Here is a 111,686-nt window from a genome sequence, read left to right on the forward strand (position 1 = left end):
TATGCCTTTAATAAAAATTAGGTCTTTAATGTCTCTTTAATGCTTCTTTAATGTTGAAGGGTTTTTTTGGAAAAAGTAAAAATAGAGTGATTTCCGTCTTATGAGAAAGTAATTTTTCCATGTTTCTCATGGAAAAGACTTTCCTATGAAGGACTCGTTTGGTTCGCGGAAAGCATTTTTCCTACTAGGAATATGATTAATGGGAAATAAATTCCTAGGAAGAGGATGCCTAGGAAAGTACTTTTGGCATGTTTGGTTGACCATAGGAAAGTGACAAATTTCCAAAGTGCTTATGTTTGGTTGGCCATCCACTTTTCTAGGAAAGTTATGTATAATTTCTATTATGTCCTTAATAAAAATTAGGTCTTTAATGCCTCTTTAATGCTTTTTTAATGTTGAAGGGTTTTTTTTGGAAAAAAGTAAAAATAGAGTGATTCCCGCCTCATGGGAAAGTAACTTTCCCATGTTTCTCATGGAAAAGACTTTCTTATAAAATGTGGGAATCATATTTCCATGGGAATACAACTTTTCCGTCTCTCTCATTTAATAACTCCAACCAAACAAGAGGCATCTCATTATTTTTCCGTTGACCACACTTTTCCCTATTCTTTTCCTGCGAACTAAACGAGCCTAAATGGGTTTATCAGAACCGGATTTGAATTTTTTAGATTGGGTCCGAGTTATACATAGATCCGATCCGATTCGAATGATCCGTTGGGTTAAAAATTATAACGGTGGATCCGATTCAATCTGACCCGAATGATCCGTTGGATCAAAAATTATAGCGGTGGATCCGAGTCGACCCAATCTTCTATTAGATTGAATCTGAGTTTAAAATTAAAATTTAATTAAAAATCTAGATTGAATCGGGTCCGACCCATTTGTATACCTACAACTCATACAGCCCCTACTGCGAGTTGGCAGCCCAAACCTCTAATAAGAATATTTTCTCTCTCCGCCCTAAATATCCCGTCAACTTTTCCCAACGACGGCCATATATATGCACATTTGCGAACATATCAGATAAGATCGCAACCGTCTATTAAAATACAACCTTCCTATTATACCCATCACGTGTATCACACGTGCCGAAAACCCGTCCACCCTCCAAGAATTTATAAGACTGCTAGGCTCGTGTTGGTGTTACAGATTTTTTTTTGTTGTTGTTATTTTCTTTGGGTCCTTGTGCTCATTGATAGATACAGCTCAGGTGCAGCGAGCGCAAGAGATTCTGTCTTGGACTTTTGCCCAACAGATCTAGTGCACCAGCTTTGCTTAATGACGAAGAGGTGAGGAAACATGAGCAATGCATTCAAAACATTCCATAAAAATATGGCTCTCCAGGGAGTTGACCCTGATGGAATAATGAAATGATGATGTCTTCTAGATTTTTTTTTTGTAAAAAAATGATGTTAGGTGAGGAAACATGAGCGATGCATTCCTTTAAAAGATCAACGCTAGCATCTTCCATAAAAATATGGCTCTCCAGGGAGTTGACCCTGATGGAGTGATGAAATGACGATGTCTTCTTCTAGTTTTCTCTTTTTTTTTTTGGAAAAAAAATGATGTTAGGTGAGGAAACATGAGCAATGCATTTCTATAAAAGGTCAAGGCTCAACAAAACATAGCATCTTCCATAAAAATATGGCTCTCCAGGGAGTTGACCCTGATGGAGTGATGAAATGACGATGTCTTCTTTTAGATTTTTTTTTTTTTTGGCAAAAAAATGATGTTGGCTTCAATTTCACTTCCCGCGTGCTCATCTTGGAGATAGGGAAAAGAATGAAAATTTTTCAAAAAAATATGGTTCTTCAAGGAATAAGAAAAAGGAAAAAAATTGAATCGCCACCATACATATATAAAAAGTTGCTTACGGACACTGGATTGGCAATTCCATGAGCAACCTTCTCCTGTGAACTGTAATGCCAGTGATACTAATCTCTTAATGGTATATCCACATAACCATCTCCTGTGTATCGAAATAAATTTTCTGAATGCAAGTAACCAGCTCCTCATAGCATTACCATGTAGCTTAATATCATTGTCAAAATCCCCTTAAAATAACCATTTTCATATCTAGTTTAGGGTAACTATACAATAAACCAGGATGGGTAATTACTTACGGTGCACCCGGTCACCAACCGGCTAAATCGGCCGCCTACTTTCCAAGAGATGGAAAGAAAAAGAAAAAAAAAATACAACTGTCCTAAAGTCCATGGTGGACAGATCACCTTCTTCCACACATAAATTTAACCAAAAAAAAAAAATCTGAAAATCCTTCCCTGCTGAGCTTAGAATTCTTAACTTAGACATTCTTGCCAATATTGTGACACAAATAGACTGTAGCCTGCTTCCATAAAGTTCTTTGTGCTCCTATCCATAGCTTTTACCTTGGAAGGTCATTGATACAGAAGATTACCAAACTTTTCTCTCATGAAATGGTAGATACAAATGCCACCTTTTTTTTTGATGAGGATACAACTTCAACCATTAGATCCCATGCTTATGTTAAGTGATGTTATCGAAATATTAAGTCTCCTAAGCAACTATTGAATATTGTGGTACACCAAAAAATATAGCTAAATATGCAGAAAAAGATCATTCATGGGCATCAAAAATTGCTCGTTTAACTACAAATGCTTATCTGAAAGTACACATTTCATATGTTGATGGACCCATGGAATGTTACAGTATGAGCGAAGAAAATTTACAGTGAATATTGATATACATTTTATAAACATATGTAGACTTCGTAAATCAACTAAAAGACATGTATCGCTAGTAGTTTTTATTGTACAGTTATCAAAAATAAAAATATAGTTTTAAGGAATCCTATTACAACCATGAAATATCATAATACCAGTATGGACCTCGTATATTTTTAGATCTTATATAACTACTAAAAATTATGTTACAAATTTCATTGTAAAAATATTGAATATATATATATATATATATATATATATATATATGGCTATTAACGAGCCGAGCCGAGCCGAGCCCGAGCTTGGGAGAGCTCGGCTCGGCTCGTTTCACAGAAGCTCGGGCTCGGTAACGAGCTCTATATTGGGCTCGAGCTTGGGCTTATTTGACAAAGCAAAGGCTCGGGCTTGAGCTCGTAAAGCTCGTTTCAATTATGAGCTCCAGAATGAGCCCGAGCTCGGACTCGGGCTCGATAACAGACTATTTTCTCTATGTAGTCAAATTTTTATGAATTATGGTGCTGAAATAAGATCTTTCAGTGGGAGACTAGAGCTCGTTTGGGCTCGTGAGCTGCTCGGACTTGGGCTCGGGTGTAAACGAGCCTCATATTAGGCTCGGGCTCGTTTGAATAAAGAGCTGAGCCCGAGTTGGGCTTTTATCGAGCCGAGCCCGAGCAGCTCGGCTCATTAACAGCCCTATATATATATATTCAACTACAAAGAATCCTAGTAATACCCATGGACATTGCAAAAGCATATTCATGAAAATAAGTATGAATTTCGATCATATCACAGCCCAGGACTTCACCCAAAATGGCTAGCCGAAAGGTATTATTTAGGTTTCTTGATCTTGTATAAGTACCCAAAATCTATTCAGCGAATAACCAATGTGAGACTAAACACACGCCCACACGGGTCCTCACATACTCTCCTATTCAAACCCTAACATCGTCGTCATGTTAAGGGTTCAAATCTATTTCAATCTAATTATAAGCATCACGATAGGCCTATGGTCAGCCTCCATGAACCCGTGTTATAGTGTCTCCTAGTCTACATAGGCTATGCGCTGAGTTCGCTCTGATACTGCTTGTAACAACTCAAGATCTCACCCAAAATGGCTAGTCGGAAGGCATTATTTGAGTTGCTTGATCCTGTATAAGTATCCAGAATTTACTTAGCGAATAACTGACATTGGACTAAACATACGCCCACACGAGTCCTCCCAGATCAGACTTTGTACATCTAGTAAAACTTGTGTACCAATAATAATTTTTTTATGGTATTGAAAATAAATTATAATTTTAAGGAACCTAGTACAACTATGAAATGTCATAATACAAGTTATCAAAATCTATAACAAATACTAACCGACCCTGTATAAATTTGTTTAGACCTTGTATAGCTACTAAAAATCATGTAATACTATTATTTGTTATTTTACAGTATTAAAAATACATATATGATTATACTACAAGTTAGGAAAAATTATGACAAATACTAATTGATCTTGTGTAGGCATGTATAGGCCTTGTGCTGTCACTAAAACTCATATACTACTAATTGTATAAATAACCAGAAAGTGGTGTTATGTATCAAATAAGGAATTATATATTCATTTGAGGACAACCTTGGGGAAGCATAGATGATCTAGTGAATTGTAAATTTGCTATCTTTTTGGTGTAAATTTTGATGTAATAATAGGAAAAATAATGGTCAATATAATAGATGTTGTAACAACATTAGAGAGTATCCATTATGTTATACATAGCGACAATAAATATTTCAATGATAACCATTATTTGACTCTAATTTCATTTCCATTATTCATTTTAAATAATACAATGGCAGGAGCCTCATGCACTGGGATGCCCTCTCTAGTATTTTTTAATAAAATAGTATATTCCCAAACAATTTATATCAAATTTCCTTCGATAAAAAAGAGGTACCACTTTAAACAATTCATTATTGAGTGAACGGTGTTTTCCAAAATAATGTCATTATTATCCCATTACATTAGGACATCACAGTAGGCATTATTTCACACTAATTTTATATTAAATAATTTTAACTCACAATACATTGGCAAATAGTAATTGTTATAATCATTATAACACTTAATAGATGATTTTTGCTGAGGATCATTTTTAACTACGTCGTATCATAATGCTTACCTTGCTTTAGTCCTGCTTAATAGTGTTAACAGCGAAAAAAAAAGCTAAAGTACAGCTGCTGCCAAATTTCTTACACTCATTCTAGTTCTGACGATCCAGCACATTGCAATTTCGACAAGCAGCATTGCTTAACAACGACCGGACTCCAGCACCGTCCAAGCTGCGATCCACCCTGGAGAACATTCTGAATTATCTTAATTTTTTTTAATGAAAGTTGGGTCTCTTAATAAATCATTGAATAACACCATGGTCTATAGTCTTACAATTGTTGAGTACATTAGTTGGCTGTACATGGCGTCTGCTATCAGCGTCCCCATCCCTAAGTGTTACTTCAAGAGCTATGAATTTTCTGTTGGTTTATTTCATATTCCACAACTGAAAATTCCTTTTTCTAAAATCTCATCTTTGTTCCCATACTACTGGCATTCGGGAAAGAAACCTGGGGGGGGGGGGGGGGGGGGGGGGGGGGTGGGGTAGATCGTCCAGCCCACAACTAAAAGGCCGCCTAGTTTCGGCCCAATAAATGTTAACGCCAATCGGCTGAATCGTCTAGCCCACAACTAAAAGGCCGCCTAGTTTCTGCCCAATAAACGTCAACGCCAATCGGCTGAATCTTCACTTCGGCGCAGAGTCAGCTCGACTTCGGGACTCCGCCAAAAGCTCCACCAACTCCAGTATTTGCCGACTCCCCCGACCAAGTTCGAGGTGCCTTCAATATTCGCCGACTACCCCGACCAAGTTCGGGGTGCCTCCAGTATTCGCCGACCCGCCCCGATCCTCGAGCTCGGAGCGCTCCACCGAACACACCTCGGAACCCGGGAAGCCGTGGTACTCTCAGCACCTGTCAAGCCGACCTCGCCAAACGCATGATGCGACCTTTCAATGAGCTCGGTCTCGCCAGCGACCGCACCCATGTGCGTGCCTATGCCCATCTACATAGCTGTACATTACAACACTACCATGCCACGTTTTCATATCCGGCCTTCAACAGTCAGACGACACCTTGACTACTCCGGCCATACCCTTCTATGACTGTCAACACCCTACCATTCTCAAGAACGGGCAGTACTACACACCACCGACCAGCCTAAGCTACGCGCCATCCGGCTTAGAGCCACGCTTCCTTATGATGAGGGCCAACAGTGCCTCTGCCACCTGGGCCTCTCACCGGGACTATAAATAGCTCGGTTAGGTAACTTCTAAAGGACTTTTGGCTAGATCAAATTTACCCCATTCTAACTTGATCATCGAAGGGCCCTCACCGGAAACACCGGTGAGGCTTTGTGCAGGTCCACGGCCGTCGCATAGCAGGTGGCTTCCGTCTTCTCCTTCCAACCACCGGCGACTCCCTAAACTCCACCGGCATGGTCACCCTCGGGCCAAATTTGAACCACAATATTTCTGGCGCTAAAACAAGGGCCTGAGCCGTGACCACAAGGATAATGAGCTAGGGGGCCCCAAAGTCCACCTCCTATACCGCATGCCCGGCAGACCTGTTCTCAAATCCAGCTAGAACAGTTTTATTTGCTCACCCAGCATGTCCAAACTCTGGCTGTGGTTATTCAAACCTTTCATCCGGCCGGAGTTTCACTAGTCGCTGAACTCGATAGGAAAGTCGAGGAAGCGGGGTGACAAATTCAGATGCTTTGGGATCAGGTCACGAAACTCCACGAGGAGCGCTATCGATCGAGGAGCAGGTCCCCTCGGAAGTCTGGAAGACACGTCTCCCACCGAAGTTTTGAGAAGTATACTCCTCGCATGTCCTCCCGAGCTGAAATCCTCATGGAAATTGAGGGTTGCAGCTACCTTCAATCTCCTCCGAAGATGCGACCATTCAAGTCACGGAAGCGTCTGGGCAAATACTGTCGCTTCCATAAGGATCACGGCCACGATATGAAGGATTGTTATCAGCTCTGCGATAAGATCGAAGTGATTGTCCGCCAAGGCCTCCTGAGCCGGTTCGTTGGCGGATCAATCGACAGAACGGAGCTTGAGGGACAGACTTCGGGACCATCTGATGGACCCGATGACGCACGCCCCGGTGCGGTTATTATCAATACCCCGCCTATGAGTCTTATGCGTTGACGCCACCTTAGCCTCGAGGGGCCGAGAAGAGGCCACACTCACCGACCCGAGGCTGATGACCCCAGATGTAAATTACTCCCCCAAGAAAGGACCTTAGCCTCCTTCAGGTCAGGACTTTCTTCCCCCAGACTGTAATCTAATGAAGTTATCCGTCGGAGTTTTCCAAGGCATCTCTGAAGTGTCCTAGGAAGCTCGGCGCAAGTTTGATGCCCTGGCAGCAAGAGTTATATGCCGATAACCTTATAAAGTTGCCCCTGGAGCTTGCCTCGGGGCACCTTGCAGGACTTAGCGAGAGCCCGAGGGTCTTGCAACTGCAGGTTCCATATACATAGTCATCCTTTGAGCTCGGCTCGGAATGCCCTGCGGCGTCAACGAGGAGCCGAGGAAGAGCACCACCATCCGTAGGATTATACAAGTATGCTCCTGAACAGAGTGGGGGGCATATATAAAGTCATCCTTTGAGCTTGACTCAGGATACTCTGCGGCGTCAACGGGGAGCCGAGGAAGAGCACCCCTATCCGCAGGATTCTACAAGTATGCCCCTGATCTGAGTGGGCGGCATCTACAAAGTCATCCTTTGAGCTCGACTCGGGATGCCTTGTGGCATCAACGGGGAGCCAAGGAAGAGCACCTCCGTCCGTAGGATTCTACAAGTACGCCCCTAATCTGAGTGAGGTTCATCTACAAAGTCATCCTTTGAGCTCGGCTCGGGATACCCTGCGGCATCAACGGGGAGCCGAGGAAGAGCACCCCCGTTCACAGGATTCTACAAGCGCGCCCCTAATCTGAGTGGGAGACATCTACAAAGTCATCCTTTGAGCTTGGCTCGGAATGCCCTGCGGCGTCAACGGGAAGTCGAGAAAGAGCACCCCCGTCTGCAGGATTCTACGGGTGTGCCTCCTATCTTAGTAGGAGGGCAATTGCGGAATTTGTTTAAACCTCGCCGTCCTCGAGTGGATTTCTGTTCTCGGATAGATGTTTATCCCCGAGTTCATTATTATTCTCGAGTTGGCATGGTCCCTCGGGTGGATTTCTAATCTCGAGTTGGCTTCGACCCTCGAGTGGATTTCTATTCTCGGGTAGATGTTTATCTCCGAGCTCATTATTATTCCCGAGTTGGCATTGTCCCTCGGGTGGATTTCTAATCTCGAGTTGGCTTCGATCTTCGAGTGGATTTCTGTTTTCAGGTAGATGTTTATCCCCAAGCTCATTATTATTTCTGAGTTGGCATTGTCCCTAGGGTGGATTTCTAATCTCGAGTTGGCTTCGACCCTCGAGTGGATTTCTGTTCTCGGGTAGATGTTTATCCCCGAGCTCATTATTATTTTCGAGTTGGCATTGTCCCTCGGGTGGATTTCTAATCTCGAGTTGGCTTCAACCCTCAAGTGGATTTCTGTTCTCGGGTAGATGTTTATCCCCGAGCTCATTATTATTCCCGAGTTGGCATTGTCCCTCGGGTGGATTTCTAATCTCGAGTTGGCTTCGGCCCTCGAGTGGATTTCTGTTCTCGGGTAGATGTTTATCCTCGAGCTCATTATTATTCCTAAGTTGGCATTATCCTTCGGGTGGATTTCTAATTTCAAGTTGGCTTCAGCTCTCGAGTGGATTTCTGTTCTCGAATAGACGTTTATCCCCAAGCTCATTATTATTTCCGAGTTGGCATTGTCCCTCGGGTGGACTTCTAATCTCGAGTTGGCTTTGGCCCTCGAGTGGATTTCTATTCTCGGATAGATGTTTATCCCCGAGCTCATTATTATTCCTGAGTTGGCATTGTCCCTCAGATAGATTCCTAATCTCGAGTTGGCTTCGGCCCTCGAGTAGAATTCTATTCTCGGGTAGATGTTTATCCCCGAGCTCATTATTATTTCCGAGTTGGCATTGTCCCTCGGATAGATTTCTAATCTCGAGTTCGCTTCGGCCATCGAGTGGATTTTTGTTCTGGGGTAGATGTTTATACCCGAGCTCATTATTATTCCCGAGTTGGCTTCGGCCCTCGGGTGGATTTCTAATCTCGAGTTGGCTTCAGCCCTCGAGTGGATTTCTATTCTTGGGTGGATGCTTATCCCCGAGCTCGCCTGTATTCCCAAGTTGGCATCGACCCTCGGGCGGGCTTCTATCTTTAAGTTAATTTTTGGTTAGTTTCTTCCTTCTCCGATTTCGCTCCCCTGGGCAAAACTTAAAGCAGCCCGCACTATCAAATGAGGAGCTACGAGCTCGCTTCATATAAAGCTTATTTTCAAATCGGGAGAATGTACCGAGCTCGAAGACTTCAACAAGTGTTAAATGCAACCCCTGCTATATAAGATGGGCCCGGATCTGGGCCACACAATTCGGATCTTGATGACCGATCATGGAGCAGAACAAACTCAAATACTTATTTATAGTATATTGAAAGAGAAGAAATTTTATTAATAGTGAAGGCCGAAGGCCGAATACAAAGGTGCCCGACCTTGAGGTCGGGTTAGTTACAAAGAACCCAAATGGCCAACTCTACAGAAATAAAAACAAAAATCAATCAACATGGACGACTTCCATGTTGGTGTCATTTACGGCCTCCATCACAGTTGCGACCTCGGGAGCGTCGTCTCCGCCTACTTCAGAAGCGGCCTCAGCTCCAGCGCCGGCATCCGGAATGGCTATTGATTCCTTCACGTCGGCAGTTTCGGGAGCAATCTCCGACCTAGCCTCGGCAGTGGCTTCTACAGCGTCCCCATCCACCTCGGCAGCTCTGTCCAAGTCTGGTTCAAGGCCGCTGAGGTCGACTCCAAGGCAGAACTGTTGAACTTGGAGACGACAATTGTCGAAATCTTGGACCATAGCAGCAGCGGCCCCTTCCGCCAGTTCAGCGAGGTACTCCTCCGACTAACGGAACTTCTCGACGGCCTCACGGGCGGACGATTCCACTAGGCTCTCGAGCCGCCCGACCTTCAACTCCCGCTCTTCCGCCTCGCCCTGAAGGCTAACCAGAGCGGCCTCGAGCTCGGAGATACAGCTTGCAGAGGAGGAGCGAGCCCGAGAATTCTCGGCCTCCATATCTTGGATCTGACCAAACCTATTCTTTATTAGGGTTTCGGAAGCACACACCTTCTTCTTGGTCTTCCGAAGCCACTGTGATGTGACTGTAGCTTTCTCGTCGGCCACACGCCACTGCTGCTCAATGGCAGCCGCCCGATTTTCAGCCTCCTGCTGACGTTGCGCAGCAGATGCCGCTCGGGCTTTGGCCTCTTGCTCTTGGAGCTCGGCGCGCTCCATCCTCAGCATGAGCGCCCTTAGCTCCTCCCGGTCGGCGAGTATGCTGGGCATCAACACGTCGACCACGTGAAGAGACTGGCACGAAAAGACAAGAGTGTCAACAAAAACTGAGCATTCACAAAGGAGATAAACAAGGGCAGCAGGACGACTTTACTCACCCACAAGCTCGCTGAGTAAATGTGATGGACGAGGTCGCCAAGGTCCTCCTCCATCAGTGCGCGGTCATGCGGAAGCATGATGCTGCGCACGAGCCTCCGAGCAACCTCTTTGGATTCGAGGGCCGAATCGCCCTTAGGTGTATGCCGCGGTTGTTCCCCGCCAAACTCGAGAAACGCCGGCTCGACTCTCGCCAAGGCCGGAACCTCGGAAAAGGTCGCAGCCTCGGCGCATAACGAGACCATGGGGGGGACTGAAGTCCCGGGCCTACACCCCAGCTCAGAATCTGGTCCAAACGGCTGGGTTATCGCGGCGACCTTCGGGACTTGGTCGGCAAGAGCAACCGCCGCACGGTCGGAGAGATCCCTCCCAGCCATCGACTGGGGCACCTCGGCCTCTTCTGCAGGCCCCTGACTAGGTCCAACCTGAGCAGGGGCGGCAACCTCAAGCTCTCCCCTCAGTCCCGAGGCCGGGGGCAATTCTTGCCTTCTTCGGCCTCTCCTCAGGCCGGACCCCTTCAGGGGAGGCCCTCTTCTTCCTATACACGGCCATCAGTGTCTTAGTATTGAAGATCATTCCTGCAATATATGGAGACAAAAAGTCTTATCATAATCCCCAACATAAAAAGGAAAGAAGGAAAAGCCAAATTGCTCTTACCCTCGGGACGAGCCGGGCTCAGGCCAAAATTCACTAAGGCCTCCTTGCTGAGCAGGTCAGGGAGCCGAGGAGTTTCTTCCAGTCCGAGCAAACTATCTAAGATCTTTTGCTCGGACTGCGACAACTACGGGAGCTTATTGTTCGCCGAGGCCAGCAGAAAGCTCTAGGTCGGACTAAATCCCCACGACCGCTCGAAGGAGATAAAAAAAAATTATCTTTCCATCCATGGATGGAAGTAGGCATGCCCTCAAATAGCTTGCAGCCTCCTCGAGGGGAGAAGTACCACCATCCTTTATCCACAGGATTACCTTTTAATATAAAGCAACTCTTGAAAACATTCACTAAGGGGGACAGGCTGTGTGCCAAGCAAAGGGCGAGGAAGCCGATGATTAGCCTCCACGAGTTTGGGGCGAGCTGCGTAGGCACCAGGCCATACGCCGTTAGGAGCTCCCCCACGAATTCGTGCAGAGAAAACCTCAGCCCTGCTTGGAGTGTATCTACGTACACTCCGACCCAACCATTAGGTGGGTTGGTAACTCGTCCTTCGAGGTTTGGAAGCTCGAAAACGAACTCCGGAGGAATGAAGAATCGGGCTCGAACCGAGCCCAGATCCTTGTCGCTCAAGAGCGAGCCGGTTCCATACGGGCTCGGGCCCACCTCGAGTTCAACCTCTCCTACATCGGAAGAGGCCTGAGCTCGCGATGGACCTACATCGAACGCCGATGCCCTCGTCGGCGAGTCCATTGCCTTGGTCTTAAGAATATAGAAAAGGGGGAAGACGAAAGACTCTCCGAGCGACCGAAAGGAGGGATAAAATGCCTACTCGAAAGCTCACCGGAAAAGGTGGATAGGCAGAGAAGGAGAATGCCCGCTGGGAGAAGAAAGCAACAGCTTGTGCGAAAGCTGACAGAAAACTCCCAAGAGTGCCCGGAAGAAAGCTCCAATACCACAGCAATGGCGGCTGAAGAAATAAAATCAAGAGCGAGGGAGGGTCAAGCAATGATCCTAGGACCCCCTTTCCAGGCTTTATATAGGCCACTACAGCGGCTCCGATCAGGTAGCCTAAATGATCAGACGACCCAGGATTCGCCACATGGCAACCATAAGACGGTCTCAACAAATCTCCCCAAATCGCCCCACTAAATGCTGATCATTATGGAGGGCGCTTCGGAGCTCGAAATGTTGATGGCTGACCTCTTGCATTCCGCCAGACGAGACACTTCGGAGAAGGGAGCATTAATGGCCGGCTTCTCACATTCCGCCAGACGGAGTGCTTCGGGGGATGGGGAATTAATGATCGAAACCCTCCTCGTTTTACTCCAGCAACCCCCCCAAAAGGAACGCCCACGTGGAACACTGGAAAATTTCTTCGGTGGATTCTACTCAGAAAAATCTGGAAGCTCGGACCTCCCAAGTCCGACGTCGAGCTCCCGGCTATGAAATGCACCAAGGCATACCGAGTTCGGTACACACCTCTTTTTGCTTACGTGATCGAAACACTGAACGATCAGGAGTCTGCTTACTTCCATCGTCCGAGCTGCAAGGCAGCTCGACCTTGGAAGTAGGAGGCAAATGATGGGGGGGAAATGGATCGTTCAGCTCACAACTAAAAGGCCGCCCAGTTTCGGCCCAGTAACGTCAATGCTAATCGGCTGAATCTTCACTTCGACCTAGAGTCAGCTCGACTTCGGAACTCCGCCAAAAGCTCCACCAACTCCAGTATTCGCCAACTCCCCCGACTAAGTTCGGGGTGCCTTCAGTATTTGCCAACTCCCCCGACCAAGTTCGGGGTGCCTCCAGTATTTGCCGACCCGCCCCGACCCTCAAGCTCGGGGCACTCCACCGAGCACAACTCGGAATCCGGAAAGCCGAGGTAATCTGAACACCCGTCAAGCCGACCTCGCTAAACGCATGATGCGACCTTTCAACAAGCTCGGCCTCGCCAACGACCGCACCTATGTGTGTGCCTATGCCTATCTACGTGACCGTACATTACAACACTACCGTGCCACATCTGAATATCCGGCCTTCAACAGTCAGACGACACCTTGACTACTCCGACCATACCCTGCTGTAACTGTCAACACCCTATCATTCTAAAAAAGGGGCAATACTACACAGCACCTACTAACTTAAACAGCACGCCATCCGGCTTAGAGCCACGCCCCTTCATAATGAGGGCCGAGAGTGCCTCTGCCACCTGGGCCTCTCCACCAGAACTATAAATAGCACGGTCAGATAACTTCTAAAGAACTTTTGGCTCGATCAAATTTACCCCACTCTAACTTGATCGTCGGAGAGCCCTCACTAGAAAAACCGGTGAAGCTTTGTGTAGGTCCACGACCGTCGCACAAGAGGTAGCTCCCATTTTCTCCTTCCAACCACCGGCAGCTCCATCGACTTCACCGGCATGGTCACCCTCTCAGGCCAAATTTGAACCACAACAGCTGGACAATTATACTTCATTGAATATTGCCATTTTCTTTTGAAGGTGGTGGCACAATTGCAAGGCAGCTGATTTCTGACAAATAATAGAATACTAGTGACCAGGCATGCGCAATGGAGAAACAAGAGTGATGAAAGTCCAAACCATCGAGTAGTCAAATTAAGAAAATACATAGAATCAACTTTATTTGGAAAGTTCATGAAAGAGATAAATTAGGAAAAGAGAGTAGGAATGAAAAAATTCGCGAATGAAGGAATATTCTCCATATAGAAATTTACCGATGGAATTAAAAAAATATTTATTGATTTCAAACAGTATAATACAGATAAATAAACTTAGAGGCAAACGTATAAGCAAGTTTTCACAAAGATTCGAAAGGAGCCTCAACATGGTTATTTCCTCCTTGGCATAGAAACCACACTACTGCAGAGACGAGCATCCTTCGAAGTATGGCAAAAGTGCAGGGCTTAATCTAATTGTATCTATCAAATTACTCCAGTTGTCACCGACCAAGATTCCTATCTCAGCTTGTATCAGTATTACACACCCACTGATAAAGTATTATAGGATGTCCCTATCTCAGCTGACACAAACCAGCACACCCCAAAATATCAGCCAATATCTCACACCCTGTAGAATTTAACCAAGATTCACAATATTTGAACTCTTTACCCATATTTCCAACTTACCAATTCAGTCAAGATAAACCAAGATCTCACACTTCATCTTAGTATCAGCCCCACCAAGATGGCAGGGATCTCACATTTTAAAGACCCTTCAAGAATTGGATGCATAACACTTGGACTCATCAACAAATCAAGAAAGAAAGAGACCCTATTTCTTCCACAGGTGGCAACAAAACTCTCCAACCCAAAATCCATCTGATGGATAAAACAAGGTTCAGACGGTCTGAAGCCAAGTTTGAACTGTCTACTTTCAAACGGTTTCCCAGCTTCAATCTAGAAATCCGCATGTAACAAAGATAATACAAACCCGATAAGCAATGCACCAAGCAGTTTCGAACCTAAGAATGCTGAAAGTATTACCTGTTGGGCTTCTAGATGGTGCACCAATAGAAAATAATGACCATCCAACACACACTCATGGTGTTCAGATGTCAGAAACAGCCTATTTGGGTTAAAATGGAAAACTAGCCGCTTCACTAGGATATCATAACAACAACGAGCGCTCTTGGGTTTTGATACAACCATTCAGATACATAATGCATTAAATCACACGTTGGTAATGCCGAACTATTTGGAGACTTGTGTGCAGCTAGAACACCAACCTTGAATAAGCATACAGCTTATTCTTGGGAATTAAGATGCATGTATATACAGACAACACTTGGCTAAAACAAGAAAAAAAAAACCTTCTTCCTCCTTTCAGTTCTCATTGTGTATCATCTGTTACTTGAGAACTACGGATCCCCCAAAATGACTTCGGTAGCAAATTTCTTTTTGTAGCTGTAAATAACCAGCCCATGTTTGATTCACAAACTGCACAGTTGGTGCTCGTCCATGCATACCTGCAATTTAGATGGAGAATGTGCTTCAAGTAGATATAAGAACATTCATCTCATAATGACAATCAAATGCATTCTACCAATCATTCAAAAGCAAAGCTATAAAAGGTAATGTATTCTTGAAAATTTAATCAATATATCTATGGCAGATAGCGCATATAACCAGAACAGCAATACTACTACTGTACTATCATCAAATCTCCTCTTATTAAGCAGAAGACCGCATCTACACCCATTGTATGTGAGCCGTTGTTGTACCCAAAAAAAAAAAAAAGCAGACCAAGCTTTTCTGAAGGGCTGTTAAAACTAAGCACCCAAAAAGCAATCATTTGTCACCTGAGATCGAGCTCCTCGAGCACTGGGTGACAGTAGTACCCAATATCCAAATAAAACATACTTTAGGGACCTCATCAAATAGTTTCCTGAAGGACACTAGATGGGTTCACCAAGTTCAAAAATATGAACAGATCAAAAAATAGGGAAAATATTGAGATTACTGGAAATCACCTTCTGGGTCAATATATAATATACAACTACTTTATTAACCAATCCTCGAGGTCACTGACTGTATGCTAAAAAAATTGAAACAATTAACAGATGCTGATGTGGCCCGAATTCAATGCCCAAACAACTGTTACTGCCTGACCTTGCTGCCCAATGGCCAGGCAACCCGTGGTGCATGTATTCAAGACACCGGGCGGCACGTGAGGAATAGTTTTCGCTAGGCAAAACATGGGGAGCGGTTATGACCCCACATGGTTAAAGTTGCAGTTAACGGAATGCAGTTATAGTGCCCGTGTAACGGGAAACCGCTCTCATCTCTATATAAAGAGCACGTGGAGGTGGGCCCAGGTATGCATCTCATGTCCCCTTTTTCCACACATTGCTCGTACTCTCAGATCTCCTCCTATAACTCTTCCAAAGCTTTGTCTATCTTAAGCATCGGAGGAGGTCCCCCACCGGATCAAATCCGGCTACCTTTGATCTTTTTCTACTTGCAGGTCAGACTTACTCCGAGCAGAATTCCACTTCGAGCCAACCAACTGACCTACACCCACTCACCAGCTCAGGTTGGGTTTTGGGCAACAACAGAAACTACAAGAGCTGAAACTTGGAAAACAAACCACACATATTTCATCTACATTGAATATCTATAGTTGATATACCTTACATAGCGGACCGTACTGGTCCATACCATAGTAGTAAAGAACCGGTACAATACAAGAGCCACATGGCATGAAGTGGTACCTAAAGAGAGCAAAATTGGGAGATTTTGTCGTTTCCCTAGTTCAACACAACACGATACGTGTGTCCTGTGTCTCCTCATTGGACATGCTCGCACTCCCATCATCCTACTTCAGGTAGCATGCAGCCCCTGAACCACCTGGATCATGCGATCAGATAGTTGGGACACCTTCCCATCTCTCATGCCTTGTTCCTCTCACCTCGAGAGTACAAAACGGTGCAATACCTGTGTCTGTGTGTGCATGTGAGAAAGGAGGGAAGGAGTGAGGGAAGTGGAGAATGGAGATGAGAGCTAGAGTACCTATTCCACTTCTTAGGGTGGAGAAGATTCACATCATCCAACAAGGGTTTTGTGGGAGATTGGGAGAGAGGGGGAAAGAGAGAGAGAAGGAAGTTGTTTTTTCAGAGATGAGACCATGCGATCAGAGGAATAAACCAAAATAAAGCATCTCCAATCTTCTCTCCACAGTGGGGCTTGCTAATAGAGTCATATGATGGTTCGGTAAGTGAGAAAGATGGATGATGGGCCAAAGAGAAATATATTTTTAGGCCCAAGTAACGGCCAAAAAAATTGTCAATAAGCCCTAGTTCCCATATTGTTGAGCCCAAATAAATTCAAATACCACTATATATGTATACACATTAATATTAGCCATTTCCTTGTGTCCCCCTTTTTGAGCTTGTCGTGCTGGATGCATCAAGGCACTCGAACACATGATAAAATCCAAGTAACAGTGATTATGTTACCTGAACGCTCCATTGTTAAGCTGTTTGGAAATATCAATTTTGGACACTTGGATACAGCAAGACACAACATGATCAGGCTAAAGACTTCACTTTGATGCATCCTGCTCACATCAGCAAAAAGAGTCCGATATTTGGCATTTTTTGGAGTGTCATGTAGCATAAAACTTTCAATGAAGAATCCTTAAGTTTTTTTTTGGGACACTTAACTGAAGTGTCGTTAAATTTTTCGAATACTGTAAATGCCCTTGGTTTTTCTAGACATTTTCAAACAAAGCACCCTTATTTTTCTAATATAAAGTAATCAAGATCATATGGATACTTTAGACAAAGTATTATAATTTTTCAACAGAAAATTATCTCAGTTATATAAACAATTCAAGTGAAATATCATTATATTTTAAGTATAAACGTATCATGGTTATCATTTTTAGTATCTCAACACATCTTAAATGAATCTAGAAAATAAATTAAACAACTTGCAAACTCGTGGCAGTTTAAATTAAACAACTTGCAAACTGTGGCAATCCATCAATATTTATTACGTAGCTTCTCCAATTCTAGATTTCTCCCTCTCTTTTTTTTTTAAGACTAAGCATCAACTGACACAAATATACTACAGACAAATATACAATCAATCATAAATACAATATTATATATAATATGTCATGTTTTCGTGCCTAGAATTTTGGAGGCTGCTATGTCCAATGCTGCCTTTTTTTCCTTCAATTTACCGTCTTCACACTGCTAACATTATATGTATTTTTTGTTTCCACCCTCCATTATTTCGTATCGGATGAAGAAATGATCTATCCCACACACTTTCTATAATCAATAATAATTTTTTCAAACACTGCGCAAGAGTCTTCCTGTTATTCCATGTAATGACTGAATTAATAAGACTGCGGTTGCATTAAATATTTACAAGGATCATAAATTCCTATTCTAGACTTAAAATACTAGGATCGATGATGAACAAATAAAAAAAATTGTCTTCTCAAAAGTATCTTTTAGCAATTATTAACATAGCATATAAATACATACTGCTGCTTGTAAATAATCTACCAAATTCATAATCCATTTTCTTTTTTCAAAGTCTATATTTGGTGTTAAATTAGGAAAAAATAATGAGCAGTGCTGATTGATAAGCCATTCAAAGGAACAAGCATAGTTATGAAAATAACTCAAGGACGATTACCCACGAGCCCATAGCTTTTGCAAGGGTCATGACACTTAAACCCAGCTGGAAAACTGGACACCCAGAACTTTACCAGCAATAGATTGGCTCAGGCTCAAACTGAAATGACAGCATTCCAGAGTCCAGACTTACCATGCCCCCCGCATATTCACAGAAGAATATGACAGTTGCCAAGAGTGAAAATATAACTTTATGAAGTTAAATAGACATGCAAATTATTGCTTTTGATTCTTTCATGAATTGGACCCGAATCTTTTCTGGGTCGGGTCTGGGTTTACCGAACGGACCCGACCCGACCCGAAGGGACCCGAAGAGAGAGAGAGAGAGAGAGGGAGAGAGAAAAAAAAGAGAGAGGAAAAGCTCGGATTCTCTCTCGATCTATTACACTATTGAAACCTCTGGTGTCTCGATAGCTGGGTTTTTTTTTCCTTCTGTTTTTCGGTTATTGTTTCTTTTAACTTTTGAAGGGAGAAAGTGAGGGAACGCTGAACTGAATATGGGTCATGTGCCAGTTTCTGCAATGGACTTGGATTTTGGAAGAAGGTCTGGGATTTTCTTTGCCCTCCTGAGAGGGGAGCTGGGAGACACCAAGTTCCGTCCAATCAGTCATATAGATAAAAAATAGTGTGATATGAAATTTGGCTTGTAGACGGACTTACTTAGTTCGTCACGGGTCATCTGTTCTGACTGGAGGTCAATTGCAAGTCTTTCAAGTCATGGGTCACCCAGCACCTCATAGTTATGATATGGCCAAATTAGATTTGCCCAAAATTCTTTCCCAAAAGCACAAAAAATGGACCCAATTCGGACCCGGACCCGACCCGATTCGGACTCGGACCCGACCCGGACCCGACCCGATCTTCAACCGGGTCGGGTCTGGGTCCAAAATTAGGACCCGAACAAAAAACCGGATCGGGTCGGGGTCACTCAGGACCCGACCCGACCCAATTTGCACCCCTATCTACAGATGCATGTTTAGCACTAAAATGTGAAGTAATTAATTGGTAATATTGTTTTCATTAAACATGCATCATAAATTAATAAATAATCAAAATTGTATGGTTATGAACAAAAGGAAGCCCTCAAAGAACAGAAATATGAAAATCAATAAAGGTTAAAAGCAATGATAAAAGCAAGATTCTTGTACTTTGCTGGTTGATGGTGTAATGATTGTCGTTCATTGTCAAGGTCACAAATTATTCTAATTAGGAAAAAAAACGTCCACATGTAATCATAACATTTAATGAATGGTTCTCAGGAAAGGAAATCAACTTTTCCATGATTAACAGACCCTGAATATTAAACTCAAAATTGATGATGATCCTCAGAGAAATATAGTTGCAAACTATTGCTGACAGCTCATGCATTAAATAAGACCCCGTAAAGCTCTTTTTTGAAGATCATGCTTCTTCCACACTTGAACAGCTATAAAACTATAAACGAAAAATAAACAGAGTTCTCATACTTGGTGATGCTCAAAAAAAAAACCTATTGTTTGCTTTATATTATCACCAGATATAACTACAGTTGGATTGCTGTCTACAGAGAGAGCAAAAAGAAGTTTAAATAACATTTCACGAGATCTTTTACTTATTTCTAAAAGTAAAAGCATAATATCATTAAAATAAAAGAGAAAAGGAATAACATAAATAAGAACCAAGTTCATACCCTGGAAACCAGCTATGCTCTTTGACAGGACCACCAAAAAGTGCTAGCCCAGTTGCATGATAAACAGTAATGACCTCATGCACATAACCATGAGGGTTCACATAAGCATTGAGGGGTCCATCACTAGACATCACCACCATATCACTTCGCTTTGCAATTAAAGTCTACAAAAATGAAATATCTGTTAAATACACATGAAACAAGAACAGAATGTCAAGCACTTCACTTCAGCAAAGCAATAAGGTTGATCCTCTTGCAGCAGAATTGAAGCAGCACACCAAATTTAATCTTTTGAAGCAAAGAAAGAGACTGGCAAATGCACAACATCAGTTCTAGTATCTGCATCTAGAAATATATGAGAAGAGAGGTAAAGCCAATCATTACCAGACAGCTTCTACAACGTATAAGATTAAAGCCTTTCAGTAACTGTATTTCCCGTCTCAATCGATATGAAATCCCATCAATCTCCAACAGCTCCTGCCTTGTAGATTCTGACATGGGAAGCTTGCTTGCAATATAAAATGATAAAAGGTCTGGCTTTCTTATATAATCATCCATATTTGGACTTCCAATTATTTGCTTCCACAAATCTGCAGCATAGATACATGTAAGTCATTGCAATGCTTCAGTAATATGTTCTCCATGGGGCAGATGCTTAGAGATCAGCAGCAATATGCTCTCCAAAGTTACCGGTAACATTTCGACTCTCAAAAATAAAAGAACAAAGCACTAAGCACCAGTAGCTTTTTTGCAATTAAAAGTAGATTTTTTTTTCTACAATCTAGCAAAAACTTGCCAAACTATTCATTAAAAGAACTGCATGTCTAGCCAAAAACATAAAATAGTTTCCATATAAATAAGCTCACGATAAGGCAAATGACCAGACAAACAAAGAATGAGTTGATAGAATTCATTTCTAAAATCATGATATACTTGATCTCCAATTTCCCTACCAAAAGATCAAATATCTTAAAGTTAAAATGCTGAAATAGTGTTGGTTTCAGTCAGGTGGTTCATAGGTAGTTTTTTCTAGCCATCCATGAATTGGCGCATAGGCAACAAGTTTAGCCGACAAGCTTGTCAGTCAGGGCAAATTCTCTCAATCTCTTAGTGATGATATTGATTACTGACAAGCCTGATCCCTTACCACCCTACCCAAACTCAAGTTGAATTAACTCCAAGAGTTTGTCAGGATGAATCTACCATACAGCATACAATAAATTTACCAATTATCAAGGAAAAAAAGAGCACAAAAGATGTAGTCTGCGGTAGCGCAGTTTCTTTATAAATAGAAAAGGTACAGAATCTACAAAAATGTGCAAGCTAGAATGAACAGAGTTAAACAAGTCAAGAGAATGCAACACATCAATGTGGCAGAGTAGCAAAAAAGAGTGAAGCAATGATATTGATCATGGTGCAGGTACAAAGGCGACTTATGGTGGTATCAGAATGAGCTAGATGACACAATTTTGCAAACCATTGAAGCAGGCACATAGTAAGAACTTTGGGTAGTAGTTGGTGCACATATGGCCCAAATTTTAAACGAAGCCTTAAGCACAGTGCTGATGGAAAGTGATTCTCTAGAGTGGGGATTCAGTGGTCTAATATTTTAGGTTCAGGAAGATGATGATGCAAGACATAGGCACAGAGTTAGCTAGCAAAAGAAATCACCTTTATAGCTGGAAAAAAAAAATTATCACAGAGTAGGTTGAGGCCACAGTTTTTTTCCCATCTTTGCTTATTCCAAGAGACTTTCAAATTGGTGAACATCAATTTTATATTTTCCCGCAACGTTCTAGCATGGTGCTTAGTAAAGTCTGAACACAGGACAATTCAGCAATTTATCCCAATGGTGAAGATCTCAGTTAGTGCCTCAAACACTTTCAGATAAGTCCCATGGCAATCCATGCCCTAACTTAAGGGGCAAGAGTTGGAGCGAATGCACTATCTTGTTAGGACATACAAGAGTTGAAGGTGCCGAATTGTCTGCTGGTAAAATCTCTTAATGGTTGGACCAGAGATTTGGGATCAAATATCACTTTCATCAGGATTAGGAGGCTTTAGGGTATCTGGGAGCACCACTGATTGTATAGCGTAAGATTGCCTACAGGCCTAATCTGCCAACGAAAAAAGGACACATGAATATTGCCCTATGAACAAAAAATGCGTACAGAACCATTTTGTGTATAAACCATATTCAGATTAATAAAATGTATACATAGGCTGAGTACTAAATATGTACCAATTTTCTAGCAAGAAACACCCCCATAATTATCAAACACAAGTCCAAATATAACATGGACATATAAGAACCTACAAAAGAAATGCGTATTGATTACCTGCAGCCCTTCGAGCAAGTGAATATGAGTCGTACATTTGGTAAACCCAGTGAGGCCAGAAAGACAATGGAGCACAGAATGCCCGTTTTTTCTCATGGACAGCCCTATTCCCTGCCCTTTTTTCACAATCACGAGATCTTTTTCCTGGTGCATACTCCTCCACAGAGTCCCACCCAAGCTTATCATCCTCATTAAATTTCTCATGCTTATGAACTTGACCTGATCTACTAAATCCTTCCGAACGGGATTTTCTCCTCCTCTGATCCCACCCATCCATAAAATCCTCATCACCACTCAAGGACTCATCAACTCCTTCATATCTATGGGGTGAATCACTGGAATCAGTAGCTGAATGATCACTTACAATGCTGGTAACAGACATACGTTCCCAATCATTGTCTACATCCTCACACGCATGTTGCTTAGCAGGAGAAGCATCTAAAGGTGCTGCACGTGAAAAACTACATTTCCGAAAGTTACTGACTGAAGCCAGCTGCGCAAATGCATCCTTTGGTGTTCTCAGTGGTGTATCTTCCTGAACTATTTCCACTTCACCGCATGGCTGTTTAAACAGTTCATAGAAAAGGACATTGTATTATTGATAAACTATCATCCAATAGACAACTGAATGGCACGAATCAAAAACAAACTGAACTCACTGCTCCTTCAACATCTATCCAACGGCGTCTCAAGCGAAAGCGTTGTTGACCACGAGTAACCACATTTAACGAACCATCATCCAATCGCCGATATTGCCGTATCTAGAAAGACAAATTGAACACATTTGTGGGGGCTGTTACAGTATACTTATAAAACCAGAAAACATTTTTTTAAAGAAACTTTGAGATAAAATAGCTCAAGTGACTGGTCAAGTAGAACATTTTTGACTGGAAAAATATCGAGAATTAACATTACGCATCACCCAATTATAATGGTTACCATAAAGACTATAACAACTAAAAGAAATCAAGCAAAAAGAATATCAATTGCAAAGAGAGTAAATAAGTAAAAGAATGGTTGCAAAAGTCACAACCATGCCTGGCATGAAGATTGGTGATAAACAGATGCAAAGTCATAAATCTAGAAGATGTAGACATATCTCAAATTTCATCCCGAAACTGAATTAAATTGTATGAGATTCCTTACTTTCCCTCAGTAACAATATTTCAATAAATAATAATAGTTGCAGCCCTAAAACTAGTTTTCAATCAAACGTTTCTCACAACTCAAGAAACCTCAAATATCTCATGTGCTAGTTATGATAGAACTCGAAGTCTGGTAAAAAAACAATAAAGCAGAAAGTCATGAGAGAGACAAATTCTAACTAAACAAGGCATTTGCAGCCACATTGCCCAAGCAATGAGATGAAATTTGATTTCATTCATTAGCGGCTGGGGGCAGTTAGCCAGCCCTCTTCCAACAACAACTAAAATTTCTGAAAAAGAGAAACCCTCAAGGGGCTGGTCCTAGAGATGCACCTTTCCATTTCCTTTCTCAGTTTCCATTTTAGATGTATTTTCCAAGCATATTGGGTCTCACTGCTATGGTACAAACATGAGTATCTGCTCCCCTCTTTCCTGCCACAATATTCATCACTAAATCAGGAGTCCTCCAAAGCAGTCAGTACTTCCACCTAATTGCTAACCAATGAAAGGGCATCTTGGATGCTCCAAACATATCACCAAGGTTTGTGCCATAGTCCCAATTTCATGTGTCCATCAGGGCCCACTCTAAATGAAGTGTTCAATTGCTATCACTAGACATGTCACATAGAAGAAGCATATAATAATTTTATTTATTAATTACATAACCTCCTTATATTTTAGTAACCATGGAACTATGAGTTCAACTTCCACAAGTAAACATATGCCAATCCAATTTAATAAGGTTGCAAAAGTAGCATGAAAAAAATGGCAATGACACAGTGTGGAGACTGAATATGCCACTTGCTGTGATCGAACCAATACAGCAAGCAATTCATGTCCCAATGAAACTGCAGAATATACTATGTTGAAACATTTCACATTAATATATTAGGTAATTTTTACATTATTCTAGCTAAAATAACACAAGATCCTAGAAAAACTGCATAACTAATTTCTGGAGAAGACAAAAGACAACCACATTGGTTATGCTACGAGTTTCTATATTTGAAAATACTCTCTTTCACCAGAAAATGGCATGCAACTTCCTAACTTTCGCTTCTGTCTTTCATGAATATGCACAAACCCATAAAGGAGCCCCTTATGATTTTTTTTATAGCAAATGAGCACTTTTACCACCATGTATATGGAACTTAATAACTTTAGGTAATTTGCAAATCTAAACTCTCTCATATATCTCAATTAAAAAATAAGTCTTCTCCTCTACATTCATAAGAACCTATTATGGCCCCTTTTTTTCTTTTTTTTTGCTAAGGCGGGTGGATCATACCAAACGAGTACGGATGCACCCAATAAAGTCAAAAAACAAAATACCTCAGAGTGCCAGGAGAAACTTCCCATCTCCATCCCACAGGGTGCTACCCGAGTGACTGGCTACATAAGCAGCCACCCAGTCCGCAGCCCCCATTAGCTTCACGGAAGACATGCAGAAGGCCCCTCCATCCCTCACCATTGCCCAGATATCTCGGAGCAAAAGGTGGACGCAATCATTACCCCTTGGACCTCCCGGATCCAACTGATAACCGTGGCCGAGTCCCCCCTCCAGGACGATGGAACTGGCCTGTAAAACACACCGGGCGTAAGAAGGCTCGCCGAAGGAGCCCTCAGCTCCGCACCTGGCCTTTTTTTTACAAAACAAATTTTAAATTATTTAATTAGCAATTCTGAAGCAAGGCAAACTTCTAGATAATTTGGCTATTTTCTTAGCCTTGTAATGCTTCAGACCATAGTACCATCACCTACGGAGATGTCAATGCAAGTTTCTTCAAAAAGATACCAATTTAAAAATGTCCCACTTAGTAAGCATGCCTGACAAAGTTATGAAAATCAAAATTCAAACCCATCGCATATGTGGAAACACACACAGCAATTGTATAATTGTGCTCAACTTTCATCTCAGGCCATATGCAGCCCAAATCAGCTTGATTGTTCCTCTTCTGTTTGTTCCATGCAGCTCCAAATAAGAGTTACTTTTGCTTTTCTTCCCTATCCACTTTTCTGTAATTTTAGTTAGTCTAAAACACAGCATTGACTATAAAGCTGCAATGGACAATCTACAAGCCACAATCCAGTAGCAAAAACAGGCATTCCCCTAATACATTATGTTACTGGAATGAATATTAGCATACAATGATTGCATTCTTATGAAAACAAATTTTAAGATAAGAAAGCCAAACCTCTGCAGTTGTCCCAACTGCAGCAAAGCGAAGCCTTCCATCATCTGGGAGCCTATAAACCCGAACCTGCACTAAGACTCAAATTATAGTTCTTACTAGGGAAAATTCTAGGTATTAGATCCTGAGACTGCTATCGAGTAACAAGCTGAAGGTGGCAGATCAACATACCACACCAATTGTGCATGGAGCATCAATCTGGTTCAGAGCTTTTTCCACAGCAGCAATAAATCTAGGTTGAATCACTCTGAGAGGAAGGGTCGCTTCAGGGAACAAAACTACTCCTGATATTTATTTAATATAACCAAATTACATTTCATACCAATCAGCCATAGCTACAAGCCTAGATGTTTGCAAAAACGCTCCAATGGAAGCTTTTACCAAGCACTTCATTTTTTCGTTGTGCAGAGAAACGAGAATGAAAAATACAAGAAGTTCAAGTTACGTGAATTTAAATAAACACCGTAACACATAACCAATGCAGCATTAATTAAACTAAAAAATTTGTGGCTGGCAGCTTTCACTTTGAGTTGTTTAAATAGCATTTTTTAATGTTATCCAGCAGAAGATGAAGAGAAACGCTTTATGAGAGGTAACATGCAGAAGCTTAGTGCAGATCTTGAAAAAGGGGATAAATATCTCAAGTATACTTCCATGACACATATTCATTGCACGCTCTCTATCATTTTTCTTTTAAGAAATTGAGTCCAGGTCAGGTTCTCATAAATTAGAAGCCTATAAGGTGCCTGGGTACGATGAGGCACCAAGTGCGCAGCTGAAATTGGTCTGATAAAGTGAGACTTTACATAAGATATCAAATAATTATTTATACATAAAAGACAGTTTCTAGACAATTCTAGTGAGAGAAGCTCTGGGGAAAACAGTCCTTCGAGGTGTTAACGGCTAGTTTTCGCCGGTAAAGAACTCGGTGAGGTCGTCGCCGGTCAAGGCGAAGGGGTGCTCCAGCAACGCGGGGGGGCGGCCAGTTAAAAATCCCAAGGGGCAAGCGAGCACCTGGTAGAGGGCGATCGGCAGGGTCTCCACGGACGGCTCGGCGTTTCCGGGGAAGCCTCCATCTCTTAACCACAGTCTTCTTCCTTGCAAGGCGGCAACTCCACCAATGGACCGGAAGGGGAAGCAGCCGGCAAGGACAGCAACGGAGGGAGCGGCGAGAGGCAATGGTAAGGGTAACGGGCGTGGGGGAAGCTCCGGCGCCTGGTCGAGGCCAGGGCCGTGGGTGACTTAACGGCCCACGGCCGCGGAGGTGGAGCGGCTGAGTCGTCACTTCCCAGAAGTCCTAATACTTCCGGAGGAACCGATTGCGGCGGCTCGGCTGGAGTGGGAAGGGCGGGCGACGGTAGTCCGAAGCTTCAGCCGCCGTGTCCCGGCAGAATGGGTGAATAAGGACGTCGCTGCTCGAACTAAGTTGAAGGAGGAAGTGGCTGTCCCGCTCGCGGACGATTACCTCGCCCTGAGGTTCCGGTCGACAGAGGAGGACCGGGACCAGGCCCTAAGCGAGGGCTCGTGGGTGGTGGCGGGGCAGCTCTTCGCCATGAGCCCATGGGTCCCGGATTTCGAGCCCGGGGAGGATGCCATGCAAACGGCGATGGTGTGGCTCCGCCTGCCTCGCCTGCCGCCGGAGTAATGATCGACGTCGACCATCCTCCACATCGCGGCCCGAGCCGGCCAGCCGATTGCGGTGGACGGCGTCACCGAGCAACGGCGGGCGATGGGGTTCGCCCGGAAGAAGGTGGCGGTCGACACTACCAAACCCCTTCTACCGGGCGTGTTGATCTAGGGGAAGACGAAGGTGCGATGGCAACCCTTCGTCTTCAAAAACGCGCCGACCCACTGTTAGATGTATGCCCTAGAAGCCAATCTGGCTGGCACATTGTTAATTATAGGACATAATTTTGTACTTGACTATTTATTATTGAATAAATAAAAGTCATCTTTTTCATTCATATTGTTTATGTGTCTATGAATTGTCCAAGAATTAATAAGATGATGCATATTCTTAAGAGGATTGGAAGGTCACCTTCATTACGCTCATACCGAAGCATCAGGAGGCGACAGAGCCTTGTCATTTTAGGCCCATTAGTTTGTGCACAACCCTGTACAAGGTTGTGGCGAGAATAATTGTGGATAGGATGAAGCCCCTATTGCATGGCATCATTAGCCAAGAGAAAGGGGCTTTTGTAGCTGGCAGAAATATATCTCATAACGCTATGTTGGCCCAGGAGATAATGTTGGATTTTCAGCGAGCACCGAAGCGGCGAAGCTTGATGGCTATCAAGTTGGATATGGAAAGGGCTTACGACTGGATCAGGTGGAGCTTTCTTCAGCAGGCACTGGAGGCTTACGGCTTCCACATGCAGTAGATTGGATGGGTCCTGGGGTGTGTCCGGGGGCCAAAGTTCTCTATCTTGATCAACGGCACACCGTCACCTTTTTTCGAGTCCACCATGGGGTTGCGTCGGGGATGTCCCTTATCCCCATAGTATTTATTATCTGTGCTGATATTTTTTCTCGTGATTTGCAGAGAGTGTGTGCCAGTCGGAAGCTGAAGGCCTATGTTCCAGCACCGAAGGCTGGACCTCTCTCCCACTTACTTTTCGCTGATGATTGTCTTCTTCTGGCCAAGGCGAACAAGATAGGAAGAGACTTTTGGTGTGGAAAGTCGAACCTTATTCATAAGCTTCGACTTTTGCTTCCTCCGCAGGGTGGTGGCAGGTTACTGCGCGGCGTCCGATCAGAGCGTAAGCTTCCTGAAATCAGCTATCAATTTCAGCCCGAGCACGGAGAGCAGGGTCAGACAAGAGATCCGGAGAATTCTGCAGATACCTGATCAGGACGGGATACTGACCTACCTGGAAGTCCCTATCACTGGCCGCAGACTACGGATGGCAGAGTGCTCCGGTTTGGTGCAGCAGGTACAAAGCAGGTTGGAGGAATGGAGGGCGTCCTCCCTATCTATGATAGGGAGATTGACACTGGTCAAATCGGTGTTGGGGTCCATGCCGGTATATCTCATGGCCAACACTGTGGTACCGAAGACGACTTTGCTAAGGATCGAGCGACTCCTTTAGTGCTTCTTGTGGGGGTCACACGATGGAGGCCACGGGGTGCATCTGGTGGCCTGAAAGCAGGTCTGTCGTCCCACCAGTGAGGGTGGTCTAGGGGTGCATTCCCTACCAGAGCGTCGCGAGGCTTTCATTGCTCGACATGCAGTGGGCTCTGGAGTCAGATGATGGCAGCCAGATATAGTCGAGAGCTCAGAGATGGCATGGAGTGGTCGTCGAGTCTCTTTCACGTGGCGCGAGATCGGGAAATACTTGCCGACTGCGTCGGCAAACACCAGATGGCTGATAGGCGATGGGCGGAGCATCAAGGTGACTGTTGACCCATGGGTGGATACCCTTCCCCTAAGGTATTGGCCGACCATGGTTGATATTGAGGCAGTGGAGGGGTTGCAAGTGTGCGACCTCCAAGCCCCAGGAGGGGCAGCGTGGGATGAGGCCAGACTACGACAATTGTTCGGGGTACACCTAGCTGAGAGAATCCGGTCCCTTCCGGACAAGGACGTGCGGGCCCATATGTCAGGATTTGGGGCACCTCCTGCAGGGCCAGTATCAGATTGGGTGACCTCTCCCGTGTCATCCAGCGGGAGCATGAGCCGGGGCAGGACTGCACTTGGATCTGGAGATCGAGGCTTCACCCGTGAGCAGCACTCTTCTTATGAAAAGTGACGTGGGACCGCCTTCCGACGAGAGCAGTGCTGAGTAGGCATGGCTAGGGGATCCCCGCAGAGTGCGAGACATGTGGTGCTGAGGAGTCAGTGGACCATGTGCTATTCCAGTGTACATGGACGAGGTCAGCATCGCAGTGGACAGAAATCTCGCAGGAAGCCTGGAGTGGGAAGTTTCAGTTTCTACAGGTGATACAGCAGTGGTTTGCCAGCCGCCAGACATGTCAGGAGGCCATCAGAGCGACTTGCACAGCACATCAGATCTGGCTGGCAAAGAACGCCCGTACTTTTGGTAAGCGCAGGATGTCACCAAGGTTTGTTGCGAAGTTCGCTCGAATACAGACAATGGAGATCAGGCCCACCCTCTCTTCAAATAGACCTTTGACAACTTGGAACACCTAGGGTTCCCTCTCTGCTCCGGCAGCTCCTCAGATGGTGTTCTTTACCTGGGAACCCCCACCCCTGAGCTTCCTCAAGGTCAACTTCGACGGATCGGTACTGGATAGAGGTGCGCAGGATGGTGCAGGCTTTGTTATACGAGACCCGCACTCCAGGGTGGTGGCAGCAGGTGGCTGCCAGTTGTTTGGCACGTTGGTTCCGAGGGCAGAGCTGCGAGCCGCCTTGGCTGGTTTTCAACATGCGCGGCAGGTGCTGCAGGCCAGCTCGATCATTCTGGAGGACGATTCGGCTACGATTATCGAATGAATCCAGGAGGGGCCGAGGGGTGAGAGCACTAACCACCCCCTGATCCGGAACATAGGGATGATGATGAGGGATGAGGTGGCCTTCCAGGCCAAACATGCATTCAGAAAAGCTAATAGGGCGGCCGACTAGGTGGTTGCCTATGCAGCTCACCACTCAGGGTACACTCTGGTCAGGATAGGGGAAGCTGCCATAGGCACTCCGCAAGTTAGTGTTTTTTGACTTTATTGGGTGTATTCGTACACGTATTGTATGAAGAACCCGCTTCAGAAAAAAAAAGAGCAACTTCATAAAAGAAGAAAATGTCCTAGAACTGTTAAACCTAGAAACTTATGTCATTCATTATGAAGTTGAGCATTACTGTGGTTACCATATTGGGATGTAAGGCATATAATTTATTTTGACCACTTGTGTCATTTTAGATGCTTGACATTAAGCTTATTAAATGGTTCATATTGTTAGTAAGATTGCAAAATCATTTATCAGATCTTATAATACGTCCAGTGAAGCATCTTAATGATTGACATTTGAATTATCAAGAAAACTGAACCTAGTTTTCTATCAGAGAGATGGTTTTAATATGTCAAAATTGTTACATCATTCATCTTTTCCTGGACCAACATGCATATAGCATGCATATTTTGGCATGGAAAATATCATTAGATGATAAAAAAAACCATGCTCTTACAACAGTAGCAACCACAACACTATCAACAATAACGGAGAACTATGGTTAAATGGGCACGTTAGCAGATGGAATGACTGAATGCTGAGAAAGATTATGCCACTAGAAAGATAGTCTGTGAAGAGCCAGACATAGTATTTTGATAAATAAATTTAAAAGACAGAATTTACCTTCAAGATAGAACATTGGCAAATTCAAGATTGCACCGCCATCCAAAAAAGACAGCCTACCATGGGTATCATCAACCTCTGTTACATAACAGTAATCATGAAGTTTATGTTTGCAAAAACTAAAAAAAGGGGAAAAGAAGAAAAAGAAAAAATAATTATTTGAGCAAAAGTATTGGATAATTACCACCAAGATATGTATGCAATGAAGCCAAACATGTATTGAAGGTAAAGCCACCAGATGGACCTGCCCCTCCATCACCACGGCCACTTTCATACATAAAACAGACAACAATATACGTGATCAGACACAAATGGAATAGTAAACATTATTCTGTGCCAACTAGTCAGCAAATATTTGACATTGATTCATTCTTCCTTTTTTTTAAAAAAAAAAAAAAAAGAAGGAAAGATGCATCACATAATATGCATCAACTGCCTCCTGTTTCTCCTGGTGGATTTTAAAGACAGAGGGGCAATAATCCTAATCAGAACTTCCCGAGCTAAAGTATAAAAAGAGTAATAGACTACAGCAGGCCAGGATATGCAGATCAGAAAGCATCAATTTACACATGTTGCTCGCACAGTGAGGGTCTTGACCAGAAACAGCTTTGAAGGTTCACTGATACAGAGCATGTTTTGACCAAGTAACACGGGGATAGCTCCATGGAATAATTCAATATATGGCCAAGTCAGTTAAGGGCCTGCTAGGCCTATTCAACGGCTGTGTGGGACAGGAACCACTGCTATCATGCATGTGCCAGAACATCAGGTAGTGCATGAAGCATTTTAAATTTTTAATTTTATTACTTCCCTTATGCAAATACTTAGTGGAAGTAGAAGAGCATGTGAAACAGAGAATGTTTATATTCAGTATTCTACTCAGCTAGATACTAAACGCACTACGTTTTGGATGTTTCTCTCAGCCTCACACAACAAGAAGCCTCATTGGCCAAGTGTTGCTACAGCATAAAAAAAATTTAAACATGACCCCTTTTCTTTGAAAAAGGGGGGAGGGGGGGGGGGGGGGGGGTGCATGTTTCCTTCTATCTTCTTGAGCTGTTCTACAAAAATCTCAAAAAACAAAATCTCATACTGCACAAAAACCAAACATGTTTTATACATAGATAATACAAAAACACTATACTTTGTATGTCATTTCCAACTTCAGATGCATGTAACTGACGACTTCCAATATGATTTCAAGATAAAGCGTGAGAGAGATTAGATCCCTTTACCTTCGGTCTGTTGCTTAAAAGCAAGGTAATAAACTTAGAATTTGAGATTCACAATCAAGATATCCACCCCATCTTCTTTATTATGCTAAAATCATAAAGCCTGAGCGATAGAAGACCATTAAGAAGAATTTTAGGGCACCTAGAGTTTGTTTCCTCCATAATCTTTGATTTAGTCACAAATGACGTACATCAAAACTTGCCCGCAATCAAACTAAAATTAGGGCTTCCCCCTCTTTTTCGCAAGAATCACAGACTCAAGAATCAAGAACTGGTTCCAAGATCAGAAACCTCTTTCTTTCGAGTGATATCGTTATACCATTTCTACCTTCAGACGCATCTAACCATCAATTTCCAATATGATTTCACGATAAAGTGTGAGATGAGATCCCTTTACCTCGATCCGTTGCTTAAAAACAAGGTAATAAACTTAGAATTTGGGAATCACGGTCAAGATATCCACCCATCATAAAGCCCGAGAGACGGAAGACCATTAAAAAGAAATTTAGGGCACCTAGGGTTTGTTTATCATTGATTTAGTCACAAATGAACGAACATCAAAACCTGCATGCAACCAAACTAAAAGTAGGATTTTCCCTTCTTTTTCGCAAGAATCGCAGACTCAAGCATCAAGAACTGGTTCCAAGGTCAGAAACCTCTTTCTTTCGCTCTATCTATCGAAACCCTAGATAGATCCTGATAAAAGGAAGGAACCGGAGAAGAAAGGAACCTGACGAGGACGTCGTCGTCGTCGGAAGAGTGATCGTCGTCGACTTCTTCGATCTGGAGCTCCTCCATGTCGAGCTCTCTGATCTGCTCCATCTGGAGTCTCTCGCGCTCCAGAATCCTCTCGACGCTCTCGTCGTCCATCGTCCCCGCCCGCGAACACAGCCACGGAGGAGGAGACAAGCTTTCGTCCAGAAGGTTCGGTTGCCTCGCCACTCTCAGGCTCTCAGCTGAACATGACGCATGGCTTCTGGCTTGGGAATAAAAGGCCCTTGTCGGTCGGGTATGGATCTCAACGATCTGATAACCCGAAAACTCGATATTGGGTAAAAATTAGCAGGTTTTCGGATCTTAAACCGACCCGATAAGTGGGGGAGAGAGATTTATGATCATCAACGCAAGATCCAAAGGAATCAGAGCCATTGGCATCGGGATGTACACAACAATATGAGCCGACCCAAGATCCAGAGTAACTAGAGACGCCGGTATGTGCACAATGAGCCAGTCCAAGGCCTATTTTTGCCATTCTTCAATCCGAATTATTGGGCTTTTCGTTCCAAACCAAGCCATATGCATCTCCAAACGAATAGGCCCAACCAAATAACTACACAAAAGCATGCAAGATAAATAGTCATTATCAGAAATCCAATTTCAGAGGCACTTTCTCTTGCCCTTGCATTTTAGGATTGAATATTTTAGCGCTGCCTTTCCTTCCGTCTCTCCTTCTACCACTTTTGTGCACCATTTTATTTGATAATGAGATGGTCTTCTAAGGATTTCCATGGAGCAACGCTTTTTTTTTTTTTTGGTGCTGAAATGGATGATCCGCATTGTTCTAATATGAATACATCTAAAAAAAATCAAAACATAACATATCCTGGAATACCTCCTTGGGCAAACAATGCATCCATAGCATGTTGTCGGAGTGATGAGCTACAAAGGAGGCTACCTAGTCTACAGCTTTGTTTGTTCGTGGTAGATGTACCTCGCAATAGATAAAGTGTTCATTCTCAATAGGCTCCAGATGTCCTGTAGCAATGGATGTGCACCCACTTTTGTAGTTTGCCCTTGAATCCAAGAGATCACAGTAGCAAAGTCACTCTCCACGAGAATGGAACCGGTTCTCAAAGCGCACTGAGCATAGCTAATGCCTCCCCAAGCGGCCCTCAATTCCACTCCAAGAACCGAACTGTCGAAGAACGGGATGCCACCTACAGCTACGAGCCCGGAGTTCAAACTCTAATCACAAATCCCGCTGCACTTCTAGTGCCACCCTTCAATACAAAGCCATCAAAATTTATCTTAAGAAAGCTAGGGGGTAGGGGCTCCTAAGAGATGAGCACTGTCCTGGTTGCTGTAAGAGCTGAAAAGAAGTCTCAAATGTCACGAGCTATCAAAAATACTCCAACAGTGTATGAGTGGAAGAGGATCCAGTTGACAAACTTTTCTACCTTGCAGCCGGGACAGGCAGCCGGGACAGGTCAAAAGAATACTCAGGCCCCTTCTACTTAGAATATTCCTGGTTGGAATGCGGCCCCAAAATAACTTATAGATGAATAGAGCAATCTTTGGATGAACTCGAAGCCTTCAGATCCAACCACTATCATGCCTCCGTGCCTGTGCCTGGTTGGAAGAAACGATAGAGGTTCCCAACCCTCTCACACTCGGACTACAGATGGACCTTCAGATCGTCGCATCACGCACACCATGCCCAGGAACCGCACCCTTTCGGTAAGATGCCTGCCACATGTCCCTTCCGAAACCACATCTTTCCAAGTATAATGATTGCTTTTGCAGATTTACTAATCAGTATTATATCCAACCCTAATGAGGAGCATTGCAAATACTAAGAGCTATTTAGACACTGGATCACATAATTCGATTATTAGATCTTGTCACATAAAAAAGAATGTAATACAAAAGGAAGCCAATGAAGTTAATTGAGAAACGGAGAGGTGGTCATTTCCATCATCCCTGTTCCAAATATTGAAGAAATAACTAAAAATTTTTTATTAAAGATATCGAAACTAGAAAGATCTTCAACAAATGGGAATCCTTTTAATTTCTCCCCCGAGGAGGGATCTAAGGGTGGTGATTGGATCCGATGGCGAGCCGGACAGTCAGGGCGGAGCCCAGGTGTACGAAGATGATGAGGAATTCGGGGCGGAGGAAGACGAGGAGGAATTTGAGGCGGCGGAAGAACTCGAAGAGGAAGGAGTGGAACTCGAAGAGACGACCGGGGAAGGGGGAGGGCATCATGGTTCTGTAGGGAAGGAAGGCTGAAATCCCTGCCGAGGGGCGCCCCCCAGCGGAGCCCGCTGGAGATGGCCGGCGATCTGGCGGGGAACCAATGGAAATATCGAGGCAAGAATCAAGAATCTGGTGGGCAATGCACAGACTGCAATTGCCAATAAGACACTCTCATCTTCGACGCAGATGGAGGATAATTTTTTCAGCTTCACAATTTGGTTCATTGTTGAGAGGAAAATGGTTGTTGATTCAGTTGCTCGCGATATGTTGATGATTCTCTCCAACCAACCAGTTGCTGGCAGAACCATGGGTAGTTCTCCATTCAGTCTTCCACATTTTCTTTATCGATTACCGCCATTAATGCCTCTTATCATGCCCATTTTATGTGCCTAATGCAAGTGCTCTTTAATGAACAATCCTATGATAACCAGAGAACAGGCTACATCTTGCATGGTAACATCACTAGATTTTGCTACCATTGTGAAATTGCTGCCAACTTGTCGGGGGTTGTTGTTATCTAGGGAAACAAACTAACAATCAACAGCCTGTAATTTAGGGGAGACTTGTCAGTGATGGAAGACATCTGATGTCAAAATAAGTGCAATTCATGCAGGCAACACCACCATGATGTTACCTAGGTTGCATAGCATCATGATGCTACCATCTGAGTTGCATCTAAATCTCACCCTCATTAGATGCTACTTAGTGGAAGCTACCCCTTCGCATTGAACTCATTTTGAAGTTAGAAGGCTCCGGTAATTGAGATGTGCCTCCTAACATATAAGATGCCAATTATTAATCCATTTCTTGATTTGGGCATGGTTTTGGTCTGCTGTGATGAGGACACTGAGTTCCTGCTGGTGGCTCATCTGCAATAGACTGCAGCCTTTGAGAATTATCTTTGACATCATGTGTTCAGTGATGCAGTGAGAAGTTATCATGGAACAAAATGTGAATCTCAAAGTCTGCTGTTTGCAGGTGGGCCCCAGCAGACATTTAATTTCCTCTTCGCGGTGCACATGAACTGCACCCACCTAAATGTTGGTGAAAACATGCTGCCAATCATAAGAAATGCATGCTAAGTTGGCAGTAGTTTCATGGAGTGGCACTTCATGATGCTACCCATGCAGCAGAAGTGAAATATTACTGTGAATAGATGTTTCAACTTGTCCTAGTAACACCTGGTTGTACGACTTGCCTTGGCTCGAGCTTCTTTCTGAAGGAGCGTTATGAAGGTTTGTCATCATAGCCTTGCTCTTTTTACATCACTTGAAATTGGCATTAATGGGACCATTTGTTTCAAAATATTCTGCTTAACCTATACTGCATATTTATATTTTCAAAATAATATCATGTTTCCAACTATTTATATTTTTTAATTGATTTATGATTTTTATTGAGGGGGCATCAAGTTAATAAGTTCTATATATGAGCAAATTATTCTGAATAAATGGCATGCACTACTGTGTGGAAATTGATAGATAACACCAGAAATGCAGCTATGTAGAAGTGACTTAAGATGCGTAATACTCTCTTGATATGTTTAGGAACACTATATCCTAATGATATCTACTTTATTTAAAAGTTTTTCTATTTCATACTGTGATATTTTTGGTAAATAGCCCAACATACAAATTCATGGCAAATTTTGAGAAGTGTTATGGAGGTCTTGTAAGTGCATGTGCATGCCTGGAGCAGATGCATAATATGCATGCTCCTTTTATCTTAAAGTGCATGTGGATGGATATTTATTAATGAATCTCCCCTAAACTCCTATCCTCAAGTCACTCATCCTTGGTTTAGATAGAAATGTAGAGCAACTATCTTTATGGAAAGTTTTGACGATATGATGTATTTGTCGATTTTGCTATATTCATTTATCTCTTCACCCCGGTAGAAGATCCCGCCAAACTTCTTGAAGCATATCTCTATGGAGCCATCTAGAAGAGTGACCCTTCAGGGTCCTAGTGGAAGCAAATGATATGTCCAACTAGGCAAAATTGTTAAAGGCACATTCCTGACTGCTGGATGGCCAGAGTTTGTCAAAGACCACTCCTTGAAGGAGCATGAGTTCCTGGGCTTCCAATACAATAGAAACATGCAGTTCACTGTTCTCATTTTTGATACAACTGCATGTGAGAGAGAAGATATGCTCCCAGTAAGACCTCATAGAACTTCCGAACCCAGCAATCGGAGACAAGAAAGGGTTAGACCACCAAGATTTCTTTGGATGCTGGCTACTATGTTAAGAATGAAGCAAGTGAAAGTGAGCTGACAGACCTTCCAAATGACAGTCAGGCAACCAATCAGTTACACATTCACTATTGTAATACAACCAAAGGTAAATGCATTATGTCTGATCTGGTTTATATGTATACAACAAACCATAGCTACATCTGCATGTGGCAGAAAAAAGTATTATTTCTATTGGCGTGCATAGAATTGCTAGGATACAGTTGTGGATGCACTGGCAGTACCACAAAATTCTATATTATATTAATGAATTTGTTTTTAGAATGAACATGAGTATTAAGAGTATTATATGTCAATACATTAATAATTGCACACATAGAACTGTTTTGAGAAATAGTTGATTTTTTTTTGGATGTAATAGTTGAAATAATTTAATATCCATCATTGTGAATTTTTTCTATGATCTAGCCATTTCTGTTTTGATATGATATTTATTTTACAATGAGTTTTTGATAGCAAGTCATGAACATATATCTTGATTTGATTGACTTGATTAAGAATAAAAATAACAGTATGAAGCTTTTTTTCCTTTTCACAATTTTGGGCAGAAATGTAAATATTCCTTTCAGCTTCTATTAATATCCCTATTAGATTGTAACAGAAACTGGGATTTGCAATGGATGTCGTAGTGGGACTGAAAGGATATCGATAGTTAACTAATTTTATCGTCTTTAATGTTCAAGGACAACATCAATGGGAGGAAGCATGAGGTTGTGATTTAGGAAACAGTTCCATACCATTGTTCTGTTTTGATGTTTACATTTTCCATGAGGTCAAAACCTTAACCTGAACCTCAAGATTTATTTTTGAACACAAAACTTAGTTTGAAACCTCTCAAAAGGCAGAATTTTCCCAATGAATGAGGCACGATCAAGTTATGTAAACCTCAATCCAAACTTTCAGAAAGAAGATACACTGGCATGCTGAATAAATCCAGCAAACTAGATCTTTACTTGTCACCTGATATCTTACCTTTTTGAGCCTTCATTGTGTGCCTTAGATGACAGATGTTCGAGCATCAAAGATGGTTTCCTTTGTTGTAGCCTCTAGCGGTGCTACTTTTAGCTCTATCCCTCTAACTTTATTCCTTTTCTTTTTGAGACAATCTACGAGCACCATTAATCATTTCAACAAAAGGACAAAAAAATTAGCAACCATGTCAAATACTTTGGAAAGCGCAACTACTAGCAAAGATTAAGTCCCAGGGACATTAGGATCGGCCACCTTCTCCAAGTTTTCGAACAAAACTATCCTAACATTCAATTTGGCACATTCCATGACATCCCCCAAGTGTCGGGATGGGGCAGGATAGTGGCACATTCTATTCTATGGAAAAACTAGGATGGCCCCATCTCATGAGACTTGACTCGTTGACCACTAGTCTATAGCCTTGTTTGCCATCCCCCTGATGTTATTAATCCGCTTCAACCTCTGCAATTATACTGTTCCCATCTTATGATTATCCTACTCTTCAGGTCCCAGCATTCTAATTTACAAAATAAAGGTAGTTTAATGCCTTTTGTATTCTCTTTTATTAATTGTAAATATGAATTTTGGTAGTTCTATGTCCTTTATAAGTAAATTTTGAAATTGCTTAGCACTTATCCTTGTGTGAATTATCTGGAAATTGTTTGTGGAAACTAGGTTGGCATGCTATAGCCTCAGGGCAATACGACTATAACGAGCTATAAGAAGTTTTCTTTGTGCCTCTGAGGCTGCATCCTTTAGGTTTTTGCATCTTAGACATATAGAAGCAGAGGGGGTGTTAGGTCCTTATGTGAGACCAAGTAACAATGTATAAGTGTAAAATTCCTTTCAAGATGAAGATCATAAGTTCTAGAAAAAGGGTCGTTTTTGTTAAAGCATCTAAATTGATAAAGCATATATAATAAGGAAAGTAGGTATACAGGAACTAGCCATATCTTGAAATGAGAATAAATCAACAAAGCTGCAAAACTTGCTCGTGTATAGAGTGACAAAAGGTTCTAAGACTATAAATAGATCAAATAAGCAATTTAAATCTGAAATTAATTGAGAATCAAGAGATAGAGCCCCTTGGGTGTGTTCTTCACATGTTCCATTAGGGCTCGTTTCGTTCGCGGGAAGCATTTTCCTTCGTAGGAATATGATTCCTGGGAAACAAATTCCTAGGAAGAGGATGCCTAGGAAAGTACTTTTGGCATGTTTGGTTGACCATGGGAAAGTGACAAATTTCCAAGGTGCTTATGTTTGGTTGGCCATCCACTTTCCTAGGAAAGTTATATATAATTCCTATTATGCCCTTAATAAAAATTAGGTTTTTAATGCCTCTTTAATGCTTCTTTAATGCTGAAAGGACTTTTTGGGAAAAAGTAAAAATGTAGTGATTCCCGCCTCATGGGAAAGTAACTTTCCCATGTTTCTCAGGGGAAAGACTTTCCCATGAAATGTGGGAATCACATTTCCATGGGAATATAACTTTCCCTTCTCTCTCCTTTGAAAACTCCAACCAAACAAGAGGCATCTCATTACTTTCCCGTTGACCACACTTTCCCCCCTTCTTTTCCCGCGAACCAAACGAGCCCTTAGTAGTAGTATTTCCTAGGAAGCATGATTCCTCTGTTTGAACAAAATGAAGATGCCAAAGTGATTACAACTCTGCAGCACCTAACACTTCTTTAAAGCATGAAATAAGCTGGCCATGACTTTTTAGCAATGTATCCGAGAAATAATTCCTCTGTCATTGAATAGAATCAAGGGGCATGGGGCAGTTTACATTAGCAACAATGAACTTTCGCATTATTATTTCTTTTTATAGTTTTAACTGGGATTTGAAGCACATAATATAATCTTAGAAGGCTAAGTTTTTGCTTTGTAGTTAGATCCAAAACTCACATTGTAAGAAATTAAGAATTATATTAGTATGATACAGGAAGATGTGTGTCACCTCCTATACCTTGTGGTGATGTCAAAATTAAAACAGAAGATAATGCAGTCCCAATTTGTATAATTGGTTCATCCACCAGATAATATGAAGGCTATGTCTTGAGAAGATGACCTGTGACAACAGAAGAAGAGCAATAGTACGGGAAGCTGCCAACTCTTTCACCTCTATATTTCTTTGTACGATTATGCGCATGACAGCAATGAATGTTTCCAGGACATATATGCTGGTGAGTCGTATGTTTTACTCCACATAGATATTTAAAATAAATGAGCACATACTTTGCATGAATGCAGGTTATTGTCCTATACTAAATCTATTTTATCACTCAAGGGCAGGTGTTTTTCCAGGGCTTAACCTTACATTATGATACATATATCTTTACGTTCTTATTCTGCTCTCAAAATATGGAACATTTACTTCTCACTTCCAGTTGAATGGTCAGGTGCCTTTAGATAAATTTTGTTAGCCTTATCTTCCTTTCATTTTCCATGCCATACTCTTCTTCCTTTCAACTAGTATGGTGCAATGCTCTCTGTTTGTATTTATTTTTCACTATGTTTAGTTTTCTTCAATACTATTGAAGGACAGCTTTTGGAGTTCGAATAAGCTATTTGGGGCATTGCTGTAATATCGCATTCATGAGATCATGTCACCTTAAAAAAAATTGGCTTTTTTAATTGGCCACTTCCCTGTACAATGTTATGGCAGTTAAGAATTCCAAGAATGTTGATTTTTATTGTGGATTTATTAACTACATGCAGTGGTTCCCTGTTTGGTTTTCGCATGCACATCTTCCTCGCAGAAGAGCTAATGTGGTCCTCCGAGACCCAAATGGCAAGGCTTGGGTGGTTGTCTACATTCCAAGCTCAAGGGACCATTTATCTGGAGGTTGGTCTGCCTTCGCACGTGGCAACAACCTGGAGGAAGGAGATTATTGTGTTTTCGAGGTTGCGGGTCCAGTTGAAATGCGTTTCCACATTTTCAGGTGGTTGCGGAGATCACTACTCTGTTTAGGATGCAAAGGATGCAGGAGATGTGTTATCTTTGTGGAGCTATCGAAGAAATATAACAGAGCCAATGTAGGAAAGGATGAAGAAAATTATCATTTGATATGTATTCTCTAACTTAATGTAACCAGTGTCCTTGCCTTTGATCCACATGTTAATGTTCTGCTGTTTTATATTTCCCTTGTTCTGGCATCTTGACTTGACATTCTTTTGAAATATATGTAGAAAGTTGCAAATGGGTATTCAGTACTGAATTAACTCTTCCTCAAAATGCTTAAAAGGTGAGATTGTATTATGGATTTACATTGGCATCTTATTACATAAAGAGAATCTTTCAAACAACATAGCTTAATTTAGATGTGTATATGAATTAAACATTTTCTAATTCCATTCTCGAATTGGAGCCTATGCTTCTTTGCTGCTTAGGCAAAGGACTTGCCTAAACTGTTGATATCGCATATTATTTAGATTTTATTGATCGAGTGGATATGATTCAGATCAATCCTTCTTTTTATGGATAGCCCTAGCTGAAAGTTTTGCCTTTTCCTCTCTTTTTTCTTATCCAAATTCGCCATTCAGGTCTATCTATCCAGGTGGGATTCTCCTGTCAACATGGGACATGGATGGGAAGCAAGAATCGCAGTAGTCGAACCAATCATTAGATGCATCCAACAACTTTTTTGCTCCTTTTCAGCAAAGCCTTTGGTAGGCCTAAGCAATCATAAGAGACCAAAACTGAGAACCATTGGTAGAAAGCTACTGGAAATCCTTTCCTCCTTCCTACTTGGCAATGGTTGAGAAATAAAGGGAGCATCTCTTGTGCCTATTCTCATTCCGCTCTCTTTCTTTTTTATGTTTTCTCAACCCTTGCAATTGGAGTTGGGGAATTTGGGGAATAAAGGGAAGAACATCTTTTATGCCTATTCTCATTCTATTGTCTTTCTTGTTAATGTTTTTAGCCGTGGTCTTGGACTTGGGGGCATAACATGGACCACTGTTTTTATTGCTGAGGTTGACATTTCCCTTTTTAATCTGTTGATCTTTTTTACTTGTGTGTGATTGCCTCAGGTAATATTCTTTCCAAACTTGTCAAAAGAAGGGATGCTTTTTTCACTGTCTTGACAAAATATGCCTATTCAACACATGTGATAAGTAGCTGCAATACATTTGAAGACAGATTTTTTAATTAGATCTGCATGGCTGTTGAAGATGTTAAGGTACGTGATGAGTTTCACGCGCTCTAAGCCCGGCCCGCGCGCAGTTAGGAGGATTGGCCGCAATCTGAGCGGTACCACCCATCCTACACATCACTGTTTTGTTATAAGCCTTTCACTCTCCCAGCCTGTGCCAACATGCCTAAACTTTTGTTCTAAAACAAAAAAAGACTATGCCCCGCGAAGGGGATTTGTTGTTCTAGGAAATGTGTTGTACCGTAGATCCTTCGGTCATAGTAATTGTTTGCCCCTGTAAAGTCATTTCTCCTAGCACTTGCAAAATAAATTCTTAATACTTTTGATAAAAAAGAGAATATTAGAGTTCTCTCTAGTAGTCTCTGCTTCAAGATCAAGTAAATTGGCTATTGGTGTCAAAATTGAGATCGAATGGATGAATAATTCAGATAAGACATAACGGTATATTATTGGAACGTAGCTTGCTTCATGTGGTGCTCATTGTTGAGCATAATCTTTGTCGGTGGATTACATATGACCTTTGATGGTGATAAACTTGGTTGAATAACAACATCTAACATGTACACAGCATGGTTCATCTAGCTCTGGCTAATAAATTTCACTTTCATTGATAAAGTTAGAAGATATCATTGGTTACTAAGATTTTGAAGTGTTAATTTGGAGTATTACCCCTTGACATTGGTTGAAAATCTTGTGAGCCAAAAACTTTTGGCTCGAGTTTGAAGGAATGCTGGTTAAGCCATGATTCAAATTTAGGCTTCTGTAGAGTTCCAGAATGGAACTTTATAACTTAATTCTTTCTATTAAAAGGGAATTTTGTGAGAAACAAGGAGTTGTATGAAACCATTATATTTAATACGGGCAGATTCTCATCCAAAACAATCTGAAGGTTGAATACCAAATTCATGGATAGGATAAAATTTGTAGAGCTTTCTGATTTCAAGAGAAGATTATGACCAAACATTTTCTGGCTGCTAAGTCAAGGAAAGCGAAAGGGATAAATTAGAAAACTTAGTAAATGATTAAAAGATCTCTGGTGAAAAAAAAGATGGTTTGAGAATAAAATTCTGACTTAGGTTCTTGTTTCCTCAGAAATTAATGAAAATGAAGAAAGTTGTGTTTAACCAATAGGCTGAGAGAACTCTGTCTGGATGTTATACCATAATTTTCCTCAAAACACTTTTGCAAGCTAGTTAAGAATGGTTGCCCTGATACATTGAACTGCTAAAAGATAATGTCTCTCAAGAGGACCAAATTTGCCTTCGTCATGCCTTAGTTAAAAAAAGAAGGTTCTGGCAGGATTGGTGACTTTTGGTCTATATGTTAATTTGAAGCACAAGATCATATTTAGAGTCCGTACCACTAGACCATTTGGCAACTATGATCTGATGATTATAAATAGTTTTCTTCTTAAGGGAATGAATATACTAGATTGTGTGATATCAAAAGATCTGCTATAGCTGTGATGCTAGTTAAGGACAATGGCTGGTATAATTGGAGTTTGAGAGGGCACATGGTAAAGTTGACTTTCATTTCTCATTTCAAGAATGAGGCCTTTAGATCCAACACAGGTGCATCTTCTGGATGATATTTCAGCCAAATATCCATGGTCATGGAAGTACATCAATTGGTCTGCTCTAGAGCAATAAAATCTTGGAGCTCGAGTTTCAATATCATGTTTCTTTTTTTCTACAATGAGGTATTGCTTAAATAACTAATTGGAAAGACAATGGTTATCATTGGAATTGCAGATACTCTTATTATTTGTCAGTTTGAGGTGAGAAATTTTGAGACTTCTTAAATTAAATCTATGTAAAAAGATGCCCCTTTTATTAAATATGTGAAACTTCAAATTATTCAACTGATGATCACATAATGGGAGACAATCTGTCCAGGAAAACATTTCCTCCCTTCTTAAACTATCTCTAGTGTGATTTATGAAATTGTTGTAGTGAGAATGAACTTCTGATTTCTGAAGGAGGAAAGAGAAGTAAAGGAGAGAATATTGGTCTGTGATTTAGAGAAGCATAATGAGTAGATCTAATTGTTCTCATGAAGTCTACGACTACCTTTTGAAATCGGAAAGCTGAGAGAGAAAATTTTTTATCTCTTGACGAGGGGTTAATATGGCTGTTTGTAGAGGATAAGATCTGCTAAGAAAATTTGAAAGGTAATATATTCACAGCAGGAAGTTAATAATATTACCTTAAGCTTCTTGACAAAATCTTATAGACTTACACATTTTGTAAATGATTTCACAGTTGGGTGTTATCTAGATTCTAGTATTGATTCTTCGCATTCATTCCTTTCTCACAAGACTTGATATGTCACAAATTTGGAGTACCGAGCAGTAAAGATAGCTGATGTCCTGCAGATCCTGATATTTCATGCTCAAAAGAAATTTATCGATCATCAGGTTTGTAATTGATCAGATAAATATATCATAGATGATTGAAAAATGGCAATAGAAAATAGGATATGGTATTATATCTGAGGTATTGGATTCTACAGTGACTTTCTTGAGGTAGGGATGGTTTAGATTCTAACTTAGCTCTTATTGATACAAGAGATGCGAATAGTTCTGAACAAACTGAAAGTGACATAGAATTGGCCTTTACCCTGAGATCTTATCTTTTCAATCTTTTGCTCTTTAGGTAAAAATATTTCCTGAAAAGCTTAAGAAAGTGATCTAGGTGCAGCAAGCGTTCTTTCGTAGCATGAAAGATGAGGATTCCTTTTGGGGTGGGTTTAAATCTGCTTTTGTTCTGCAAGCAGTTATTTTTCAAGAGCAAGTTTAGTGAAAGATAGATTTCCTTCATTCTGTGAGAAGATTAAGTAGCTTTGTATGTTTGTAGGAGACTTATACCGATCCTAGGAATATGACACTCCTGTCTGAAAGGTTGAAATTGATTTTATGGTTCATCTGGGAGCAAAACAGAGACTGCAGCTCATGTCAAGGTATAAGTAAATAATTCTAGTTCCCCCCCTTCAATTGTCAAGAGTTTGCACTCGCTCTAAGAGCAGCTAATTCATCTGCTGAAAACATTGTGCTTCATTGCTTCCGAGTTTTGTGAAACACAGCGTGCTTGATTTTTCCACCTGCCTTGACTGAGAGAGTGAAGAAGACAATACCTGAACATACATATTTTTGAGATTCAAACTTGACGAGCATATTTGTATGGCTAATATTCAAAATTTGAATGTACAAGACTTTGAGTTGCTACACTGATTTGAACGTTTCATTTGAGTGTATCTGGACTTTCAGCTACCATCCAAAGTTAAATTTAAAAATACAATGGAATTAAGTCTGTTCCTAACTTTTGACATGACACAGTTGTGGCTTTAGATTGAACTAATAAATGCATCCTCCCTTTTTTATCATTCCATATTTGTTGTTTCTATCTCTAAAGCACTATCTGAATAAAAAATAGTTAATAGTGAGTCATGAGAGAAGAGTGTATATTCAAAACATTCACAACAAACAGTTGTGACATATAAATTACTGGATTGCATGAAGATTGTTGGTGAAGTGGTGAGAGTCATGCTCTAAAATTTGCATGAGGGGCTACAAGTGGGTCTAACCAACCCAAGCTAAATATTACCTTCTTTCGAACAACAGTCTCAGACTATCCTTTCAGAAAAAAAAAAAAAAAACATAAGCTCGGATGAGTTACGCCAATATCTGAATTTTCTTAAAATTTCAATTAGGTTTAGGCCCAGTACAACTAGACCTCATCCAGACCTTATTTGATTGCATGTGGCCCATTTTTCACCCTAAATATTAAGGATTCTTTTTTATTGCAGACACTCAGACCAAATTACAATTTTGTTTGGGTGACAAGGAGAGAATCCTTTGCTGATTGAGTGCAATGCAGCACTCTATCAAAGTGGGCGTTGAGAGAATCTGCAAGGATATCAATCGCCATCCCAAAATTGATAGATATCTTCATACTCTGGCAACCAGATTGGCGCATGAACAACATACCCACCGTTCTTTTGTATTTCAGTGGCACAGAATATGAGAGTAGTATTGCTCAGATATGCTCTCCCTCCCTCCCTCCCTCCCTCCCCTTTTGCACAGGGCATACCAACCTACCTTTCCTCTGCTATATAAAGGACCCCTATCTGAAGGGCTGGAAATCTCATCAGTCTTTCTATCTTGCAACCCTAACCCATTCCCTCTTTCTCAGCTTAAGAATTAGATGGAGTACTCCAACTTGCGACGTCAGGCTGCTTATATGAAGAAGAGTCTCTTTGATCAGGTTGGTCTTCATTTTAGCTCTAAATCTCTATAATGTGGCTAAAATCCAAGAAGAACAGATGTTGTCATATATAGTGTTTGTCTTCTTGGAAACATTCTCTCTACCTTTTCCCTTTATCCCAGCGTATGTTGTCAGCCTTAGTCTACTCTAAAAAAAAAAAAAAAGGGCAGCCTTGGAAGTTTCATACTGATTCTATGGTAGTTTGCTGAGTAAGGATGCATGCATATATTGTATCTTATACTTGCTGACTATCTCAAGCTGAAGTTGAGATAATTCAGATATTGGAGTGTGTATGTATGTGCCTCTCATATTAAGTATCTAATGCATGAAGATTAGTTGTTCTAAAGATGGGCTCTTCTCAGAATTGTTCAAGGTAACTTGTACAGATTGAATATTTTCATTCTTCTTTATTCTTCTATCTATTTTGAAAAGAATGATGCTGTAATCTTAGATCAAATATCTTCTTCTTCTTCTGAAACAGAGAAGCTCTCAGCTCTAGGCTTTATGACTTATTTAAGAGTAGGAAACTAAATATTAGGTAAATCATAAATATTATGCCTTATGACTAGCTCGAGATTTCTATGGTTTTTATATAATCGTATGCGAAAGTATTTCTTTTATATATTTTGAAGTACATCCAGCCATATCCCATTTGTTTTTCAAACTGAAGAATATCGAAATGGAAGATTTTTGTTGTGTAAGCAGGCAAGCATGTAATGCAATAATTGAGCACACAACTGTGAGCAAGCGATGGCATCCTTTTATCTCTACCACCTGAATATATCATCATTGAGAACAGGATACCTGGGCACCGACATTGGTGCTGTTGCTGATATTTTTGCTACTTCTAGGTTCTCTCTTTCGTTATTATATTCCTTTTCTCAGTGAAATCAATACATACAATTTTATAAAACATTTGCGACCCTTATAAAAAGACATCATTGGCTTGTTATTTTGTACATGATAGTGTTTCCAAAGATGATGAATGTTCTACATATTAAACAAATATTTATTCATTATCTTTATACAGCAGCATCTGATTTCTATATCTCTATCAATCTTATTTTCAGGAAGTGAAAATTTCTTAGATACAGTTATTTGCAGTGTAACTATATGAATCTTGGAGTGGATGTGTATGTAAGCAAAGTCTTTAGAGCATTGGCTTAGATGGAAAATTATAATTTAAAGTTTGTTGCAGGGATACTTGGATGAACAATTTTATCAGCTGGAAGAGTTGCAGGATGATGTTAGCCCTAATTTCGTGGAAGAAGTTGTAACCTTGTTCTTCAGGGACTCAGCCAGACTGATCAGCAACATTGAGCAGGCTCTGTGAGTAATAAATACCATTCAGGAAAACAGTTGTAAATCCCAGTTAACACAAAAGATATATGTGAATATGGACCAAACAACCTTTATTTCTATGTGCTCATGCAGGGATAAATGCCCCCAAGAATTCAGCAAGTTGAATGCATTTGTGCATCAGTTAAAGGGTAGTACTTCCAGGTATCGCTGGATGCTCATATCTGTGATAAACCTTACATACATAAGTACATACACACACATAAGTTTGACTCGAGTCCAAATATTTCTCCTGCTTCTCTCAAAGAAAAAAAAAAAAGAAAAGAAAAAGGAAAAAAAAAAGACAACTATCAATTAGATTGGACTAAACCTTCATCAAACATCAATCTGCGTCAGGATTTGCCAGGGACTGACATAAAGTTTAGTATTGCAAACCTTATCAACTTTACAGGGCCTTTTTAGCCCATCATGGGCTGGTTTGATTGGATTAGGGACCCATATGCACGATGCTCAACATGTACGACGCTATCAGTAAGGTAGACCAGCTCTTTCAAACAGGTTGTACCCATCGCTTAATAGGCCTAGGAAAGCAGCTCACACTTTGAATCCAAACACCATGGATCTTGTTTCACTGTGGACCCATTTGGGGTCAATTGCATGAACAAGCCCACCGTTGATTAAAATCAAGCTCTCTTTATTCCCTTCAAAATGGAATTTTTGAATTTATGAACCTTTGAAAAGAAAAAAAATCTGAAACTTGCATATCGCCTCGTCAAGGATTTTCTACATATACTCTTCTGTAAAACAAGAAGAAACTGGTTGCTTATTTACCTCCGTAGAAGCGAAAATTTTATATACTGTCAATGCAAAATTTCATGTGCCACATGTTATTATGGATAGGTTAATTTTTATAATTCAAAGTTAAAAGGGTGCATATATGCAAAAATCATTTTTGGAAAAAAGAATCTAAACATTTGGTGGCTATGAGCATCTCGAGCTTTTGTGAGCTAATTGGTGATGTGGATTGGTTTGTTGCAGCATTGGTGCTTCCAGGCTGAAGAACGAGTGCACACGGTTCAGAGATTATTGCGATGAAGAAAATCTTGAAGGGTCTCTCTTTCTCTCTCTAATCCATCTTTTTCATTACCACTTGATTTGTCTTGCTTTAATATGGAAGGTCAAATAATTGATCCTTTCTGCTAGTAGTGCAATCTTATCACCAGGTCATTCTGGCTACAAGGTATTTTTCATAGGAACTCTGGCTATGACATATTTACATGTAACTTGTTTAACACTTTCAGCAAAGAAGAGAAAGTAACAAGATAACGTTAGAAGGATAAGATTCTCTTTAAAAAAGAAAAAAAAAACACGGGATAAGATTTTTATTTCTAAACTTGTTCTATATACATACATACATACTTACATACACAAACACATGTATACATACATAATACATACATATATGTATTTATATATGTATGTATGGATATGTATAATATATATGTATGTTTATGTATATGCATGTATGCATGTTTGCATGCATTCTAACATTTTCAAGGTGGGTCATGCACTAAGGGGGCCATATGGGCCCATCTAGGACTAAACGTCCTCTAACATTAGCCTAATTTCAGATATCTAGTGTTAGCGATCTCCATTAGCCTCTATACTCTCAAAACCTCCAAACTGAATGCAACTTTGCGTCACAATTATGTGTTACGTACTCATTTGTCCACTTAGATGCCCATGCTCATGCATGCAGATGCCTGAAATCATTTCAAAAGTTGAAGAGGGAGCATGCTGTTCTGAGGCAGAAGTTGGAGTCATATTTCCAGGTTTCCTCACAAAGACTCTTAGCTTCATTTCTTGACTTACTTCTATTGAGTATGTATGCAGACATCTTGATATTTTTCCCTCTCCTATACGCCATTTCAGTTGTTAAGGCAAGTCGGTCCTGTGGAAAAAGCCACTCGCCCCAGCATGTGAGATGACATATTGCTACCGTATGCAAGAGTTCAGCGAGGTCTTAAGCGCTTAAAGAAGTCTATTTAGAGAGTGATATAATCTATGTCGTTATACCTTGAACTAGAAATATCAAGAGTTGGCAAACTTGTATTAGATGAAATTGCGATTGATTTGCAAGTTGACCCAGCATATGATTTCCTATGTCTAATTAATTCCATTGCATCCATAAAGTTTGAAGACCCTCTTTGTTCTTGCAATATTTAGTGGATTCGCAGCATCCTAGAACGCTGTAGTCTCTTCAACCGAGACTATAGTTCCATATGGAAGGTTTACATACTCAGCAACTAGGAGTATTATCTTGTTACATCTTACAGCTTCTAGTACAATACCATCATGTTTGAAGAGTGGCTAGGTTGAAGAAAGCCCCCTTCTTGTTCATGAGATGCGCATAGTTTCCATGCTCCACCACCTTACCTTCTCCAATGAAAGCAATAGAGTCTACTTTCTTAATGGTGTTGAGGCGATGAGCCACCACGACGGTGGTCCTCCGGACCATGATTCTATCAAGAGCTTCCTGCACCGCTCGCTCCGATTGCACATCAAGTGCACTTGTGGCTTCATCTAGTAGCAGTATGGTAGGGTTGCGCATGATTGCTCGAGCTATCGCGATCCTCTGCTTCTGCCCTCCTGATAATTGAATACCTCTCTCCCCACATTCTGTGTTGTACCCTTCCTTCAGTGATCTGCACCACAATACCTTGTAATTATGGGTGACTAACCTGATATCCTACCAAAGTATGTTCATCGATCATGCTCTAATTCATAAAGACAACACTTACGATATGAAGTCATGTGCATTAGCCGCTCTCGCAGCCTCCACGATCTCATCTTCGCCGGCTTCCGGCTTGCCAAAGGCGATATTGTCACGAATGCTGCCTGAGAAGAGCACCGGCTCCTGGCTAACAAGTGCAGTGAATCCCCGGTACCAAACGATGTCCAATTCCCTGACATCCATGCCATCTATCCTAACAACCCCTCTATCAACATCATAGAACCTCTGAATCAAGCCTATGATGGTTGACTTCCCGCACCCACTCCTACCAACCAGCCCAATGCTCGAGCCTGCCTTCACCTCCAAGCTGAATTCTCCGAGCACAAGACACTGCGGTCGGGTTGGGTATGCAAAATCCACCTTCTTCAGCTCAATCTTTCCTTGTATCCTCTGCAACTTCGTTCCCCCATTGCGATGATCCGCCTGTGTCATCGAATGCAGCATGTTATTCTGCGAGCAATTGGAATGAGACGCAAAGAAAGGACTGGGTTTAGAAGGAGGCTTACATGGGAGGAAGACCCTGGAATCAGGGACTGTCTATCCAACACCTCAAACACCGAAGCAACTGCAGTTGCTCCCTTCGCCAAGTCCGATGTCATGCTACAAGCCTCGGCTATCACCTTCCCTGTGCTTACCAGAATGAAGAATGTCTTGAAGACATCCCCTGCTGATATTTGACCAGTTTGAGCCAATTTCCCTCCATACCAAAAGTCTAGAGCCCATGACATAAAAGAGACGCATGGAGAGCATCCCATTGCAAACCCGGCGACCCAGGATTTCTTCCTTGCGACCCTCAGTGGCTCCTTCTGAGCTTCCTCGAAGAGCTGAAGAACCTTGCTTATTGACCCAAACGAAGTAACCATCCTGTGGTTGTACACAGCTTCAATCGCTAACTGAGTGCTATGATGTTGTGCCTTTGCCAAGTCTAATGATACGCTCGATAGCACGATCTTTTTAGCATAGAAACATAGAATTGTTGATGGCTGGATCGCTATCATGACCAGAGCCAGCTTCCAAGCCACAATCAGACCCATTGAAAAAGAGATCACCACACCCGAAGCAGTTTGAACGAGTAGGGAAATTCTATCAGCAACCAGCGTTTTGACGAGAGAAGCCTCATTGCTCAGCCGAGAACACAAGGCACCGCTCGAATTAGACTCTTCATCGAACCATGCCGTCTCGAACGTTAGGATCTTCTCCAGCACTCGTAATCGGATTCTTCTTGTTAGATGCTCGCCCATGTATGCGAAACTGGAGTGCTGCAAGAGGTTGACGAGGAGAGACAGCGCCGAGAGCGAGGAGAATATTAAGGCGTAGCGGCGGATGACTGCTTGCATCTCCTCATGGTCGTGAAGGAAGAATGCTGCAATCATGCCACCGATGGAGAAGGCATAGATCGGTTGGATCGAACCAAAAACGATTGCCGAGAGGCTGCCCGCTAGTGCTTGTTTCCACTCGGGTGCATTCATGGCAAGAAGCCTAGTGAAAGATGGAGAAGGATGGGAGATGGTCGTAGGAGGATTCTCTTCAGAGAAAGCTGATGCGAAGGACATCGGGCTGGCTTTTGTTAGGCTAAGCCGGCTCGCACTGCTTCTTGCAACTGAAGAAGGCCTGTAGGATTCCGGCTCTTGATCGATAGAGCTCGCCATCCTCTGTAACTTCACCAGTCTTGAGTAGCGACTATCATTTTGGCTGATTAAGTCATCATGCGTACCGATCTCGACAATCATTCCACCATCAACCACTGCAATCTGATCGGCATTTTTTATGGTCGAGAGCTTGTGAGCTACCACCTGAACAAATCACCGTGGTGAAGAGGTGAGCTGACTAGTTCTATTAAATGGCGATCTGTAAGTCTCCTATTGCTATTGCACGTCAAAACTAGACAAGGGGAAGGTGGCTATATACCAGTGTTGTTCTCCCCATGGAAGCTTGATCAAGGGCGTTCTGTACTAGCTTCTCTGATTCCGAGTCGAGGGCACTCGTGGCTTCGTCGAGGAGGAGAATTGCCGGATTCTTGATAATAGCTCTGGCAATGGCAATGCGTTGTTTCTGGCCCCCTGATAGAAGTGCCCCTCTCTCCCCAACCTGCGAACAAATGGTTACGTAATGGAGTTCATGCCATCCCAATGAAAAGAATTTAGATTATTCTTCAGGGCCTTTTTGTCAATTAAGACGGTCTTTTCAAATTAGACCGGCAATATAAATCCAAAATAACCTTAGCAAAGCTAACCGTTGGACGTTCAAATTGATAAGATTACTGGAATACCCTTACCTTTGTATCATATCCCTCTGGGAGCTGCCATATGAAGTTGTGAGCATTTGCCGTCATGGCTGCTGCATAGATCTCATCCATGGTTGCATCGGGCTTCCCGAACAAGATGTTCTCCTTCACTGATGTCCCGAAGAGCGCATGATCTTGACTAACGAGCCCCATCTTCTGTCTGATCCATTTCAATTGCAGCCTCTTAATATCTATGCCATCGATCATCACAACTCCCTCGTTCGCATCGTAGAACCGCTGTACCAATGCAATGGCTGTGGACTTACCACTCCCACTGGTGCCTACGAGAGCAACAGTCTGCCCTGCAGGGACCTGAAGGTCGAAATCCTTCAGGACAAGCGAGTCTGGTCTCGATGGGTATGCAAATTGGACCGACTCAAATTTGATCTCGCCCCGAATGCAGTCCAATTTTATTCCCTTGGGATCTTCAGCATCGATCTGCGGTATGCGATTGATCCTATCAATAATCCGGGATGCAGCGACCGATGCATCGGTGAAGTGCTTCACCTCGGGGAGTGCCATTCCAAGGGATCTGCACCATGGGTGTGAGCATTCACCAATCAAACATGAAAAAGAAACTAGCCAATTTAATCTTATATCTGCACAATTCTATGAGCAATGCACCAAATTAAGAGAGAAGCAAGTAATAAAACTACATACAGGCCACCCATGACGAAGGAGATCCCTGCTGCATAGATCCTTCCTCCACTCTCACCGCGGTACATAACCAATCTACTCCCATACCAGGCAAGAAAAGCCCATATGGCGAAAGAGAGGCCTGTACACCCTACAGCCAGCCCTTTTGCGATGCCTTGCTTGATCCCCAGCTTCACAGTCCTATCCAAAATAGCAGCATACCTCTCCACAATCCTTTTCTCTGCAGTGAAGGAATATATAGTTTTGATTGAGCTCAGTGCCTGCTCTACTATGCCATTTGCTTTGGCGTAAACTTCGCGGGACTTGCGAGAGAGGCGGAGAAGATATTTGCCGTAGATGAGGCCCGGGATTATCAGAAGCAAGACAAGTGGGAAGGCCACCAAGGAAAGTCTCCATGAGAAGTAGGTGGAGAATATGAGTCCAGAGATGAAGGCTGAAGAGTTCATCAGAAAGACAGGTACCTGTGGGAGGGGAAAGGAAAAAAGAAATTAATATCTGTTTCTTGATGGAAGATTTATTAATATTTATTCTAGTTTGATTAGTATCGAACATATTAGCCTAAAAATTATTCAGACCAAAACAGGAAACATATCGAATATATTAGTGGTCGATGCAAATGCATAAATGCCATGATGAGTCTTGTGGATTTCCCAAAACTTAGATGTTGAAAGGTTTATTATTATTGTTTTAAGAGGACCCTGTTCTTTTATCTTTTTCAAGATTAGTTTGTTATCCGAAGGGCATTAAAGAATATGATTCTAGTAATTGATTCTGTGTTCAATCTCATAGCCAATTAGTATATTTGTCAAAGAATCATAGAGACAGCGACTGGTGGCCAACTATTGATGGTCAAGCCCGAATAATTCCTTGGTCACAAGGATTTTTAAAGTAGGTTAGATTCCACTTGTTTGGAACGTGTCGCCTGATAATCGCTATGCTCTCTTAATTTTAGTTACATGGGAGTTCACTTCCTCGAAATGTGCTAATGTTCTGAGAGTTCGACCTCCTTTAATAAGATGGATGACAAGTTCTCGGATTTCCTCGTAATTTAGATTTGATCAGCAAGACAAATATTTCCTAAGAAGACGAAGTTTGGCTCTAATGCAAGGATTATTCATCAAGTGCATGCACAATTTTGATTATCATGAGTTCAAATCATAATTTAATCTGCATGTCTTATAGCTCTGTTTAGTGGATGAGCAAGAATGAGAAACAAAGAGGAGAATATTTCTTCCAAGTATCTGGCAGTAGAAATTAAATTTAACAGAATAAAAGGTGAAAAAAAAATAAAGACCAAACTTTTCTCTAACAAATCTACTCCTAGTCCTCAGCAAAACTGAAAGCATTCGGACAAGAGGCATCCATGATGTTGTCCCTTGGTAGAAAGGGAAGTAATTCTACCAACTTTCAGATTCTCGATGAAAAGGCTACACTAACTTTCCCCTAGCCGAAGCTACTTTCTTTTTTTAATTTCTTCTTTATAAATGCCGTACTTTTGATCCAAACAAATAGAACAAGAAAATTACTTGTCATTTTGGTTCACTTCATTTGCCTTCAACGAGTTAATACTTTGAATCTTTGATTAACATAATATGAACGCCGTTAGACTTCATAACCGACATGTTCGTGAAGACAAAGAAGAAGAAGACCATTCTCAATGAATCATTTTATCATATCTAATTTTCAAAGTAACCAAGGTGGTGGTTTTTTCCTTCCTTGTCCTGAGAAGAAGGTGATTAGGTCATCACCATTTCATTAATAAGATCAAATGAGCAGCCAAGTTGATTTTGATGGGGAACAAATGACTTGGTCTAATATATATACGTACATGTTCTATACTATGATGGGAAAAATAAAATGATGATCTCGGTCAAATGCTTGCAGGTAACATTGAACACACACAGGGTTGATGAATACCTTCTCACTCAGGACCTCTTGTATGAGTGCAGTGTCCTTTGATATACTGTTAATGATCTCTGAAGTCGTTGCTTCTTGGGAATCAAAGAACCCAACTTCCTGTCTGAGAATAGCTTCCAAATATGTGTATCTAATTCTCAGCACCTGCCTCTCACTTGTTCTACTCCAGCAATACCCTTCTGCAGTCGCGCACAGCATTATTAGAATCACAAGCTAAAAGCTCATATATATCACATAGTATCTTATAAAGCCGACAGGCTGTAGAAAGAGTTTGGGCTATAAGAATTACCCATAAAGGCCACCACCAAGACTGCTAATCCTAGGTATACAAAATATAGACAATACTGCAAAAAAAATGAAACAGATACGGATCATAGATATATAGAATTAACAAAAAGTATTTCGGAGTTGGAGCAAACGAGAAAACAAGGAGAAGAAGGGTTATAGTCAACCAACCTTTTCAACCTCGTGCATGAAATCTACACGGCCTTGTTGAGTCTTGCCATACCCCAGGCTGTTCATGACATTGCTTGCAAAGAGAAGAAGGCAGTTGACAGCACACCCATCTCCGATAGATCCTATGGTGCCCAGCAACATCAGAACAACATCAAGCCCATCGGCGAATCTAAACAACCCATGCATATATCTCTTCTCCTTCTTCTTCTTCCTACTCTCGCTGCCTCTTCCTCCTCCTCCCTCCATCAGAGCATCCATCCTCCTGGTCTCCAATGGAAAGGAAAACACAAGGAACTTGAGAGCACTGGGCCTATATGTATAGTCCCAGGAAAGTTATTGGCTGGTTTTAATTGACTGTTGGTGCCTCAAGTGGACTCTCCTCATGCTCACATATTTATAGACATATATAAAAGAAAGGACCCTCTCTGTATTACCACCTTCCTGTCGTAACCTCAGCATGAGGTTGTTTTGATCATTACTTTAATGGCTTGTGGGGGTTGCTTTCTTAATGTAAAGCTACGAAGAGCCATTTGCAGAGCTTTCGATAAAGCTATAGCTACCCATCACCAACGCTCCCTTGCTCCCCTTTGCGGATTCTAGTCATCTTATTTCTCTTTCTTTTTGGTAATTTTCTTGCAAATTCCTATTGATATCTCCCTCTCTCTTCACCACTTGCCCTGTTCAACCAGGGTTGAGTAAGAAGTCCAAAAATCACGTGGTGGATGCACTAAGATTCCCATATAGATCGTACCCATCTATACCTATAAATCTATTTTCTTTTCTCGTTACATCAGAGAAAGAGAGAGAGAGAGAGAGAGAGAGAGAGCGAGAGAAGTGGGAAGTGTCATCGAGCACACGTCTTTCAAGCGTGCCTTGAAAATGACATATAATAGGGAAGTTTGGTTTTAGTTAGGCTAGTTTAATTGAGCTCTCCATTATTAATCAACTTGCAGGGGGCCATGGGCCTATGGCTAACCCCTTGCTAATCTTTATAAGGTTAAAAATTTCAAATCATGTGGGGAAAGCAGTAAAATACTTAGTAGTTCCAATCAATTGTTTGACACTAGGGCTCAAAGTTGAAGCTCCTTTTGTTTCACCAAAAGCTCTTATGGTGGTCGCATTTCCAAAAGCAACATGCCTTGTTCTACGCCCAACCACTCGCCTAATTAAGGGCACGTTCGACATGGGAAGGATGGTTGGAAGAAACAAAAATTAGTTCTTCCGTAAGTGGCAAGACCCCATGGTCTCTTGAGAATGAAATCGATTCTTAACATGTGGCATAGCGTGTGCACTTTGCTTGGTGGGTTCTTTTCTGGGTAGATCGGATTCTATTTTGTGGGAACATTTGTTTGGGCCACGTGAACGCATCCAAGTAAGAAAAAAGCCGTGGGAATTCCAGCCAACCTTAATCTCTCTAGAGAATGCATGATTCTTGCCTCCAATATAGCTTTTTCTCTAATCAGCACATAATTCTTGCCGCCAATTAGATAGTGTTTTCTCCAATCAAAATGCATAGAATTCCTGCAAGGCATCTGTGTTTTGCATAAAATCTTATCAACCTTCTTCAGCTAGAAGCATCTGTGTTCAGAGAAATTGCTCGACTCTCATCTCAAACTTTGAAATAACCTCGCGACATTGGCATCGTACGTTGAGAGACGTTAATCTATCCTTTAAAAAAAAGCTGACTCACATCAGGATATAGAGCTTATATAGTTGCAGACTGAAGATACAAAAATCCTCCAAATCATTTATGAGATTGTTCAACTTGTTGAATAATTTAACATGTCTACTTACAGACCACTATCTTTTATAAAAGATTTTTATTGCTCTTTTGTGTTTTTATTTCTTGCAAATTCTTTATAAATAGTTTTTGTAAACTTTTCATTTTCTAATAAAGGCCGGATGGCTTTGCCTCCCTCTTCATCAAAAAAAATAATATTAACATTGGCATGAGTTTGCTCATTTTCTTTTCTTTTCTTTCTTTTTTGGAACAAGCTTATTTTCTTTGAGAAGAGAGCTGGTATAGTCATTATTTAATGCACAGTTTTGGCTGCAGATTATGCTCTTGGGATGCCCAAGATGGTCGACACAGGCTTCGACCAACTTTGAGTCCCATGAATTATGAAGTGTAATGCTAGCTGGAGTAAATGGGTAATTGGAAGTTGGACAATCAAATGGTTAGTGAACTACTCCGAGATCTAATCCAACAACAACTATTGCCTGTCCCCTATCAAGTATGAGTGGATTAGCTAGGCAAATGATCATATTTACTATTATATATGATTGTTTTCTAGTATTTACATAATAACAACATCTCAGAACCTCTGCACAATTACTTTCTTCAAGACTTTCTTTTTAAGATTTTATGAGGCTTTTTTTCCTAATAGATCCCATAGTCGTGGTTGCAAAAACTATTGAAAAATTAGATGGAACAGACACAAAACAAAGCAGCATATGAGAACAATCATGCCGCAATAAAAACATTCTCAATTAAACAAATTAAAAAAATATGAGCTAGCCATACATCCACTTAAATGCATCATGTATGCCGAAAACTAATTAAACTATTCTAGATGTATGCCAAAAATTAGATGGGGGCATGTACTCTTTTTGTGTGCCCATACCATATGGTCATCACAGTCGTTTATTTCTATGGACCTTATTCATCAAGCAGCATTTTAACATACTGCTATAAAAACGAACGACTATGATTATCGGCATGAGTCTAAAATTTGACCTAGCCCATTTTTCATTGGCATTCATCTTCAAGTTGTCTGGACCCAACAAATCCCATCCAAAGTTGGACCCATATGACTTTTGGATGGGGTAAAGCTCTTGATATCTTTTGATTTGTTGTCTCCAAAAAAAAAAAAAAAAGAGTACGCATAATTGATATCGTCATGGATACAAACCTGATGCTAAAGAGACATGGAAGCAAAGGCCAGGAGGACGGCTTGATAGCATCTTCTTTTTCTTCATTTGGCTTGCCAGCTAGTTGGGTCAATTTTATTATTACTACGAATATATAAGTTACGTATCAAAAAAGGAAAAAAAACTTATATTTTATTATTCGTTGCACGATGTTAACCTGTTAGGTACCTTTTTTTTTTTTTTTACTTTGTAAGGAATCCTTGTTATTTAACCCCTGCCATGCGACCTTTCAGAGAATCACGCAACAATAGATGATTCTTGTTGGACTCCACCCATAGGCACATGACCCTAGCATTTGCCACAATTCTTCTAGCCGGAACCCAGCTAGATCCAATGTTATCAGACCATGCTTATGATGCCCAAAAAAATTAAATTATGCCATGTCTGAGGTGACATAAGTTCTGGTTGTGAGAACCCATGCAGGCGTGTATTTAATCTCACATCCGTTATTCGCCAAGAAGATTTTGGATACTTATACATGACTAAAAGACCCAAAAATACCTTCCGACTAGTCTTTTTGGCATTACAATAAAAATAGGATTTTCTGACTCCTATGTGCCGATGCAAGAAAAAAGCGTCGGCAATTTTGTGAGCGCGCCAAAATTTGCCGACGATTTTTAGTAGCGTCGGCGGAAATAAAACTAAAACGACGTTAGGTAGCGTCGTTGAAACCAAATTGTAAAACAACGCTTCTAAGCGTCGTCAGAGGCCAAAGAGAAAAAGAGCTTTTACGCGTCGTCGGAATCCTACTCACTAAACACCCCTTAATGCTTACTTTTTATCTTAAACCCCTGGGCCAGACAATGCTCAAAAGCGTCGTCGGACACCAACCTACTTTCACTTGGGCCGGACGACGCTTAAAAGCTTCGTCAGATGCCAACCCGGTCCAGTCAACAGTGTATGGGGTCCGACGACGCTTATAAGCGTCGTCGGACACCATCCCACTCTCCCCTATTATCCCATGGTCGTCGCCCTATAAAACACCGCGACCCTAGCCAAGAAACCCTAGCCACGGTCAGAGAGAGAGGAGGAGGGGAGCCGAAGGGGGGGGGTCGCTGGCGACCTCCATGAAGGAGGTGGCAGAGTCGTTGGAGGTGGAGTAGGAGAAGGGGGAGCCGTCGGTGAGGACGCCGAGCGAGGTGGTGATGAGGATCTCTTGGTGGCCGAAGCTGATGAGGAGCTCCCAGGCGTCGAGGTCAGCAGTGGTGCTGAAGGCCATTGCAGTTCGAGGCGGAGGGTGCTGAGCAGAGCCGCTGCCCATGCTGGAGGACGTCGTTGCAGTCCGAAGCAGAGGGCGCCAAGGTAGAGGCGTCAGGCAGAGTCCCATCGCCAAAGCCCTTGCCGGAAAGAAGCTCCGGAAGCCAAACTCCATCATCAGGCAGAAGATTGTCCGAAGTGGTTCTGGCATTCATTTAATTTTTTACTATTTTTGTATTTTTGTGGCATTCATTTATTTTTTTTACTATTTTTTGTATTTTTTGTATCTCATTCATTTAGATATGTTGGGATCGCTCATCTTAGAAGCGGGAGTACTGATTCGAACTGGATAGAGAGCTGCTGCATTTTGTAATTAAATTTCTTTCGTTTCTTTATTGTGGTTGCGACCACTATGGACGAGATAGAAGGAGAAAGAAATTAAAACGAGGGTGAAGATGAGGTTGGAGAGAACCATTGATCGGTCTCCCCAATTGTAATTTGTAAACAAACATCTTGTAAACATCATATATAAATTGGACATTTGTAAAAGAACCATTGATCCCAGCTTTTTTTTTTGCCTCCAAAAAAATTAATTAGGCTTTTTAAATATTTTTTTTAAAAAATAACTCTAACGAAACTTTAAAGCATCGTTAGAATTAGTATTGCCGATGCTTTAAAGCGTCGGTAAATCTTCCGTTACTGCCGACGCTTTTCAAAAGGGCCGGCAAAAATTTTTTTCACTCCCACATATCCGACGTTTTTGCGACGCTTTAGAAAATGTCGGCAAAAAAATTACCAATGCTTATAAGCGTTGGTATAGGCTTTAAAAACCATCGGAAAAGATAGGTTTTTTTTATAGCATGGGTGAGGTCCTAGGCTGTGACACTTGTAGTTTGATTAGTGCTATTCTTTTTTTTTAAAAAAAAATTAATAATCTTGACCAATCCAAGTTCATTTTTAATGCATTTCCAATCTCTAGAATGCATGTGTTCTTGGAATTGCCTTTAAAAAGCATTTTCTTCGAATGAAATTAATTAAACATGCGCCAAAGGATTAAGTTCAAAAACATTGTGAATATGAAAAGGGCTATCATGATAAAAATGCACTGCAACATAAGCTATGCAAGAGAAAGCGTATCCTTCTTTTTATAATTAAACTAGACACGTAACTTATAGATAGGATGGTTAGGTAAGAAGGGAAAAAAAATTGACCATGTCATTCACGTTAGGCTAAGCCCACAAAAGGAGTTCTACTCACGATTGTTCTAAAGCACCTTTTGGAAGATTAACCTTCTTAAAAAGATGTTTGCTACATAATCTATGGGTCAAGCACGCAATCATTTACTTAAGCCATCAATATTAGATGTAAGAACTTCTTTTAGCTTTCCTAAACACTGCAACATAATCACAAGAAAGGCGATGTCGACTAAAAGCACATTCTAAACGGTTCATTGGGGCAAATTTGAGGTGTGTTATGAACCCTATTAATTAATATGCATGATTTGTTCTTCCATATCTATGAAATGGTTTTTTGTGCCCCACCATTGTTGTCGACAAAAATAAGGGGCCTAAGGAAAAAAGCATGTATGAGACCTGCTCGATCTCTTTAAATACATTGGATTACTAAAAAAAAATTGAAGTAGATGCTGATGATGCGTAGGGTAGCTGAGTCCTTATAGTGGCATAGCCAATGCACAAAATTTGCTAGGTGGCCATGCCATGAATGCCGAGCAACTTATCGGGTCCGATAGAGCAGGGTCGGGTTAGGTCTTTCATGCAAAAGAAGAATTTGCCTTCTTTCAAACAATTTCTTTATTGGATCAATGACAAATTTTGGAGTGCTTTGATATCCGTGCATTAGGCAATCTGACGGTGGATTTATGCGAAGGAAGCCGAATCGTTCTTTCTGCGAAAGATACAACCCTCATCCTCCAAACCATTACATTCCCAGGTGCTGGTCTGGCTGAAAAGCACAAAAGAAAAGGAAATGGAAATCCAAATTCAGTGCAGCAGGGGATGTTGCAGGTCTCATTCTCACTAACAAACACCAGATGTGCTAAAGACTTCTATGACATAAAGTATACGAACAGCTAATGATGGACTAAACTGCTCCAACAGACCTCCTGCCATCCCCTGAAAAATTAAAGCATGCAAGCTAAAAAGCATATGACACACCCCACTTGCAATCATCTAGAAAAAAAAAAGGAAAAAAGAGGAAAAAGCAGCGTTGAAGGAAGGGATTATGGCGAGGGTCCACCGACCGAAGTAGCCGCCATGGGGGGCTCCAATGGTCCCTAAACAGTTCCTTCAGTCTAATTATGCCATTGCTAACCTTGTATCATATTCACAATGTTGCATCACTGAGTGAGCTTTTATGGACTTTGATGAACTTTTCGAGGGCCATAACCGAAGGTTGGCATAGATTAGGTAACAAACTAGTCCAAGAAAGCATGAGCTATTCTAATCATACCAAGAGATAAGATTTGTTAATGTCATACTCATGGACAACTTTAACTATATTTTATGCAGTGCTTTAGCACCAGATAGTTCCCTTGCTTGTACGGGACCACTCATCACAAAGATGAGCGACTTCAACAAAAAGGGGTCAAACCACTACTAGGGATCACGCTCGGCGGCCCGTCCCCGGCCGGCCACCCGCTTGCTTGAGTATCATAATTCTCCTCCGGGAAACAAGCATGCTGTAATCTGATAAAACAAAAACATTTACGTTAATTTTGAACATTAAAACTATATAGATGCATGTGGTTCGATTAATCAAGTGACTAGTTTAATGTTTGTTTGTATAAGCACATTTAAGACGCTTCGAGGATCCTGAAATCTTGAAGGAAACCAGGAGCGAACTTGAGTTGAGCCATCTGAAAATATGAAAAAAAAAAAATCAAAGATGGCTATTGAAAAAGTAAGTCCACAATGGGAATATACATTTGAGAAAATGTTTAGGAAACGTGCAGGCTAGGGTCTCAAGGTGTCAAACTTTTGGAGATTGGCCAAGAGAAAGGACAGGAAAATGTTGGGGATAGAGTAGTATATAGAAAATTAATAATGATCAAAGATTCAGAAACTTTGAACTCAGATCTTATTTGAATATAATAGTTCATCTTTTTAGGAGAGAATCTTGTAATTGGATGCCTAGACATGCCATACATAGACAACAAAATACAACACGGAATCTACAATACAAGAAAATCATTTCCTCATAAGGGATAAAAGTTGTTTAGGAGAGTCTGTATACAATTACAAAGAGGAAAAGGTTCGTATCTTTCATAGATCGGAAAGAATGCTCGAGATCTGAAAACCATAAAAAAAATCAAAAAGCAGAAGCACGAACAAGTGATCGAATAACATGAAGCAAAAGAAGAACAATACCAACATACATACATACATGCATATACATATACATATGTGTGCATATTAATACTTGTTGAATCATCGGAGATTGTTTGGCTTTCTAAAATTCTTCTTCTTGAAGAGTTATTCAATTAATCTAGAAGTGCGTAGATCACTTTGTTTACTTAAAAAATGCTTTAATTTCCTAATTGTTCTGATTTTAATATCCCATGAAATGAAGAAATAGCTAGAGAGACTCAATTTTGATTTTTTTTTTTAAGAAAAAAAGAATCCAACTAGCATATTTGCAACTTTTTGAGAAAGGACTTGGAAGTGACCGGCCAAGGAGATGGTACTTCTATTTAGACTAATGGAGATCTATTATCCAAATCTGAAAGACTTGAGTCAACTTCTCATGCCAGTCCTAATCTCCTCCTCTTTGCACCGTACCATGCATATATCTATCATAGCTTATATTATGGCAACCTCAAACTGGATAGACAAAGCACCGCGCGATGAGAAAACGTGCCCAGGGATCCCAATCCACGTAAAGATGGCCCCAAGTATGCCGTGGAAAGGAACCAAAAGTTGGGAGGCTTGGAGGTATATGTGAGAACTGCTCAGAAGATACCCAGGAAATTAAAGAGAGAAGATTATGTAGTACTGGAGGATCTTTCTTTGATCTATGAAAATTTGGATTGGATGGAGTACCCAGGGGCGGTGCTTTGCTGTTTGCACTTTGCTTTAGCTTAAGGCAACGTCCAAGGACAGCGCAAACTGGTACAAAGTCCAGAAGAAAGAAAAGTTTGAAGAAAAGCTGATCAACGAGTGGGAGAGGAAAGCCATGCATCATTATAGCCGCTGCTTTTCTCCGTTGGAAAGCAAAAGATGCTGCTGTGTTCTCGAGCAGGATGCGGTTTGCTTTGGAGTGGTTCTTTTTGAGCCATAAAGTTGCACAAAGTTGAATACATTCACTGTTACGTGGAAGCCAGTTCCGAATACGTCAACTTCCTCTTTCTCCCGTTCTTTTTTTCACCTCATCCTCATCTTTTGAGGGTGCTGACCCCCGGCGAGGATGGAGGCCCACTGTTCAAGTTTAGCTCATGGAATTAAATCTTGGCTGCCGACCATCATCCAAGTCCTTTTCGATTAACCTAAAATTGACATGACATTACCCGTCCAAAAAGATCGAACATATTTAGCACTGACAAATTTAGTTTCTTAATCTGGTATATGTAGGACTAAAAATGTACCTAGATGTTTTGAATGGAGATTGTTAGATGATTTCTTTTGGTATGATCATATGTTAGAATAATTTTAAAATATGGGCTTTCACTGATTACGTATTTTTGTTTTATAAAACGAATTAGACATATGACTTATAATGGTACTATGGTTAAAATATAATGAGTGATCACTTTGTTTTATGGGCTTTTGGTGCACCTTGGATGTAGAGGATTGAGGCCCTGTTTGGGAGAGCTGTTGGCAGTAGAGCTTTTGGAAGTAGAGCTGTCTGAAGTAGAGCTTTTATAAAAAACTGTTTGCTGTTTGGTAACTACATTTCTAAATTACTGTGGCATTTTAACATGTGTTTAGTAAACAAACTGAGAAAGTACTTTTATATGACAAAATGACCATAAAGGACATCACTAGTATTATACAACAGAGCATAATAAAAGTAATATGTATTAATACATAAAAATATGATATAGTATAATATTAATATAATGTAATATAATATTATTATAATATAGTACTATAATATTGTGTACTATAAAATAATAATTTAATATAATATTTAATTATTTAACATAATATATCAATGTATTATGATATAATGTAATATAATATTATATTTATAGTATAATATAATAATAAATGTATACAATATTATAATTATTAGTGTAAATTTATTTTCCATCCTTCTGTTGTCCATTTATCTCTCTAACAAATTTTCTAGCTAGGTGATAAAATTGGTTAAATAATTACTATTATTTTTATTTATTTATTTATTTAATATTTGTTCATTTATATACATATTTATTTATGCATTTATTTAGTATCTTATTTATTTATTTATTTGTTCATATATATATATGTATATTTATGCATTTATTTATTTATTTATTTATTTTCTTTTTCTTTCCTTTTCTTTTTTTTCTCTTTTTTTTCTTTCCTTTTCTTCTTTTTATTTCCTTTTCTTCTTTTTCTTTCCTCTTCTTCTTTTTTTTTTCTTTTTTCTTCTCTTATTCTTCTTATTTATGCTTTTATTTATTTATTTATTTATTTTTCTTTTTTTTTCTTTTCTTTTTTTTTCCTTCTCTTTTTTTCCTTCTCTTTTCTTCTTTTTTTCTTTTCTTTTTCCTTCTTTTCTTCTCCTTCTTTCCTCCCTTCCCTTCTTCTCTTTTCTTCTCCTCCCGCGTGGCCGGCGGCGCCGGAAGGAGCCCGGGCCACAGGAAGGGGGTCGGGCCATGGTTGGCAGCAGCTGGCCAGCGGCAGTCTTGGCCGAAGGGAGTCGAGGCGGCTCACCCGCTACCACAGCGGGTGCACGTCGCCGCGGGCGGACGCCACCGCCCAAAAGAGCACCCCCCGCCGGCCGCCATGGGGGCTTCGCTGCTGCTCGCCTCCTTGGTTCCGCCGCGGGATGCCGTTGTTCCACGGCTGGTGGAGGCCCAGCCACCCCACGGCTAAGCCCGACTGCTCCACTGGCCGGCCACGCGCTACAGATGGCATCGCGACGACCTTAGGAGGGGTCGCCGGCCACGAGTGGTGGCTACCCCCGTTGGCAACCATGGTTCACTAAAAAAAAAAAAAAGGAAACGGGCGACAGCGTTGAGAAGAAGGAGATAGAGAGGGGGAGAGAGAGAGTGGGAAGGGTGAGGGAGAGGAAGAGGCGTGGGATGGAGGGTTTTGGGAGGAACAATGTGCTTTTAAATCAGGATATTTTGGTCAAAAAAATAGCTTTCCAATAAAGCTAAAAACAACGTTTTCGGAAAGCTCCAAAATGGAGCTTCTTCCAGAAAGTTGTTTTCAGCTTTGTTGGAAAGCTGTAATAGCTTTCCAAAATTTTTACCAAACACCTTTTCTCATCCAAAAGTACTTTTGGAGGGCCAGAAAGTGCTTTTTGGCCCTCCAAAAGCTCCCCCAAACAGGGCCCGAGTTTTATTTATTGTAGTAATTTTGGTATATAGGTGAAAAAATCCAATTAGGGTTGGAGCCCTTAATAAGAAGGCTCCTTTAGATTTTCTATATAAAGGCTAGGTCCCCCTCTTCTCTTCATATGGTTTTTAACTTGCCCCATTGACAGCTATCTTTTGAGAGGAGAAAGAAAGAAAAGATCAAGCCGCTATTATTTCAAGTGATTGAAGAATCGCATTTAATATGTCTTTCGTATGTATATCTCACAAATTTAAATGCAAAGTTATTGTGATTCTAAATCTTAGTATGTTATTATTTATGATTAACATGATAATGTCAATTCTGAATGGGGTGAGACTCTCTTTGCTCCTGCTTTATGGTTTTGAGAGCAGGGAGGAGCCTAAAAGAATGATAATTTCAAAGGCTTGGTGCATGAAATGAATATTTCGAAACCCCATACCATGCACCAGCTAGAAATGAGCATGTATGATGGGTAAAATGGGAACCACCCCTTCTAACTGATTTAAGATAAAGATGGATGGTTCCTGTAATCCCGGGTGAATCGATGCATGGTACGTAGCTAGGGACGGCCATCATCCTCAGAGATCATAGTGGACAGCCTCTGGCAGCAAAAGGTAAAGTGTTTAATCTTGGACTTCCCTCTCATTGCAGAGACATGGGTTCTCCTTGACTCATCAATTCTATCTCCTGAAGGTGATCGTTAATAGTGATTTCCTCACCTTGCTTGGTATCATCAAGACAGGGTGAGTCTATCCCTTCTAACCTCAACGCCGGCACTACAGGAAAACTGAGCTATCCCGGCGCTTTTGTTGACCTATAGCGACGCTTATAAGCGTCGGCTAAAGTACCGCCGACGCAATCTAAAGCGTCGCCAAAGCGTCGATTATACCAGAGTGGCATAATTTTTTGCCGATGCATGACGAACGCGTCGGCAAAAACAGGGATATGCCGACGCTTATATAGCGTCGGCAAAAAACACGCATTTGCGTCGGCAATAACCCGACGGTATGGAATTCCCTGGTTTCCGCCGACGCTATTTAGCGTCGGAAATTTACGACGCTTTTAAGCGTCGGTAGATCCTTATGCCAGTGCTGTCCCACGAAGTTTTTTTAGCGTCGGTGAAAGCGTGCCAGTACTGTGCCACGGGGTCTTTTACCGACGCTTAAAAGCGTCGGGAATTGTTTTTTAAAAAAAAATAAAAACACGAATTCATATTATATAACACACATTACAATACAGTCATTATAACAATATAAACCTGTATTAAATTGATACATTGACACAAACACTCAGATCATTCGAAATATGAATATTGTCATATCTGATTAAAAATTTGCTTAATAGACTTCAAATTACAATGTACTCTGAAAAATAAGAAACATATACATATCAAACTCATAAAAGATAATCTAGAATGCATCAGGGACGGGATTCAGCTCAATCATCATCATGTCTACAAGCGTTTGAAGAATCAAAAATCTACAAAAAAAAAAAGAGAAACCTTAAAAGTTAGGAATAATGTGATACATTAACTCATATATCATATTGATAATATGTAAAGTATTGAAATATATATAGTTATTTACCTGAGAAGGTAGAAATCGTTGTAACATGGATGTAATATTCGTAAGCTGAGACTGCAAATTTGTTTGGTTTTGCTTCAGCTCTTCAATAGTTGCTTGAAGATGATGAACTTCTGCAGTGTTACTACCTTCTCTGGCATTTCTTATATATGTGCCCACTGAAGACAACTTGTGGGGGTAACTCCAACGCCGTAACCCCACACTCGACCATAACGCTCTGGGCCCATCAATTCAGCAAGCACTTGAGCTTCAATATGATTGTTCGTGTCGGATGATGATGACCCCCCGACGTGCTCTGAAATAAGATTTGTTGCCCTATCCTATATCTCTCAAAAAAAAATTAAATTAATGTATGCGAATAATAGAACCAAAAAAAAATACAGCACAAGTCAAAGATGAATACATACAACTATATCTCTTGACTCCTCCCGGACAAAGCTGCCATCTCGGTGGGTGTGAGTCATCTTATAAAACTCCACCCTACCAGGCTCCCTCCCATTATCATCCATCTACAACAAAAAGTATATTTCACGAGTATACATGCTATATGATAGAATAATTTAAGATAAATTTAAAGAGTTTCAAAAAAACTTACGAATTCAGCTCTACGCCTCGCATAACTCATGGAGCCTGAAGTGTGAGGAACAGTCTGCGATGCTCGAGCAGCTCTACCAATATTGGAATATGTCTTCCCCCAAAAACAATAAACAATGTAATTTATACAATGTATAAATTTCTAATCTATAATAATATTAAATACAATCTAAGGTATTGAAAAAATATACACAACCTGAGCTCTCTCGGAAAACCAGTAGTGGACAAGCTCCCTCCACTGATGAGAGATTACATCTGGAGGACAAACACGGGCCACCTCCTCTTCAGTCATGCCCTCGTGCTTCCAATCCGCCTTTAGCTTTGCCTTATATTCTTTTCATTTGCGGTTGACGGACTTCAGCACCCAATCATGGCTATTTGCAGGAAGGACAAACTTTGTCTACATCAAAGTCAAAAATGTTATATCAATGTTAAATCAAAAAATAATTAAAGATAGTAAGCAACTTCAATTCTTTACCTCAACAACTCTAAAAAGCTCAATCTTATACAAAGGAAGCATTTCATTCCATTTCGTATAGTTGAGCAGACACAATTGTCCCTTCCGCGCAACTGATCCTAAAAAAGTGGATAAAATGCTTGCAGCATTCTTGATGGGCTGCCCCAGTTCGTTGCAATGGACGACAATCTTCTCATCCTCAGGTAGGCTCCATACGTCCCGTGCTCGAGTGGGCCCTCGTGTTCTCCTCACTCTCCCCAGTCCATCTATAAAATAACAAGTCCATTAAAGGTAAATGATTTAAAATAGTTAGATTGTAAGAGAAATTAATATAAAAACTATAAATCAAATTACCCAGGACGTCCACGTCATCCGTGTATGGACAATCTGCAGGTGGGGTGTGCTCAGACTGGGACCCGGACTGAGTATGGGGCTCATCGGGCTGCTGGGAACGATCAGAAGTAGATCCCACGGATGTGTGCTGAAACTCAATATTTCTGAAACGTTTTCCTCGCGGCATATTGTAATCTAGTATGCACAAAAAAGAATCAATATTAGTTAAATATTAAAAGTACATTACTTTTAATATTCTTATAACTGCCACCATCCTCTTCTGAATTGAGAATATTTAAGATAGTCTTCTCAACTATATTGTATTCCCGCACCAAACTCCTTATTCTCTCACAATTAATAAATATCACATGTTTCATTTGTTTCTTCTTCATCTCACATATCATCAGTTAAAGGGACTTTCTTTAATTGCAATTGCATTTATCACATTTGTCAATACTAAACAAGTTTATGGCACTGTTGGAACCCCCATTACATGTCCATGAGATATCTCCCGCATGGATAAGTAGAGATGAAGTGTAGAACTGTAAAGAAATAAAAGCCACCAGATTGAGAGAAGCATTTGATGCATTATCCTCAACCTTCATGGAAACTGGCAGTCACATTCACAAAGAACCAGGCATCCCTAAGAACTCAGGATTGCGTAACTACAGCAACCCTCGGTCTTGCACTTCAAAAGGAAATCAGCCATCCAAAAGTCCACTGAGATAAAGTAAGATGGTTTTTATGCTACATTAATCAAAAAAATGATCATGAATAGAGAACATGCACATAAATAGAGAACAAGCAAGGTATAAGTCTAAGCTATGGAGGGAAGAAGTCAGTAACATCACATTGCTACAATACATGATCATCTAAGCTGGTCCAAATATTAGCTCTTAAAGCAACAGATTTTAATCTTCGAAAGGTACAAGAATCTTGATGTAAACAATAGGAATGCCATTTAACAAGGAGGTGTTCTGCGAATATTATTTGATGATAAGAAAATAAGAGACATAAACTTATATGTGGAAAGGAGAAAAAAGAAAAATTTACTTGTTTTGGCATAACCAGTTTTAACCAATATGTTCCGTATGCATATATGCCTTTTAATATTCCGCCAATTGATGAACTGAATTCTACTAGTTTGGTTATGATAGATTTTGAATGAGAGCTGGCTAGTTTCTTAATAGTAAGTAAAACATTAGTTTTATGCATTAAATTATTTTGCAATTTATAAATTATTTATATACTTTTAATATTTAACTAATATTGATTCTTTTTGTGCATACTAGATTACAATATGCCGCGAGGAAAACGTTTCAGAGATATTGAGTTTCAGCACACATCCGTGGGACCAAAGACTCATATACAAAAATTAACAAACAATTGGCATTCTTTTTGATCAAAAGTCCAATTTTGATCTTTGCTTTTGGGTGTTTTTTCCGGATTTTCAGATATCGTAACTTTTTTGCTTATATTGTTGATTGAGTTCTTTATTATGTGTGACTGTAAGTACAGGCAACCTAACAAATGACAAGGAGAGCTCTTTCCTACATCATTCTTTATCACGTATTGTCAATTTATGCTTCTGGTGGCTTCACATGTTTATCTTTCATTGATGTTTTGCAATAGTTCTTAATTTTACATTCATACCTTGTCAATTTATGATATTCTATGTGCACTCATTTACACTGCTTTTCTTGGTCATTTCTATGTCCTTTGCATGAAACAGACTTGTTTTTGTCTATATTTTGGACCAAAAGTGACGCCATATAGTGTTGAGGTGCACTCCTGCAGCTACTAATACATGGTGTAACCTCCTTGCATTATGTTATTTCTTTTCCTCGCCATTCTTTCCATTTGTTCATTTATGTTTTAGGATTTTCCTTGTGAATTTATCTTCTTAATGATTTCTAATTTCCTTCTGTTATATTCCAATTATTTTTTGCTTTAAAGGATAAAATTTTCCACAATAATACTAAAAAAAATCTGGACTGCTAAGGTCTTCATTTTATCAATTAGGGGAAAAAAATCCAAGATTGCTTTTGCCTGTTTTTTAATTTAAGTCAACTATTGTGCTTTATATGTTTGTCCTATTTCCTACTTGCGATGCTTGAGTATCTGATATCATTGCTCCATTTTCTAAAGGCTATTAGTCTTCATACCTACTTTGTGCCAGAAAATTGGAAATTGTTCTGAATATCTTATTCCATCATTTTTCCCTTTTCTTTCTCTTAGAGGTTACTTACAAGATGGTAAGTTTAATTTTCTACAGGTTGATGTTGCTAGACAAATCCTTCATAGAATTATTACCAAAAGGGAAGGGTTCTCTTGGACAACTAGAGGAGGCATGGTATGCATCTAATTCATCCTTTTCATCAAGTTTTTGAGACATGAGGAAGGTAGTTACTGAAGTTCCTATGGTTTTCTAAAAAATAAAGAAAAATGATCATCAGGTCTATATTTTAACATATCTATTTTCCTTTGACGCATCAACTATATGAAATGGCATATCATAAGAGTGGTTATTATGTTTTTATAGTTTGTATTTTATGAGGGAAAGATTGGTCAGGGCCCAACCAATTCATCTTATGGTTTGTAAGCTGCAGATAACTCTCTTAGCTTTGGTTCACTATTATTTGGACCCAAAAGTTGGTATGCCATTTTCAAATTTCATCTTTAGATGGACTAGATAATTGTCTGTGTTGGGGGAAAAACCCCAAGTCATACCGCCACGGAGGCGCTCGGCTAGAGAGCGCCGATCTGAAAAGATGCTCGGCCCAAGAGTGCCGACCGGAGCGCCAAGAGGCGCTCGGATCAACCAACGACTAAGTAGGGATGCTCGGCTAGAAAGAGCCGACCAGAGGACGCCGACCAGAAAAGCGCTCGATTAGAAGGCGCTGACCAGAGAGGAAAGCGCGCGGAATAAAGGCGCTCGGCTAGAAAGAGCCGACCAAAGGGCGCCGACCAGGAGCATTAGAAGCAACCCCGCCACAGGGCGCCCCAGTGGGCGACCAGCTCGGCTCGGCACCCCTGCCGAGCCGATTGCCTTGACCAGATGTTCAACTCCTACTTAACCCCCTGAGGGACTTGACAACTCCACTACAACCTGCCGCTATCTCCAAGCCGTCAAGGCATAAGATCTCCGCAGGTATTTGGCACGACCTGCCATTAATGCATGAGACCTCCTCAAGTCTCCGATGCGCTCAGTCATTTAATGAACACGGCTCAAGACGATCTCCGGATCACTGAACCATCAAAGCGTATGGCTCTCCCTGACCGCCGGTTCATTCGGTAATAAATGCGCTTACCATCCATGGACCCCGGGCCTACCACGGCCGGCGGTTCAACCACTCCAACAGGTCCGATCGACCGTGACAACTCCCTGGTTCCGGTCTGAGTCGGCCTTATTTTCCACTATGCCATTAATGGGCCAAATCGTGCCCAATTATTACAAAAGAGGACAAATTCCCTGTCACCTCCCGGGCAACATAAAATCCCTCTATAAAAGGGAGCCTGGGAGGAAAGAGAGGGGGGAGGGACTGAAACATAACAGCACAGACAATTAAGCACCAATATCCTCTTATTCTCCTTCACCCTCTGGCTTGCTCTCTCCACATATTTGCCCCCTCTGACTTAAGCATCGGAGGGCCGGCGCCGGGGAGCCCGGCCACCGGCTTCTTTTTTGCAGGACGGGACAGGACAGGACGCACTCTCCTCTCCGCTCTCTCACACACCCTAGGAGGGCACAGGAGGACGCAGCCGGCCGGCGCACCACCGTCCGCCCTCCCCGCGGTGGAGCTCCTCCTTCCCCAGCTTCGCGGCGGCCCCCGGGTCCAATTTCCAGCAACAGTTGGCGCTAGAGGAAGGGCCCGAGTTCGCTGCCATGAAGCTAAGAAGCAAAGGGGCTTCCAATGCCTCTCGACGTCCTCCACCCAGTCCTGAGCATTCCGTCCGGAACTCACCACCTCCGGCCGAGTCAACCCCTCAAGTTCGGCCGGAGCAGTTTGATGCCCTGGTGCAACAAGTGCAAGCCTTGGCTACCGCTGTCCAAAGCTTGCAACCCAGGGGCATCCCAACGGCACCGCCTCCTCCGGCTCCAGCTCAACCGGAGCCTCCTACAAGCGGACTTCCCCTTCGAGGTCAGGACTCTCAAGTCCAGGCCTCCCTCTGGAGAGAGCGCCCAGCCAGAGGCTACGGAGGCTGGCCACAGCCTTCAGAAGCTGAGTCGGTTCCAGGGCAACCTGCGCTCGAACGAACCGCTGCAGCGATCCTCCAGAATGATGAACTCGACAAGAAGGTCGAGAAGCTGGAGCGCCAAATCCAGGCACTCCACGAGAGAAAATCAGGATGTGATAACGACTTCGAGTTCACTACGAAGTCACCCTTCTCCCCAGAGATCGAAGGTGAACCGGTCCCATTACGGTTCAAGATGTCCCAGGTGGAGCCCTACAACGGCAAGGCTGATCCCCTTGACCACCTGGAGAGTTACCTGGTCTTAATGGCCCTACAAGGAGCCTCGGAGGCCATGATGTGCAAAGCTTTTTCGGCGACACTCCGAGGGCCAGCCCGGCTTTGGTTCACCGGGCTGAAGCCGAGTACTGTCTCTTCCTTTGAGCAGCTCGGTAGACAATTTGTTGGCAACTTTGCCGCCAGCCAGCCCCAGCGGCGGACATCCGACTCCCTCCTTGATATCAAACAAAAGGAGGGAGAATCCTTCAAGGAGTACTTGGACCGGTTCACCGCCGCAACATGGGAGGTCCGGGAGCTTGACCAGTCAATCGCCATGTCGGCGTTGAAGACTGGAGTCCGGTCCTACAGATTCCTCTTCTCGATCGAGAAGAATTTCCCCACGGACCTCACCGAAATGTTCGCTCGGGCGCGGAAGTATGCCAAGGCAGAAGAAGCCGTGGCGGTTAGGCGGGGCGGGACCGAGCAGAACCCCAAGAAGAGACGTCGCGAGGAGCGCGGCCAGCCCAGAAGCCCGTCTCCGCAACGAGCCAAGAATCCGCCTCGCCCAAAGAGTCCACCCCGGTTGAGAGGACCGCCACAGCAGAGGTCACCACTCCGCCCGAGGTTCCCACTGCAGGCCCGTGCACCCGAAGGGAGGTATGAAAAGTATACTCCCCTCAATGCTCCTCGGGCTGAAATCCTCATGGAGATTGAGAGTCGGGATTGCATCCAGCTCCCACCTCCGAAGCCAGACACCAGAATCCGGCGTGATCTCCGGAAGTATTGCCGTTTCCACCGGGATCACGGCCATGATACCGAGGATTGTTATCAGCTCCGAAATGAGATTGAAGCACTCATTCGCCGAGGGGTGCTCGATCGGTTTGTGCAAGGCCGGCGTGAAGGGAAGAAGCCAGCCGAAGGAGCAGCACAGCCTGAAGGTTCAAATGCCAACAGGCCCATCACCGGCGTCATCAACACTATCCGAGGCGGGACCTCGGCTGGGGAAGCCTCAGGGGAAGAAGCCTCCTCGAAGCGCCCGAGCACCTCTGAAGCCATCTCCTTCTCAGATGATGATCTAGAGTCGAAACTCCCCATGATGATGCCGTGGTCATCTCCATGATCATAAATAAATTTGATGTAAAACGCATCCTGGTTGATAATGGAAGCTCGGCGAATGTTTTGTATTTTGATGCTTATTGCAAAATGGGGATGACAAAAGAACAGCTACGGAGGATGAATGCTCTGCTAGTTGGATTCACTGGGGATTCAGTCCCAGTAGAGGGCGAGATCGACCTTCTGGTCACAGCCGGGCTCGCCCCTCGTGAGAGTACCGTGGGTATGAGCTTTCTTGTAATACGCCTGCCCTCGGTTTACAACGCCATCCTCGGAAGGCCAGGACTCAACGCCCTCCGAGCAGTGGTCTCAACTCACCACCTGCTGATGCGATTCCCTACCAGCCAGGGAGTCGGTGAAGTTCGAGGGGACCAAATGGTGGCAAGGCGATGCTACCTAGCGACCCACGAAGCAAGACAACCAGCCGAGGTGCCTGCCCCAACGACTGACCAGCCCTCAACTGAAGTTATGGAGGCACGGGTCAACCCCCAGAAAGAGCGGGTAGAGCCTGGTGAGTTGTTAATTCAAGTTCCCTTACGAGAGAACTTTCCCGAGCTAACCATGCAGGTCGGCTCTGGCCTTGGCGAACACGAGAGGAGTCGCCTCGTCAACTTCCTACGGGACAATATGGATGTCTTCGCATGGTCGCCTGCAGACATGCCAGGGATAGATCCGGAGGTCATGGTCCACCGGCTTCAGGTGAAGCCGACCTGCAAGCCCGTGCGACAAAAGAAGCGAGGCGCCGCCCCTGAACGACAACGAGCAGCAGCCGAGGAGGTCGGCAAGCTCCTTGAAGCCGGCTTCATCCGGGAGATATCCTACCCGGAATGGCTCGCTGATGTGGTCCTCGTCAAGAAAGCCAGCGGGAAGTGGCGTATGTGCGTGGACTACACCGACCTGAATAAAGCCTGCCCGAAGGACAGCTTTTCACTTCCCAGCATCGACCAGCTCGTGGACTCCACCTCGGGTCACGAGCTGCTGGCATTCATGGACGCCTTTTCCGGATACAACCAGATCCGCATGGCGCCAGAAGATGAGGAAAAGACAGCCTTCATCACCGACGGGGGAACCTACTGCTACAAAGTGATGCCATTCGGCTTGAAAAATGCCGGGGCAACTTATCAAAGGCTGGTCAGCCGGATCTTCAAAGACCAAATAGGCCGAAACATGGAGGTCTACGTGGATGACATGCTGGTGAAAAACAAGGTGGCGCAAGACCACATAGCCGACCTCAATGAAGCATTTTCCACACTCCGAAAGTACCAGATGAAGCTCAACCCAGCCAAATGTGCATTCGGGGTCACCTCCGGCAAATTTCTCGGCTTCATCATTACACAACGAGGAATTGAGGCCAATCCAGAGAAGATCCGAGCCCTCCAAGAGATGACGCCTCCCAGGACGGTCAAAGAGGTACAGCGGCTCACGGGCCGAGTGGCAGCCCTCGGGAGATTCATCTCCCGCTCGGCCAAGCGCTGCCTTCCATTCTTTGCAGCTCTCAAGAAGCCGAAGAACTTTTTGTGGTCGGACGAGTGCCAGCAATCTTTTGAAGAGCTCAAGCACCTACTGGCTTCCCCTCCCCTGCTCATGAAGCCTCAACAGGGTGAGCTCCTCTACTTGTATCTAGCTGTCTCCCCTGTAGCAGTAAGCTCGGTCCTGGTCCGAGAGCAGGGCAAACTCCAGAAGCCAGTATATTATACCAGTCGGGTCTTGAGGGACGCCGAGACCCGATACTCCAAGCTTGAGAAGACCGCCTATGCTTTGGTCATCTCGGCTCGGAGGCTCCGACCCTACTTCCAAGCTCATACAGTGGCTGTGCTGACTGACCAGCCGGTCAAGCAGATCCTGCAGAGATCAGATCGTGCGGGTCGGATCACTAAATGGGCCATTGAGCTCGGAGAATTCGACATCGAGTACCGGCCCAGACCGGCGATCAAAGCACAAGCACTCGCAGACTTTATAGTCGAGTGCACCATACCGGATGAGGTCGAGCCTGAACCTGAGCCACCGGTGGAGCAGACCCCGAGTTTGACATGGACTTTGCATGTCGATGGCTCTTCAAACTCGGGGGGTAGCGGAGCGGGACTTATCCTCACCAGCCCAGAGGGGGTGGTTGCCGAGCAAGCCTTGCGCCTCGAATTTCCTGCTTCAAATAACATGGCGGAGTATGAGGCACTTGTCGCCGGGCTTAAGCTAGCCAAAGAGCTAGGAGTGAAGGACTTGAAGGCCTTCAGTGATTCTCAGCTCGTCGTCAACCAAATTGTGGGCGGCTTCGAAGCCAGAGACCCGACCATGCAGAAGTATCTTCAGAAGGTACGGGATCTCATCTCGACCTTGGAATCCTTTCGTATTCAACATGTTGCCAGGTCGGAGAATCTCAGGGCCGACCAGCTATCAAAGCTGGCGTCCTCTCGCATGAGTGAGCTTCCCAAAGAGGCAGTATTGGAATATCTCCAAAAGCCCAGCACAGACGAGCCCGAGCAGACCCTCTGCACTGAGTTCGAGCCAAGCTGGATGGATGAGCTCACCAGCTACCTGCAAGACGAAGTCCTCCCCACCGATAAACGAGAGGCTCGCCGAATCAAGCGCTCCGCCACCCAATACATACTATATGAGGGAAGGCTCTATCGGAGATCTTTCACGTCTCCCCTCCTCAGATGCCTCCGCCCAACGGAGGCTGATTACGCCATGCGCGAAGTCAATGAAGGAATCTATGGAAATCATCTGGGAGGGCGAGCATTGGCCCACAAAATTCTACGCCAAGGATACTATTGGCCGACACTCCAGAAGGATGCTATGGGCTTCGTCCAAAGATGTGACCGGTGCCAAAGGAACGCCAATGTTCAGCGCCGGCCCTCGGCTCCTTTGACTTCTATCAACTCCCCTTGGCCTTTTGCCCAGTGGGGAATTGACATCCTCGGGCCATTTCCACTGGCCACCGGGCAAAGAAAGTTCTTGGTCGTCTCCATCGACTATTTCACAAAGTGGGTGGAAGCTGAGCCCCTCGCCCGGATCACCGAGCAGAAGATGCGGGATTTCGTCTGGAAGTCCATTATCTGCAGATTCGGGCTTCCCCGCATCCTTATCTCTGACAACGGTCGCCAGTTCGACAACATTCACTTCAGAGAGTTTTGCTCCGAGCTTGGCATTGACCATCGCTTCACCTCGGTCGCGCACCCTCAGACGAACGGAGAAACCGAGGTAATTAACCGTACTATTTTGCAGGGTCTCAAAGCCAGGCTCGACAAATCCAAAGGACAATGGGTCGAAGACCTATACAATGTCCTGTGGGCTTACCAGACCACGTTCCGCGTCCCCACCGGCGAGACTCCCTTCAACCTGACATATGGGACGGAGGCTGTCATCCCACTAGAAATTAGGATTCCTTCTCCAAGAGTCGAGTATCACGACGCCAGCTCCAACTCTTTGCAGCTCAGAAGCAACCTTGACCTAGTCGAGGAAACAAGGGAGGCCGCCCGAGTTCGTATGGCGAGGTACCAGCAAAAGACAGCTCAGTACTACAACGCCAGGGTCAAAGTCAAATCTTTCAGACCAGGGGACCTTGTCCTCAGAAGAGCTGAGGCCTCCCGACCAACTGAGCGAGGGAAGCTGGCCCCAAACTGGGAAGGACCATATCGAGTCACGCGCGTCCGCCGACCCGGAACTTACAAATTGGAGTCTCTAGATGGGACTCCCATTCCGCGGAGTTGGAGCTCTAAAAATCTCCGCGTGTACCACCAGTAGAACCCTAAGGGGTTCCCCATTATTCAACCATTGAATTTCATTCTATGAATTTCATTTCACAATAAACTGATGGTTTGCGTGCTTATTCCGAGCTCACCAATTCTCCCGATTATCTCATGCCATCAGGTTTATTCTTCTTCCCTGACCACGGTTGGGATGCCCCGGTGCCTCGGGATGATGGAGTACCTACGCGGGCTCCCTGAAGATGTTCGTGAGTTCGTGGCGCGCTCTCCACCGGCAACGAGCTCGGCTCGTTCTCCTACCCTGACCACGGTCAGGATGCCCCGCCACAACGAGATGCCCCGATTCGTCGGGATGGCCCGAGACGTCGGGGTGCGGTCTTAAGTGACCGGACGAGCTCGGCTCGTGCTCCAACAACTATAGAGTAGCGGTTCTCTCTGACCGGACGAGCTCGGCTCGTGCTCCATCGACTAGAGTAGCGGTCCTCTCTGACCGGACGAGATCGGCTCGTGCTCCGTCGACTATGAGTAGCGGTCCTCTCTGACCGGACGAGCTCGGCTCGTGCTCCATCGACCATTGAGTAGCGGTCCTCTCTGACCGGACGAGCTCGGCTCGTGCTCCATCGACTATGAGTAGCGGTCCTCTCTGACCGGACGAGCTCGGCTCGTGCTCCATCGACCATTGAGTAGCGGTCCTCTCTGACCGGACGAGCTCGGTTCGTGCTCCATCGACTAGAGTAGCGGTCCTCTCTGACCGGACGAGCTCGGCTCGTGCTCCATCGACTATTGAGTAGCGGTCCTCTCTGACCGGACGAGCTCGGCTCGTGCTCCATCGACTAGAGTAGCGGTCCTCTCTGACCGGACGAGCTCGGCTCGTGCTCCATCGACTAGAGTAGCGGTCCTCTCTGACCGGACGACCTCGGCTCGTGCTCCATCGACTAGAGTAGCGGTCCTCTCTGACCGGACGAGCTCGGCTCGTGCTCCATCGACTATTGAGTAGCGGTCCTCTCTGACCGGACGAGTTCGGCTCGTGCTCCATCGACTAGAGTAGCGGTCCTCTCTGTCCGGACGAGCTCGGCTCGTGCTCCATCGACTATTGAGTAGCGGTCCTCTCTGACCGGACGACCTCGGCTCGTGCTCCATCGACTATTGAGTAGCGGTACTCTCTGACCGGACGAGATCGTCTCGTGCTCCTACCTCGACCTCGGCCGGGATGCCTCGAGACGTCGAGATGCCCCGGTTTATCGGGATGCCCCGATGCGTTGGGATGCGGTCTTCATTGACCAAGACGAGCTCGGCTCGCTGTCCACCGGCTTCAGCCGACGAGCTCGGCTCGTTCTCCATCGCCGGATTTCTCTGCCGACGTCCCCAAAGAATGGAGTCCGAGCAGAGAAGCGTCTCCAGTCGCCTCGGCGCAAGGACGCACACGGTACAAGGTACCCATTTAATTAATGCTTCCACATTAATGTCTCTATATTGTCTATTCTATTCTTGGATTTCTCTGCCGACGTCCCCAAAGAACGGAGTCCGAGCAGAGAAGCGTCTCCAGTCGCCTCGGCGCAAGGACGCACACGGTACAAGGTACCCATTTAATTAATGCTTCCACATTAATGTCACTATATTGTCTATTCTATTCTTGGATTTCTCTGCCGACGTCCCCAAAGAATGGAGTCCGAGCAGAGAAGCGTCTCCAGTCGCCTCGGCGCAAGGACGCATACGGTACAAGGTACCCATTTAATTAATGCTTCCACATTAATGTCTCTATATTGTCTATTCTATTCTTGGATTTCTCTGCCAACGTCCCCAAAGAACGGAGTCCGAGCAGAGAAGCGTCTCCAGTCGCCTCGGCGCAAGAACGCACACGGTACAAGGTACCCATTTAATTAATGCTTCCACATTAATGTCACTATATTGTCTATTCTATTCTTGGATTTCTCTGCCGACGTCCCCAAAGAACGGAGTCCGAGCAGAGAAGCGTCTCCAGTCACCTCGGCGCAAGGACGCACACGGTACAAGGTACCCATTTAATTAATGCTTCCACATTAATGTCACTATATTGTCTATTCTATTCTTGGATTTCTCTGCCGACGTCCCCAAAGAATGGAGTCCGAGCAGAGAAGCGTCTCCAGTCGCCTCGGCGCAAGGACGCACACGGTACAAGGTACCCATTTAATTAATGCTTCCACATTAATGTCACTATATTGTCTATTCTATTCTTGGATTTCTCTGCCGACGTCCCCAAAGAATGGAGTCCGAGCAGAGAAGCGTCTCCAGTCGCCTCGGCGCAAGGACGCACACGGTACAAGATACCCATTTATTTAATGTTTTTACGTTATCTATTCTGCTTTTGGATTTCTCTCTGCCGACGTCCTCAAAGAACGGACACCGAGCAGAGAAGCGTCTCCAGTCGCCTCGGCGCAAGGACGCACACGGTACAAGGTACCCATTTATTTAATGTTTTTACGTTATCTATTCTGCTTTTGGATTTCTCTCTGCCGACGTCCTCAAAGAACGGACACCGAGCAGAGGAGCATTTTCAATCGCCTCGGCGTGAAACACTCACGATACCAACAAACTTGGTATAAACAGTGTTGAATCCCCGTCACGAGCTGACGAGCATTCGACCCATTCGCTGGAAAAGAATCCGACCCGCCCCGGCAATGTGGGGCTCGAACCCAAAGTTTACTAACTTTGCTAAAAAGTTGTCCCAGTGACTGCTTTAGGGCTTGGTCGAAATCTGGGCTAGGCTCGGAAAGACTCTCCGAGCCCAAATCCCTTAAGCACAAGCGTTGCTATACCACTGGTCGAAGGGCCGAGCAATGGAGCTCGGCTAGCCAAACCTAAAACCAAACCCTGTGGCGGGTAAAGCTGAGGCCCTAGGGCCCATGTCCTCGGAACCTAAAATGGATCCGAGCAGAGAAACTTGGACTACAACAGACGAGTTTCCAAAAAAGTATATTCATTTCAAAAAGCCCGTAGGCTGAGTACAAAAATTCGGGTTCGGCCCTTACAAGTATGGGGGACCATCCCGACTTTACAAAAATAACAAAATTACACTCTAAGGCTCGAGCTCGACCACTTCGGCTTCGGCAGTGTCGGGGGCGGCAGGCTCAACAGCCGGGACCTCCTCGGCCTCAACAGCGATAGGAATAGCCTCGGAGGCGACCTCGGCAACTTCGGGGACGGCTCCGGCCGCCTCGGCCAGACCTCCCTGGTCGGTCCCCGGAGTTTCTGCCTCCGCCTCCGCCTCCGGCCTTTCGACTCCTGCTCCCGGTCGGAGCAGGTTTACATCAAAATCCGGGAGGAGCCGCCGCAGCTGGTTGCGGAAGTCCCGGAAGCCCTGGATTAGCCCATTCACGCCCTCCTCTGCTAAGAGGTCGCGGAACTCCTCCGACTCGCGAAAGAGCGCCACCGCGCTCTGGGCTTGCTCCCGAGCCTCGAGCTCCCGAGCCTCATGATAGGTGGCCTTCCGCTCGAGGTCCCTTAGCTCCCGCTCGAGCTCTAAGTGGCGAACGCGGGCATTCCCCACCTCCTGCTCACGGGAGGCCAGCGCTTCCTCGGCCTTGGCCAACCGAGCCTCTGCGGCGCGCAGCTCGGACCTCGCCAGTGCATGCGCGCCCTTCTCCTCATCGAGCTCTGCGGTAAGAGCTCGAACCCCCTCCTCGGATGCTCCAACTTTTTCCTGGAGCACCTGACGTTCGGCCTCGGCGGCTTGGTACTTCGCCTCGGCGGCTAGGTACCTCGCCTGGGCCTCGTCATAATCGCGCTGGCACCTCCGGGCTTTCTCCCGGTATTCTTGGACTAGGTGCATCAGCATCTCCGTCTCGTGCAAATGCTGTAAAAGAGACGAAAAGAAAAACATAAGGCGCCACTTTTAGAAAACCTATACAGATTACACAGGTGAAAAATTTTACTTACCCGGACGGCGTTACAGCGGGTCATGTCCATGAAAGCATTGTAGCTCATGGATTGCATCGCGGCCTGGTCGGCTGGGAGCAGCGCGACCCGGAATATCTCACGCGCTACTCGAGGGTTTTCGAGGGCTGAATCACCCTCGAATACCGACCAGGTGAGTGCGAGGGGCACCCGTTCTTCCAAGCCCGATGGGCCCGGAAGGCCAGCATCGGCTGGCCTAGGCGGAGCCGACCCCAAGGCTCCCTGATTGCTCCCCAGCTCGGAGCTAGGGGGTTGGGGTCGAACGAGCGGCTGATTTGACCGCCGCACAACTATAGCGGGGCGTGCAAGCACGGAACCCGCGGAACTCCTCCCTTGGTCGGCAACTGAAGCGTCCTGCCGACCAGGAATCGGCGCTAAAGGCGCTGGGCATGGGGGCGCCACCGAGGCTTCTCTGGAGCCCGAGCCCCCGGAATCCGCGCCCTCTCTCCGACCAGCTTCGGGGCGCACGGGCTGAGAAGGGCCCGCCTCGGAGTGAGCGGGGCGAGAAGGACCCGCCTCGGCCATCGCTGCCGTCGGGGGCGCCGGGGGCGCTGGGGTCGCCGAGACCTTCTGTTTCTTCCTCGGCTCGGTGGGCTTGCCCGAGAGCTCGGCTGCCCTCTTCTGGAAACGGGCGTAGAGGACTTCGCTTTTCGTCACCATCTTTGCAATATCTGCAAAGGCAAAAAGGATTAGAACATTAGAACAGTAAGGAAATAAAGAGACATCTTGTAACTACTTACCGTGGGGACGCGCCGAGCTCAAGCCCACGTTCACCAAAGCGTCCTCACATATGAGGCCGTTCAGTAAGATGCCGTCCCCGAGACTGCGGATGGCGTCGAGGATCCCCTGCTCACGCGGAGAAAGCTGGGGGGGCCTGTTGATAGACTTAAGCTGGGCCGGCCCCCACCTGGGGTCAAACCCCCAGGACCGTTCAGAGCCAAGGAAGAAGAATTTCTCCTTCCAGCCATGAATGGACGAGGGGGCACCATGAAAGAGTGGCCGACCCGCCCGAAGGGCGATGTAAAGCCACTCCCCGTCTCCCGGATTCGACTTAAAGATAAAAAGTCGCCGGAAAACGTTGACAGAGGTCGGAATCCCCTGCAGTAAACACAGTGACAGGAAGCCCATCACTGTCCTCCAGACATTCGGAGTGAGTTGCGCCGGAACCAACTGGCATACCGTCAGCAACTCATTCACGAAGCCGTGAAGAGGAAATCGGAGGCCGGCCCAGAGTGATTCCAGGTGCACTCCAATCCGGCCTACCGGAGGATCGGTTATCCGATCCCTTCGCCTGGCGGGCTCCAAACGGAACCCCTGAAGAGGGAAAAACCACTCTTCGGTCATTTCGACCTCCAGGACGCTCATGGTAGATGCAACCTCACTGGGAAGAGAACCCATTGAGAAAGATTAAAAAGAAAAAGGGGGACCTGGGGAAGACGCCGGAGAAAAGAACTTCGGACTGTGAAAAGCTGGAAGAAGAAAAGCTAGAAGCAGAAGGCAATAGGAAGGGGACGGAGGGCCAGGGGGGAGTTTATATAAACCTCCCCAACGGCCCCGATCGGCAAAAGAAAAGCCGCACCCCGTTGAGATGACAACACGTGTCGGTCTAAAAGACAGAACGACGCATTTAATTAGAGCCAGCGCTTCGAACATTGAAGCGCCCCATCGGATCGTGCGGAAAGGCGTCCGCAATCGAAGATCGTGTGGCCCCATCATGAGCCCACGACGCAAGGACGCTTCGCGAAAGGTGCCCTAATAATGAGGCTTTTCGGAAAAGAAGAGACGCCGCCTATTAAAGGCATTTCGAAGCGTCCGATAAAATTTTCTAACTATTAAAATTTTCGGAATTCGTAACGGCCCAACTAAAGCTACTTCCCGCGCTCCAGCTGGTAGCCAACTGGAACTCGGAAGTCGGGGGGTAGTGTTGGGGGAAAAACCCCAAGTCATACCGCCACGGAGGCGCTCGGCTAGAGAGCGCCGATATGAAAAGATGCTCGGCCCAAGAGTGCCGACCGGAGCGCCAAGAGGCGCTCGAATCAACCAACGACCAAGTAGGGATGCTCGGCTAGAAAGAGCCGACCAGAGGACGCCGACCAGAAAAGCGCTCGATTAGAAGGCGCTGACCAGAGAGGAAAGCGCGCGGAATAAAGGCGCTCGGCTAGAAAGAGCCGACCAAAGGGCGCCGACCAGGAGCATTAGAAGCAACCCCGCCACAGGGCGCCCCAGTGGGCGACCAGCTCGGCTCGGCACCCCTGCCGAGCCGATTGCCTTGACCAGATGTTCAACTCCTACTTAACCCCCTGAGGGACTTGACAACTCCACTACAACCTGTCGCTATCTCCAAGCCGTCAAGGCATAAGATCTCCGCAGGTATTTGGCACGACCTGCCATTAATGCATGAGACCTCCTCAAGTCTCCGATGCGCTCAGTCATTTAATGAACACGGCTCAAGACGATCTCCGGATCACTGAACCATCAAAGCGTATGGCTCTCCCTGACCGCCGGTTCATTCGGTAATAAATGCGCTTACCATCCATGGACCCCGGGCCTACCACGGCCGGCGGTTCAACTACTCCAACAGGTCCGATCGACCGTGACAACTTCCTGGTTCCGGTCTGAGTCGGCCTTATTTTCCACTATGCCATTAATGGGCCAAATCGTGCCCAATTATTACAAAAGAGGACAAATTCCTTGTCACCTCCCGGGCAACATAAAATCCCTCTATAAAAGGGAGCCTGGGAGGAAAGAGAGGGGGGAGGGACTGAAACACAACAGCACAGACAATTAAGCACCAATATCCTCTTATTCTCCTTCACCCTCTGGCTTGCTCTCTCCACATATTTGCCCCCTCTGACTTAAGCATCGGAGGGCCGGCGCTGGGGAGCCCGGCCACCGGCTTCTTTTTTGCAGGACGGGACAGGACAGGACGCATTCTCCTCTCCGCTCTCTCACACACCCCATGAGGGCACAGGAGGACGCAGCCGGCCGGCGCACCGCCGTCCGCCCTCCCCGCGGCGGAGCTCCTCCTTCCCCAGCTTCGCGGCGGCCCCCGGGTCCAATTTCCAGCAACAGTCTGTAAGGTAATTATAGCATGTATTAGTAATAGTTGATTTTATATAATGCAGATTTAATGAAAAACAGGGGACCTTTTTTCACAAAACTCAATTTTAGGTTTATGACCTGTCAGTTTTCCAAAATAAATTTTATGAAAAGGAACCGAACAAGCATTTGCATTAAGATTATTTATTTTAGATTATGGCCAAAGAGCCCCTAAACAACTGATGAATGGCATTGTCAGACATAATTGCTTATGACCCCTCTGGACTAATCTTGCAACCAAGTACTTGGTAGTATAGGAAAAGCTAAATAAGCAGCAGGAAGACATGTTCTGGGTGAGCACTGCTATGTGTATAAATATGTAGAGCTTTTGTCATGGGAACCCAGCTTAGCTGCACTCATTCTTGTGAGCAATTTCCTACATTAGAGAATATCTGATGTTGTTGCAGGTTGCTATCCGTGTAGAAGCTTTGTCAGGATTCACTAATTCTATACTCAGCCCTTATGTCCTTCCAGAGGTTTTACTCTTTTCATTACTTAAATGGCCTTACATTCTTTCCATTGCTGCAGATATAGCTTGTAAGTTTTTATCCTGTACTTCAGGTTTCACTGAATGATCCTATTGAGAAGTATATGACAGCATTTGAAGAAGCTGATCCATTACCTGCTAGCTTGAAATTGGACAAAGTTATTATGAGCTTGGATTGGAATCTGCTCTGGGATTTTTTTTTTTTTGTTCTACCTTATCACAAGATTCGATGATGAGATGCAATGCAACTAAGAACAATGGTTATTGAGCATTAAACATTGGCATATTCTTTGAATGGCTTGGAAAATTTCTATACGGAGAGTATGAGGATCACTTACCTCAGACGACGGCGATGTCGACGGCGGCGGAGTAGCTACGGCTCGCTCGGAATGGAGGTGACATGTCTGCGCGCAGCTAGGGCATCGACCGGCAGAGGATGAGGAGACGGGGCCGGGCGAGAGTTAAAGACAAGAAGAAAACAAAGAGGAGGAGGAGGAGGAGGAGAAGGAAGAGAAGGAGGAGTAGGAGGCTTACCTCAGACGACGGCAAGGTCGACGGCGGCGGAGTAGCGGAATCTTCGATCGCCGATCTGGGCTAGGGATGAAGGTGAGATTAGTTTGAGGAGGAGGAGGAGGAGGAGGAGGAGGAGAAGGAGGTGGCTTACCTCAGAAGGAGAGGTCGACGGCAACGGGGAAGTCGGCGCGCTCGCAGCTAGGGCATCGCCGATAGGAAATGAGGAGAGAGGGGGCCGAGCGAGGGGTTGGGGGTTTTAAGTTTTCTAACGACGCGTATAAGCGTCGTTGTTTGTTAAACTTGTAACCACGCTTTAGAGCGTCGTTGTTTGTTGATATTTTCCGACGCTAACACAAAGCGTCGGCAAAGGTTGGCATTGAGCCAAACTTTACCGACGCTTTCCCCTAGCGTCGGAAAAAGTCAGTCGGCAAAACCAACATTTTTTGTAGTGGCCTTAATCCTGGAACGCATTACCGTCATGGATGGAACCATAGAGATCGGGTTGCTGCACATACTAAAAAATGGAAACTTGGTAGCAGATTGGATAAAAAAGTACCTAGGTAGTTTAGGGACACTTCAAAAGATGATGCATTTGGGATTCTTCGTATGAGAATATAGCGGGGTCTATTTCATAAAATAGCGTGCTATTCGAAGTAGATCAACCATGCTTGTTCAAGATCTAGAATAAATACCAAACAAATAAAACAAAAAAAAAAATCAAAAAATTATGAGAAGAAGATAGTGGTGGAAGAAAAAAAAAGAAAAAAAATAAATGCCAAAATAAAGAGTTTGGCTCCTCTCACAAAGAAACCTCACGTCTATCCAAGATGCTCCATATACAAAAAAAAATTCTCTCTAAAATCTTCATGTAACTTTCTTCTTCTATTTATAATACCACACTCCCTCTCCCACTACAATATAAAACATCAATATTCCACTACTCTAACTAAAAAACAAACTCAAAAATATCAAACATGAGGCTCCATCTAACTAAAGTGGAGTAGCACTAAAAGATAAACTATCCTAACTAGAATTAGAATAGAAAACTAGGATAAACTAGAAACAGAATCCTAGTACTGGTAGGATGAGCAATGGACTTCTAATACTCTCCTTCATTGCAAAGTTTATTTTAACAATGTTGAACTTATCAGCATCATGAAACACCATAGGAGTCATTGCTGATATTATAACAATCACAACAACATGCAATAACTCATCGAACCAATTAAATAATATAGCTTCTTTATTGACTCGAACAATAACTCCTTTGCGGGCTAGGCATTTTCGATGGATATGTTGAAATCGATGATGTTCTCCAATACTTCTTCTCAGTATTGACTCCATTGTCAGTATTTCGAAATTTCAAGCATCCAGCTTATCCCAACGAACAATAAGTTGCAAGTTACATCCACTGCTTACTAGAGGATCGGTCATTACCTCCATACTTATGTAATCAATATTAAAACTTTGGCTATATTTACATACCTCCACTTGAGTAGCTTCAATTAATTGCATACAATTGGCTTCTATATATGAAATTAAATCATCATGCATAGAGTTCTCTAACAAATCAAACTTTGGAGTAGCTTCAAAATCAATCGGTACACTAAAAACCTTGTCGAATACTAAGGCATAAAATAAATCATCTCTACCAAGCATATTTTCTTGCTGCTTGATCTCCAAAACTACTTCAAAATTAGTCAGCTTTTCTTTTGCATGATTGACAAAATCTCTACAAGAAACATTCATATCTTAGATAGCTTCAGCTCAAGACTCTTCTATATGAGTTGACTTCTCATTTTGAATTTCTATAACTGGATCGATTGTAGCATCCTTTGACTTTTCTAGAGTAATTTTAAAATTAATGGACTCTTTTACTATGATCTTTTCTTAACTTGATACAATATCCATCTTATTGTGCTGCTCCTGTTAAAGATTTTCTTGTGAACTTGGTTGATCCTTGAACTGGTCAAACTTGCCATAGTTTGAGTTTTCAAAATTTGATCCAATCCCTAACTCATCAAGCTCCACTTACTTTGCTGAACTTTTTCTCAAAAAGCCTATCACAGTGCGAGACTAAGGTAATTAATAAGGCAGTGACGTACTTCTTCATGAACTACTTTGAAAATAAGGATGTCATTTGCAATCCTGTGTTATTAAATAGTTAAACTTTAATCTATTTTGGACCAACTCAGTTTTTGGCCCAAACAAGTATTCGGGCCGGCTCATCAGGTTCGGGCCAAGCTTAGGCCCGGTCTCGGTCTAGGCCCGAGTTTGAATTGTCCAATAATTTTTAGGCCCAAGGCTAGCCCGAAGGCCCAAAAAAATTAGGCCTTTTCAAGTAGGGATGCAGCCCGGCCCAGCTCGGCCCATTTCCATCCCTAGATATATCTGCACAGTAATTCAGATGCGGATATCTTAATGTTCATCATCCCTGCGAATTCTTTCTGTATAGAACTCGTGTCTATGAATGAGCTTTGTTTATTTACATTATTCTGTTTTTTTTTTTTTTTTTTGATAACAAAGCATTACTAGGAGTGAAAGAAATGGCACATGCATATGCTCTGATTAGGTGAGCCAACAATGCCGATAGTCTTCGGTCCAATCTGCATCAATTTGGTTGATACTCGCCATATTCGCCAAATGATTAGTAACCTGATTTGCCTTCCTTAGGACATGGACACAAGAGAACCATGAATGTGAAGAACTTCACGTTTGGGCATTCCTTAAGGCTAGGTGAAAAGAAGTATCCCTTCCATTTATCCAAGGAATAATAGTTTTTGAATCCCCTTCCAGCAGAATTTTATTCAGAGAAGCCAATAGGGCGGCCGACTGGGTGGCTACCTACGCGGCCCACCAGTCAGGGTACACCCTCTAGTCAGAAGAGGGTAAACTGCCACAGGCACTCCGCGAGCTTGTGTTTTTTGATTTTATTGGGTGTATTCGTATACGCATTGTATATAGAACCCGCCAAAGTAGCAAAAAAAAAAAAATCCATCCATTTGTAGTTGAAGTCCATGCCAAGCGGCATGCAACTCGGTCAATAATGGAACTGATGCTGCATATAAAACCTGCCCATAACGAGCAGCTGAGTTAGGTCGCACAAATCCATTTATTTTGATAAACCTGGTGGCGGAGGCCTCCAAGTAATCGTAGTCCTATTAATATTCAGCAAAACTCTGAGGAATGTGACCCCCACCAATGCTTGCATCATTGAATTTGACAATACTTGAGGATCTTTGAAACTCCATGGCCATTCTTTGTGCTCTATCAAGGTCTCCTTCGGACCCATTGCTCGATCTTGAAAAATTTCCTCATTTCCATCAGGAGCGGCCCAATACATTTGGGGGCCTAAGGCGAACTCATTAAAAGAGCCCTTTTTTTAAAATGATAATTTTTTTAATAAATGCAAAATATTTTAAAAATTCATTTAAAAATAATAGCTATTAGATGTTCCGAAATTAGTGCTTACAAGTAGTGAAAAGCTATGAGAATAGAGCCCATTTATGCTTAGCTATTAGTGTTTAGAAATCTAAACCTTTCAACACCCTTTAACAACCTAGCATGTGCATTAATCTACACCACAAATGCTTTCCAATGTATGTGAAGAGGCCCTGCCCCAAAGAATTTACAACATACCTGATCACATTAGAAGATAGCCCAAGCCAAGGCCTTGTTGAAGAGAACACTTTCTTTTATCATGCTCACCACAGACCTCACCCCCGGGATTAGACTATAACCTGCAGCTATCCCATTAGATATCACCAGAAACCTGCAACCCAAGATGTCTCCTAGAAATTATAAACCCATTACAGACTAACACCATTTTGTTTATAAAAAAAGTAATAATCCACTTTGGAGAAGAGAAAAGTATCCCTCCGAAAACTCTGGCATTAACCAAATTGAAAACTCTCAACAGAAACAAATTGATGGGTAACAATAGAAGGATTCCATGGGCTTACACCAAAGCCTTCATGTCTGTAAACTTGGCTTTTTTTTCCAAGGAGAAAAACTTCCTGACCTGGGTGTCAGAGCCCACCAGAGCAGCAGGGAAAGAAAAAAAAAGGAAGAACAAACATAAAAAGAAAAAAAAAGAAAAAATATAAATCTACTGGGCATTATAACAAATATATGGTAGACAACTCAATCATGGTACTCAAAATGAAAGAAAAAACTAAATCTACTGGACATTACAACAAACATAAATCTACTGCGTATTATAACAAATAGATGACAACTCAGTCATGGTACTTAAAATGAAAGTAAAAATTAAATCTATTGGGCATTACAACAAATATAAATCTACTTGGTTTATTATTTTCTTTTTATCAGTTTATGTTACTATTTTATTACTTATTTATGAATTTAATATCTTACATTGACATCAAACTTAAATCATTAGTACTTAGAAAAATCGGCTAACAACATTGGCATGACATATGATGTTTGAACCTAAGGTATATTTAACCTCAAATAGACCTTATTTCCCCATCACCCCACTTAATTCTATTGACTAAAGTTGCTGCCCTTCTCTAGAATTTCAAATCCGGACCCAATTCGTTTAGAAAAGTGTTATTTTTCACATAAATTACATCATCCTGGAAGCTCAAAGAAGGTGAAACGTGACCCAAATCCCCTTCCTCCAAAAATTATACAAAAAAAAAAATCCTTCTCGGCAGCAAAAAAAAAAAAAAGAAAACCGGAAGGCTCCTGTCTTTCTAACCCAAAAATCCTTCTCGTTAATCCCGGAGTCCCCAACCCCTTGCCCCTTGGTTGGCTCCGGAAGTCAATCGGAACTCGGAAGACGGAAAACTGAACATTGAAGTCACAAAAAAAAAAAAGAAAATCGGGTCCGGAAGTCGGAAGCTTACCTGGAGAGGGCGGAGGGCCGGGAAGGAGAAGAGATGCCATCACGCTGGCAACGCCGCCTCCCTGATCCCTCTTCGGTCGAGTGCGGACTGCGGAGTGCCGACCTGACGGGGAGGTCCGAGGACGGCGAACGAGTGAAGCTGCGAAAGACGGAACTCGGAAGAACTAAGGAGGACCGACTATCGAGGACGGACTTCGGACTCGACGGAGAAACTCAGGAAGACAGGAACCGAGGAAGAGGAAGCCGGAAGGAAGAACTCAAGAATTGAAGAAGAAGAGTTGAAGAGTTTAGAATTATAGACTTTAGAGGGCCCTCAGCCCCGGTGACTACGATGGATGGTCGGAACTCGGATGGAGAAGACGGGCTATGGTCCCAGGGCGGCAGGTCCTATCATCCTATGGGCTATGGACGGGGGATGGCAGCCGGGCAGACGGCTAAGCCGCCTGGATGTTGCCATGCTGGATGCCTGGATCGTAGGCAGGCAACTACGAGCCTATGTTGGTCGCTGGAGCCTAAAGCACTGAGCATCTCTCCCAGAGCCGGAGGCCTTCCTTTGGGCTGGCGGTCGCCTAAGGCTCGGGTCGACCATGATTTCCATATTTCCAAATTGACCCACATGATATATGCCAAATAGACTTTGGAATGTTCCATGCACTGATTGGCATGTGATGCTAGAAATAGACTCCTCCATCTTTTGATGAGATGTTGTAGGGATCATGAAATTACTTTGTACCGACTACCAAGCAAGGGATAATCTAATACACTTAGAGGTGGGCATTGGGCCGGGCCGTCCATGGCCCGGCACGGCCCGCTTGCTACAGTAACGGGCCGTGCTAGGCACGGCCCATAAAAAAGGGTCGGGCTGGGTTAAGAATTTTTGGCCTGCGGGCCGAGCCCGGCACGGTCCATAAGGGCCTGGGCTGGCACGATTCGCGGGCCAAGCACGGCACGGCCCGCGAGCCAGCCCGGCACGACCCATAAGGGCCTGGGTTGGCACGATTCGTGGGCCAAGTACGGCACGGCCCGCGAGCCAGCCTGGAACGGCCCATAAGGGCCTGAACTGGGCCTGGGCCGGGCCAGGCACGGCCCGTCCCCTTTAAAATAAATGAGAATATTTTTTTTAATAAATTAATAAATATTGGGAACTAAGAATTTATTAATATAAAGCCACCTTAATGGTGGAGGGTTTGGCTAGACTCCTACCAGTTTATTAATTTAAATCAAAATGGTACATGAAGGGAGGTTTGGACCTTGGTCTGACCTCCAGAATACAATAAGAAAGGAGAAAAAATAGAGATGACTCACTTTAACAATTAAAAAAATAAAAATGTACAATTATAAAAAATTAAAAAATAAAAATAAATGATCAAAATCTTACTAATCATTAGTATTCACTATTTTGTAGTATTTGTATCATTATCATCAGAGGATGTTGTATCATGTCCACCTTTATCTTAAAGTCTCGCCTCAGCATCCAACCAATCTTTGAAACAGAGAAGCATCTCAACCGTTTCGCCAGTCATCCTACTTCTCTTTTCGTCAAGAACACGCCGACCTGCACTAAAAGCGGATTCTGATGCTACTGTGGACATCGGCATAGCTAGAATATCGCGTGCAATTGGAGACATAACAAGATATTGATTTTTAACACTCTTCCACCAAGATAATATATCTAGACTCTCTATTTGATTTTCATCATATGCAGACTGAAGATCATTTCATAAATAAAATTCTAGTTCACTACTTAAAGATAAAGAAGATGAACTTGAAGCATGTGTGTGTTTTCTCTTTGCAATGAATGAAAAAATAGATGACGAACGAGAACTACTAGAAGAAAAAAATAGAGCTTTGTACGGAGAATCTAGATCCACGAATTTTTTCATCATATATAACATAAATATCATAATGAAGTTGTTTTACCTCAATTTTAGCAGGTTCAGAATCTTGAATCATATTTTCACAATATACATCAAGTAAAATTAGTACGCCATTCAATTTAACTCTTGGATCAAATACAGCAGCTAAGTTATTCATAGGACATATCTTGTCTCAATACTCATTCCATTTAGATTCCATTTGTTCAATAATAGGCATTAAAACATCATCATATCTATGTTCTGCAAATTTTTGACTAATCATATATGCTTGTTGTAAAAATGAACATGAAGTTGGATAATAATTACCAGAAAGAATATTAGTAGCATTATAAAAACTAAGAAAAAAATCTTTCAAAATTTTTTCTTTATTCCAATCAATTTCAATCAATGTAAAGCCAAATCCACGATCATTAATATATGCACTTAATAAGTTTTTATATGGGTATGCATCATGTATCATGCTAAATGTTGAGTTCCAACGAGTAATTACATCAAGTTTAAATTTTTTAAAACGTTTACCATGATTTATACATAGTTTCTTAAATTCTTGAAGTCTTGATCTTGAAGCATGAATAAAAGAAACTGTATTTCTAATTTTTGAAATGACATCTTGAATCATGCCCATGCCAGCTTGACAGAAAGATTTAAGATATGACATGCACATCTAATATGCAATAAATTTTCATTTAACATGGGATGCAATGAGTCCTTTAATAATGTAACAGCAGAATTATTATTAGATGCATTATCAAAAGTAATAGACATAATTTTATCATTAATATTATATGAACATGCAGTTTGATAAATTGCATTTGAAATTTGTTGCCCAGAATGTGGAAAATCAAAAACACAAAAAGCAAGAATACGTTTATTTAATTGCCAATCATTATCAATATAATGAGCAGTAATAGCAATAAAACAATTACTACCTACAGATGTTGACCAAATATCAGAAGTTAATGAAACTTTTACATTTAAAGTAGAGAGTGTTTCAATTAAACTTTCTCTCATTGCTAAAAAGTTAGTCATAGCTACTCTTCTAAATGTATGCCTACTAGTTCTTTTGTAAGCAGGTTGTAGGTTTAATTGAATATATTCTTCAAAATTAAAAGATTCACATAAACTAAAAGGTAATTCATCCTTAACTATCCATTTTACAAGTAATTTTCTTTGATTTTCATGATTATATGCAAAATTACCTAAAAGTGATCCCCCTTGTATATTAAGGATACTTTGAAGACGAGAATTATGCATCCTATGACTCTCTTGATGTTTTTTTAAATGGCCTGTTCCCCCACTACTACTACAACTATAAAGTTTGGCACATTTTTAATATTTTGCTTTCCAGACTCCATCAACCATAATTCTATCAAATTCATTCCATACAGCACTAGCCCTCTTACGAGAAGAGATTTGATCTTCACTCGGTTCACTGGTTCTAGAGGAACTAGGAACATGGGGTTGGGGATTAGTTTCTTCTCCCTCAGAAACAAGAGGAATGCCAAAATGACTTTCATCAAAAAATGACATATCTAAATTGACGAATGCAAAAAATAAAAACTAACCACAATGAGGAATTGAGTAGAGGAACAGAGGTAGAGCCGAGATTTGTGAGCTTCTTCTTGTGCTCTCAATAAGGAGTGACCTTCTCTTTCTCTTGTACTTCTAACTTTTCAACAAGAACTTCTTCTTGTGTAGCACTTAAACACTTGCTAAATGCAAACTAAAAATTAAATTGCTAGAAGCCTAGAGCACTTGCTAAATATTGCTAGAAGAGAGAAATAGTAGTAGTAGAGAAGGAGAGAAAAGTTGGTTTGGTGTGGTGAGAATGAGGAAGGAAAGGGGTATTTATAGGACTCCAAATTCCCCCCCCCCCCAAAAATACCCCTCAAAATAGCCTTTTTATGACTGTTGGGAGGGGTATTTCGGGTAAAAACAACAAATAGCCGTTATGGGTAACGGCTAGTTGTTTTTGGCCAGACGGGCCGTGCCAGGCACGGCCCGTCTCCAGGCCCGTGATGGGCCGTGCCAGGCACGGCCCGTCTCATGCTAGGGCCCGGCACGGCCCGCCAGCCCACGGGCCTAGGGCCGTGCCGGGCTTAGCCTTTAGGCTAAACGGGCCATGCCAGACACGACCCTTTTAGTAACAGGCCGGGCTAGGCACGGCCCGTTTAGTCTGTGGCCCGGTGGGCTTGGGCCAGGCCGGGCCCGGCACGGTCCGATGCTGCCCTGGGCTTATTTGGATATTTCTTTTAAATCGAGCTGAAAATTTTGTAGGATTCATGAATTGGGTCATCCATTTAAATATAGCCCTGTATCAAGCAAACACTACTCAGGCCTGCGAGAAGAAAAACAAAAAAAAAAAACCTACAGGGATCTTTTTTGTTATTTTTTCTTCCGGCAATTTCTCTGGGTTGAGTTTGGACAATCTCTCATAAAATGTAGGCCAGATGGGTCAATAGGCCCTATTTTTATAGGATTTTCAGCACAATCCCGTAAGAGGGGATGATTCAAGTTTTCAATCTGGTGGCTACAACACCTACAAACTGGGGAAATAGCTGGAATCCAATTTGAGAGGAAGACAAATGTTGGAAGTTTAACCATCAAAAATATAGCTGTGCACCCTTTTGCAGATACACTGAACTCGGATCACGACGCTTGCGCGGTTATCCATGATCTTCGGGTCAAGATCAGATAGTTGGAGTTTAAGAGTTTTCCAACCGATGGGAGAGCCCAAAAGGATACATAATCGCGTGGACCTAGTAAAGACTGGATATAAAATTCAAAGCTTGTTAGCCAGGACCATTAATTAAACGACTATCACCACTGCAACCCACTTTCCTAGCTGTTTAATATTGTCTATTGGTTTATATGATAGAATGCAACTGTGGTTGTTAAAAATAATTATCGTGTAGAAGATAAGACAAGGAAAACAGGACTTGTTGATGTAGTCTTATGCCATTCCTCCATCGAATCAAACAACATCTAGCGTATGTGAGAAACCATGTTGGTGTATATTTAGTCTCATGCACATTGATTATTTACTGGATAGATCTCGAGTACTTATATAGGATCAAATAACCTAAATAATATTTTTCGGCTAACTATTTTGGATGAGGCTTTGGGTTGCTACAACTTGGTCTTGAGAACAGTCTGTTCCATTATCAACACAACTAGAGTCATCTAATGATTATTTTTTCTTCACAACATTAACTATGATGATGATAATGATGATGCCATTTAACTATTATACATAATTTTCTATTGGAACACTAATAATGGTTATTATTATTATATAACAATCCTGAAAATTGAAAATGTTAATAAAATAGCAACCAAATCAATAAACTAATATAGTATGTCCTATAAAATTAAAATAAAAAAGAAAATATATATATAATTTTTTTTTTCAAATATGACTAGGACTTGACTCACAAAAATAATTAAAAAGTCGGAGTTTGATGTAGGTTTACATTAGGATCTGGTATCAACTTGGACAAGGTATGGATGTCGTCTAATTCGATTCAATTCAAATGAATCCAGATAAACCAAAACTTCTGATAAAATGGAAATCAAGCAAATCTCCCCCACAACAACAACAAAATAAAGAAGCAAAGTTTCTCCAAGGTTGTCAGCTGCCAATGTATCAATATCCAGTTTCTTTTCCCCCTCTTTTGCAGCTTACTGCAGATCTTTCTTCCTTTCCATCAGATAACAGCGGCATGTAATATCGTGCAAAATCCAGCTATCTACATCATGAGAAATGGAAATCAATGCATCAATCTCCAGCCCAGAACTAAATGCAGTCCATATGCCCTTACTCTCTGCAATTACTCAAACACTGTTTGGGTAAAGCAATGCTCCTCAATGCAGGCGACAGGAGAACCAATCCTTTCTGACAAGTGGCAAACAATACTAACTTGAAGGGAAACACGATTATTGCAATCAAGTATCAGATGCTGCCATATAGATAAATTATAATGGGATACAGGAGAACCAAGCATGCTGCTATCATGACTTGTTGAGTGAGCGAGATGGTTTTTTCCCCACGCACATTAATGGTTGGATGAAAGTAGAGGAAAGATATGGAGATGGAGTCATGGTGTTCGCCATCCTTGTAAACAGGCTTTCCAATCATGTGCTTGTAGAGCCCACCAGTGGATGCCTGAAGGAAACAAGCATGGGGAGATCAGAAAGTCTATTAAATGATGGGAATGTAGGCAACAAAGGGTTCATGCGTGTGATCAATAATAACTTAGTGTTTGAGAACATATCATAAAAGTTGAGACCTTGTAAGATGAGTGCAGAACTTTTCATGAGACTCAAAATTGACACAGCATGAAATGTGGGCCTGTGGCCCCCTGCGTGAGCTAAACTACATCAATTACTTCACACTTTGATATCCAAAAATGCTTCAATGTGTGAGCAACCAATGATGGTTCTTCAAATCCAGGTCGACTGTATAGGATTTTGTATTGGTTCCGAAGTGCTAGGGGAATACAGACACCTCAAAAAAAAAAATTTCACTACATCTGCTCTATAACCATCATTTTGCTTTTTTTAATTGCACGATAAAGATTGGAGTAATAGAGATGCATGGATTGCATCACTACTTGACGATGCTTTAATATCATTCTCTCTCTTAATGCTAATTTGGCCAAGTGACAATATTATGCCCATGAGAACTCGATGAGCTAGCAAAAAATTTTCATGTGATAAGTCAAACAAAATGTCTAATCTACTGCAATAACAGAATAATAAGTCTTATAAAGCAATCACCTTGATCTGGTTACCGACGGTGATGATAATAGCCTCCTTGCCCGGACAAAACCGGAACCAACCTCTCTTCGAGTAGATGTGAAACTCTGAAGCTTCTCCACAAATATGCAGACAGAAGCTGTGCAAGCAATCCAAGCTCCTTATCGCCATTCGTAATACTTCGTTCTTTAATCCACCATCCAAATTATTCCGATGGTGCTTATGGAGGCAAAGAATCGAGCCCTCGACTCCCCTTTCCCTTCTCCGCTGACTGCACATCCAGGCACCACCAGCACCATTATTCTCCAATAAAATCTCTCCCATTTTGCTTGCAATCTTCTCAATCTCCACCCATAACCCCTCAAGTTTATCACTGGAAAGGCAATTCGGTATTTTGAAATAAAGAAGGTAACGTTACCTAGTGGTGATCTGATTACTTTATAACATAGCATCACCTCACAACCGTCAGATCACGATCGAGATGCATCAATCGTGATGAAGAGGTGAGGGAAAGGGGGGAAATTATTAGAATTTATGTTAGATTTACCTGAAATCCTCGTACTCGTGGGGCCAGATTCCCGCCAATGCTTCTCTCATCCCACTCCGATACCAAAAGAACTCCTCGCCTCCCTCCTCCACCTCTACTTCAAATCCCCATCGCCTCTCCGGCGACCTCGCCGTCGCCTTCTTCTTTTCCGCCGGAATTCCGAACGCCGCGGCTGCGGCGACCTCGCCGGCGGCAGTCAGATCCCGCGGGATGCCGTGGTTCACGAGCTGGAAGCACCCAAACGCCGACCACGTGGACTTGAGAAGCTCCATGGCTGATCCGTCATTTTGCGACGATACCAATGCCTGGAAATTTATTTCTGGAGGATTCCATGGCGTTGGATCTCGGGGGAAGATCCGGTCCGGCAAGTTTAGTCTGGGGACGCGGAGGGAGTCGGCCAAAAATCCGGTGAGCTCGTCCTTTTCCGGTGACTCCGATCCGTCGGTGGGTGATGCGGCAACCGGGGACGGCGGTGGAGCACGGGATTCTGGCGGGTGGTCTGGAGGATCTCTCGCAGGTGTAGCCATGAAGGCGGGTGAGAGAGATAGGAGGAGTAGTTCACACAGGGAGAGTAAAAGAAAGGGAAAGGGAAAGGAAAAGGGAGGGGCGGTGGGTGGGGGACGGAGGAATGATGGCATGTCTTCCGAAATCTTTCTAGGTACATCCAAGGTGAGGATTCTCGAGAACTCTTTTTCTTTCAGCTTTTATTTTAGACTACCTTGTCCCCTGAACTTTAAAAGATTTCAATTTCAATTTCAATTATTGGATTGAGAATTATCACCAGAAGAGAGTAGCAGGAGTTTCCTTTGAAAAAGAAGGGAAAAGAAAAGAAAAGAAAAGCATTGTTGCAGCCTAGCAGGAATCTCAATTCACACTCTATTAGGGCTTTTAAAGAACTCATCTGGGAAAGCAAAATAATGAACTGGAAACCTGTTTCATTGGAGTAGAAAAAATACGAGAAAATATGTGATTCCTGCAGTTCTTGATGAGTTTTCTAATTGAAGGATTATGACATGTTTAGTATCTTACATATTGATGGAATCTAAATTTTAAATGGGGCATCTCTTGGAGATTGTTAATTGGATAAGCGAAAAAGATGGTCACATTATAGTAAGGAAGCTGAGAAAGCAAATTAAAAAAAAAAAAAAACAAATGTTATTTTATAATTTTTTGAAGAATACTTCTTCAAGGTTGGTTTTTCCTGTGTCAGAAGGTTTTACTCTTTCCAAGAATCTGCTTTTATTTTCTTGCCTTCCTAGTTTCCTTCATTCATTTCCTATTCTAGTAACTATGCATCAAAGCGTTTTTTCCTCTCTAATTTATTTTTAAAGCCTTCCTACTATGGAGAAAACTTGAACTAAATTATTTGCTTTATAATGCAAAATAGATAAGAGGGTAAAGAAATCAATCTTGTATACTGCAAATTGCATTAGTGGCTTAATTATTTTGTTTATATTTGTTGAACAGGGAATGAGAACTAGTTTCTTTCACTGACAACAACTTCTTCAGAAGTAACAAAAGGCATCATCACTTAGATCACACCTATTATAACCTAAAGGTGCCGGTTTATCCCAATCAAACTAGAAGATAAAACATTGACCTGATGCAGTTTCCAATTACATCATATTTAGGCCTATACATCTATCCAGAAAAAGAAAAATGAGGAAATTTTGAGACTGATTTAAGGCTCTGTCCTTATTGCAAGAGATAAACTGAATTTGAATGGACTGCATGGCAGACTTAAAAATCCTAGCCCCTAACTCATGTACTACCTCAGAGTTGAAGAATCAAAACAATTTGTAAAGTTCCTTTTAGCCATAAAAGAAGTGTTGCCACATACCCTGACAGAGGATAAGTTTTTTTTTTACGAGTGCTACTTTAGCTCATTGAATCTGGGGGGATGTGGAATTGGTTTTGGCCTCTCATCACCCTTTCTACCATGCCTTCGGTTCCCTGTGATGATATTCACCCAGCTAAGACAGAAGGATGTTCAGGCTTCAACTCACATGCTGCCTTTTCATTCTTGGCAGGTTTTTTTTTATCTCTGCAAGTCACTTTTACTGAAGATGGTTGATCTCCAAGACATTAATCAAACCATGTTTTTCTATGCGAGCATCTCCTATTATCTCTTGAATTCACTGGTAAAATCTCCATCCTTTTGTATGTTGTACAATTTTTATTGCCTTTCTTCGTGTTCCAGAGTTTCTGCTATCACTGACGCTTTGTTAGAAAACCTAGGCATGCTTTTGTCTGGTGTTATATGTTGTTCGATGAGTCTATGATATGTCTGAGTTTTCATTTATGTCCTCGTTCACGCCTCTTTTCTTGAGGTTCGTGTTGTACTATATTTTGAAGTATGCTTGTCGCAACCTAGGATTTCATTCAAAGAAGCTAGTCGGAAGGTATTATTTAGGTTTCTTGATCCTATGTAACTATCCAAGATCTACCATGTACATAGCTGATGTGGGAATAAATATACACTTGCATGGATCCTCACATACTCTCTCCGTTTAAGCCCTAGCGTCTTCGTCGGGCTAAGGGTTCAAATTCATTAAAATATAATCACAAGCACCATGATTGACCCGTGGTCAGCTTCAATAAGCTCGTGCTGCAGTGTCTCCTAGTCTATATATGCTATGAGCTAGATCTGCTCTGATACCATTTGTCACAACTCAGATCCTCATCCAAAAAAACTAGCCAAAAAGTATTACTTAGGTTCCTTGGCCTTGTATAAGTACCCAAGATCTACTATGTGCATGACCGATGTGGGATTAAGCACACACCCACACGGATCCTCACAATGCTAAAAGACTAATTTATTTTATTAAATGAAAGGAGCCCAATTAAGTACAATGCTGTCTCAAGTCTTGGTTCTTGGACCTTCTTTGTTAAAGGATAGAAATTTATGATTGTGTACCCACCTTCTTTTAAAATGTGTTTGGGTTTAAGCACTAAGGTGCTTTGGTTGGTGAATGATGGAAATTCTTGACCATATCAAAGGTTTTGCAGCTGAAAGGTTCTTAGAAGGCTTTTGTTATCAATGTTGGATGCGTTCCCATTGAAAAATAAGTAGTGTTCTAACCATGCATGATCCAAGCACTGCTGGGGAATTTAAATACCTTGCTGCTTGAATCTTTCAAAAGTGACTGTAGTGAGGCACAGACTTGGTGTATGAAGACTTGAAATTAGAGAAGAAATAAAATGGAGGAACTGTTCAAGAGCATTTTGGATGGAAAAGGAGGAGAAAATGCAAGTGTTTTTCCTATAATTTTATCTGAGAACCAACGACTTGATTGATCTAACTTTATAAATTTGGTAAATTTCTCTGGATTTTTTTTTTTGAAATTGCATTTGGCATGGAACTAGTTTACTATGAGTTGCACTTGAAAATCATTAATCTTGAAGGAGACAAGGAGGTTGAGAATACTGTTGAATTAGGTGAAACATGGAATTTTTCTTTAAGTAAATGCAAGGTGTAATAAATTATGAATGGGCTCTTGAGAGTGCATAAGTGCACTTGCTCACAACAAGGAACATGAAGTAAGGGGTACCATGCAAATTGGTTCGGAGAATCTGGGCAATGTCTTACATCAAAAAGGATAATCTGGGCAATGTCGCAGGGGATTTTTCACTGAAACTCTTCAAGTTACTGATGGATTGGACAGAGCGGATAGAGATTTTGCATCGGCTTGCTAAATACCATTCCAACTGTTGTCATTCTCATTCCTTTGAGAGACTTAGTTGAAGTGATAATGTTCGTACCCTTTCTTTACAATATGATTTCTGAAGCATTAGATCGCATTTGTGGTATGAGATGGAAGACTGTTAAAGGAACTCATGGTGGACAAAGGAGAATGAAGAGCTGGAATCTACAAATAGTGCTAATTGACTTGCTGAAATTTGATTCAAGAAATTACTTTGCTGAAGTGCCAGATTGGCGTCAACTTTGGGATCAGTGATGAATTTTGGCCATACTTAGATTTGTTTCCCAGTGCGAAATCGATGGGCAAACCAACCAAGCATGTGAAGCCAGATTCTAGTACTTTTGATGAAACCATCTTGAAACCAACACTTTAAGGCTAAGATGCTAGGTCTGTCGGCAGGAAAAAGAAAACTATATTTTATAAAGAACAACCTAAATTAATTGATGAAAATAGTTAGAGATTAGGAACAATGACCTTGGTGTCTTTCAGATGTAATTGATACTTCAACGTAAAGTTAGATTTTGGATGGAAGCCGGTTTAGTTTGGTTTGTTCATGTTGTAATGCAAAGAATATCTTTTATTCATTGGTGACTTGATCAACCAAGCGGGGATAGCTCAGTTGGGAGAGCGTCAGACTGAAGATCTGAAGGTCGCGTGTTCGATCCACGCTCACCGCATATTTGTTTTAAAATTATTTTTTAATCATACTATTATCAATTTCTACTCATACAATCACATAATTATCAATTTTTAATTAATTATTTTCTACTCAGCCTGAAGATCCGTGTTCATGTTTATTTTTTAATCATATAAACATGTTCACTGTATAACTTATTTTCTTAGTTATATTAATATCAAGTTATTTTAGTTATGATAAAATTCTCCCTAAAGGCAGTGGATATTCCAGGTAATATACTCTTTTCAAGTGTTTTGTCTCTCTCTTTCCTTTAGAAGGGCAATTACCCATCGACCATTCATTAGGAGTTTCTGGGTACAAATTTGCAGCTGTTTGCTGACCTTCCATCGAGTCTGTCATGTAGCTTAGTTAAAGAGAGATGAAAACCAAGGGGTTTTGGTACGTACTGGCTGGTTGAGGAGGGATTTCCTTTACCTATTTTGAAGGATTGTAAAGAAAACCCCAAACGATGAAAACAAGATAAAATACTCTGATTACTTCGAGGGAACCAGAACCTCCAATGAAAACACCAAAGTGCTAGCAAAAGATAAGCGTGTTTGTTGTTATTCTCTTCCCTTTTAAATAGGCCACAATACAACTGAAGTTCCCAACAAAATAGGAATAATCTTAACAGCTAGTTGACTAATTCAACTCAACTACAAATCAGCAAATAGTTAACATGAATATCTAGAAATCAGAAAGATTTAAACAGGAAATAACAGAAATTATTTAGAGTCCTAATGACTAGGAATTCTTGAATGTAACAGCTCCTCCCTCCTTAAATTTCGCCCTTGTCCTCAAGGGTAATGTTTGGAAATTGTTTTTTGATGAAATCCCGATCTTCCCAGGTTGCATCAGCAGGAGATAAACCTTTCCAATGAATTAGAACTTCATGCTTCTTGTTTGAGACTCGTCGATCAAGAACTGCTTGCGGTTTTGGAATAATCTTTTCTTCCTCCATGTTTACCAAAGGTAATTGAGATTGCATAGAAACTTTTTCTCCAATTTTCTTCTTGAGAAGAGAGACATGGAATACTGGGTGGATACGTGAACCTGCTGGCAAATCCAGTTTATAAGCCACTGCTCCTATTCTTTGTAAAATCTTAAATGGCCCATAATACTTAGCAGACAACTTGAAGTTCCTTCTCATGGACACAGAGAGCTGCCTATATGGTTGTAATTTCAAATACACCATATCTCCAACTGAAAATTCTCTTTCTCTATGTTTAGAGTCATAGATTTGCTTCATTCTAGACTGTGCCTTTTTTATTTTCTCTCTAAGTTCCTTGATGACGACATCTCTGTCTTTCAACTCTTTATCTACAGCTGCAACCTTGGCTGTTCCTGGAACATAACTTAATAGAGTGGGAGGGGGTCGTCCATAAACCACTTCAAAAGGTGTTCTGCCAATTGTTGAGTGCCAACTTGTATTATAACAGAACTCTGCCCAGGTTAACCACTTGGTCCAATTCTTAGGCTGAGAACTCGTAAAACATCTCAAGTACATCTCCAATGTGCGATTAACCACCTCACTTTGGCCATCCGTTTGGGGGTGGTAGGAAGAGCTGAAGTTGAAAGATGGACCATTTAGTTGGAATAACTCTTTCCAAAATGCACTTGTGAAAGCTGGATCCCTGTCACACACAATTGAACAAGGCATTCCATGTAAACGGAAAATGTGATCAAAGAAAATTCGAGCTATCCCAACAGCAGTGTATGGATGAACAATAGGGATGAAGTGAGCATATTTTGATAATCTGTCAACAACAACCAATATGGTAGATTTACCATTAGAGAGAGGCAAACCATCAATAAAATCCATAGCTATATCTTCCCATACTTGGTTTGGTACTGGAAGGGGCTGTAGGAGGCCGGCTGGTGCGAGATGCTCCACCTTGCGTTGCTGACACACATCACAAGTTTTAATGAACTCCCTGATGCTCTTCCTCATTCCTTTCCAATAGAAGTTGGACCGAATTCGATGAAGAGTTTTAATGAACCCCTCATGTGTACTTCCATGGAATTGCCCAACTATGTCTGCAATAAGATAAGAGTCCTCTGCAAGATAAATTTTTCTTTGAAAAATAAGATTCCATCTTGGAACCTCCAAGTTCCCATAGCTTCACCTTCCTTAACAAGTTGCACAAGCTTCTTGAGAGCAGGATTTGATTGGGTTTCTTCTTTGATTGCCTCAATCCAATTGGGTAATGGCTGAGAAATTGCATGCAAGTCCCCACAATTACTTTCTTTTTCTTCTCTCCTTGATAAAGCATCAGCAGCAATATTTTCCTTTCCTCTCTTGTACTCAATAATAAAATCATAACCCATTAACTTGTAGAGCCACCTTTGTTGAGCCCCTGTTGTAATCCTTTGCCCCCATAAATGCTTTAGACTTTGGTGATCAGTCCGCACAATAAATTGTCTACCCAGTAAATATGGTCTCCACTTTTGTACTGCCAAAATAAGGGCCAAGATTTCCTTCTCATAGGTTGACAAAAAGAGATGCCTCCCTTGAAGTGCGTGGCTATAAAAAGCTATAGGCCGATCTTGCATCAAAATTGCACCAACTCCAGATCCAGAAGCGTCGCACTCTACAATAAATTTTTTTGAAAAATCTGGTAGAGCTAAAACCGGTGCTCGGACCATTGCTGCCTTGAGTTTTTCAAATGCCTCCTCTGCTTGTGGACTCCACTTGAAAGAATCCTTCTTCAACATCTTCGTCAGGGGACCGGCAATCTTCCCATAATTTTGAATGAATTTACGGTAATAGCCAGTTAACCCAAGGAACCCACGTAGAGCTTTAGGAGATTGGGGTTTTGGCCAAGTCAACATTACTTCAATTTTGTATGGATCCACACCCACCCCTGCACTTGAAATTACATGGCCTAGGTACTTCACTTCCCTTTGGCCAAACTGACATTTTTCTAGCTTCACATACAACTGATTAGACTTTAAAATGGAAAATACAATCTCTAAATGCCTCAAATGTTCAGCACATGATTTGCTATAAATTAAAATATCATCAAAGAAAACTAAAATAAAATTTCTCAAATAATCTTTGAATACCTCATTCATGAGAGCCTGAAAGGAGGAAGGTGCATTGGTGAGGCCAAAAGGCATCACCAAAAATTCATAATGGCCTTGATGAGTCCGGAAAGCAGTTTTCTCTATATCATCTGGATGTACCCGTATTTGATGATAACCAGAACGTAGATCCAATTTGGAGAAGTACTGTGCACCATATAATTCATCTAAAAGCTCATCAATCACCGGAATTGGATATTCATCTCTAATTGTTATTCGATTCAAGGCTCTGTAGTCTACACACATTCGCCACGAACCGTCTTGTTTTTTCACTAGGATGACTGGAGAAGAATAAGGACTGTTGCTTGGCCGAATAAGTCCAGTAGAAAGCATGTCAGCTACCAACTTCTCTATCTCAGCTTTCTGATAATGAGGATATCGATATGGTTTGACTGAAACAGGCCCTTGACCAACTTGTAGAGGGATCCTATGATCTTGTGCTCTCCTGGGAGGAAGACCCTTTGGTTTTGATTGTACTTCCTTATATTTATCCAAGAGTTGCTGCACGTTAGTGGGAAGTAGAAGTTGAAAGCATTGTGCCTGTGGGCCCCTCATGGCATATAGTTGCAACAGGACTCCTTCTTTTCTTTTTCTTGCTACACGTTCCAATTGGAAGTTGTTGACCACCTTATTTTCTGGGATTGACAAGCCATGTAAGACCACTTCTTTCCCTCCCATATCAAATTTCATCTGCAACTTAGAGAAATCCCACACAATGGGTCCCAGTGTGCTCAACCACTGAGCCCCTAAAACAACATCATAGCCTTCAAGTGGTAATAAATAGAAATCAATGAATATTGTAACTCCTTGTAATTTTATCGGGACATGAGCACATTTACCTGGACTAGCTATCCTTTCTCCAGAAGCTACCATTACTGCAAGTTGGCCGCTGGAATTAGGCTGCAAACCCACTGCCTTTGCAACCCTTTCACTCACAAAATTATGAGTGCTTCCTGAATCCACAAGCATAATAACTGCCCTATGTCTGAGGCTGCCTTTAACTCGCATTGTCTCATGTGCCCGTGTTCCAGCAATGGCATGCAAGGAAATTTCTGGTGTTTCAACTGGGTGCTCATCACAGCTATCAGTTTCCATTTCTACATCTTCATCACTATCTTCCAAACATGCTTGAATCAGGAACAACTTCTTGCAACGATGCCCGGGGCCAAACTTTTCATTGCATCTGAAACAAAGCCCTTTTCTCCTTCGCTCATTTAACTCTTCAGTAGTCATCTTCTTCATGGGAATTGAGGATGAAGGTGCCGCAACTATATTGCGAGAAAGAGAACCACCCTTCGGAACAGGTGAAGTGGCCTTTCGGCGGGAGAGATCTCTTGCTTCATATAAACGAGCCAACCCAATGGCTGAAGACAAGGTGGTGGGTCTGTTAGCCTACACATCAGTGCGAATCGCATCACATGGGCCACTAACAAAGCAGCTCACCTGTCTATTTTGTGGCATAGGCCCAGCTTTAGCAAGCAACTTCTCAAAGCTAGTTTGATATTCTGCTATCGTACCAGTTTGCCTTAATTTAGTGAGCTCTCCAAAGAAATCAAAGAACTGATTAGGACCATACCTAGAATGAAGTCCCTCTTTGAACTGTTCCCAAGTGATAACCCCCATCTCTTGTTTAAGCAATTGGTACCAAAGTTGTGCCTCACCTTCAAGATGAAAAGATGCTAGAGAGACACGATCGGCACTTGGTATCTCATGAATTTGAAAGAATTGTTTAGCTCTACACACCCAACTGTTGGAAATTATGTCCTAAATCCAATCAATTGTTGATTGTAAATGTATTTGAATCAATTATAAATAACATGGTATTTATTCATCACCAGAACATCTTCACAAACTCCGATGTGATGAAGTCCTTAGGACTGCTTTGTGTAATGAAATATGATTTTGTCACACAGGTCCTTAAATGTTCATGACCGTATGATATACTATTAATAGGACGATAGTATTATCGGGCGTAGGTCATTGTGTATCATATTTGTTGGTTATCTTCCAAACCAAAGAGTATAGAGATACTAGTATGGTATACAGGTGAATGGTAGTGTACGTTCACTGAACATGACCAATTGACGGACTCTCTCTTGTCAAGAGTTGTTCCGAGTGGATATGGGTATATGTATCCTTTAGACCTGAGATTGCAACCGGTGGCTTGCAAGCAACTCACTGTACTTTGGTGCTGGACTACCTGAATTTCTAATCCAGCGACGAAAGGTTTCTGGGTCCAGTCAAGTACTTGTGGTAGTCAGTTGCAGATCAAGATGGGATTGACCTCCCTTAGAAATAAGGGTGAATGCCTTGTGTTTTCAATTAAGTAGTACCCTGGCCAGGGAAAGTCAAATCACTATCACTTGACTTATTGAATTGAAACATATTTCCGGATGGATCGTTTCAGGGTAGACAGACTCTAAACCCATCCTGGGCATTTTCTGGTCAAGAGGATGAATTATGCAGTAACCATAGTCCATAGGTTCTAGAATGTTGCTTTGCATCTATTCGGCCTATCCGGTCGTCGGGTCCCATTGCTAGATGGTTACTTCGATTAGTGCAGGAAGTGTTCTTGTACTACCGGCTTAGGTTCGAACCTGTGAGGTCACACGCTTAGAAGTTTCTGGATTGATCAAATGGCTGATTGACGATTGAGAATCGTCTAGAGGTAAAATAGTCAATGTGATTGACTGATTGCCCTAAGCAATTGTTGCTTGGAGAAGTTAATTGGTGATTAGATCACTGATTAGACTCAATTTGATTGAGTAATAGAGATTGGGCTTGACCAAATTCAAATATGATTTGAAGTTGGTAAAACCGTAATTGACACCAAAATTGGTTTGGTGAAAATGTCTAATTTGCCCCAACCAAATCAGATTTGGCTTGAGTCAAATTGGATTAAAATCAATTATGATCCTAGTATGACTAGGACTTCCTTCCCTATGTGGGACCCACATACTGTATGTGGGACCCACGTCCTGCCTAGGTGGGACCCACATACTGTATGTGGGACCCATGTCCTGCTTAGGTGGGACCCACATACTGTATGTGGGACCCACATCCCGGCCACCTCACCCCTTTGCATGCGTGACACGTGGCGGAGCAGGACACCTCTTTTGCTTGCATGCGTGACACGTGGTGGAGCAGGACACCTCTTTTGCTTGCATGTGTGACATGTGGCGGGCCTGGACACCTCACACTCCTCCTGATGTCATCCATGACCTCATATGCCTCATGAGGTCATCCATGACATCGCCCTCCAGGCCACCTCACCCCTTTGCATGTGTGACACGTGGCTGAGCAGGACATCTCTCTTCCTTGCATGTGTGACATGTGTCCTGGCAGGACACCTCACAGGACACCTCATAGGGACACCTCACCTTCTTCTTGGCCTATAAATAGGCCACCCCTCTTCCTTCTTCCAAACACATGGAGAGCACCAGAGAAAGAGAGTGAGAGGAGAGAGTAGTTCTGAAGGTGAAAGCCCAAGAAGGAGTTCTTGAGCTGTGAAGGTCCATCTTCTTCCTTCTCCCTTTCAGCCAACCTTCTGCCTCCCTGCGAGCTAGCACTCCCCGGGAAGCTGATCATTCCGGAGCTTCGCGTGGACGAGTCATCGAGGCCGGACGCTTGTGCGGCTGCGAAGCATCCTTGAAGGAACCCCCTTCTAAAGGTAAGAGATCTGATCTCTTTTATGGTTGAGATATGATCTCAATCTTCAAATCACAAGAAATTGTGATTTATGCATATTGATTTGAATTACACAATCCTCGGGATCTGAGGGCTTTGTGATATATGGTGTCAAAGCAAAGGATTAGTGGAGACTATCCGATTCCCGGGAACTCTCACGCGTGATCGTGTGACGAAGCGTGGCTCTCCACCCGGGGGCTCATATGATGAGTGCTTTGATAGGCACGCGCGGGTGTCACCCTATGTATTGGGACTGAGCCTGCGCCACATGTGATGTGCAGTTGAAGACTGTCTTCGACTGGTACCAGAGTTAAAATATCTAAAATATCAAGCATGTTTTTGGTTAAAATGTTTAACCCGTTCTTTCCGCATAAAAATTTTCTGAAATTCATGCTTAGCCCTCTGCACGCACACCATCAGTGGTATCAGAGCCCGTCCAGGTTCTTTGTAATATCAAATATCTATGCAAGATGTGATCTTTTACATATGATGTAAACTAATTATATTATTTCATTATGTTATTCATATGATGAATGAACATGTTTGTTTGCATGATTAACTTGAATCTTAAAAGTGTTTTAACGATTTAAAGTTACGGAGCATGCAAAACAAAGATAAGACATGAATAATGTAATATACTTAATTATGAATTGAGTAATGATATAGATCCTAGACTTTAAATGTGATTTGAATGTCTAAGACATTGCATAATTCATGGGGTAATGGGTTAGCTAAATCAAATCCAAATGATTTGGACTCAATGGTTGAAATCAAACTTGGTAGAGTAGTTGATCTAATCTAATTAAAGTTGTTTCTTAGATTGGGTCAAGATTGCTCTTGATCTTTGCAATAGTTGTAGTTGATCAAGTCCATGTCTTTGATTAGACCAAATGGATGTTGATTTAGGCTTCGTGGTTGAGCTTGAGTTATGATATTGATCGAATTGAAATTGATAAACCAGCTGGTGTCAAAGGCAACTGTAATCAGTAGGTTTTTAATTGGGAGCTACTTGCTGGGTTTCGGTCCAGTCAAGTTAATGGCATACCCTTCCGCTGATCTCACTTACCAGGCCATCTTGGTGAATCTCTTTTGATCAGATCTCTGATTGACTCTAATTGACCCATGCCTGTAAGAAAATCAGTTGGACTGATTTAGGTGCACTGACTTGAATCTATTTCCTATGATACCTGACTTATGAAGTCAGTGGGAGGATTTGGATTGAGTCAGCTTTTTATTATAAAAATCCTCTAAATTATTAGGTCCATAAAATGATATGGTTAATGGAGATGACCACGTCATAGCCTCCCATTAGTTGTGTGATAATGAGTCCAATACGTCTATATACATTGGAGGCGCGTGCGCGCACTGGTGCGTATCGGCCATTGGAATTGTCATACAATAATGATGAGTCGGTTGCAACTATTGGAATGGGTGGTCCGGTTGGATACCGGCCAAAGTCGGGCTTGACCATCTATTAGATAGTTTGCATTGATTGCTA

General features: G+C 42.6%; 5 protein-coding genes, 3 long non-coding RNA genes and 1 other non-coding gene across 19 annotated transcripts; 4 read left to right on the top strand and 5 right to left on the bottom strand.

Moving 5' to 3' along the window:
- Positions 1-14,600: 14,600 nt before the first annotated feature.
- LOC103721361 lies at positions 14,601-33,014 on the bottom strand. The gene is made up of 10 exons (XM_008811534.4): positions 32,793-33,014; positions 31,015-31,097; positions 30,831-30,908; positions 25,697-25,809; positions 25,529-25,594; positions 22,848-22,949; positions 22,189-22,750; positions 20,234-20,439; positions 19,850-20,013; positions 14,601-14,997 (listed from the first exon to the last, which is right to left on the bottom strand). The coding sequence occupies exons 1-10, from the start codon at positions 32,930-32,932 to the stop codon at positions 14,862-14,864; spliced, it is 1,650 nt and encodes a 549-aa protein (XP_008809756.2). The 5' UTR covers positions 32,933-33,014; the 3' UTR covers positions 14,601-14,861.
- A 1,398-nt stretch (positions 33,015-34,412) lies between these two features.
- LOC103721366 (B3 domain-containing protein Os01g0723500-like) lies at positions 34,413-41,482 on the top strand. Of its 9 annotated transcripts, none has more exons than XR_001880236.3 (4): positions 34,413-35,348; positions 36,017-37,379; positions 40,203-40,443; positions 40,979-41,299. XR_001880236.3 is itself a non-coding variant. In XM_039125387.1 (2 exons), exons 1-2 carry the CDS (start codon positions 40,324-40,326, stop codon positions 41,339-41,341), a joined length of 483 nt encoding a protein of 160 aa, XP_038981315.1. In that variant the 5' UTR covers positions 39,861-40,323; the 3' UTR covers positions 41,342-41,482. The 9 variants fall into 9 exon arrangements, 1 of the variants encoding a protein (XP_038981315.1); XR_005511394.1 differs by having other exon boundaries at positions 36,017-36,273; XR_005511393.1 differs by having other exon boundaries at positions 36,936-37,379.
- Positions 41,483-46,125: 4,643 nt separating this feature from the next.
- On the top strand, positions 46,126-50,196 carry LOC103721360 (pseudo histidine-containing phosphotransfer protein 5-like). Its single transcript, XM_008811532.3, has 6 exons — positions 46,126-46,676; positions 47,875-48,005; positions 48,111-48,179; positions 49,014-49,085; positions 49,735-49,807; positions 49,908-50,196. Exons 1-6 carry the CDS (start codon positions 46,617-46,619, stop codon positions 49,956-49,958), a joined length of 456 nt encoding a protein of 151 aa, XP_008809754.1. The 5' UTR covers positions 46,126-46,616; the 3' UTR covers positions 49,959-50,196.
- LOC103721359 (putative ABC transporter B family member 8) lies at positions 50,104-56,491 on the bottom strand. The gene is made up of 9 exons (XM_008811531.4): positions 56,084-56,491; positions 55,917-55,971; positions 55,628-55,806; positions 53,714-54,171; positions 53,045-53,585; positions 52,678-52,857; positions 51,276-52,562; positions 50,777-51,192; positions 50,104-50,680 (listed from the first exon to the last, which is right to left on the bottom strand). The coding sequence occupies exons 1-9, from the start codon at positions 56,339-56,341 to the stop codon at positions 50,329-50,331; spliced, it is 3,726 nt and encodes a 1,241-aa protein (XP_008809753.3). The 5' UTR covers positions 56,342-56,491; the 3' UTR covers positions 50,104-50,328.
- Positions 56,492-68,014: 11,523 nt separating this feature from the next.
- On the bottom strand, positions 68,015-68,747 carry LOC113463678. Its single transcript, XR_005511293.1, has 3 exons — positions 68,708-68,747; positions 68,304-68,620; positions 68,015-68,196 (listed from the first exon to the last, which is right to left on the bottom strand). It is a non-coding gene; the product is annotated as an uncharacterized LOC113463678 (long non-coding RNA).
- A 634-nt stretch (positions 68,748-69,381) lies between these two features.
- On the bottom strand, positions 69,382-86,888 carry LOC120110438. Its single transcript, XR_005511398.1, has 3 exons — positions 86,811-86,888; positions 69,706-69,879; positions 69,382-69,617 (listed from the first exon to the last, which is right to left on the bottom strand). It is a non-coding gene; the product is annotated as an uncharacterized LOC120110438 (long non-coding RNA).
- LOC120110437 lies at positions 71,938-86,636 on the top strand. The gene is made up of 3 exons (XR_005511397.1): positions 71,938-72,037; positions 86,393-86,461; positions 86,547-86,636. It is a non-coding gene; the product is annotated as an uncharacterized LOC120110437 (long non-coding RNA).
- Positions 86,889-97,123: 10,235 nt separating the features above from the next.
- LOC103697621 (1-aminocyclopropane-1-carboxylate oxidase-like) lies at positions 97,124-99,728 on the bottom strand. Of its 3 annotated transcripts, none has more exons than XM_039125389.1 (3): positions 99,038-99,728; positions 98,512-98,863; positions 97,124-97,481 (listed from the first exon to the last, which is right to left on the bottom strand). In XM_039125389.1, exons 1-3 carry the CDS (start codon positions 99,673-99,675, stop codon positions 97,440-97,442), a joined length of 1,032 nt encoding a protein of 343 aa, XP_038981317.1. In that variant the 5' UTR covers positions 99,676-99,728; the 3' UTR covers positions 97,124-97,439. The 3 variants fall into 3 exon arrangements, with proteins under 3 accessions (XP_038981317.1, XP_038981316.1, XP_008777750.2); XM_039125388.1 differs by having other exon boundaries at positions 97,124-97,897; positions 98,512-98,761; positions 99,038-99,725; XM_008779528.2 differs by having other exon boundaries at positions 97,124-97,897; positions 99,038-99,723.
- Positions 99,729-103,345: 3,617 nt separating this feature from the next.
- TRNAF-GAA lies at positions 103,346-103,418 on the top strand. Its single transcript has one exon. It is a non-coding gene; the product is annotated as a tRNA-Phe (tRNA).
- Positions 103,419-111,686: the final 8,268 nt, after the last annotated feature.

Source organism: Phoenix dactylifera, chromosome 4 (assembly GCF_009389715.1).
Source record: "Phoenix dactylifera cultivar Barhee BC4 chromosome 4, palm_55x_up_171113_PBpolish2nd_filt_p, whole genome shotgun sequence".
NCBI classification, from domain to species: Eukaryota; Viridiplantae; Streptophyta; class Magnoliopsida; order Arecales; family Arecaceae; genus Phoenix; species Phoenix dactylifera.

Coding starts and splice junctions, on each gene's coding strand:
- LOC103721366 (XM_039125387.1), top strand. CDS start 40,324: ATGACCTGTGACAACAGAAGAAGAGCAATAGTACGGGAAGCTGCCAAC. Junction 40,444..40,978: donor TTTCCAGGACATATATGCTG/GTGAGTCGTATG, acceptor AACTACATGCAG/TGGTTCCCTGTTTGGTTTTC.
- LOC103721361 (XM_008811534.4), bottom strand. CDS start 32,932: ATGGACGACGAGAGCGTCGAGAGGATTCTGGAGCGCGAGAGACTCCAG. Junction 25,810..30,830: donor GCCAATGTTCTATCTTGAAG/GTAAATTCTGTC, acceptor AATAAATATCAG/GAGTAGTTTTGTTCCCTGAA. Junction 20,014..20,233: donor TACGTTGTAGAAGCTGTCTG/GTAATGATTGGC, acceptor TCATTTTTGTAG/ACTTTAATTGCAAAGCGAAG.
- LOC103721360 (XM_008811532.3), top strand. CDS start 46,617: ATGGAGTACTCCAACTTGCGACGTCAGGCTGCTTATATGAAGAAGAGT. Junction 48,180..49,013: donor TTAAAGGGTAGTACTTCCAG/GTATCGCTGGAT, acceptor GGTTTGTTGCAG/CATTGGTGCTTCCAGGCTGA. Junction 49,808..49,907: donor AGTTGGAGTCATATTTCCAG/GTTTCCTCACAA, acceptor ACGCCATTTCAG/TTGTTAAGGCAAGTCGGTCC.
- LOC103697621 (XM_008779528.2), bottom strand. CDS start 99,675: ATGCCATCATTCCTCCGTCCCCCACCCACCGCCCCTCCCTTTTCCTTT. Junction 98,864..99,037: donor CACGAGTACGAGGATTTCAG/GTAAATCTAACA, acceptor TTGCCTTTCCAG/TGATAAACTTGAGGGGTTAT. Junction 97,898..98,511: donor CCGTCGGTAACCAGATCAAG/GTGATTGCTTTA, acceptor TGTTTCCTTCAG/GCATCCACTGGTGGGCTCTA.
- LOC103721359 (XM_008811531.4), bottom strand. CDS start 56,341: ATGGATGCTCTGATGGAGGGAGGAGGAGGAAGAGGCAGCGAGAGTAGG. Junction 53,586..53,713: donor TCCTTCGTCATGGGTGGCCT/GTATGTAGTTTT, acceptor CCCATGGTGCAG/ATCCCTTGGAATGGCACTCC. Junction 51,193..51,275: donor TTCCAGGGTCTTCCTCCCAT/GTAAGCCTCCTT, acceptor TCGATGACACAG/GCGGATCATCGCAATGGGGG.